Source organism: Podarcis filfolensis (genome assembly GCF_964270895.1).
Source record: "Podarcis filfolensis genome assembly, chromosome: 17".
Taxonomy (NCBI): domain Eukaryota; kingdom Metazoa; phylum Chordata; class Lepidosauria; order Squamata; family Lacertidae; genus Podarcis; species Podarcis filfolensis.
Window position 1 is genome coordinate 32,678,613 of NC_139621.1, and position 141,555 is coordinate 32,820,167.

Genomic DNA, 141,555 nt, shown 5'->3' on the forward strand with positions numbered 1-141,555 from the left:
CCACAGAGCCTAGGACTTGCCGATCAAAGGTCGGCGGTGATCTCCCGTTGCTCGGTCCCTGCTCCTGCCATCCTAGCAGTTCGAAGGCACGTCAAAGTGCAAGTAGATAAATAGTGCAAGTAGATAAATAGGTACCACTCCAGCGGGAAGGTAAACGGCATTTCCGTGTGCTGCTCTGGTTTGCCAGAGTCCTGTATGCCGGCTCCCTTGGCCAATAAAGCGAGATGAGCGCCGCAACCCCAGAGTCAATCACGACTGGACCTAATGGTCTGGGGTCCCTTTACCTTTACCTTTACACTTTGTTCTGGGTCTTTCACTTCATTGCAAGAAGGGGGGGGGGAGACGGACTCTGTTGCAACAATAAAGCAAAGCAAATTCTGCCTCTCTTTCACTGAATCCTGTCTCCATCCATTCTTCTCTGACTGTTCATGGACTTAGGGGACTCAGAGTCCCTTGGGAAGTTGGGCAGCAAAAGCCAACCCCCAATTTTTCTACAACAGTACTGTATACTTGCTTGTGCAAAATGCAACATTTTACAGAGATTAAAGTTACATGTTTGTAGAAGGTATTTTGGTGGAAAGTCGTTCAGAGACAGCATACAAACAGCATAATTCCTGGTAAGGAACACAAAAGACATTGTACACAATCCTGCACAAGTTAACTGTGACTAAGGCCTAAGACAAATATAATGTTCTCCAACGTATCTCTTACCTGTTTTTAGAAGATTGGGAATGACCTGCAGGCTTTCACAATGTTTTATCCCTTCCTTTTTTTGGAGGTCGTCATGGCACAGCAAAAACTCTGATAGTTTGGGCACTTGTATGGGGTAATTGGCCAGGGACAGGAGAAGGTGTACAGTGGTGCCCCGCAAGACGAATGCCTCGCAAAACGAAAAATGCGCAAGACAAAAGGGTTTTTCGGTTTTTGCGTTCCTTTGCTAGACGATTTTCCCTATGGGCTTGCTTCGCAAGACGAAAACGTCTTGCGAGTTTGTTCGCTTTTTTCTTAAAGCCGCTTGAAGAGGCGCAGTTGCGACGGACCGTGCTTCGCAAGACAAAAAACATTGCAAGACGAAAAGACTCGCGGAACGAATTAATTTCGTCTTGCGAGGCACCACTGTATATGCCATTTTATAGGCAAATGACCCACCAACCACAGCTCTATGTAAATAAATAAATATGCTTACTTTTGCTGAGGGAACCAACTCAGACTGTTAGGCCTTATTCTGTGTGTCAGTGGCTATAGGGTCCCATGAGGATTTTTCAGTGGAGGAGGCACAAGTGTTCCAAGACCCAACACAAAACACCCAGAGTTCAGGCCCCCTGGGCCAGTCCCATATCACATCCCTCCCGGCCTTCTTCCATCCACAAATGTTCTCCTGAATATACCCCCAGCCTGGTGTTCCTCTGGGTTTCCACCCCCCACCCCTGCCAAGGTCTGAAATAAGATGTAAATCTAGAGAATTGGCCTGGGGGGGTATTTCCAGGACATAATCAACAGGCATAGGAAGGTTTAAGATCCTCTTCCACCATAGCCAGTGCAGTAAACTACGGTAAACTTAAAATACCTTGGCAAACACAGCTTTGGGAAATTAAGCTTGTAGTTATGTTACAACTTTTTAGCACAACTTTTTTGGAATACTTTCAAATTCCTAAAAAGTTGTGCTAAAAAGTTGTAACATGACTTGGAATGCAAAATATATTTTGATTAAATTATTTTGATTAAATTAAATTACTATAATTTTGTTTTGCTTGGTAAGTAAAATGTGTGTAAAATTGCATAGGAATAATTTTTTAAAATGCCAAATACTTGCAGTTATATATTAATATTATTTTTATGTATGTATGTATGTATGTATGTATGTATTTAGCATTATCTGACATTTTCAGAAAGTAAAATTTAAATTCTTTGGTTTTCCGAGAGCAGTTTACATGCTTCTTCATCAAATGCATAATTACTAAGCGAAATGCTGCCATTCACAAAAAAATAAAATTTCTCACACCCCAAAACATATATTTCACTGAAGAAATTTGCAAAAATTAAGTTTGACCTCCTAAAATGACACACCCTGCTCTGACCTGCTAATCAGCAGAAAAACTGTTCTATCTTGATTCAAACAGTGATTATATCCTTCTTTGAAAAACTCATAAATAGATCTGTGCTGGGAAATTATGCTTAAGAGTTTTCCAATAGACAGGTCAAAATTTACATAACAGAAGAATTACTTGGCAACATTTGATCATTTCAAAACATGGGAGAATGTCCAGTGTTGTTTCTTTGTCCCAGCAGCTTCCTCCTGAAATCATTTTCCACTGAACAGCAACTAATCTAATTAACAACAAAGAGTCTTGTGGCACCTTAAAAGACAAACAAATTATTATGACATAAGTTCAAGTTCCATTCTTCAGATGTATGAAGCATTATCAGTTTGCAGGGTTATTCATTCACATCTACGCATGGTGAGCAGTTGTAAGCCGTGAACTCAGAGGGAGATGAGATGCAACAAGTACAAGTAGTGGCAATTCATTTGGGGCTTGGAATATATGTAAAACAAGCATAGTGTCCTTTCACAAACGATAACACAAATGATAATGTTAGAAGCTTAGCAATGCTGAGTTATAATTAACTTCCATAGTGGGACAGGAAACCATTGCCTGTATTCAGACTCAAATGAACAGAATAAAACTTATGACTATCCAGGATTTTCCCTTTGAGATTCCTTTGTTTTAGGACCAGTAGCAGATCGGCAACAGAATATCCTGGTAGAGAGAAATGGTCTCAGACTGTTTTCAAAATAGTGCCATCTGAAAGTACAAGAGTAGGTGAATACTTCAACCAAGTAGGACACTGGTAAGGTAAGTTTGGAAGGCCCTAAAGAAATACGTCTTCCAACCGGCTTATTTGTAAATCATTACTGATATTTCATGGCCTGAATTGTGGTTTATTGCTGTGAGAAGTGTTTTTCTTGGCCTGTTGAGTATTGCCTGTTCTCTCAAGGGGAAGGGGGCTTTCTAGTTCTTGTATTGCTGATACTTCGACATTTCTTTTATAAAGGTAGAAAAGATAAAGAACTCCTGGATAGTTGACTGGATACTGACTATGGGGTGCGGCACTCATCTCCACTTTCAGGTCAAGGGAGCCAGCGTTTGCCTGCAGACAGCTTTCACAGGTCATGTGGCCAGCATGATTAAACTGCTTCTGGCGCACGGAGCACTGTGATGAGTGCCAGAGTGCATGGAAATGCCGTTTACCTTCCTGCAGCAGCACCCACTGTATTCTCTCAAAATTAAACATGTGCCCACTGGTCCATTCCCTGCTTTGCAGCCTTGGTTCTTTCCTATCTTACTTACTTTGCACATTTCCCAACTCTGAAATCCTTTCAAGGCGAGCCAAGCAGAATCAGCCAGCCAGTCGACAGATCCTATCCTGCCTTTCCACCCTGTAGATCTACAAGGTGGCTTACAAGCAGCTTTGCATACATTTGTTTTGCACATATAGATCTTCCGCCTTAGTGCAAGCCAACAGAATTCCTCACTTGGCATGTGATGTCTGCTGCGGAGGGCCAGTACCCTCAGGCGCTGCCTGTAGGAAGATAAACAGCTAGTCCTCCCCCAAAGCACCTGCCAATCTGGGAGTAGAAAATAATGTTAAGGTCAGGGCCTCTTCGCAAGCAGAAACTTGAAGCAACTGTAATTGCTATTCCAGATGTGTCAGTATTATCAGTTTCTGCAAAGGGAAAGGCATTAAGATAATGGCTGTTTTATTTTCAGTCTTCTTCCTTACAATCCCAAACATTGCATTTGTCTTTTTCACCACCACTGAGTTGAGGCTTTCATTGTGCTAACCCCAAGACAAGCACGTATCCCTGATGCTAGATCGAATGAAAGGTGGCCTGCCAGAAGCTTCTGGAAACCCCACATGGCAACAGCCCTTACCCCAGGCTTTCTCAGCCTCGGCCCTCCAGATGTTTTTGGCCTACAACTCCAATGACCCCTAGCTAGCAGGCCCAGTGGTCAGGGATGCTGGGAATCGTAGTCTCAAAACATCTGGAGGGCTGAGGTTGAGGAAGCCTGCCTTACCCCATATTTGCTCCCCAGGTCTTGGAGTGACCAGGAAACAACACACATATGAAAGCATCAAAACATACAGGTAGTTGCCCCACATCAGCCTTCAAAAAGGGACAGGAAGGACACTGCTCCTACCTATGTTTTCCCCTCAAAAGGGATGACAGGTTTTCCTCCTGCCAGAGAAAATAGGAAGAGAACCATGCATACCACCTTGGGAACCTTGGAAGGAAAGTGGAACATAACTGTCAGAAATAAATGATAATAAATAAACTCCCTACCCTAGAATATGACAGAATGCTGTGACTTATTTATATAGTTTATATAGAATAGGGTAGACTTAGGGGTGTGTTGGAATTTGCATGATTTCATACCTGACAATTTGGAAGTGTTTTCTGATTTTCAAAATCTGGTTGATTGAATCCTGGTTTGACTGGTTTGGCTTCACTTTAAGTGGAGTAAGTAAGGAATGACTCAGAAAAGATTAGCATTTCAAAGCCCTGCTGGGGGAAAAGAAAGAAAATTCTTTGTGGTGATGTTTAAATTTTACAAGGTGTGTGTTTAAAATTGCACATGCCCAAAGAGTGTGTGTGATATCTTCAGTGGCAACAGGGAAACAGCTGCTGGAGCTGCTAGAATGTTATAGCAGTGGTTAGTTTGGGTCTTGGAGCAGGCAGATCCAGATTCCCCTCTCCTTTCAGGTATGGATGATACTAGATTGCCTTGGGCCAATCATTGTCTTAGCCTAAACTGTGTTGCAAGGTTGTTGTGAAGCTAAAATAGAGGGGGAGGGGAGAGCCATGTGTCTTGTCCCCAGTTCCTTGGTAGGATGTATAATAATTTAATCTTAAGCCTATTAGAGTGCTAGGACTTACACAGTGTATGTTGATTCTGATATTAAGTGTCTCACTGTATGGAACTTGTCACCTCATGTGAGAGATTTGAGGAGTTTTGATAATCAGGTGCACAGATTATTATTTGCTTCTGGCATTTTACGAATTTAAAATTGCGACACACACTTCACTTTTACACTCCCAAGCTATTCCTTGCATACTGACATCAAATACTAGAAATGTACATTGCAAATTTATTATTTTGTTTAAAAAAATTGTCACAGAGCTTCGTATATGTTACTAGTGAGGAGTGCCTAATGCTGCCTGGGTATTTTTTTGAAACAAAAAATGTGATTTTTAAATGAATAGTGCAATTTGAGAATTTGGACCCATCAAGCCCAATATTGGGTAAAATCAATCCAAAGTCATGTTTTGGTATGCCGTATTGATTGAAAATTGTACCTGGCATCCAAACATGGATAAAGACCACTACTCCCATCTGGGGAACCCTTATGCCAAGTTTGACCTCTCAAGAGATCATCTCCAAACTTGTTCCCGAGGTGGAAGTGGTGGGACAGAAAACATCCACTTTCAAAAATATAGATTTCAGTATTCCTTACTGCCCTTGAAGCTTGTCTAATACCATGATCCTCATATTGTGGATGAGAGGCAGCTGCTGGGAGAAAATTGGCTCTCCGAAGGCCACCTAGTAGCGAGTTCATAGCAAGACGAGGATTTGAACCAGGGACAATAGCCCATGAAAGCAACCCTTAGGCTATTGCCTCAGGAAGGCAGGAGATCCTGTCAGGCAAGTTTCCAGCTGAGCTGTACTTGCTTGAAGGAAGCAACTGATTTGCATCAGTGTGGGTGCTATATGGATGGCAATTACCATTTCGATGCTGCATGCGAAGACAGGCTCCGGTGGATTGAGCAGGCAAAACCAAGTGGGTCCAGTGGTCAATAAGAGTTTCTGCATGTGCTGTACAGAGAAGTGAGGAACAGATAGGGCTCATCAACATAGGAAAGTAGCCCATCTAGGAGAAGGCAAACTCTTATCCTAACCCTTCACTGACTTGTGGGATGTCTTCAGAAGAAAAGGCTAAGGAGTAAACCCTACACAAATCCAGCATGCAGTCCCTAAGATGGTTGGATGGTGCCTTGTATGCCTCCTTCTGGTAACTCCTGCAGCTAACGTCGTGCTCTTTCCTCTGGACCACATCAGTGAGGTCTTGCGGCTTGGGCAGCTCAGGACCTCCATACACACTGCCCCAGAGAGGTCACTTTATGCTGCTAACACAGCAGTTTGGCTTCACCCCTGGAGGCACACTCTGTCATTTCTTGGGACTTTGATTGTGCAACAGGCGGGGCTGGTTGGCAATACACTGGTGCCCTAGGCACAGAATCAACAAAGTATCCCATATATGAATTAACACAAGACCCAATTCACAAGAAAGTTCTCTTGCACGATCCCTATTTACGGTAAATAAATAGCTCAAATTGCGGACAATTCCACAGACTTTAGATGTGTGGGTGACTCCAGGAAGGGAACAAGAAACTTTCCCCCAATGAACTTCCTTCCATTTAAGTATCTTAGGATCTAAACCATTGTATGTCTCAGCTAGACTGGTTTACCAGAATAGGGCTTAAAGGTAGACCAGACCAAGGAAGAAGTGGAGAAAGAAGGCAGTCCTTGTATTCTCTTCCTCTTTTCTATATGTTAGAAATAATGCTAGTGAGCTCTCATCACTCTTAGTGCTATTTATTCAATTTATATCACCCCTTCCAAAGGAGCTCAAATGCTAACTGTAGAACGATGCAGCTATTTTGGTAGGTAAATCATAGCCACTGCAAAGAGAAACTTGATTGGCCTAATCATGGTAAATACGAATATATCTGTGAAGTTGCCTTTCATGGAGACAGACCAGAACTGTACAAGGTAATTCAAGCATGGTCTCATAGAATTGTGTTTGGCTGGCATCCATCTGTCTCATGAGATAATGGAAGAGTGCCCCTTCTGGGGAGAAGTCAAACCGTTGGAGAGTTACAGCGCCTGCTGTAGAGACCGATAGGGGAAAGACATGATTTCTTGCAGCTGAGGCATTAGAATAGTGGTAGGGTTTACTCCTTAGCCTTTTCTTCTAAAGACATCCCACAAGTCAGTGAAGGGTTAGGATAAGAGTTTTCCTTCTCCTAGAGGGTGCCTGGAGGATATATATACTGCATGAAATTTCTAATTTCTTTGGACTTGCTGTGAACTGACCACGCAAGTGCCTTCTGCTATCTGGAGAGCAGAATAAACTCTCTGAATCAACCTCTGTGTCATTTGACTTCCTTTCTCCCTCCCGGGAGCAACGCAGACCCCACAAGTCGGTAAAGTCTAATAAGGTTACAGTTTTCAATCCCTTTCCTAATGAACCCTACCATGGAATTCACCTTTTGCATATCTGCCACACCCTGGGTCAACATCTTAACAGAGGTATCTGCTAAAACCCCAAGGTCTCATTCCATGTCAGTAACCACCAGTCTGGACCCCATGGGTATGTGAAGATACACAGGACAGAAGCAAAAGGAGAGCCTGTGAGGGCCTGGCTTCCTAAATAAAGCTCCACATGTTCCCCACATGTTCAAAATTCTGTAGTGAAAAAAGAATAATTTCCTTTACTCAGTTTTAGCTTTGCACATATTAACAGTTCTGCATTTTATTTCAACGTTTGCTGCTTATTATTTGTCAACTGTGCTTATTTACTGAGTTAAACATACAGCAAAAAGAGAGCATGGAAACTGCTGAATAAAAGGCAACAATACAGAGGCAGAGTTCCAAACCCATTCTCTTTACTGTTACATGTTAGATGTCTGATCAATGGAAAAAATGCAGAGTGGACTAGATCATCAGTAATGCTAAACCCAACCATGGCTCAGTTCTGGGTAGTACAGCAACAGCAGGACCAGGGGAGAAACAAATCAGCTGCATTTTTTGCTGTGTACCTGCATGTCTGTTCATTCACACTAAGCCAACCTTTGACTTAACATTATGTGCAAACCAAGCCAGTTCCACTATCTCCATTCAATACATTATTCTTTTCCACATAGGAAAGCAGCTTATAAGCAACCATCCAGAAGATCACAACTATCAAATCTATAGTGTTTTTTTAAAGAATGGCTGTCAATTTAATGCAGGACAATGGATTTTTCAATTAAATTAATCCAGTTCTTATGATTTCATATACCTATTCCATTAGCCACTGTCTCTAGTGTTAAAGGAGTTATTAAATGAAGAAATCAGTTACTTTGACACAGTCTTAAATCCAAAGAATGAAGATTTTTACAATGCAGACATTTTGGGTTTTTCTCCCCCTCACAGGAGTGGAAGGAGAACCAAGACAACAGTCACAACTGTACTCTCAATAAGAGTAAAAGGTTGTGCACAAGGAACATATAATTATATTCAGCAGAATGAAGGGCATGAAGGAAGATATCAATGAACACATGTACAAAGTCTATTATCGCACCCAAATTCTACCATATGAAAAGATAGCCCTCTGATGCAGCAAGGGAGATAACTTACAGGGAAGTTGTATTCTGCACAAGGACCTGATTTTTTTAAACTAGTTTTTAATTAAAGTTTTTTTTTTGTTACAAAACAAACAGAAAAACAGGGAAAGGTACACCTATCGTCTCCACTTTGCATTCATAAGTCGTTTTCACAGTTCGTTTGCCTTTAGTGAAATACATTTTTGTCATAGACATCTTGCGGTTGAGGGGGAAAGGGAGTGGGGGAGAGATTGTTCTTTCGTTCTGTTGTCTAGTTCTAGTGTAGGGCTTTGTGTCAGCATCATGTGGGTAGGACAAGGACCTGATGTTGATGAAATCCACATTATGGTGCTTATCTAGGTGAACTGGCTGGATATGTCATTTGATGATATATTACTGTGTACAACTAATGTGATTCTTGCATTGCAGGGGGTTGGGCTAGATGACCCTTGGGACCCCTTCCAACTCTACAGTTCTGTGATTCTATGTACTAGTGGCCTATGACCGGAACTGGTTAGGGTCAAGGTCTACAATTGTATGTATACCTGGAAACAAGCTCCACTGAACTCAATGGGTTGTAGCCAATTGAATCCACTGATTTCAGTGGGTCTACTCAAACTATGACTAAGTTGAATGCAAACCAAATAAGACTGACTGACTTTTAAAACCCCATGCATGTCTATTCTTGTGTTTTCACCCCAAAACCAAATAAAAACAAGCTAAAGCAGTTTTTTTCAAGGATGTAGATATGCCATTTCCTAGTTGTTATCCCGATTGTTATTTCCATGTTATTATCCCCAGAAAGCAAACTGGAATTCTCAAACTTTCACTTCCATTTTTTACTTATCAGGCATAAAGATAACTATCCAGAAAGGTCCTTCTCTCTCTCTCTCTCTCTGTCTTTCTCTCTCTCTCACCCACACTTCTCTATCCTCCTCCCCCCCTATAGTGGGGGCTACTTTGAAATCTGTCCCTTGTTTCAAGGTTGACTGATGGGGGGTTCTGTTACAAGCTCGTCAAGAAGTACAGATGCTTCTGGCACTAAGAAGAACTTTTTGTCCCACTGCAGAACCTTTTTATTTGGAAGGAACGAATCTAAAAGATGTTTTTCCGCAAAATGATCAAGAAATAGAATTTAACCTTATACTATAACTGCTACTAAGATTATAACAGCTAAAAATTGGGGAGGGGGAAAAGCATATCTCTCACTATATCTGAATGGATAGAGAAAATTTGGTACAATAGTTACTATGATTATGGTTTATGTGGAAATGGGTATTTTTTGTAACATTTTGGAACAAGTTTAATGAGAAGATTCGCGCCTTCATGCTGCTTTCAACCTGCTGTAATAGTATTTCTTCATGCTCTTTATTTTGGGTTTTTTAAAAAAATGTTGCCCATTGTAAATTATGGTTTACTCAGAAATGTACCATTGTTTTCACTGGGACTTAATGGTTTCAGAAAGAATTTGTGTCCGTTTCTTGTTTTTCTATTCTAAGCAATTATCCAAAACAACTCCTGAAATCTAAAACTATATATTAAAGTTCAAACTCGAATACACATATGTGTAACTGAATCCAAAGATGAACTTTTACAAAGCCAAACCTAAAACAGGTTTCAAAATTGTTGGAAAGAATTTTAAAGAATTGCTGGAAAGTTGTTTTTATTCACACACTCAAGCAGATCAGGAACTTTATCTCCTTTTTGTGCCTCCAAAACCTAAGAGAGAAAGAGAAAGATGATCAGTCAATGGGTAATACTTTTAAGAACAAATTGAAGAAATCATTTTATATTATATACATAAATTCTATTAATGTTTACTTGTTTTTAAATTATCCCCCCTACCCTTTGTTTTCAACTGTTCTTATTTTATCTGTAAGTGGCCTTAAGTCACTGTCAGAGAAAAAGGCAAGGAAGAAATATATATAACAACAACCACCAATAAACAATTAAACATTACTACAAATGTGTTGTGTGGTGTGTGGGTGTATCCTCTCTCATCTATTACAATGTTTAATAGAACTCCATTTGAGTAAATACTGTACACATAAGACAAGACCTTTTGAAAATAGGTGGAAAGCCGTTCTACTCGCATATTTTAATACACAAATTTTCTATATGCCAGATGCGAGGCAGTAATATGGGAGAGTATTAAATTATGTGTGCCTTCTCCTACATTATGTTGTACAGTCCATACAAGTTTATCAGCTTGGTGAAAACTAAGCCTAAATCCTATGAAAAATGAGGCAGATGACTTGTCACTTATCTACCCCCAAAGATTTAAACAGGAATTACATTACAGAATGGGAATGTGTGGAAGAATATATGAGAAAACTGTATGAGAAAACTATATGAGAACTATATGAGAAGCTGTAAAGTGGTGGAGGGAAGTCACGGATAGGAATAAGGAAAATATATAAACATAGAGATTTACACATATAGTATTGAAAACAATAATTTGGAATGTATTGCCAAGAATGTTAAAATGTGTAACTGAATGTAATAATGCAAATAAAATAAAAATATCATGAAAAAACAAAATTAAAATTAAACAGGAATTAAATGCAATCAATTTCTCTGGACTGCAGTGAAGTGATTAAAGTCACCGCCCCTGAGGTTCACCAGGAAAATAAAGATAACATGGCTTATAACTTACCTGAGGTGGACTTTGTCCCTGCATAAGACGTTGAAGAGCTGTTTGAAGCACCAAATGTAGGAGGTGGAGCAGTTGGACCAGCCCACGTATTATGGTAAGGTGAATATCGGTTATACGTAGATGACCTGTGGTGGGGAGAAATCGATTAAACTATTTAAACTATTTTAGTGACAAATGTCATTTCCCCACCACATGCAATAGCAGTAGTAATATAAATGTTTAAAGAAACAGATAAGCTAGTATAGAAGTGGGGAGGTAAAATATTTTCCCCCTATAGATTTTATTAAAGTTTGAAAGAAAATTAAAAATATATTGGACGTTTGATATGAACCTTTGTATCAAAAAAGCAAAAACAAAACTAATCTAAATAAAAACAATTCAAAATTAAGAAAAGAAAAAAGAACTGCTGATTCTTTGTCTGTTAACTATATATAGAAAATTATTCCAAACATCCACTGTAAGGTTAACACCCTACAATTACACTTTCTATAAACCAATTATTTTCTTCAATCCTTAAACCCAGGTATCACATGTTCACTTTCTTTTTCAGGCAAAAAGTCTATAAGGAGTCTGGTTTTTTTTAAAGTGGAAGGTCATATAATGTGAAACTCACCAGCAACAAAGGCACTGTAAACCCAGAAACCACCCCTTTCTTTTAAAAAGGTCGCCATAGGAAAAACACATTTATATATGCAAGTGGATATTCAGTAATTTTGGAAAGAGCCATAGCACAGTGGCAGATTCTATATCCAGCATCCCGAGGTAGGGCTGGGAGAGAACCCTGCCTCAAACCCTAGAAATATGCTACCAGTCAGTGTTGGGAATACAGAGGTAGGTCTGACATATAAAGCAGCTTTCTAGTTCCTAACAGCAACAAATTACAAGTAAACTTTCCTATGGTTCCATTAAAATAATACTTCAATTTAACAAAGAACAAGATTGCCAAGGATGGTACTGAGCACTTTATTAATTTTCAAACACAGGAAGTTGATGAACACCCCTAAATCCACCAATGTAACTCTTAATAAAAACTGTCCAAAGAAACAAGCTTAGCTTCAGCTTAGAGGAACCTGTTGCCTGCACAGAACAGGGTTAATCTTGCCAGAAGACAGTAATTCCAATGAGTAGCTTTGGGATTTTATCTAGTCTCTTAACATGTTAATCAAGGCAGAACCACCACAATAGTTTGCAGAGATATAAACAACAGCATCAAATACTCAGAAGTCTTTTAGATTCAGTGCAAAACCAAGGTCACACAGCCAGTGTAAATAATAGTATTACCTAAGAACCTAAGAAATAAAGTGTCTGTACAAAAGCAAACTAGAAGGCTGTGCTCAGTGAGTTCTTGGCAAATACTAAAAATAACTAAACATTGCAGGAAAATGCCAAAACAAATTGTTCAAACTCACTTAAATAAGAATCTTAAGCCTTTTTTCTTTTTTTAAAGAAAGAGACTTAACATGGTTACTGAGTTGTCATCAACTTCCTTTTTCCTCTGATTTACATGGGCTGGGATCTTGGCTGTGTTTTGCACTGATAACTGAGCACTGATAAGCTGTTACTTAAATTTCATTCCTTTTCAAGCAGCAGTTAATCAACTATACTACAAAACAATTATGTGGGGGAAAGCACAAAGGGAAATGGAGAGAAAAGGGAGGCTTGATAAGCAAAAGGAGCCAAAGAAACCAGAGGCTGGGAAGGAATAACCTGGAATGTAAGATGAGCTAAGAGGAGCTGGAGATCAAATAAGTACCGGTAATTAACAGAATTATACCTGGATCTGGTAATGGAAAGTAGCTAGTTCATAACAAACGAATCCTAGTTCATAACAAACAAAACTGAAGAAACATTACTGTACAGTAGTTGTATATTGGAATAGGCAGGCCACAGGAATGCAAGACAAATATTAGACGCTTATGTTAGAAAGAAGGAAGACCAGCTTAAATACGATTTATAGTAACTTGACCTTTGAATTATTTTATATTTATTTTCAAATGTACCCCTCTCCTTTTTGTTTTTTAGAACTCCCCAAAACAAAAGATAATATGCAACAAGCAAAACACAATTTAAGAATTTTTAGTATTTGAAATATTCTGTTATTTGAAAGCAAAGACCACCATTTAACACCTCAGTTCTCTTGAAGCTGCTGCTTTACTATAAACAGGGTAGCAGGAATTTCTTCACTGAATGATGCAATGTTATGCAACTGCAAAGCAAGGAGCCTAATTAAAAGAGCATTGTATCAAGGATAGCCGATTTCTGTATTCTCTGGTGGCCAATCTAGTTTCCAGACTGTGGCCCTGAAGAATACTTTGCACACAACCTAACTCCTTCATGGCTACTATAATAAAGTCTCCAAGTGACTACAGGCTGGATCACTATGTACAGAGAAGCAGCACTTCAAGTACGAGATAAATATTTCTCAGAACTTTAAAGCATTTTTTCCTTTTGAAGCTGTAGCATGCTTAATAAAATATTACAAATATTACAAATCATATCATATCAAATGCTGGAAATGCAATATAAATACTGCAGATTTTATGCATCTCTGGAAAATATATATTCCAAATGGGATAAAAACAGATTCTTGAAGTTTTTGGCCTTAGGGATTAATTTTACTATAGATGTTAGGGCTCGTGATTGATTTTGAATATACTGATGATTGTTTTAGCTATACATCAGAAAATTCCAGTTATTCCCCTAATTAAAGAATGGTTAATCAAAACTTTAAAAATTGAATAGATAAATTATCGGATGTTGCATGTAGAAGACAATCTCTCACTTTGGTTTCTTGTCCTTGGGAACGCCATTCCTTTCACCTCTCACACATTTTATGTAAATATATCACCCACCAGGGCCAGAAAGTATTGTTGCCAAGAGAAAACAAGGTAGATAGTCTTAGAGCTTACCTTTGGTTGCCTGCCAGGTATCCCAGTAGCCCTCCAGCACCTAACCCAGTCCAAAATCCTGGCCCTGAGTTTGAGTTTGAATTTGAACCAGAATACGAGCCACCAGCATCACCTTAATCCAAATAAAATTATATAGATTTAGATTAAACAATCTTTGAAACAGAAGCAGTGCTGTTATGTTGAAGAAGTTACCAGAGGGCTATTTGCTTTGGAATGTCACTCAAGATCAAGGCTCTCAAATTATTTCAGACGTTGAATCAAGGTCAGCTTAAAAACTCTGAAGGAATGAAGGGGAACTACACTAACAGTTCACACATGCACACTCATAAATACTGTTATGTAATGCTTCCAGATTCACAATGGGTAATATGAAGGCAATTCATCTGATGTTAATTATACATGCAAATCATCATGATGCTACAGTTAACAAGAGACTCCAAATTTATTTATTTATTTAAAAAAGCATCACTGCTATGTCAGCCAACACTGGGTCCCCATTGCTAGAAACTGAAGGGTCTTTTAAAATTTCTAACAGCCTGATCTCAAATATGTTTATTTAAAAGTAGATCCGGAGATGCCACTGGGGGTTACTTCCTAATAAGCTGCTCTTAATGTTTGATGTTTTGGGGCAACCCAGCCAGGTGGACAGTGTATTACTACTACTACTACTACTACTACTACTACTACTACTACTGTAGTACAATGGGACCTGCAATATTAGCAGAACAGGTACTACCAACAAGCTTTCCAGTTTGTTTGATGCCTTCTTTTTATTGACTCAGGATCTGCTAATAAAACCTTGTGTTTATTATTTCCAAGATGCAATGTAGTCATTCTTAATCATTCTTTGACCTTCTGAGGTTACTCTACTCCATTTCATTGACTTGAGATTTGAAAGACAGTACAGTGACAACATAATATACCTGCATCACTACCAGCCACACATCTTGCCACAAATAGTTATAAATATAGAGGTAGTAACAAAGAGGGTATAGAAAAGATTATCTACAGAAAGCAAGCCACACCTACAAGCAATGAAGCATCCATGCTGATCTCCTTCTGCATTGCAGACTGGTAGAAGATGAGAGCTCAGGCCCACATGAGTGGCATACTCTATTTCATATCCTCTTACCCTCTCATAGGATTACTGTTTCCCACCCTTTTGGTTTAGAATAAAATGTCAAATCAAGAGTAGAAGGAACTGTCATAAGAATGAAGTTCTACAGAATATAATAATGTCTTTTACAGACCTGAGGACTGAGAACAAGAAATGAACAAAATTCTACAATGCAGTACTACTTGCTGTCCAGCTTTGGACAAGATCTCTCAATGCCTGTGTTCCTATTGTCATATACAAGAGAGAACTTTACCTGTGAAGTCTGATTTAAATCCTGGAGGAGGTGTGAAGTCTGATTTAAATCCTGGTGGAGGGGGACTTCGATTATCCTGCCCATAGGTTCCTGGATAACCATCACCGTGAGAGAAACCATGTTGTGGCCGGTTATCACAGAGGAACAGCTTGTAGACGCCGTAAACAAGGCCCACAAATAATATTAAGAGGATCACTCCAGCACCTGAGCCTAATGAATCATGAGATGTTGTGGAATAGTAACTCCCACCAAAGGAATTCGCTTTCTGCTGTCCTTCCTTGGTTAATTCTAATGTGTACTCCAAGCCACATGATCCTTTTAATATGTAAGGGTCATCCGGGTAATCGTAGCCTTCACAGCTTACTTCGATTTTTCCAAAGCGATATGAAATATCCATGTGTGCTTTACACTCCCACTGAAAAAGGAAACATCATTTGTTATTTTTGCTTCCTTTTAAGTAGAATAAAATAAACTACAGATACCAATGTGCCTGTCCACAAGTGGACTAGATATCCATGGACTCCCCCTCCCTGCCCCTTAAATGTATGCTAGATGACCTTATGGAGATCTGACTGAGCATACAGGGAGAGAAGGAGAAGTCCTGTCATATGAAAGGACTTCTGCTCACATGACCGTGGATCTCACCAATAATGTTATTTAAAAACAGTGTAACATACACAGCATTTCTGTTTCCTGCAGATTGGGAGCAAGTTCTCAAAAGGAATTTCACAAGAAAGTAACACTAAATAAAATTGGACCACATTCCTTGTAATAAGACTTTAAACATGTATTCCCTGAGTTCTGTAGCAGTCAACACCAACTGTTTGACTGCATATACATAGTACTTTTTGTTTATCCCTAGGGATTTTTAAATTTAATAGGATGCATGTATCCTCAAAAGATTAAAACAGCATGTCATTTTTATTATTTTTAATGTTTAAAGTTTTAAACAAAAGTTGGCAGAGGGAGTGTCAAAACTTTTGTTCAGAGTGAAGTAGCATGCATCTCAAACATTCTGTGTCAGCTTCTTCACTGTCTGAGATAAAAAAGCGAGCCAGAAATGAATATGCCCTTTAGAAGTCACATCCCTTTGGTAAGGAACTACAGTAAGTCTCTATTTCCTAATGACTTGGCACAATGCATTGTCCAATTACAAAAAAGAAAACAAAAACAGTACTTACTGTATTTTTGGCCTAAAGAGTTCAATCTTCCAGGATTAAAAATATAATTACTTTAAAGAATGCAATGCAATAAAGAATTATCCTTATGGAGTTTACTCATATAACATTCAGATTAGAATCGTCAGTCTACTTGTTATTGAAGACTTCAAAATATTCTACTAATTCATTCTTGTGACTGAGGAAGCAGGTTGGTCAACAATCTTGTTCAGGGAATTTTTATTACAATTCAGTTTTTATAAAAGCTGGTATTTTCAGAGTCCCATTAATGAGGGAAACATGTCTTTACCCACTTAACAGGATTCACAAAGTGGCTTGGGGAAGACTGTCAAACAGAAGTACTCTTTAATAGCACCGGAACACTGATTGGGTCTCCAAATTTCTCTTGAAAGTAATATGGACCCACTTTGTAGAGGAGCTAGCTTCTCTCAATCTGTTTTTTACCTCCTACATCTGGCTGCAAATAGAAGCATCAATGGCTCATCCTCCCTAAGTCCTGGCCATTTTGCCCTATCAAGGGAACATTCCTTTGTATGCCTTATCAAGGGAACATACAGCATTTTCTCACCCCAACACCAGGATTAATTAATTTATACAGATTCCCAAGTAACTATACCTGTACATCGTAGCCATCCCAGCCTTTGTTGTAACACTGGACGACCTCGGGGGTGTACGCTGCACATCCAGCTGAGCCGCCAGTACAGTGCAACTGGGGAACTGGAGATGTCCGCCGATAATTTGTAAACCTGCCTGGGTAGAGTGTCAGGGCTTGGATTTCTCGCAACAAAATTTTATCTGGAAGAATGGGGGAGTACAAAAATAGATTGAGAAACACTAGGCAAAAATAGGAATGCAGACTTTTCTTTTTTAAAAAAAATCCAGGATAATCACTAAAAGCCAACAGATAACTTCTCAGTAGAATAATTCCTGTTACCATTTTCCCAATATTTCCCAGCTGCCTATGACAATCCCAAATACTGAGTTAACAAATAATATTACAAAGCTCTCTAGTGTCTGAAAACTAAGCACAGAAAAAAGGATTTTCTTTTCTTATGCTCTACATATATGCTGATGCATAATTACTGGAGGACAGGAAAGCACTGCCTTGCTGGATCATGCCAATACCCCATATCTGCCTTTCTCAAACTTGGATCCCCAATTGTTGTTGGACTACCAACAGCCATCATCCTGGACCACTCGTCCTGGTAACTAGGGGTTATGGGAGTTGTAGTCCGACAACATCTGGGGGACCAAGTTTGAGAAAGGCTGTTCCATATTGTCAAGTATTTTGCTTCCAATATCTGTCAGCCAGGTGCTTCTGAAATCTCAGTAAGCAAGATAGTGTATGTCTCTTATTTTCTATTTGCCCAGCATAGTAATAATCAAATATATATAGTGTTTGGACATGGAGGTTCCATTTAATTTACAATCCTATCTACAATTACATGCGAATAAAGCCCACCAAACTGGAGCACACTGGATCTGAATTCCAAAGTCGATGAAATTCACAGCATTGGGCTGTTACACTGAGGTCCAATTAGCCCACTACCTTATTCATAAGATGCCTCTGAAAGCTACAGCTTTCCCCTGGTCTGACTAGTGATTAGTATGCAGAGAGATACTGTTGCTGAATAGGAAGGTTTCCATGTTGGCACCACAGTTACTGAGAATATGAAAAGACACTTGTTGGATCACACCAAATATTCACTTAGTGACCAGTCAGATGATTCTGGAACTCTTACAAAAAGGCAACTGCTCTCCTGTTTATTTCTCTCCCCCACCCGCACCCCAAAACCCCGTCATATTCAGAGACAAACTGCCTCGGAGCCTTCATCTGTCATTTCATTCATTAATTCATAGAATCATAGTACTGTTGAGTTGAAGGGGCTCTGTGGGCCATTTATTACTACTAAGGTAAAGGTAAAGGGACACCTGACCATTAGGTCCAGTCGTGACCGACTCTGGGGTTGCGGCGCTCATCTCGCTTTATTGGCCGAGGGAGCCGGCGTACAGCTTCCGGGTCATGTGGCCAGCATGACTAAGCCGCTTCTGGCGAACCAGAGCAGCGCACGGAAACGCCGTTTACCTTCCCACCGGAGCGGTACCTATTTATCTACTTGCACTTTGACGTGCTTTCGAACTGCTAGGTTGGCAGGAGCAGGGACCGAGCAACGGGAGCTCACCCCATTGTGGGGATTCGAACCGCCGACCTTCTGATTGGCAAGTCATAGGATCTGTGGTTTAACCCACAGCGCCACCCGTGTCCCTCATTACTACTTCCCTTATTACTATTACTTACTACTAAATTTGTATACTGCCCCATACCTGCAGGACTCAGATATTTCACAAGATAAAATTGCAATTTAAAAACATGAAATACATAATAAAAATAAAATGCAAACAACCCAGTAACTCCCTAATCCAACACATTGTAAAACGGCATCTGGTCCCAGCCCTCTGCAATCCAATGCCTTTGTCAACAAAAGCAACACAGCCCATGCCTCAGGCTTGCAACCACACCCACCACCAGTCGCAGGAGGAAAAAGGGGATGTAGAGGCAAGTGGGAAACGACCAAGCTCAGGCATCAAATTCAAATTACAAATGCCCCCTTGGGCGGAAAGGGCTGTCACCTTTGGACGCCCCGACATGCCAAGAAGAGACACCTTCGGCGTGGCCGGTCCCACTTCTGCCTGCCAAACCAGGAAACTCCCAAGCAAGCAGGGCTCCGAGAGAGCCGCCCTCCCGCACCGAAGGCGTTTCTGAGGTAAACTGCTCTTGAACCTGGAGGCCCTATTTCCCTGTCAAGACTGACGACAGTAGCCTCTGACAGGATACTGTGGCCCTTCCCCCTTCCCCACCCGTCCGCCGCTCCGGCCTGGCCTTACCCTGCTGGGCCCAGCCCCACGCCAGCTCGCTCCCCGTCAGCACCACCAACAGCGGCAGGAGCAGCGGCAGCCTCAGCGGCGCCACCATCGCGGCGCGTCCGCCGACGAGTCTTCTCTCTCAGCGGCTGTGGCGTCGGCGCTCTCCGCGTCTCTGATTGGTTCCCTAACCGGCTCGCGGCTGCTGCCTTCTTCAAGGATCGAACCTTCTCGACGGCGCAACGGTGTTTTAACCGCCTCGCAGTTGGAGGGGGGGGCGGGATTTTGTCGCCCGCCTTTCGCGACTGGAGGGTCATCCGACAAGGCGATGGGATGATTGGCCATTCCGCCCGTCGCCCGGCAATCCTATTCGCTGGCTGGAGAAGCTCCTCTCCTCTCATTGGCTCTGCTGGCCATGGGAGGCGAGGCAAAGCAAGCAGCAGCCGGGAACCAATGGGCTTGTGCAGGGTGTACATTAGAGTGTATCGTCTCTTCCGGTGAGTCAGTGTCAATAAACAAAGGCCGCTTACAGGGTCCCCAACTCTTGTTGGACTACAACTCCCATGATCCCTTTCTAGCAAGACCAATCGTCACGGGTGATGGGCGTTGTAGTCCATCGGCAGCCGGCGACCCAAGTTTGAGGAACACGGGTCTGGACACGGGAAAAGTTCCCCAGTAATAATGGATTATTATTGTGGTTGTTTGCTGGCAAGCAAGCTGGAGTCTTGTGGCACCTTACACACATTCAGCACACTGTGGCTTGAGATGTTGTAGGCAGGGCTATACTTGCACAAATCCATGAAGGAAGCACAACAGACATATATGATGCAATCTATTACTCAGCTGTGCAATGCACTGTATGATTCAGTTAAGGTTGTGAACAGTGGAGGTTTTTTAAAAAGAACCTGGCCTTTTAGCAGCAGCTTGATCTATGTGTAGTGACATTATAGTAAAAGGTAAAGGACCCTGGATGGTTAAGTCCAGTCAAAGGTGACTATGGGGTGTGGCACTCATCTCACTTCAGGCCAACGTTTCTCCACATACAGCTTTCCGGGTCATGTGGCCAGCATGACTAAACTGCTTCTGGCGCAATGGGACACTGTGACGGAAACCAGAGCGCATGGAAACCTTCCTGCCACAGCGGTACCTATTTATCTACTTGCACTGGTGTGCTTTCGAACTGCTAGGTTGGCAGGAGCTGGGACCGTCACCCCATCATGCAGATTTGAACCGCTGACCTTCTGATCAGCAAGTCCAAAAGGTTCAGTGGTTTAGGGCACAGCACCACCCTCTCCATTCAACATTTACTTGACATTATAGTAAAAGGTGTTGGCTCCTTTATATTAAGTAATTGCAATAAAATGATTTTTCCAGTGCCATGGATATTTGACCTTTTATTCCCCACTCCCACACACATTCAATTGTATTAATTAATCTGTGCAGATTTACAACGTGCCTTCCAATTGCTTTATAGAGCATACACAATGCCACCTTTTAAAAAAATGCCACATTATACACATATATTTGTTGAGAGCTGTTGTGAATGTCCTAGGCCAGGGAATCTCTGTATGCCTTCTGGATTTGGTGGATTGATCATTTACCTTGAATCATGGTGCGGTTTCCAAAAATAAACTCAGACACTGGTACAATTTAAATGATTTTATCATTTGCATCTTGTTGCACACGCAACTATGAAATTGCAAAGTTAAGTGTTATACAAACAGTTTTAACTTGGTCTCTCAGAAACCTGCTTAAACTATCAAATTAGTAAGAAGAACCAGCCTATGAGCATGTTGAATGGTGATGAAGGGAAGTAATGAGGTTGGAGGGAAAAGGTATAAAAAGGAGGCCTGTGCATAGGATTGGAATATAAGCAGGTGGATAACATATTTCATTATCAGCGGTGGGGACGGGACTTCCAGGTTCATGGTTGAAGCCATTTTTAAAAAATTACCCCAAGAAATAAGTGAAAGCTGCCTAAGCAATAGACGAATCTAGAATATTAAAGCGTAGTAGGTATTATTAGGCACAAAGCTCCTCCCCGCCAAACACCACCACCACCAAAAGGCAGCTGCAAAGACAGGAGTTCACTGTTTCCAGCTCAGTTCTTATTTTACGTGAAAATTAACGCTACTTCAATTCTCTTATCTCTTATCTTATCCATCTTAATAACAAGATGGATGGGGCTGCAGTTGGGAGAGAGTGACTGTCCTCCGTTAATATTTTAAGAAGGAGACAGAGCTGAAGCTGGTTTAGATTTGCAATCAAAAGTCCCTTCCCCTTCTCTCTTTCATTCTGGCTTTCGTTGGATGAGCCAAGGTGCCGTCCAATCGCATCTTGCACTAAAAATCCCTGTTCCCATAAAGGTAAAGGTAAAGGGACCCCTGACCATTAGGTCCAGTCGTGACCGACTCTAGGGTTGTGGCGCTCATCTCACTTTATTGGCCGAGGGAGCCAGCGTAAAGCTTCCGGGTCATGTGGCCAGCAGGACTAAGCCGCTTCTGGCAAACCAGAGCAGCACACGGAAACGCCGTTTACCTTCCCGCCAGAGCGGTACCTATTTATCTACTTGCACTTTGACATGCTTTTGAACCGCTAGGTTGACAGGAGCAGGGACCGAGCAATGGGAGCTCACCCCGTCGTGGGGATTCGAACCACCGACCTTCTGATGGGCAAGTCCTAGGCTCAGTGGTTTAACCCACAGCGCCACCAGCGTCCCTTCCCTGTTCCCATGTTGTTGTTGTTTCTTCGTCATTTAGTCGTGTCCACCTCTTCGTGACCCCATGGACCAGAGCACACCAAGCACTCCTGTCTTCCACTGCCTCCCGCAGTTTGGTCAAACTCATGCTGGTAGCTTCGAGAACACTGTCCCACCATCTCGTCCTCTGTCATCCCCTTCTCCTTGTGCCCTCCATCTTTCCCAGCATCAGGGTCTTTTCCAGGGAGTCTTCTCTTCTCATGAGGTGGCCAAAGTATTGGAGTCTCAGCTTCAGGATCTGTCCTTCCAGTGAGCACTCAGGGCTGATTTCCTTCAGAATGGATAGATTTGATCTTCTTGCAGTCCATGGGACTCTCAAGAGTCTCCTCCAGCACCATAATTCAAAAGCATCGATTCTTCGGCGATCAGCCTTCTTTATGGCCATACATCACTACTAGGAAATCCATAGCTTTAACTATACGGACCCTGTTCCTATAGACGTGTCTTATTTTCGCCCTGGAGGAAGGAGCAGGCGAAACGCCCTACAGAACCTGCAAGTTGCGCCCTGCGTGTCCATCTACACATTTTTAAGTCTACGGTGCCATCCGACTTCTACCCGCCCGAAGTCCTCCTCTGTTCTGAAAGAGCGCTCACTTCCGGGTTCTGTCTGGCCGTCTTCCTCCCGCTCTGTGGTTGGCTGGGAGCGGCCTGTGCGCGACAATAACAGCAGCATCATGGCCGGCATCAAAGGTAGCGCCGCTGTGGCGATTCCGAGGGGTGGCATGGAAAGGGCCCGGGAGCAAGGCGGGGGGGGGTGTCTTCCGTGCCAGGTCCGGGAAAGGACGTCGCCCCTCAGCCCTGGCGCTGACGTCTTCTGGCGAGGGGGGGGGGGAGAAGAGGGACCGCGTTGTTTCCATGGCAACGTGCGCCTTCCCCGCCTGTGAGGATGCGCCGCTTGGCTAGAAAAGCGCGCAAACGGAGAAAGTGTCTCGTTTGTCTCTTTCTCTGCTGCCCCCAATACCTGGACCCACATTTCGAGGCCTGTGTGGGGTTGGCGCTCCCCACCCCTCACGTCCGTTTCCGACATCCCTAGGCATGGGCCGGGTCGCAAGGCGAGCCCAGTGTTGTTGCCGGAAGCAAGGCCCGTCTCCCAGGAGTTTTAACTTTCCGAGTTAGCGGGTGTAGGAGATGCAGCTCCAGAGCATGTGCAGAGATAGTATTCCCCCCTCCCCCCAGAGCCAGGTACTGGGGAAGAACAGGAAAGGGATGACATCTTAATGTTATTGTTAATTATTTGTATACTGCCCCTCTCATGCGTAGATCTCAGTACGGTTCACAACATAAAACTGCAATATAAAAAACCCACAAAATTATTATTATTATTACAGTGGTACCTCGGGTTACATACGCTTCAGGTTACAGACTCCGCTAACCCAGAAATAGTACCTCAGGTTAAGTACTTTGCTTCAGGATAAGAACAGAAATCATGCTCCAGCGGCACACGGTGGCAGCAGGAGGCCCCATTAGCTAAAGTCGTGCTTCAGGTTAATAACAGTTTCAGGACCTCCAGAACGAATTAAGTACTTAACCCGAGGTACCACTGTATTGCCCTTCTTGTCAGCTCTCTGAAGGTATCCCAATTGTCATGCAAAATGAAATCTTGCGCTCTGCAAACATTTGAGCTGCAACCCGATGCACACTCGTGGGAATGGGCATGGCTAAACTTTGTCAGCCAAGCTTTGCGGTACCTTAAAATGCAAGAAACATTGTGATCCTGTGCCTTTCTAGGCAGACGCAACGCCCCGCTGAGTGCAGTGAGGCTGCCAAATAAGCGTGTGTAAGTTTGCAGCTACACATTTATTGCGGCTTAAACGATGAACCTGATCTCTTCCACAAAAGATCCTGTCACAATGAATTGTTTAGTCTGAGCTGGGAAAGGACTTTTTGATGGTTTTGTTGCATTAGACTGTGCAGCTTCTTCTGGAATTCAGCACCATTTAGCTTGGAAGGATTTGCTGATTAAGAAACAAGCATAGGTTTACCAATGTTTCTCAGACTTGGATCCCTATCTGTGGTTGGGCTACAGCTCCCATCATCCCGGACCTGCAAGCTAGAGGTGATAGCTAGGGATGATAGGAGTTGTATACAACAACAGCTGGTTTGAGAAGCACTGAATTCATTCCAGTAAACTTGATCTTGCAACCTATTGAGTCTACAGTAAAAGTTACCAGATGCAAAGGAGGAAGATGAGGCTCCTGTGCATTTAAATAACTGTTTATTTGACACATTTCTTATTTGTCTCTCATTTGTTAATCTTACACCTTTAAATAGCAGTATACATACATACTTGGAGGGAGGCTGGGCTAAGTTTCGTAAATAGTAAGGAGATTTGGTACATTGCAAGCAAGAATAAAAGAAAGTGGAGTGGCTTTATGAGAAATGTCACTGATTTGGTCAGTGATACTGGGGCAGAAGGGACGCGGGTGGCGCTGTGGGTTAAACCACAGAGCCTAGGACTTGCCAATCAGAAGGTCGGCGGTTCGAATCCCCGTGACGGGGTGAGCTCCCGTTGCTCGGTCCCTGCTCCTGCCAACCTAGCAGTTCGAAAGCACATCAAAGTGCAAGTAGATAAATAGGTACCGTTCCAGCGGGAAGGTAAACAGCGTTTCCATGCGCTGCTCTGGTTCGCCAGAAGCGGCTTAGTCATGCTGGCCACATGACCCAGAAGTTGTACGCCGGCTCCCTCGGCCAATAAAGCGAGATGAGCGCCGCAACCCCAGAGTCGGTCACGACTGGACCTAGTGGTCAGGGGTCCCTTTACCTTTACCTTTACTGGGGCAGACAACAGGGAAGTGCTGATACCTTAATACACAAACTTATATAAATTAACACAAAAGTAAGCCTTTTTGAGTTCAAAAATGAGACTTCATCTTATGTAAGTACATAGGATTTTGCTTTTGTCATGAACTTGCTGGGTATACTTAGGTAAGCTACTTTGTCTCCACGTCAGTCCCATTCTGAAATATGGAGAAAATAATATTCATCTACCTTACAGAGATGTTTTAGGAATGACGGATGTAATTTTTACGTAGTACTATGAACAGCCGGAAAAGGCTATATAAATGCTAACACTTTTGCAGTCTTGACAGTTAAGTCAATATCATTTAGTAATTTATTTACTGATGTCCTTCCTTTCCATGAAATCAGCAGCAACCCAGCATAAAATTGGGTTCTCACCAGCAGTACTTAAATACAACAGAACAGTCATGAGATCCCCAATTATCAGCATCAAATTTATAAAGTGTAAATATAACTGTTTTTCATCTCACATAATGCATTACTTGTATTATTTTCATAAAGAACATTCTACCAGGAGCTGTCAAAGCAGTTCACAGCTTTGATAGATGTAATTTTTGGAAAGGGGGTCATTTACACTATTTTGTATTGCCCCCTCTTATTTTTTCCCCAAGCTGGAGTTGCATCTTTGCTATTGTATGGTGTATTCAAAGTGACTGAATGAGAAGGCTATTGATGAGAGGAATAGAAGCAGTACTCTGGTCTCCCTTCTGCCCGCAGTTCTTGTTAGTAGAGGGGGAAAACTGATCAAATATTTTGGAGGACTGATACAGTTTTATGTCTGTCTTTACAGCTTTGATTAGCCTGTCCTTTGGGGGAGCTGTTGGACTAATGTTCCTGATGCTTGGTTGTGCCCTTCCGCAGTACAAGTAATGCATTTTCAAAAGCATATTCTTGTTTGCTGTTGTCTTAGTTTCCTTTTTAATTTCTAACTCTCTTTTCTTACTTCGTAGCTATTGGGTTTAAATAAGCAAACAAAACCAACACCAATTCTGGCAAATCACTAGCACCCCTTTGTTGATACTTTTGAGTGGTCTTATGTCAAATCAGACAATTAGTCTGCAAAGTCAGTAACATCAGCATTAACTGCAGACTCTTTAGCGTTTCAGACTGTTTTCCAGACCTGTCTGTCAATGCCAGAGATTGAAACCAGGGTCTTCTGCCATAGCCCTTCCCAACATCTGCCAACTGAGCATAGACTCTAGCTATGTGATGAAATTCTAGTTGTAATTTGCAGCTACAAAGGTGCTCTGTTCATTATAATCCATATTGGATAGTTCAGTTGGATAGTTAGCCAATTTGACCTCCAGGCGCTGCTGGACTATCCCATTATTTCTGCCTTTTTGCCGTACTGGCTGGAGTTTATGGGAGTTGGAGTCCAACAATATCTGAGGAGCACCACATTGACTTACCTCGGAATCGTGAATTGACCTGGAGATAGAAAGCCTCTCAGTTTGTAATCCAAAAAGTTTATTCTTCTGAAGAGTCCTAAAGCAATAAACAGAGTGACTTCACAGCTTCAATCTGCCCTACAATATAGGGTTCTAAAGCATGTCAAAATGCAAGTAGATAAATAGGTACCGCTCCGGCGGGAAGGTAAACGGTGTTTCCATGCGCTGCGCTGGTTTGCCAGAAGCGGCTTAGTCATGCTGGCCACATGACCCGGAAGCTGTACGCCGGCTCCCTCGGCCAATAAAGCGAAATGAGCGCCGCAACCCCAGAGTCGGTCACGACTGGACCTAATGGTCAGGGGTCCCTTTACCTTTACCATTTTATATATAAAGGTTTATATATATAAGAAGGGACGCGGGTGGCGCTGTGGGTTAAACCACAGAGCCTAGGACTTGCCGATCAGAAGGTTGGCGGTTCGAATCCCCGTGACGGGGTGAGCTCCCGTTGCTCGGTCCCTGCTCCTGCCAACCTAGCAGTTCGAAAGCACATCAAAGTGCAAGTAGATAAATAGGTACCGCTCCGGCAGGAAGGTAAACAGCGTTTCTGTGCGCTGCTCTGGTTCGCCAGAAGCGGCTTAGTCATGCTCGCCACATGACCCGGAAGTTGTACGCCGGCTCCTTTGGCCAGCAAAGCGAGATGAGCGCCGCAACCCCAGAGTCGGTCACGACTGGACCTAATGGTCAGGGGTCCCTTTACCTTTACCTTTAACAGCCTGAACTATAAATTGAAACAAATCATATGACTTTCTATTCCACTCTCTTCAAAGCATCAATTTTGTTACTCCGGTTGAATAGTTGCTTATATGCTTAATAAATTTGTTCTCCTTAAGGTGGAGATACCAATGTTAAGAGATTATTTCAAAAACTGTCATATTAGGTCTGAGCATCAAACTCACCTGGGCTGATGTAAATCGGTAGTGCCTAAGCTTTCTAACCATGTATCTCATCTGGCCCTAAAAAAATGGTCTCTCCTATTCCAAAGGGCACCAAGCCTTGGGTTAGATGTTTTGTTGGACTTGTATTTTCCCCAGCTGTCTTTGCACATGACTTTTATTTGCATTATCATGAATTATTACATTACTTATATATGGGTGTGGCTGTTTTATTGTGTTTTGCTGTGTATTGTAAAGGCAGACTTTATCTAAAGATACTCTGAGAACAAGAGGAAGAATACCTGTCAAATGTGTTTTGCTTTCTTTTCTTCCAGCGAATATTGGCCTCTCTTTGTCCTGTTCTTCTACACCCTTTCTCCAATTCCATACTGCATAGCAAGAAGAGTCGTCGAAGACACAGATGCTACAAGTAATGCCTGCAAGGAACTTGCCATATTTCTTACGACGGGCATTGTTGTCTCAGCATTTGGGCTCCCAATTGTGTTTGCCAGAGCACTACTGGTTAGTGATTCCTCCTTTTGAGCATGTGTTTCACTGTGGTGTTCTGTTTGTTTAAAAAGTGAGAAGCATCGAACAGGTCAAACAATGCTGGGTAGTTTATAAAGCTTGTAGGCAGGACTCTAGATTATTTGTCAGAGCATCTGGCAGATATAGAGCCCAGATTATGGTATCAGGCACATAAAACTGTTGAAACAAATAGGATATAGCCCTAAACAGGATCTATTTGGGATGCCACCTGGGAACCCTCCGAGCTCCTAAGAGCAATGGGTTCCACATATAAGCAAATATTATAAATGTAAGAAGTGGCTTGCATCCAATGTAATCACTCTGTGAACGGAAGGAGCTTCTTCCATTCACAGAGCAATTACGTTGGTTGCAGCTCAATAGGTAGCATAATGTGTACGTGTTTGCTTGCTTCTTTCTATATGCCATGTAACTCTCCTTTCCCCCTCGACCATAGATTCGTTGGGGAGCCTGTGCGCTTGTCCTCACAGGAAACACAGTCATCTTTGCTACCATCCTAGGGTTTTTCTTGGTATTTGGCAGCAACGACGACTTCAGCTGGCAACAGTGGTGAAAAGAGCTGGAAAGAGAACTATCGGCATCTTGTGTCATTCAGTGGCCATCCATCCAACAGCAAGAACGGGCAATAAAGCGAATGTACTCTTTCCACAGAGGGACTCTAGGTGTAGGATACTCTGTAGTCACTTTTCCTCTCCTTTCACGTTCAACTTCTAACGTCTTGCTTGATTTAAATGTTATTAATTGTTGATGCTGTTTTAGTTTAATGCTTTACTTTAATGTGGGGATCAGAATGCTTAAATGTGATGTTTAAATCTGTGTTTTTCTTTTTTTCTGTTTTTTTTTGAAGAACATAACTGTGTTTAAATATGAAATTGATCTTTTGACCATGAATTATTTTTAAGCTACAATGTACAATCGTGTAACCAAACTGGCAGCAAACGGAGGTCACAGTCCAGTCATATGGAAGTGTTTTTGAAGCCCTATCCCGCACAGGTATTTTTTGAAGTAAGTCCCACTGAGTTCAATAGGGCTTACTCCCGAGCAAGTGTGCATAGGATTGTTCACATGTCCTATTGAACTTAGTAGTAGTGAAGCATGTGCTCAACACTCAACCCCTTTTGAAATAAATAGAAAGTGCTTAGATATAGCTGGCATGTGCTGTTTATTAGCAAATGTGAACATGGTTATGGGATTTTGGAAGTGAAGTGTAAAGAGCTGAAGGGAGAAGCACTTAGCAGCTGATTAATGGGTTGCTTGTTTCCATAGACAGCTGAAAATGTGATAATGCCAATAGTATGGGGATAGCTTTTAATAAGGGGAATTTTTTTATTATTTTGGAAGTTTATGCTCATTGTACAAATATTTTGCAAGTTTTTATTATTGACACTCCAAATGAGGAGGGGGAAACCTAATTTCTCAATGGGAAGTGGAAGACGTCTGACATTTAAAATCCACTTTTTAAAAAATCCCATTTTGAAATCTTTCTGTTTATATGTATTATACACTTTGAAAATCTATGAAGTCAACTCTTTATATGTTTTACCAAAGGGGAGGTAAAAGGAACACCCATGTAACTACTGATTATGGGCACAACTCAGCCAGAAGATCTCCTGCACAGGCCACGTAGAAATGAATGGTAGTGCTCTTGTCCAGCTCCCTTTTATTGTCACCGTGACATGTACAGGAGAACTACTCAGTGGATTGCACCCACTATGTTTGCAAAGTATAAAAGGAGAATTTCTGCTTCCCTTTTTAATTTATTTTATACATGGTATAAAAAGGCTTTTCAAATGTAGATTGAAACTTTTCACTGTAGGTAATAACTTACCTGACAGATCAATTATTGTATTGATATACAGTCAAAGCTTGGCTACCTTGCAGATCTTTGACTATGAAGGTTTTATAGTGGTCCTGTCAATGTTCCGGTTTATGCATTAATAAATGTTAATCATAATTGTAGTTCTGTTAGAGTATATTACACGTACCATGCAATATTTATATTTGTTGCATACCTCTTAATTGTCTTTTCCATTAACCATAAATAACCGTATTTTGTAGATCCAATTCTTTTGGAGTGGTGCTTTGCTGGTGACTCGTTAGTAAGATACTCAGATGTCTCTGTCTATGCTCTCACACTGTGCAGTCATGCAAACTAGCCAAGTCTAGCCAAGTGATATAGTCACCTGAACACATTCATTCCACTCTTAATATAGCTTTCTGCTATATTATACTCAGTGGAGCTTTCTTCTTTCTTCCCTGACTGGTTCATAGACATGCATGCTCCACAGTGAACCCCTGCGTACACATCTAGGCATCGCTCACCTCCCCAGGATCTTGGGAGGGTGAGAGGCATCTGGATAGAGATAAAGGCAGTGAGTATGTATTGGTCTCCCACTGCAAGTAAGAGAGTTGAATGGAAGCTCTTTGCTGCATCCTTCTACTGAGAGAACTCTGTCCATGGTAGGGAAGCTGCATCATGTCCTCCTTCATGTGCTGGCATCATAAAACAAAGGAGTTGATGAACAGATTGTAGTTATCAGGGCATCAGTCTACAGAAGCATAGGCGATGAATGGGTTCTGTTTCTTAAAAATAATGTGATACCGACTTAAAATTTAAAACTAAGTCTGAGGGTGATCTTGATGGTTACATCCCTGTTGTAACTTCAAAAACATTTTTGTCCTGAGATTCAAGAGGAGAAGAGGGACATGTACAAAGTGATTGTGAAGTACTTGTGCCCAGTTATTTGAATCCTGGTCCAAGTTTTAAATGTCTGAACATTTTTCCAGGTCTTTCAAGGATGTTGAAGCATGACTTCTGCATGACACAGATATTTATGCTCTCAGATCCTTGAAATTCCTTTGGAAATTCTTTACATTGACAGTGGAACAGTTGTAGCTGTCAAATAGATGACTCATTTAGTGATCCTTCCAATCATGTATTATAGCAAATGAGTTCTCTTCTCCCCTGTTGTACTGTTACTTTTCTTTGTGAAATTACTGGCTACTCTTCAGTTGGGCGCCAACTCTATTATATTTAATAGTAGTGTATTTTCTGTGTATTAATTGTGTGGACAGCATTGTGATGGTGATCTTGCTTATTTTTAGACATAGTGCTGTCTCCTATTATCAGGTTAGACATTTGAGAGGTATGTCTTTCTTCATGTAATATGCACTGAGCAGCATTGCCATCCTTCTACAAAGAGAAATTTTGATGAGAAAACAATAAAAAATTTAAATATCAGAATGTTTTGGCTTTTTAATGAGCATCTTCTCTTAATAACAGGATAGAAAACCAGCTTCACAATAATGTGTGAAGTAGTTTTTCATGCTTGGAGAGCAGCAAGCCAATTATCTAGTCCTGATATATAGACGTTAGTTGGTCTGATTAAATTGGCTCAGACAGTCAAATAGATCTATGGCTTGGCTCTCTTTAAGTTTTGTTCCATCAGCTGAGCATATAGACAGAGCTGTGTGTACTCCCCATCTAAAAAATAAAAAATCACTCCAAATTCTGTCTCCTCCACAAATTCACAAGTTGCAGGAACCCAGTTTAGCAAAAGCAAAAGTGATATTGATGTAAACGTGTACAAAATAGTCCAATAAACTACAGATAATACAGTAAGCTAAAAATAATACAATCCAAGGTCACTGAATGTATACAAGCTAGTGCCACTATGTAAACCAAAAATAGAGGAACAAGATTTTCCATTCATAGAAAAGGGGTAAAAATGGTTTACATCAATGCCACTTTTATTTTCGTTCCTGTGACTTGGTATCTTTGTTGCCTGCCATTGGGGACCCCTCCTGTGTTTTTCATCACAAATTCACAAGACGGTATTACTTACCTGCACATTGTTGCGAGGCTGTGGAGCATTACAGGAAAAACTAGATTGGAGGGCAGCAATGCCGCAGGCAAAAGGATCTTGGCCTTTCTTGCTTATTGCTATATAACAACGAACCAAGTGAACCAAGGGGAAAATGCAGCAGTTTAGGGCCAAGATTAGCCCAGCTTTGAAGTTTCAGTTTGAGAGAGGAAAAGGGGATGAGGCTGGAGTTTTCTTGACCCTTCGCAGTGTTTTTCAAACTTTACAGACCCTCCATATGTCCCAGGGACAGTCCCGGATTTACAAAGGCCACCCCGGTTTCTGATTTGATTTCCTTAGGACATCCTTATTTTAATCAGAGGGTATGGAGTTGTCTGACCCCGGAGCCATCTGAAAGCAGCCCTGTATAGGGAAGGGGGTTTTTTTGTTGTTGTTTTTTTTTATAAAAGAGCAATGTTTTATTATGTTTTTATATATGTTGGAACCTGCCCAGAATGGCTGGGGTATCCCAGTCGGATGGGCAGGATATAATAAAATTAATGATAATGGAATAGGATGTCCCTATTTTCATCGGAGAAATGTTGGAAGGGTATGAACTTAGGTCCCCAGCTGTTCTTGGACAACAAGTCCCATCATCCCTAGCTAGCAGGACCGGTAGTCAGGGTTGTAGTTCAACAACTGCTGGAAACCCAAGTCTGAGCAACACTGTGGATCCCCAGATGTTGTTGGACTACAACTCCCATCATCCCTGAGCTTTGGCCTTGCTAGCTAGGGATGATGGGAGTTGTAGTTCAACAGTATCTGGGGACCCACAGGTTGAGAAAGGCTGGTTGAGGTAAAGGAATTCTGCCTATGCCCAGAGGCTCCCAGATTTAGGTGACAGGAAACGAGTAGGGAATAAGTGGGCAGGGGGTTGGACTAGATGACCCTCGGGACACCCGCCAACTCTATGATTCTGAGCCAAACCAGTTTAAACAACGCGCGCATGCGCCTTCGCCTCACGCCTGCTTGGGAGGCCCGAGCGCGTGGGCCCTGGAGACGCATGCGCATTGGGCTCTCCGTTTTCCTAGAGAGGCGCGCTTTTTTTTTGTACACGACGAAGGCTTAGAGTGCTACGTGGATGCACTTCCGGGTCGAAAGGCCATCGTCGGCGCCCCGCTTTCCCTGGCCTATCCTGCCCCCCCGCCCTCCGCTGCTTCTCTCCCTCTGCCAAGATGGCGGCGGGCGCGGGTGGCGGAAGTGGTGCCGGCGCGGCCGGGGCTGCCTCGGTGGCCTCGCTGTGGAGCGAAGTGAACCGCTGCGGCCAGAACGGCGACTTCGGGCGCGCCCTCAAGTCGGTCAATAAAAGTGAGTGGAGGGCGACGGAAGTGGCACAGGGCGAGGGACGGGGCTTTGCGCCTGGCGTCGCCTTTATTCTCTCTCTTTGGGGTGGGGGGCAGCCTGCCACTTTTTCTTAGTTAATCCCCCTTCCCTTTGCGCGGGAAGTAGCTTCGAAACACGTCCCCAAGCGCTTCGCGTGCATTAGCTTCGCTGGAACCTTCACAACAACCCTGCAGAGCGGGAAGAAGGGCTTGCCTCAGATTTGCTCGTGGCTGAGGGGTGGCTCGTTCGCCTAGCCTCTCCAGTAACACTCAGCGGTGACCCGGCGGCAGGCGGTGCTCCCGATATACGATATCTTTATTGTCATTGTCCCATGCAGAACAATGAAATTGAAAAACTACATAAAACATTCCAAAACGCCTAAAAACTCTGAAACCCCGTTTTAAAATACACTACAGTGGTATCTCGGGTTACATACACTCAGGTTACATACACTTCAGGTTACATACTCCACTAGCCTAGAAATAGTGCTTCAGGTTAAGAACTTTGCTTCAGGATAAGAACAGAAATTGGGCTCTGGCGGCACAGCGGCAGCAGGAGGCCCCATTAGCTAAAGTGGTGCTTCAGGTTAAGAACAGTTTCAGGTTAAGTACAGACCTCCGGAACGAATTAAGTACTTAACCTGAGGTACCACTGTATACTATAGAGACCCCTTATGCTGCGTTTAGAACCAGAATTGCATTTGCGTAGAAACTGTTTCTCAGGCAGCTAGTCCTGGCCTTTATAACCCTATACCTTCTTCCAGAAGGCAGAAGCTGAAAGAGATCATTTCCAGGGTGCGTACTCTCCTGCGCTATCTCTGCCGCTTTCTTATGGCACCTGACAGCATAGATTTGATCTAAGGTGGGAAGAGTGCACCCAATTATTCTCTCTGCAGTCTTTACAACCCTTGACAGTATTGTTTTTTCCCTGGCCGTGCAGCTCCCAAACCACACACACAGACCATAAGTTAATACACTCTCCACAGTGCAATGGTAAAATGCCATCAACAGGTCCTCTGAGAGATTGTTTTTCCAGATGATTCTCAGAAAATATAACCTCTCCCGTTCCCCTTTCGTGCTGATCCCTCATTAAGAAGGTCTCTCTCCTCGTTTGGATCTTCATGAGTGACAAGGCTTGATTCACTCTTTTTCGTGGGTGGTGCCAGGCAAGCCCCTGGTCCTTCAACTTTAGCACTGTTGCCCCGCTTCAGTAAGGTAATGATGATGATAATTTTATTATTTATACTGTGTCCATCTGGCTGGGTTTCCCCAGCCACTCTGGGCAGCTTCCATCACATCTTAAAAACATAAGGAAATGTCAAACATTAAAAATGGTTAACGACAATATCGGCCTGGTTTCTAGGGTGTTTGTAAAGACCGCAGTGAGGTAACACAGGTGAAGTGTTTTGAATATTTTAAAGCATGCTGTAACTTGAGTATTAGTAACAGTGCAGTTCCATTCAGTGAATTTACTCCCAGGTAAGTGAGGTAAGTGGCGTGCTCTGGTCCATGGGATCACGAAGAGTCGAACATGACTAAACAACAACAACAAGTGAGGTTAGGATTGCAGCCACTTATTCCTTGAAGTGCTCTGTGGCTTTAACAGTTGTGTGACAGGCAGAAATACACTATGTGGTCATTCATGTCACTGTACTTGCATGCTTGGGAAAGTCTTGCTTGCTGAATTGTTATTTGGTTGTACAGGGGATGTGCTAGGGAAAAAGCTGCCACGTATGTAAAGAGGAAGTAGGTTGTGCAGTTATGCATCTGTAAAAGAATTGAATTGCTATATTGAATTGAGTTAGGATGCTAATCTATGAAACTGTCATATCACTTTGAAATAAGTCCTGCTATGTTCAGTGGGGCTTAATGCCTAGAATGTGTGTTTAGGCTTGCAGCAAAGTATTCCCTCCTGCAGCTACACATTGCCCTCTCACTGTTGATCTTCCCTAGCAAGCTGTATTTCTACCATTGTATCACAGAGTTGTAGAGTTGGAAAGGAGCCCAAGGGTCATCTATTTCAACCCCCTGCAGGGCAGGGATCTCAGCTAAAGCATCCATGACAGATGGTCATCCACGCTCTGCTTAAAAACCTCCCAAGGAAGGAGGAAGGAAGAATATAATGTTTGCCCACCAAACATCTCACTAAGGAGCCTTTAATAAGCTTCCACCTGGTATAATTTGGTTCTCTGGACCACAGTTGGAAAAGTGCTGTGATAACCTAAACTGCTTGTTTTCAAGATACAAATAACAGTGCCTGTGTTCTCATTGTTTAATTCCTTGCTTTTGCTTTTCTTAGTACTGCAGATCAGCAAGGATGATGCAACTGCTCTTCACTGCAAAGTGGTATGCCTTATCCAAAACGGAAGTTTTAAGGAAGCTCTCAGTGTGATTAACACCCATACCAAAGTATTAACCAGGTGAGTGTTGAATATTAGCTGCTTATCAAACAACATGGCTTTCAGACGGTGCAAGAGTTCTTTCAGTTTTTCAAAATATGCAAAAGGAAGCATTTACAAAATAAAGAAAAATACAGTTTCAAGAAAATCTTCTTTCTCCTTAGTCAATTAATTCTCAAAGCGTAGGCTAAAAAAGTTTACATTTTGAGTGTGGGGTGGTAAAAATTCCCGGATGTTACAGGAGTTATCCAGTTGGGTTTCTATGTGCATTACTGTAATGAGAATTCTTCCTAATTGGAAGGCCGGTAATTCCCCAACAAATTCACGTTACAGCCTCTGCTAAGGGTGGGTAACACTGGTGAGTCTCTGTATTAGAGTAACCATATCACACCCATACAGAGAGACAACAGAATTAGCTGCCGCCAGTGAAAGCTAATTGGGAGGAGGCAAGACCATGCAGGGGACGCGGGTGGCGCTGTGGGTTAAACCACAGAGCCTAGGACTTGCCGATCAGAAGGTTGGCGGTTTGAATCCCCGCAACGGGGTTAGCTCCCGTTGCTCGGTCCCAGCTCCTGCCCACCTAGCAGTTCGAAAGCACGTCAAAGTGCAAGTAGATAAATAGGTGGGAAGGTAAACGGCGTTTCCGTGTGCTGGTCTGGTTCGCCAGAAGTGGCTTAGTCATGCTGGCCACATGACCTGGAAGCTGTACTCCAGGTCAATAAAGCGAGATGAGCGCCGCAACCCCAGAGTCAGCCACGACTGGACCTAATGGTCAGGGGTCCCTTTACCTTTACCTTTTTAAGACCATGCAGAGATGCAACAGGCAGCCTTCAGTGTGAATGTGTGCTTTTAGGTGCACTAGAGCGTTTTATTGTTGAATGAGTTTCTTGGTACACTAGAAGTTCTTTTGCAGCACACTAATATGTCCCAGCATGCAGCTGCATAATTGCTGACCTAAATCCTGTGTGTCTGTATGTATCAAAAAAGGTTTCCTAGTTGCATTGTGGGAAAAGAAGCTACAAGACAAGTCATAGAATCATAGAATTGTAGAGTTGGAAGGGAACCTGAGAGCCCTCTGGTCCAAGCCCTGCAATTCAGGAATGTTAATATAGTGTTAATAGAAAAGCAGTTTATGGGATATCAAGAAAAATATCAATCCAGTAAGGATTGTATCAGTCAGTAAGCCAGCACTTTCAAAAGCAGTGTGGCGTGCAAAAGGAATGTGTGTTCAGTGCACAAAATACAGACACACTTCTTTGTCTTGTTAAGCAAATAAAAATTAGTATTGTGAAGCTGTTCTATCTTTGCTTTTTCTGTGTTGCAATATATCTGTTTTGTTAGAACATTGTTGCCATATTAGTCTGAGACAATGAGAAATTTATGAATATTAGCTCCTTTCTTGAAGCTTATCATATTATTTTACATAATTACAAACTTGACACATGTCCAAAAATATGTCTCTATGATTTCTAAAGTATTAGTTCCCTTTTCTTGTGTTGTTTGGTTCAATATAATGTCAGTGTATATAGGATTCAATCTTCAGTAATGAGTCTTAGCAAACACAACTGCTTTTTGAAGAGTTGATAATGAAAAATCACATACCACTTCCGGCTTATACGTTACAGTGATGTGATAGCCTTTGAGAAGGCTTACTGTGAATACAGGCTGAACAGGATTGAAAATGCTCTGAAGACCATTCAAGGAGCCAGTCAGCAGACAGACAAGCTAAAGGAGCTGTATGGACAAGTGGTAACTACTGTTTTGCAAACTCTTACTGCTTTTAATAACTGGATATAAGGCTTCAGGTGCTGTGGTGGAGGAGTTTTCTCAATCTAAATGTGTGCTCTTTTACGGCAGGTTAGCAATCCCTTAAATGGGTCAGCCACAGTACAGTCCTGCAGCAATGGATGCTGACAGTCTACCAAGACTGCTGAATGGTGAAGACTGATTATAATGGTTCTTGTTAATTAAGCAGACCTGTCCTTAATTTTTGCCATCTTTCTTGTCCTCATGGATGCTCCTATGAAATGAGAACATTTCAAAATTGAAAATGCAGCTTAGTCACGTATTTTTCATTGTGCACAACATTATGAGACCATAATTTAATATGATACTCCACTGGTATTTCACTTCACCTAAAGATAACTGATCTTTAAAATCAACTGGTTATAATGCTGGAAATGTCAATATAAGCAAGTGATAATATTTTTTCATTTATGGGGGTATTCTGCATATGTATAAATTTATTGGTATGTATGAATTTATTGGATAATAATAATAATAATAATAATAATAATAAGTTAATTAATAATAAAGCCAAGTATAAAATTTTGATCTTCTAATTGCTTTTCAATATCTTCCTGGTTGAGGATTAAGGGGTGATAAAATGCTTTAGAGAAACATCTTGTAGAAACTAGAATTGCCTGGGCTTAGCATGGAAACTTATTCCAGCAATTGTGAAGTGCCTCTCAGTGTTCTGGGAATTACCAAGAGGGATATTTTGTGATGGACAAAATGCATTGGAGGAACAGTGTGTTTCTCGTGACAACTCTGGGTCTATAGGCAAATGCTATGTTGTTGCTCTTCAGCCTAGAACTTTTGGCATTGATTTTCTCAACAAGCAGAGGTGACAGTTTAGAATTGGTTACAGATAGGTAGCCGTGTTGGTCTGCCATAGTCAAAACAAAAAAATTTTTTTCCTTCCAGTAGCACCTTCAGATACATATCTGAAGAAGTGTGCATGCACACGAAAGCTCATACCAAGAACTAACTTAGTTGGTCTTTAAGGTGCTACTGGAAAGAAAAAAATTTTTTAGTTTAGAATTGATGACCTTGGTAACTATTATACACTCACTCTTTCTTCTTGAAGAAAGTTGTTGCTTAGTGACATGGATGGGGCTTGGTCTTTGTTCAGTGTTTCTTCCATAACACTGTGCATGTTTGTGGTTATTCTTTTTCAATAAAGTTTTTTTCAAAAAAGAAGAAGAACTGGGGTTAGATTTCATTGTAGTGTAAAGTGGGGTATGCATGTGCAGAACAAGGCCCACTCACACAATGGGATTTCCCCTGTGTGCCCCCTAAACTTGTTCTGGGGGTTCCCCCCAATGAAGATTTGGGGGACGCAAGGAAGAAGAGGAGGAAATCCCATTTTGCGACATTCTGTGCATGCAGCAACTTAGTTGAATCCCGTCCAATACCTGCCTGCATTATAGGTATAGTATAAACATTACTGAGATATTATGGTTGCTATTTTATTTTGCAGACCTCGTTTTGACTGTTTTCTGGTCTGTTGAGCTGCTAATCCACATTTTCCCTTCCAGTTGTACAGATTAGAACGTTATGACGACTGTTTAGCTGTGTACCGGGACCTCATACGCAACTCACAAGATGATTATGAAGAGGAACGGAAAACAAACCTCTCTGCAGTTATTGCTGCACAGAGCACATGGGAAAAAGTTGTGCCAGTAAGTAAGTTTGTGGCAGTGTGTATGTGTACGTGTGTGTGTGTGAGAGAGAGAGAGAGAGAGAGAGACTTCCTCCTTCATCTGTTCTTGCTGTAAGTGAACTGCAGGTGAACTGCATAAACGCCATAAAATACAGGGAAGTGTCTTATTGGAACATTGACGTATGAAGCTGATATCTCTGTTATTCCCAAGTCTGGTAAGGACCAAACTAGTCCAAATTATACGCCAATCACCTTAATTATTGTAGTCAGCAAGATAGTAATAGGAGTCATTGCTAACCAGACTGTGATGGCTATAGTAGTAAGGTAAAGGTAAAGGGACCCCTGACCATTAGGTCCAGTCGTGGCCGACTCTGGGGATGTGGTGCTCACCTCGCTTTTCTGGCCAAGGGAGCCGGCGTACAGCTTCCGGGTCATGTGGCCAGCATGACTAAGCCGCTTCTGGCGAACCAGAGCAGCGCACGGAAACGCCATTTACCTTCCCGCTGGAGCAGTTCCTATTTATCTACTTGCACTTTGACGTGCTTTTGAACTGCTAGGTTGGCAGGAGCTGGGACCGAACAACGGGAGCTCACCCTGTCACGGGGATTCGAACTGCCAACCTTCTGATCAGCAAGCCCTAGGCTCTGTGGTTTAACCCACAGCCCACCCGCGTCCCAGCTATAGTAGTACATTAATATTATTTGCCAAAGAGGGGGAGCAGATAATTTAAGGTTGGTAGGAAAAGGGGATGCTTCAAAAAGTAAAAAAGCTGATGTAGCTGCAGTTATTTCTCTAGATGCCGAAAAGGCTTTTGTCAACCTACATTGACAGTTTATTTCTGTTACTTTTGGGGGGGGGGAGGATTTCCTCAGGAAGTTATGGATTGGATTAGGATCTTATGCCTTTTCTCCCAATCACAGATGAGGATAATTGGAACTTGGCACTTGAGGACATTCATACACTTTTAAATTCCTGTAACGTGGGGACTGATAGACAACAAAAGTGAATTCTGCAATATTTTAGAAGACATCTGACTTTTAGAAGACATTCCCTGTTTAGGGAAGCTATTAATGTTTAATAGACTATTGTATTCTAATATTCTGTTGGAAGCCAGCCAGATGGGCAGGGTATAAATAATAAATTATTATTATTATTTCAAGGCTGGAAGGATAAACACCCAGCTGCTGCTCACTTGACTCCAGGTTGGTTCTACCACTGCTGCTTACTGGGAGGTAGAGGGCAAGGTGCAAGGTCAGCACAGTGCAAATACACCAGCAGGAGTACCAGATTAGCTCTGGCAGTGCATTTGCACTGTATTGACTTCACTGCTGCTTCCGCCTCTCATACTCCCTAGCAAGCAGTAACATGACTGATCAGAGGTCAGATGCATGCCACAGCCCCATCGTGCCATCAGAGACTGGCCCTGCTACACACACACACACACACACACACACACACCCCATGAGAAGATACAGCAGGTGGAAACACAGGGTGGCCTCATCTGTGGTAGCTTTAAGACCATGGAGTGCCCCACCCAAGGAAGCTTGCTTGAACCCAGGGTTGCATATATTTAAGTGGGCAGTTTAAAAAAAACAACTTGCATTTTCCTACAATCTTCCTTAGATACAGTTTTTAAAATTCTGGTTGCCTTTTTATATTGATATACTGGTGGTTACTTTTGCGTTTTTAATGTAGTTATTGTTTGTTGCCGTAAATGTATGCACAATCCTTTGTTTAGTAATTTACTTAACATCTGTTTATAAGCAAAAGAATCTTTATGGTACTACACCATCTTGCCTCCAGTGTGTGCTAAGGAATGAAAGAAACGCTTGATGAAAGGAGCTTGGGCTTCTAGAATCGTGTGATTTGCTTGCATATTGTTCTTTTGTGCCTCGTATATAATTAGAAAGAAGGGTGTTCATACAGCTTCCTGTTAGTATGTATCACCTGCTTATGGCTTTTGAATTTACTGCATGTTAATTTAAGAACCCTTCATGCTTTGGAAGTATTGTTTTGATCTGCGTCTAGCCATCTGACCCAAAGTGTTCATGCAAACTGGTTCACACTGTAATTCAGAACGAGGTATCCCTTTATTTACTTCGTTATTTTTGCTCTGTCCAGGAGGATCTTGGCCTTCAAGAAGCCACATATGAGCTGAGTTACAATGCTGCTTGTTCTTTGGTTGGGCAGGCCAGGCTGAACGAGGCAATGAAAAGCCTACAAAGAGCAGAAGGTAATGAATGAGAAGATTACTTTGTCCTTTCCTTGTAACCCGTTGTGCTGCTTTTGTGGAAAGACGTCACAAGATCTAAATCCTTTAATAAATGAAATTGAGAAAATAGACATGGGGATTATTGTGTCCCTAAATTTATTCTCTGCATCTGCAAATGTATTTCAAGAATGCCTTTACAGCCACCAGTAACCTGTCGTTCCTATAGACTGCACAGGATTTCCTCCCTGCACTAATTTGCATTCATTTTGGTAAGCAAAATCAAGTTTCGAATAGCTAGATCCCAATCCCCCCCCCAGCAACTTGGAAAAACAAGCAAAGACCAAGCAAAATAGAACTGAAGGGAGATTTGGGGAGAACTCAAGATGGTTAAATTGATAGTACTACTAAGAAATCCATAATTGTATCATGTATCAACAGGCAGTTGGAAATTTAGGATCTAGTATATTAAGGGCAGATTAGGAATTAAGATATGCAGAGAATGATTATAGGATGCTGTCAAATACAGTCATACCTCGTGTTACATTTGCTTCACATTGCGGCTTTCCAGGTTAAGAATGTGGCAAACCTGGAAGTGTTTACTTCCGGGTTTGCTGCACGCACAGAAGTGATCTGCGCGCTTCGCACATGCGCAGAGGCGCTCTTTTGCGTACTTGCAGTAGCGGCACTCTACTTGCAGACTTTTCAGGGTGCGAACGGCACCCCAAAGTGGATCGCGTTCGTAAATAGAGATACCACTGTATAGAGAAATATCAGCATCCTTGCACTTCTGTGATGCAAATGAAGTTTCTATAGGCAGGTGTTAATCAGTGGTGGAATGTTTTATGTAGTCTTTCAGTTTCATTGTTCTGCATGGGACAATGACAATAAAGATATCGTATATCGAACCTTGATTGGTGGCTCATATCTATGGCAAAATGTGTGCTACCTCCACTGTCAGAGGCAATATGACTCTGAATACCAGTTTTTGGGCAGCACGAGTGGGAAGAGTGCTGCTGCACTCCTACCTGTAGGCTTCCTGTATGCATCTTGTTCACCACTGTGAGAACAAGGGGCTGGAATGGATGGGCCTTCGGTCAGATCCAGTAGGGCACTTCTTATGTCCAAAATTAATTTGTCACACTTTCATTGTAGATCTGTGTCGCCAGTCTCTCTCAGAAGATTCGGTGAGTCACTAGTGTTACACCGAGAATACTTTTTCCGCTCGGCAGGTTTAATATTCTCAGTATGTGTGCATGTAATCTAATTGCATAAATCTGCTTGGTTATGTGTTATCTGCCTGCTTTCCTTCATAACACTGGATTTAAAGTGTTCTCCCATCAGCGCTTTTCTTTTTACTTCTGCGCCTTTAAATAGCAGTGTGCCTCTTTGCCATGAACGGCTTCACTGAGAAGTGTTAACAGAGTAGAATTAAACTTTGTGAATTCTATAGCAAGGGCCATTGCTGATACTAACAATTTAAATATCCAGAGCTTCCATTATCCGCTGAAGCCATTTAAAAAAGTATTCTTAGTGAACACAATAATGGCAAAGTCAGGCAGTTTTATCTCCTGGTGATATCAGTGGATGAGATTTGAATGCTTGCGTGACTCACCCAATGAGAGAAATGGTACCAGGAGTGCAATCCAATGCATATTTTCTCTATTCAATGGGGCTTGCTCTCTAGCTGCGTTACTAGTAAGTTTGCTAGTTACCAATAGATATATTTGCAGGTTTGGGTGATACTAAATTCCAGCTTGCATAAATTGGATTTACCCTTTCTCTCCCCTTCCCCTCCCTGGCAACCCCATAAATACCGCCCCCCAAAATCTGCTCTGGGGGGGTTGGGGTCCACTGACTTGACATTGGATTCCATCCATTGATCTGTGGATATTATATAACAAGGTTTCAAGGTTGTGTGTTAACTTTTTTTTACTGTTTCCTTTTAGGATGTTACCGAAGAAGACATTGAGGCTGAACTGGCTATTATTCACGGTCAGATGGCTTATATCTTGCAGCTGCAAGGTCACACAGAGGAAGCCCTGCAACTTTACAATCAGATAATCAAACTGAAGTAAGTGACTTCTGTAAAATGGTGGCATTGGTGGTCTTGGCATCTTTTTAAAAAAGAAGACATGTTTACAAATGCACATGTATGCCCTGTTCTCTGCAGGCCAACAGATGTCGGGTTGCTTGCTGTCATCGCCAACAACATCATTACCATTAACAAGGTATGGCATTATCCTAGTAATTCCTCAAGCATGTTTTGCAGAAGAAATCACACAAAAGGAGCGTGATGTGTCTTAATTGCAGCAAGCAACCTGGGAAACATCATGTTCCTGTTGACTGAGTGATGCATCTTGGGATGCTGTCTTTCACAGGACCAAAACGTCTTTGACTCAAAGAAAAAGGTGAAACTGACCAACGCTGAGGGTGTTGAGCATAAACTCTCGAAGAAACAGCTCCAAGCAATAGAATTCAATAAAGCTCTGCTGGCCATGTACACCAACCAGGTAATGTTATGCCACTTCAATTGCTTTGATGCATGGTCTGTTACCAAGGAGGGCAGGGAGCAGCTTGGTTTGTTGGCTTACACTTCTAAATCCTGCCTTCTCTCTGTAGAATCAGCATTCCTAACCAGCCACTCTTTTTCTCTTGTTCCTTAGGCAGATCAGTGTCGCAAACTGGCATCAAGTTTACAGTCACAGAGTCCCGAACATCTCCTCCCTGTGCTGATCCAGGCAGCACAGTTGTGTCGAGAGAAACAGCATACCAAGGCAATAGAGCTGCTACAGGTAGGCTGTGGTTTGCTGCTTGAGGAAATACGCAGAGGATGACAAAGCTCTGAATCATTGTTCATCTAGATGAGGTTGAGGAGGAAGGGAATTCATGCTGGGCACTGGGAGTCATAGTTAGATTCGACAGCGTTATTTTTGCACCAGCCCAAGCATTCAATGAAACTATGGATTAACTTGTTGAGCTAAGCCTTTTCCCAAGGAGTTAGGTATGGGAATGTGTACACTAGTGAGATCTGCTTGTCTGAGATCTGCAAGCAGTGAGAGATTTAGAGAGACAAGAGAACTGCCTTAAGTGTGGCTTGGTATAGGTGCACTACATAAATGTGCCTGGCTGAAAACTATAGTTCTAAGGTGTACTGCAAATCATGGTTTAGACTTAAGCATATTTTAGGTAATAGCATAGCAAATGGGACCCTTCCTTAACATATTGCTGTGTATCCCTGTCCCCTAATAGAAGAGCTCCTGTTCAAGGGACTCGGAGTTTGTTACAGGAGAGTCAAGAGACATAAGACTCCACAGTGCAATTACTATTCATTGCAAGGTCCCTGTTCTGGAAATTCTGAAGCTGATTCTGTCTGAAAGCCTCTTGATTTGTATTTCCATTTCTGACCTGTAGGAGTTTGCCGATCAGCACCCTGAGAAAGCAGCAGAGATTAAGCTGACGATGGCTCAGTTGAAAGTTGCTCAAGGTACAGTAGCCTCGCTTCCTTTGGAAAGACGCTTCCTGAGCTTTCAGCTACAGTTTCATATTGTTTCCATATACTACAATGACCACTCTCATTCTTAACTCATTTTTTTCTCAAAGGGAGCTTAGGTTAAAGGCAGGAAGGGGCAATACCTGAAGTCTTAACCATCTAGAAAGCTTGCAAGTTGAACAAATTTGTATGATTTTCTTACAGAGCAATGATGGTGATGATAGCATTTTTGCATAATTCAAGTTTTACTAATTATGGGGAGGGATAAGGAAATACATGGAGCCCCGAACCCTCTCAGCTGTGACCAGTGAAATTCTTATTTAAACATCCATTTAGCTTTTGATACTTCAGTTATTTCCCATATGTTTTCATGCATATATTTTGCAGTCATAAGGGCTAACAGCTTTCGCTCTTTAAATAAAAGGCTGAGTTTCTCACGAAGCTGGCTTCTGCATGCAGCCCTGATTGATGGTTTCTATAATCACTTCTTTTTATCTGTCTAATAAAAAGATGGGAGAACAGATGTCCTAGCACAGAGGACTGGAGCCAGTTGCCAATAACCACACTTTTTGTTCTCCCTCCCTCCCTTCCTCTCTCTCTCTCTCTCTCTCTCTCTCTCTCTCTCTCTCTCAAAGGCAGTGTCACGAAAGCATGTATCATCCTGAGGTCTATAGAAGAGTTAAGGCACAAACCAGGCATGGTAGGTTGCAGCTAAATCTAAACACACACAGAGTTTTATGCATCCTATTCACACCACCCCCAATGTCATATTCTTCTCCTAGCATGCCATTCTGACCTTAGCTTGGGTGGTTAGACTGCTTTTTCTTTTTGACATCTGTCTGTCTCAAGAGACAATGGAGCATTTGTGGGTGGGGAGTCAAACCACTGTGTTAGCAGCACTGAAGTGACCTCCCCAGGGCTCAAGCCAGGGCAGTGTTTTTGGAGGTCCTGGGCTGCCCAGATTACAAGACACCACTCTCGGCCTCGCTGATGTGGTCCAAAGGAAAGCAGAGCAATATGTTTGGCACCATCTTGGCTGCAGGAGTTGCTGGAAGGAGGTATGCAAGGCACCATCCAACCATTTTAGGGACTCCACGCTGGATTTGTGTAGGGTTTACTCCTTGGCCTTTTTTTCTCCTGAAGACATCCCACAAGGCAGTGGAGGTTTAGGATTAGAGCTTTTGTTCTCCTAGATGGGCTGCCTTCCCAGGTTGACAAGTCCCATCATGGCTGGACTACAAGTTGCTCATTTGCCTCTTTATTTTGTATGCGTAAGTTCTGTTTGGACTCTTGATCAGTAATGTGTTTGGTCCACAGGACTTAGCAATAACAGACATCTTGATCTCTTCTGCCTCCTGTTGCTAGAGGTGTGCAACTCAACAACATGAATCTTTGGCTACTAATCTAGCAGCAATTGTGAACTTGGCCCTGAAGCAAGGTTGTAAATATCCAAAATTTTGCGCCAAGATATCCCATATGTTATGGTCTTATGTAAATAGTTTCCATGGCTTGCTTAATTTCTAAGTTGCGTGAATATATCAGGCTTTTCCTGCTCATCCAATATGGGAATGACAATATTTATATCCTGCTTTCTGCTAGAAGAAGCATACAACACAAAACTTTTCAATGCAATTGAGCAAAAGTACAACTAATAGCCAATTTCTAAAAGCAGTAACAAATAGCAACTCATACAGCAAATAATTAAAAATAAAACAAAAACCTAACAGCAGCAAGGGTAAAAGATACTTAAACTGATGGTAGTAAATTAGGGTGTTACACATTAAAAGCCTGCCAGAATAAAAGTTCATCCAGTTTTGGGTGAAATAATTTCATTTGGGAGAGTATTTCAGAGCTGCAGCACTACCACCAAAAAGGCCCTGTCCCCGGTTTGCTCACTAAATTTTCTGAGATGGCACTGCAAAGCAATGCCTCCAACATGCATCTTAAGCAAGGTTCTCCCAGTACGGGAACAAGCAGTGCATAGAGTTTTGATATAGCTTACCTTACATGGTGGCTAGAAGGAATATTAACAAAATGTAAGTGAAATGCTTGAACACTTTGAAAAAGTGCTGTGTAGATGTCATGTGTTAGAGAGAGCAAAGCACATTACAGCAAGGTTGATTCTTATTTAAGAAAACTTGCACTCTTTCTTGTCATATTAAGTCAAGGCTGCTTTATCCCTTGAGTGCTGTCACTTGACTCCGTTACTTTTGAAGAAATGTAGTAAAAGAGAAGTAAATATTGCTTTAGTGTGTGTGCGTTTTCATGTGGTGACAGTATTCTACTTAATGAAGTAATAAAGTTACATTTATATTTTTTAAAAAATGTGGCCCTGTCATACATTCCAGTACTTATTGCTCGCTAAAAATATTTCTGACTTTAATGTTGTGTTCTAAACTGTTATAGGTATCTGCATTAGTGACAATGTATAGCCATGAAGAAGATATTGATAGTGCTATAGAGGTCTTGGCTCAAGCAATTGAATGGTATCAAGAATTTCAGGCAAGTATTAGTCCGATGAGATGCCAACAGATAAGCTGCTCGGTATTTTGTGTTCAACTTGCATTACATCCCTGATAAAATAGTAGAAATATGATCAGTACATCACAGCTCTTTATAATGCAAAAAGACATTTATTATCTGAATTTGCTAGCCAGTTGTATTCGTAAATTGTTTGTAACTGCTACTGTGCTGCAAGAAATAAATTAAATAATTCAAGTTTCCCATGAGCCCCAAATCTCAACTGCAATGGAGAGGCTGCCTGTTGCTTCTCTGCATGATTGCCTGTTCTGTTCTTGTCTCCTTCACTGGAGCAGTTCTCCAGTTTATCTGTCAGTAGATGTCATTTGGATCATCCAAAAACTTCTGATTCAGAGTCCATGGAATTAACTGACCTGAAAGAGATGGATGCAAAAATTCAGGAGAGATCCCCTAGTGTGAGGTAGCTCTCACATTCACAAGTCAAGATTTGCTTAAGTCAAGCAGTGGCCTTCCCTGGCACCTGTAGTGCCCACCCCTCCTCTGAAATCAGAATTGAAAGAGGAATTCTGTTGCAGCCATTAGAACAGATGCATTGTACATATGGTGCCTGTGACAGCTTCTCGGTTTGAAAATATGCTCAAGGCTCCAAAAGGCTAGCAGCTCCTGCTCTAAGTGTAGACTTCTTTGTGTGCACAAGGTGAAATGTGCCCTCAGGTTTAATTGAGGGGAAGTGTGCTGTGCCTCAGCTGTTTGGAAGTCTGCAAAAAATTGTTCTGTAGAATTTTCCTGATTTTATCCGTATTTTGTGGGAAGACTCGGTTACGCATTGGAGTAGTTATAATTCCACAGCTGTTGAAAGTCAGTATTCTGAGCTTGATAGTGTGATTGCAGTCTTGCAGCTTATAACAGACAAATACACCATTGCAGTTGTATCCCATCCAAGTTGGTCCTGTTCACACAAGGACTTCCAATGGCTCAGTGGAACTTCTTGCCCTTCTGTGTGTCCCCATCTGATGTGGAGGGTGGAGGAGGAACCCAGAACAGATTTGAGGGTGCACAGGGGGAGTTTCTTGTATGAATGATACACCTTTGTTACCTACAACCGCTGCTCTTAGGAGTCCCCTAAACTCTCATGGCTCCAAGTGTGAATCGGTCTCTTCAGTGGGTTAAAAAAGAGAGTGATCACTCATGTCATTGTTTTAGTTGTTTTCAAACTTAACTTTAAGCAAACCTTTTTTCACCCCCAGCCAAAGTCTCCAGTTCATTTGTCGTTAATTAGGGAAGCTGTCAACTTCAAGCTAAAACACGGACGGAAGAAGGAAGCCATCAGTGATCTAGAGGAGCTGTGGAAGTAAGTCCCTTCCTGAGAGCTAATAAGTGAGTTTTACTGCAAAAGACTCAGTGGCCCCACGAACTTTTGAAACAGAAGTTGACAGTTACTTCAGTAGTGTTAAAAATGTATTTATGCAGCAAATGAGATAAGGCATATTAAAAATGGGTTGTGCCCAGTGTTACGTGAACAGCATCCCACTTGTGCAGTGGGACTTACCTTTCCAGTATACCTGAAGGAACATCTCCACCCCCATCGTTCAGCCCGGACACTGAGGTCCAGTGCCGAGGGCCTTCTGGCGTTTCCCTCACTGCGAGAAGCAAAGTTACAGGGAACCAGGCAGAAGGCCTTCTCGGTAGTGGCTGCCACCCTGTGGTATGCCCTCCCATCAGTTGTCAAAGGAATAAATAACTATCTGACGTTAAGAAGGCATCTGAAGGCAGCCCTGTTTCGGGAAGTTTTTTAATGACTGGTGTTTTAATGTATTTTTTAATCTGGGGAAACCCAGCCAGATGGGCGGGGTATAAGTAATAAATTATTATTATTATTATTCCTCTCCTCTCCCCACGTGCCCCCAAAATCTGCTTCAGTGGGTCCCTCTGGAGACTGTGCAGTGGGGGCTGCGTGAGAGAAGAGGGGAAAGTTGTGGTGTCTCTACCTGTGCTTTGGACACACTTTTTTCACCCTGCAATCCCCTATATATGTGGGCACACCTGGTTTTTGGCAAGCTATTGAAGCGAATGGGTGTTGCCCCAATGAGCTGCTGGAACATCCACAGAGTGAGCAACCTCTTCAGTCATTAGATTCTCTTTTGGTCCCTTTCCCTACTCCTGCCACCCATCTCTAAGATGCAGCTTTACCTGAGCCAGCGTGCACCTTGAAAATATTGTTTGTGGCTCCTATGGAAGGTGGAGGCAGGGTGCTTCATTTGCCTGCTTATATGAGGTGTCCTTCCTGTGGTGTGCAACACTGGGCTGACTGCTCTCTTTAGAACAGGCTAAAACTCTCGCACTTCTTTACTTTTGTAGGCAAAATCCAGATGATGTCCATACCCTGGCCCAGCTCATTTCTGCATACTCCCTGGTGGATGGTGAGAAAGCTAAAGTGTATCCTTCCTTGTGTGGCTGAGGGAGGTGAGACAAGGAGGCATTCTTTGACCACTTCCTCATATTAGAGTAATTGCTGCAGTGATGCTTTTCAAAGTTTCCAGCTTTTGGAGTATGATGCCATGTTCTCTGCCAAAGAAATCCTGTGTCTTCTGGAATCCCCCTGTGCATATTCTAAGACTTTCACATCTCACTGGCCTTTGAACCTCACTGTTGTCTCATAGGGTGCATACAACACACACATCCAACTAGGAAGTTCAGGTACAGCTGGGTTGGTAGTCTTCCCTTTTAACTCCATGTTTTCATCAAGCAGAGGTACAAAAACACTATTCTACTGTTTTGACCCCCAAATGCCAAGCTCCTCTGTTTCTTTTAGAAGCTCAGCCTCTCATGGTCACTCTGCCCATCCAGAAGTAAAAAAGAAATTTGTTACCCCATTATATAATGTTCCCTTCCTATACAACAGAGAATTCTTCCCAGTCTCCTAGCTTAGTTTCTCTTTGTCGTTATTGTACCCACTAAACCGCCTTTGAGATCCTGAGAATGATTTTCTCCTCTCTCTTATTTGCTTAATGTGTTCATATTGTTATTCCTTAACCCCTCCTTTACAATAGACTTAGCAAACACTTGCCTTCTTCGGACACTATGTCTCTGAAAGTAGATGTGGACGCTCTTGAAAACTCGCATGGGGCTACATACATTCGGAAGAAAGGAGGGAAACCCGCGGTTGAGAACCAGCAGAAAGAACAAGGGTAAAGAAGCTTTTTTAATAATCCTTGACATCCTGTCAGTGTTAATATGAAGAAGTCCAGCTCAGCGACCAAAATAAGTTTTCTGTCTTGCAGCTACAAGCTTGCCCTATTTCTTTCTCCTGTACAAAGCCATTAGATATGCTCTCCTTGACATCCTTTAGCTCTGTTCTTTCTGCTACATCTCAAGCAGGCTCATGTGTGTTCATGTGCTGTTGTTTTTTTTCCAGCCAAGGTGACGTCAAGAAGAAGAAGAAGAAAAAGAAAGGTGAGTGTTGTTAGCAATGGCTGTATAGCTGTTTGGAGTTCAAAAGGGCTTCTGGAGAAGTTGGCTAAAACTATCTAAGCCAGGAGTCGAGAACCTATGACCTTCCAGATGTTGTTGGACTTCGTCTCCCAGAAGGTTCAATCCCCAGTGTCTCCTACTTGGTCTCTTTTGGAGACCTTAAAAGCAGCTGCTAATCAGTGTAGACGGTAATGAACTAGATGGGCCAATTGTTCTGAACCGCAGGCCCAAAGGAGGACTTGTGGGAGTGAGTGGTTGGGTGCAGGGATACCAAAGAAGGATGTCAAAACACCAGAGTGATCATTTTTAGTGCTTTATTAAAAGAAAGGTGTAGATTTACAGCAGATCAGCCTGCTGGGTCTCCCAGGGATGAGCACTGCAGCAAGGAGATGTCTTGTCCGCGCCCAAGGAAACATTCATTCATTCTTTATACACAAAGCAGCATATGGCACTTTGGCCAGGACTTTCCATCGCCCCACCTGACCAGATAAGGACATAGGTGGCAAATCCCCAAATCTCTCAGATAATATTCCCCTTTCTGGGCTTAGAGCCCAGCACCCCACCCCGCAGATAAGGATAGCATCAAAGCAAACCAATTAGCCTATGTCAAAGCAAGAGAATATATGTACTCATTTCTACAACTACCAATTAATTTTGGCGTTACCTTGACTACCAAGATGGCATTAGCAGAGCTTCCGGAACAGTCCACCTTTGGTTCAACACACCAAGGGACAAGCTCGGTATAAGTCAGTTTCTTATGTGTCTGTTATTTATTAAAATATTTTAAATACATACTTTATTTATTACAGTTAAATATTCATCAACTGCTAGGTATCTCTGCCCATTAGCAGTGCTGCCTAAGGCAGATAGGAGTTGGGAGTGCAACAGCATCTGCAGAGCTACATGTTCCTCATCTAAACACCATTGTACTAGGGCGGAATTTTTAAAAAACGACTCAAGAAGCTAAGTTCAAATTAAGTTGACTTTCAGCCAAAGGAAATCCCAGCAATGGTGTGACATTAATGGTAGCGTCCTGGACTTCTTGTTTCGAGGCAGCATGCTTCTCTATACCAGTTGCAGGGATTAAAAGCAGGGATGGGCTGCTGCCTTCATTTTCTGCACGCATTTTGCAGGCCACTGTCAGAGACAATAATAGATGGATATTTTGGGGACTGATCTAGGCGCGCTTTTCTAACACAAACCTTTTGAGTAGGTCTCCATGCGCTTACGTGAAGTCGGTTCTCCACAGTATTTAAAGTCTAGGTATCGCATGCTAATTGCAACAACCCAATTTTTGTCGTTGCAAGGAAAAGCTAAAACATGTCAGCATAAAGGTATTTGTGGTTTGCGCACAATGAGAGCGTTCTCTCTCTCCGACCATGGAAGTGCTGTACAGCTTTGGCTGATAAGGTATTTACCTGCAGTGCAGCTGTTTTTAAATCATGATGAGTCTCCCATGCTGAATACTCCTTAGTATTCAGTAATATTCTTTTTTTTTTTAACCTACTCCTTAGGAAAACTGCCAAAGAACTATGACCCTAAAGTCGCTCCTGACCCCGAGCGCTGGCTTCCAATGCGGGAGCGCTCGTATTATCGCGGGCGGAAGAAGGGCAAGAAGAAGGACCAGATTGGGAAAGGAACCCAAGGAGCAACAACAGCAGCTTCTTCTGAATTGTGAGTAACGGGACCCAGCCTTGCGAGCCTTGATTCTAGAGCCCTCTCATTGTCCCAGGGCAAGTGACGTAATCAAAGAGAGCTACTCCCCTTGAAAGGAAGATCACTATTGCACACAATCTCCAAGAGTAGGTAGAGAATGAGAGTCACAGTAAGGGAGTGGAGAAGGGGACATCCCTGCCCTCTTTCTGCAGTTGCCATTCACAAAAGGCTTAAAGAACTGGCTTTTTGGAACTGCCACTGATACTCGATGCTGGGGGTTTAAAATTACTATTTTTAAATTTTGTAGCTCTCAGGGTGGTTCCCAACATAAAAACACAAGATAAAACCACAAAATTCATAATAAAAACAAGAACAAAACAATAACACCCCCCCCACAAACACATTTAATATAGGATGATAGGCAGCCAAAGGCCTGGTTGAAGAGGAACGTTTTCGCCTGGTGCCTAAATGTATATAATGAGGACACCAGGTGAACTTCCTTGGGGAGAGCATTCCACAAACAGAGAGGCACTCCTGAAAAGGCCCGTTCTCATTTTGCCACCCTCTGGACCTCATGGAGGAGGCACACAAAGAAGGGCCTCAAATGATGATCGCAGTACAGTGGTACCTCGGATTACAAACACTTCGGGTTACAAACTCCGCTAACCCGGAATAACCTAGTACCTCAGGTTAAGAACTTTGCCCCAGGACGAGAACAGAAATTACACGGTGGTGGCAGTGAGAGGCCCCATTAGCTAAAGTGGTGCTTCAGGTTAAGAACAGTCCTCCGGAACGAATTAAGTTCGTAACCCAAGGTACCACTACATCTTGGTCGGTTCATATGGAGAGAGGCAGTCATGCTACAGGAGGATGAAAGGGTGCAGGAAGATGAGCAGGCTTTGTGGGCCTGGGAAAGATGAAGAGACGAAGGCAATAGAGTTGTCTGCTTTGCTCAAGTCATCTGAAGGGCTGGAACTTGGGAACTCATTTGGTAACTGAAGATCTCAGTCTCTCTTGGCAGTCCTACAGGAATCAGGATTTTACTTGAATGTGTCTGTATGCGGGCATCCTAGAGGGAAAGTATCCAGCTCCTAGAAAAGAGTGACGACACCCCCCCAGCCACATGTTCTCCAAGAATAAAAAAATTATCCCAAAGCGTTATATGTGAATGGCATGCTGATGCATATATTGTAGCACCTGCAGTATACAGTCGTACCTTGGAAGTCGGAACAGAATCCGTTCCGGAAGTCTGTTCGAATTCCAGAACGTTCGGAAACCAAATCATAGCTTCTGATTGGCTGCAGGAAGCTCCTGCAGCCAATCGGAAGCCCTGTCGGATGTTTGGGTTCCAAAGAACGTTTGCAAACCAGAACACTCACTTCCGGGTTTGCAGTGTTTGTGAGCCAAAGTGTCTGAGGAGTACCAAGGCATTCGGGATCCAAGGTACAACTGTACTAGCTAGCAGTGGCTCAATTCTGCCCACAACTTATTGTAAAAAGGGGGGGGGGCTACAATTTCTAAGTGGTGTTCTTCTCTTATGTAAAGGAATGAATTCTTCACTGCAAGCAGTAATATATGGCATGTATGTGAGGTTTAACCTGTTTGTTTAGTTTTTGCTGCTGACAGGAGGACAGAAGATATACCGTACATCTAAGCTCTGTGTGATAATAATCCCATTTGTCTCTTCCTTGTCTACAGGGATGCTAGCAAGACTGCAAGTAGTCCACCTACATCCCCAAGGCCTGGCACCGTAACGGCAGTTCCATCTGGATCAACAAGCAACATGATACCGCCAAGGCATCAAAAGCCTGTTGGCGCAGCTGCCACAAAGAAGAAACAGCAGCAGAAGAAAAAGAAAGGAGGAAAAGGAGGCTGGTGATCATGGCAAGCAGGCTGTTTAAATTGAAATTGCCTGTCTTCCTTTTATTTTCTTTTTTTTCCAATTGCGAATGCCAAGAGCAGAATAAAGGTCAAACAAAAAGCAGGGTGGATATGTGTCCTTTTGTTCTCCTTTTGAATTATATATATATATATATATATATATATATATATATATATATATATATTTGTTCTCCGTAGTGATATTGGAGATATTATTACTCCTCATAACAATATCTATGCATGGTGGCATTGTCTGTTCATTCCAGGCTTTAAGGAAACGGTTTTCTCATCTTGCATGGGTTGTCCTACATGAGGCCATCACTGAAGGGTGATCAGAAATTGCAGCTGGTGCAAAACTGTCATCAAGTGTGCACTTTATGGAACCACAACATTAGTCTTACATCAACTACACTTGTTTGTTTTCAAGAACAATTCAGGGTGCTGCTTCTTACCTATAAGGCTCTAAATGCTTTGTGGCCAGGATATCTCTTCCTCCTGTATGAGCAGGTCCAAAAATTATTGCCCTCATCAGAGGCCCTGTTTTATGTACCACCATGGAGAGATGCTAGTTTGGTGGATACCTTGGGTGGGGTCTTTTCTGTAGCATTGTGGAATTCCTCCCCTGGGAGGTCACCTTGGCCCGGTCTTGCCTATTTTTTATGGTGGGCTGTAAAAACTTGTATTGTTCTGCCTGGCTTTTTGATGCATTTATAGTTCTGTGGTTTTGTTTTAATGATAGTCCTCTGCTGCTTTTAATTGGTGTTTTTGATATGTATTGTTTGTACTTGCTCTATGTTGCCTTGGAGACCCTTGTGGGCAGAAAAGCAATGCATAAATACTTTTAATAAATAATAACAACTAAGATTTTTCTCTTGGAGGCCAAGGGTTGTTGTATCCATTAATCTGCAGACAAAGCGAACAGTTTGCTTACTGTCTCGGTGCATAGAAATGTCATGCTCAAGGTCTCCATCTGTAGGATCTGCAAGTAATTTATTGTCACTAGACTTTTGCTAGCCTTTGCTTAGCAACATAGCACATTTCTCTTAGTTTAGCTTTCTGGACTGCTTTAGTGACCCTGATACTTAAATGGTGCAAACATCTCTGGTTCCTAATAGTTAATATTGGATATGTGGAAGGTACAATTGAACTGAATTTTCACATATGCTCCATTTTATATTTTGACACCCATAATTTTAACTGTTAAATTTTTAGGTTTGGGTTTATAAGCGCCTCCAAACATGTGTGCTAGTAATACTCTTTTTTTATAATTATTTGCATCTTCCCCCACTGTAAGCTATCCAGAAAACTCCAGTTTTAGGATCACATATAAATGTCATAATCTCATTTTCTCAATTGTCAAATAATAAATTCTGCCACATACTACTTCTCATACTGTCAGTGTTAAATTGAGATGGAAACTTGTTGGATGTCACAAGAATATTTGACACCAAAATACAAAGAACGTGAGGAACAAACCTCTTTTAGCTCCAATCTTTACCATATACATCTTCGCACAGGAATAATACTTTAAAGAAATATGTCCTAACTCTGTCTCCCTCAGTGTGTATCTTTGCCTTCTGTGATTTTTTTTAAAATTAATTTCTGTGCCACCACATTTATGTTCCTTTCCATGCAAAACTAACAATGAATTTCAATAGGGACAAATGTAAGGTTCTACACTTGGGCAGAAATAGCCAGCTGCACAGATATAAGATGGGGTTTACCTGAATTGCCATTAGTATATGTGAAAAGGATCTCAGGTTCCTAGTAGGCCAGAGTAGTGTGATGCAGCAGCAAAAAAAGCTAATGCTATCATTGACTGCATCAACAGGAATATAGTGTGCTGCTCAATGAAACTAATCATCCTGCTCTTATTCTACATTGGTCTGACAACTCCTGGGGGTACTGTGTCCAATTCTGGGTGCCACAATTTCAGAAGGATATTGACAGGCTGGAATGTGTGCAGAGGAGGGTGACAAAGATGATCAAGGGTCTGGAAATCAAGCCTTTTGATGGAGTTTGGCATGTTTAGCCTGGAAAGGGGTCACATCGAAGATGGAGCAAGCCTGTTTTCTCCTACTCCGGAGGCTAGGACCTGAACCAGTGGAGTCAAGTTACAAGACAAGAGTCCAGGTGAACCTCAAGAAGAATTTTTCCCGATACGTTATTCAAATTGGCACCCCTGTATGCCACCTTGGATTCCATGATGGGTGCAAGAATTTTAGCTGGATAGCTCAATTCCAGCATTGCAGGGCGTTGGGCTACATCAGGGTTTCCCAAATTTGGGTCTCCTGCTTTTTTGGACAACTAATCCCATCATCCCTGACCACTGATCCTGCTAGCTAGATATGATGTGAGTTGTAGCCCCCAAATAGCTGGAGAGAGACCTAAGTTTGGGAAACGCTGGCCTTAGAGCATCAGGGTCCCTTCCAACACTATGATTCTGTGACATCGGGTTCCGCTGCCCTTGTAGATCCTGCCACCTGAGGCAGTCACCTCACCTTGCCTCATGGGTGGGGTAGCCCATATTAACTTGGAAGGAAGTGAGCCTTCCCTATGGCCCAGGGGTGCCCACTTGAATAAAATATTTGGGGGGGGGAGATAAGCGCCACCCCACACAACTGATCACATGACATGGCACACACACACTATTTGAATGGCATTGCCCATCAACTTTGGAGGGGGAGGCCCCCTCAAATATTTTATTGGATGGGGGGAGCAATGGGTCCTCGGCATCTAGGAGTTGGCTCCTATGCTCTGACGGACTAAACTAGGCACCAACTGCTATAAAATATTTGAGGAGTGCAGCTCCCCTCCTCCGCACCCCCTCAATATTGAGGGAGATTCCCATTCAAATGGGGTGGGTGGGTGGCATGCAATCGGTTATGCAAAGCGGGGCTTACATCCCGCCCCCCCAAGGCCAGATTTAGGTTTGATGAGGCCCTAAGCTACTGAAGGTAACGGGGCCCTTTATATGTCAAGCTGTCCCTTGTCAACAACAAATTGCCACCGTTTTTTGTGTTGAATATGGTCATGTATGGACCTAATAGGTATCTCAAGCCATTTGCACATAACAAATAAGAGCCTACACAACACAAAGCACTTGCTGCATGTAGGTTTTATTTTGTTTTTTTTATCTTCTATTTTGGAAATGTACATCCAGTTTTTTCTCCTTTAAATTTCTTGGGGGTCTCCAAGAGAGTGGGGCCCTAAGCTATAGCTTATTTACCTCATACGTAAATCTCCCCTGCCCCCCACCCCCCAAATATTTTATTCAACTTGGCCCTCCTGCAAGAGAGGACGCCACTGTGGTGAGAGGGGAGCAATGCCGAGCGGGGCGGGAAGAGAGAGGGACTCCGACTCGGGACGGAGCAGGGGGAAAGGCCGGCCTAGCGGCCTCTGAGGGAGCGCGAGAACGCGCGCGGCGGGTGCGCGCCCTCCGCCGGCCGGCGCCCCTTCGCTCCCTTCCTTGGCCTGGGCGACGATGCCTCCCGCCTCACGGCAGGGGCGGCGCCCTGAGCCGCCTCCTTCCTCCTCCTCCTCCTCCTGCTGCTGCTGACTATGGCGGGCAGCCTGCGGCAGGTCGCTCTGGTGGGGACGGCGGTTGCTGTCGCCGGCGGGGTCGCCTACACGGTGTGGAGGAGCTATTTCCCCTCAGAAGTTGCTCAGGGGCCCGAGGAGCAAGAGCAGAAGCCCTTACTGAGCTCTCAAGAAAGGGCCGCCCTGGGCTGCGCAAGGGCCCCCGAGAGCCAGGTAAGCATATATATATATAGCTAGCCCACTGCGTTTCCCCGATATTATCTTGGAATTTTTTTAGGCCCGGTTCTCACGTGCAGCTAGCACGGAAGTTAGAACGCGTGTCTGGCCCTGCCTGCGCGCGTGTCAGGCTCGTCTGGGCGAAATAAATCCCAGCGCACAGAAAGGGAAAGGCAGCTCTTACTCTATATAGACTTCTGCTTAGGTTTCTGTCGCGTGAGACTCTCCATCCTACATTTCGAAAGAGGTGCAAGCCAGACGCGGGTGGGTCGCCTCCCGTGTGCGAGAATTACATTTGCCATCGTTGCACGAAATGCAGTCTAGACACTTGGAAGGTTTCACGCACACCCACAAATTTCCTTTCAGGGTTGTCGCTCCCCGTCCCCACCATAAAACTACTGTTTTTTTGCGCGGGGAAGAGCAGTGTCAGGTCCTAGTTTGGGAAGATCTGCTGCTGCTCTTGCTGCTAATATTGTACTTTGGAGGGTTTAATTCCGCTACATTGTCTGCTTCACTTAGCTGGGAAAGAGGAAATGCTAGGCAGCGTGTCTGGAGGAGTGGCAAAAGTTGCAGGAACCGAAGATCGCTTTATCTGCTGAAGTTGAATGCACAGGTTGTCACAAACCTTCTTTAATTCAGTGAGATATGCTTCTGAATGAATGTGAATCTGATCCAGCTACGTTTATATCCCACTTTTTATCCAAGGAGCTTAAATTTTGCATCATTCTGCCCTTCTCACCTTTATTCTCCCAGCAACCCTATGGGGTAGGTTAGGTTGAAAGACAGTGACAGGCCCAAGCTCACCCTATGATTTGAACCCTGGTCTCCCTAGTCCAGCACTCTTAACGACCACATCAGGTTGGCTCTCTTGCAACTTCTGCTAATAAAAAAAAAGACCTATGTTTCTGTGTCTGCCTAAGAGCTTTTGTAAAAAATAACAAAATGCCTACACAAATGTGCAAATCCCATGTGGAGATTGTCATGCCTCTCCCCCGTGGAGTTTTTCTGCAGTTTCCTACATGCAAATTCAACCCAAGCAACGATCCAGTGGTATCAGATGAAATGAGGTCATAAAGAGGGGTGTTGTGGAAGCATAGAAGCTCATTTTATAAATTCAGCTTGTCAGCAGTCACTGGCCTGGGCCACAAAAAAAAAACACATTTGCAGTGACCAAATTTAGGAGCTTTTGTAAACTGAAAGAAAGTTTGTTGTTTTCTGGCTATCAAAGTTACACAAATGTCTTAGCATAGCTACACAGGTGAGACCTGCAACAAAATGTTGCAGTGCGTGCTCCTCCCTTCCTGAATTGCTCCTTTTCAGCATGCCAGCCAAGCCCTTTTCCAGAATGCTATGAGCAGAAAATAGCTGAAGTAGAACATTCAATTCCCACTCCAGTTTTCTGCTTATTTTTCTGACGCTCAGCATTCCATGACTACTGAGCATGCTCAGTCTTCAATGACTATCTGGGGCTTTTGTCTACCTAAGGTTGTTTTGTTTGTAAAACAGCAACTTTTGCAAACCTCTGTATTTCCACCAATCAACCTCCCACTTGATTCCCTGCATTGCTATTCCAGTTATTTAGCTTTTAGCACACACTGTATCAGTTTGCTATTAGAAGGGAGTAAGGGCAGGTGAGGTGGTAAAAAAATACCTGTTGATTGGTTTGGTGGGAAGAGGGGAAGAACCTATCATAAAATAAGGGGCTAACTTCAATTTCTGGAAACATTTGGTAGCTTTTATAGTTCTCTTCATGTTCACTCTGATACTGAGGCATAAACATTGTGCTCTGCGGACTTCAGCAATGCTTTGAGGCCAGGGTTGGATTACACTAAAACCAGTAAGGTGGAATCCTATTAATGTCGTAGAGAGGAAAGAGATTAGAATAGAAACCCCCCTGAGGGTGGCTCTTCCACCTTGGCAGGAATCCGTTAAGGCAGGCAGAGCTGACTTGGTGATGATTCATGTTCAGCAGTTGGGTTTTGTTCTTTGCAGATTGCGTCTTCCCTCCTTCCCTTTTCTTCCTCTGTCAACTAATCTTCTTACCACCAGATTAAAGATCTGCCCCAATGAAATGAAGTCACAGAAGATTAAATTTAGTTTAGTAACTTGGGGGGTCAGGTTACCACTGCTGTTGTGTTACAATTTAAAAAAAAAAAAACCACCCTCAAAAAGTTTCCATTCCACCTTACTGCCCTTCCAGATATTCCCCCCCCACAGCTATATTTTATTTACTAAATCATATACTAAATCATATACATATACAGATTAATTACTTACTAAATCATATACAGTGGTACCTCGGGTTAAGTACTTAATTCGTTCCGGAGGTCCGTTCTTAACCTGAAACTGTTCTTAACCTGAACCACTACTTTAGCTAAAGGGACCTCCTGCTGCTGCCGCACCGCAGTGGCGTAGCGTGGGGGGTGCAGGGGGGGCCGGCCGCACCGGGCGCAACATCTGGGGGGGGCACGCTCGCACTCGCAGCTCTCTGCCCCTACCTGGCTCACTCACTCTCTCTCACTGCAGTGCTAGCTGTGCGAATCCGATCCGAGCCGCCAGGTCGCCGCCCACTGTGGAGGGGGTGGGTGCCAGGCGTGCGGTGCGGAGAGAGAGCGAGGGACTATCTGGGGGAGGGACAGTGCAGCGGCCGCCCAGCGCAGCGCTGAGCGCGGGAGAGAACCACACCAGACCAGCCCAGGCAGCAGCAAGAAGAAGAAGCTGGCAGCGGCGGCAGGTTAGGGGCTAGGGGGCGCAAATTACTTGCCTTGCCCCGGGTGCTGACAACCCATGCTACACCACTGCCGCACCGCCAGAGCAAGATTTCTGTTCTCATCCTGAAGCAAAGTTCTTAACCCGAGGTACTATTTCTGGGTTAGCAGAGTCTGTAACCTGAAGCATATGTAACCTGAAGCGTATGTAACCCAAGGTACCACTGTACTGTAGTGACTTTCCCTTATTAACTTTGACAGTTTCTCTTTTTTATGAAAGTAAAATCTTACTGTTAGGCAGTTTGGTTGAAGAAATCAGGGTGGTTAAGGAAGCTCTGTTGCTATCTGTTGTTATTGACAGTTATGGAGCCAGAAGGCATTTTACAGTTGCCTAATGTGAAATTTCCTTCTCATTTCCCCCTCTTTTCTGCCACACACAACCCCACCCTTGATGGCACCCCCCCCCAGGAAACATACAGTGCGCATGTCCATCTGGCCAGTATGTATCTCTGGCATGATCTGTTGGTTGTTTTGCCTTGTAGGATGTACCACCAAGTAAGCAAATCCTGGTTCTGGGTTTGGATGGAGCTGGAAAAACCAGTGTGCTGCACTCACTAGCAACTAACCAGGTGAAGCGCAGCACAGCTCCCACAGAGGGCTTCAATGCCGTGTGTGTCAGCACAGAAGAAATGAAGATGGAATTCCTAGAAAGTAAGCATAGGTATCTCATGAGAAACATTTTTTTGCATCCTTTGTTACAACATTTTGCTTAAGGAGACTCCTCCTCCTGGTAGCAGCTTTCTAAGATCTTGAGGAAGAGCCTTTTACATTGCTGCCCCCTGAGATCCTTTTGGTTATTTTAGAATGTTAGATATTGAACCTCAGAGTGTCTCCATGCAAATCGTGTCCTCTGTTGGCCCAAAAACCCCTCTGACGGTTACGTGCATCTGGAATTGATATAGTAAATAACCCTTGACTCTTTCATCTCAACTCTTTTTTGCATGGCAAATATACATAAAACACTATCAATGATTATGTCTCCATTGACTGTGGTTTTGCCTTTGAGGCTTGCAATGGTAACATGAAACACTGTCGTCTGTTGACCCCCTAGTCAGTTTCTACATGTTGGTTGGACAGCCTGTCCACTAGTTATTAAAAGACTGTGCTTGGCAAAATGAAACAGGACAGACACAAAAGTGTTTATTTTTTCAATTTATGGCATTTGTTTGTGGAACTCTCTCCCCAGGGAAGTAGTTAGCAAAAATAGCACTTTATAAAAACAAATCCCAGACTTTTATCACCGTTAAATGACTATTTTATTGCCGGGTGTTTTTCTCCACTATTTTATGCTTTTTAAAATTATTTTTTTTATCTTACAATACTATTTAGGTGTTTATGAAATTTTAAACATTGTAAGCCAGCCTGAGTAGTGCTTTTGCAGAGGAAGAGCAGAGTGTAAATGTTTTATGTTTATAAAGATAGGTGCTGGGTCAGGAATACAAGAATGAATAACTTATCAGAAAATGTCTGTTTGGTATAATAACTGAATGGTTAATAAGTGAATGACAAAGGGAATGGATATGATCTGTCTAAAGACTAATATGAGATACAAGACCCCAAAACTGTCCACTAGAAAGAAGTCCCAAATTAATTGAGTGCCCTGGTTTGCACATGACACTAAGACATGCTTTGTTTATCAGATCATGAGCTAACCGCAAGTTGTCCCCCAGCCAATCAAACAAATAATGAAAGCTTGTTTTGTTTTTTAGTCTCATGCCTTTGCAGCTTAATAAGCATCTGGAATGAGGTGGCCAAACAAATCATAATTAAGGAAGAATGCTGGGTTCACAAACAATGCCAAGCCATAGTGAAGACAAATCAAAATTCAAACGCTAACAGCAACCCCTGACTTCATATGGTGGTTATCTAGCAGTAAATTAACCATACTTAAGCTGCTGGGCAGGAGATCATGCTTACCAAAGAAAGCATGGTTTGATAAACAACAGCCATGGCCTAATGTTTTGAGTGAATGCATACTGCATTCAGTATTTTCCTGCATCTATATGTATTGTAAGAGATGACGGGTGGTGGTGGGAAACTGTTCAGGGAATTTTTCTGCCATGTCTGCGTTCTCCCTTAAGTTTTTTATTAATTCCTGAGTTCCAAAAAAACCCCATTTGAAAGCAGATGTTCCAGGGATACAGACGAGGGTTTGATGAACAATTGGGGGCTTTAGTTTGCAAGTTTGCTGATTCATTGTCTTCCTGCTCTGTTGACTTGCAGTTGGAGGCAGTGAGTCTTTACGGGACTATTGGAAGAAGTACTTGCCAAGAATCCTGCTACTAATTTATGTTGTGGACTCAGCAGATCATAAACGCTTGCCTGTTGCAAAGAAGCTTCTGCATCAGTTGGTCCAGAGTAACTCCACCTTACCTCTTATGATTCTAGCCAATAAGCAGGTAAATGTGAACTCTAGAACTTGGAGTATAATTTGTAGTTTTGTCTTTTGAAAGTGTGTCATAGTAGAATGGACATGGCTCCCCTGGGGGACAATTTCTAAGCTGATCCATTGTGAGTTGTGCATCTCAGTTTTTGATAATAACAGAGTTTCACTCTGGTGTCTTGCACACAGAGACTGAGACTCTCTTGTTTAGCAAGCTTCACCTTTATTTCTATCCCAGCTTCCTCTTTTATTTTGTTGGTGGTTTGTGCTCCTTGCTTAAAACCTTACTAGGATAGGTGGTGCTGTGGGTTAAATCACAGAGCCTAGGACTTGCCGATCTGAAGGTCGGCGGTTCGAATCCCCGTGACGGGGTGAGCTCCCGTTGCTCGGTCCCTGCTCCTGCCAACCTAGCAGTTCAAAAGCATCTGAAAGTGCAAGTAGATAAATAGGTACCGCTCTGGCGGGAAGGTAAATGGCGTTTCTGTGCGCTGCTCTGGTTCGCCAGAAGTGGCTTAGTCCTGCTGGCCACATGACCCGGAAGCTGTACGCCGGCTCCCTCGGCCAATAAAGCGAGATGAGCGCCGCAACCCTAGAGTCGGTCACAACTGGACCTAATGGTCAGGGGTCCCTTTACCTTTTTAGGATAGGTTGTTTTTGTTGTAATCAATTTAAATCCTGCCTTTCCTCCTGAAGTTCAAGGTGGCAAACCACATCCATTTAAAAAAAAATGTTTTAAAAAAATTCTGAAAGCAGTTACAATAAAAAATAGCATTCTAAAATCAGTTTAAAACATTCTTTCATCCAGTCATCTCAGGGTTACTAGCATTAGTGTCTTTCAGCCATCAAATGCCTGGGTATGCCTCGGCATATTTTCAAATTATTTGTAAAAGTTAATAATGAGGGAGATAGGCACACCTTGTCAGAGAGAGCATTCTACAAACGGAACCACCACTGAAAAGGCCCTGTCATGGGTCACAGCCAGCTGGTTAGTGGAAGCACCACTAACAAGGTCTCACTTGCCAATTGTAGGGTCTAAGATGGTTGATATTGCTAGCATTCCAAATGTGCCATTTTCTAATGGGGTCACAATGTGTTCTTTGTCCTGCAGTTCTCCAGGTGGCAGGTTACTTTGAAGAAAACACGGATAGGTAGATTAAGGTATAACCTTTTCCATTTCTCTTGGACAGGATATTGAAGGTGCATACTGTATCACAGACATTCATGATGCTTTGGCATTATCTGAAATTGGAGATGAGAGAAAGATGTTCCTGATCGGTACTCATGTAGCAGAAGATGGCTTCGAGATCTCTTCCAGCTTGAAAGACACACGGGAACTGATAGCACAGCTGGTGTCAGAAGTTGTGTGATGGATACTGGAATAGGGTACCATGTTAGGACCTAGAGTATTCTTGTCTTGCCAGCTTGCAGCCATAAATAGAGCTATTTTAAATTCAGATCTTATGGTGGTGATGGTGGTGGTGGTGATTCCTTGGGTATGGAATTGCAGTGAAGATGATTTCAAAGTCGTGAGGAACCTTGTGGTTTAAGTTGTAAAAGTAGAGTATGTGTGTCTTTGAAAAACCACCCTGTTTTAAACACGTGGAAAGAAATTGGGATTATTGGACACTCCCAAGTTAAGACGCCAAATACTGTATAGACAACTGCTGTTGCCATCAGTTGAGGCTCTGTTGTGTGGTGGTTTATACTGAATGAGAGGCTGACTTATGGAAAAGCAGCACAAATTTACATAGGAAGGTGATTTTGCTCAGAACATAGATCTACAATCCAAAGAACTAGCTGTGTGTACCCTGACACAGGGAGGCACTGGGATTCATGTTTCTGAAGAACTTCATGTATGTTTTCTCTTAGGCTCACTTCCTTAATTAGAAGGATTTTTTAAAAATCAGTGTAAGAGATTTTCCTATTCTTTTGATTCTGCAAGACTCTCCCTATTCGTTTTCTTCTTTCTGATATGTAGATTGAGTGTATTATAGCCTCTTTTTATAGAGGGTTTTGACATAAAATTGTTCATTCAGAGAACCATGAGACTTCCCAGTTCACTCACCTGTTTTCTTTGCCATGGTGAAGGGAGTGAGAGAGAGAGGGAGATCCCACAACCCCTTCATGGCCTCTCTGCAGAATAATCCCAGGGAGAAACAATATCTGAACAGAACCACTGTCCTTAACCCTTAGTATTTTCCTGCTTTTGTTAACTAGTAGTACTGGGGAAATCTAGACAAAGACATAATGAATTGTTGGGCTTTTCTTGTAGTCTACATACTTTAGTGTGGCCCTTTTGGCCAGTTGATCTGAGTGGAGCTGGTGAGTCAGTTAATTAGCTAACTGGCCATTTTTCTCTGCACTGATAAACAGAAGGGATGGCATTCTTGCTTTTTGATTGAGACTCGGGGGGGGGGGGACGTTTTACAAGGATTTTTACTTCTTTGCCAGCTCTGTGGCAAGAGGACAGGAAGAGCCATATCAGGGAGAGAGAGCAAAGACACTGGCAAAGGGATACCCTATCCTCTGTTGAGAGCTCAAGGGGATGAGAATGGAGGAAGCAGAATTGCCAGCCAAGCTTGCTTGACCTCTCAATTTATTCTGGGCTGCATTGGGCAGGGGACATCATGCCACTTATTTACTAATCAGGGCTCAATGAACTTTTGTTTGAAATCTTGGATCTGCAGCCATCACATATAATTTCACCCTGAAAATGGTAGCTTCCCCCTCAAAGGTCCAAAACAGTGTTATCAGGTGCCAGGATTAGTAAAACAAAATTCATGTCTCCCTCCCCCTCCCCTTGCTTAATTTCTCAGGTGATGTTAATGCAGACCAACCTGTATTGACAGTGACAAGATAAGGAAAACTACTTAAATACTGTACCTCTTATTACACTGAAGGAAATACTGTGTGTACATATATCCCTATTGCTATAGATACCTTTCAATGTTTTTGTTAACAGTAGAAATTGTACAGATGTTTTCTAGCAATGTCTCCCCTCCAGTTGTATGCTGAAGCACTTCCGTTATATAAAGACAGAATATTTTTATTCTATTTTGCTGTCTTGGCTTAATTAACATTGTTGTGGTGTTTGCCATGCCCCTTCTGATTACCTGTGGTTCCCCTTCTCCACTAAGATGAGAGGGAGAGGTGTGCCCTCAAAAGTTAGGGGGAGATTATTGGTATGACTTTTGCACCAGTTGGTGGATCTTGGAGTTCTAGTTGAGGGGGGAAATCCCACAAACCTGAAGTCTGCCCATTCATGGAGTGCAATATATGATCATTACGTTACTTTTACTGGTAACCAACAGGGTTGTTCTTATTCAATCACAAGCAGAAAACACTGGTCCAGATTCTTCAGTGCCACATTTCTCTGTAAACATAGGTAAAGGTAAAGGGACCCCTGACAATTAGGTCCAGTCGTGACCGACTCTGGGGTTGCTGCGCTCATCTCGCTTTATTGGCTGAGGGAGCCTGCGTACAGCTTCCGGGTCATGTGGCCAGCATGACTAAGCTGCTTCTGGCGGACCAGAGCAGCGCACGGAAACGCCGTTTACCTTCCCGCCGGAGCGGTACCTATTTATCTACTTGCACTTTGACGTGCTTTCAAACTGCTAGGTTGGCAGGAGCAGGGACTGAGCAACGGGAGCTCGCCTCGTCGCAGGGATTTGAACCGCCAACCTTCTGATCGGCAAGTCCTAGGCTCTGTGGTTTAACCCAGAGCGCCACCTGCGTCCCTTCTGTAAACATAACTGCCATCAAAAGTTTGTGAGCTCACAGGCCTCTGTAAGACAGGGTGGTTTTTGGTTATTGGTTTTTTTAGTGGTGATCAGTGTTGTATTCTTTGAACTCACTAAAACGTACATCCACTTGCCTAAGGTGTCCCCTGCAGTATGTAGAAGCCATTGCCTTATTTTTGGGTAGCCCCATTTTGCTTCCAAACTGATAGGCACCCAGCCACCTGAGTTAGATGGTGTTGTTGAACTGTCAAATAAAATGTTACAGTATACTCTCCCTCCTACAAGGTGCTCCTATTTAGAGTTCCAGGCCATTTCCTCAAGAGCATTCCTACATGCACACACCATTTCTCCCTTTCCCAGCTGTTACTGCACATTCTGCAACTACCCTAAATCAGTATTTTTGGTTAACCGCTACCCTTAGGTGTTTTTTTGTTTTATTAAAATACGTTTGCTGTTCCTGCAAACTTCAAGTTTACCCTGAACATGCTGATACCTCCCTCTTGTTTCTCTCTGCCTCCTTGTTGACTCCAATCCTGTCAACATTCATCACCTGCGTTTGCTGTCAAGTTTCCTCAGTTTTTGATGGAATGGAGATGACAGATTTGTATCACTACATGTGTTAATCATCTTATCAGTGCTGTGTCAGCATATTAATTCCCACTGCAATTATATATTTTTATGTAATTACCACTACCTCTCTTTTTTGCATTTTGTTTCCCTCTGACCTGCTTATTTTTTGCCCAACCCCTTCACAACTATGTGTGTGTATATGCCTGTCAATTTAGGATTACATTTCATGCATATGATGTTCTGGACTCCATTCCACAACAGCTTATGCCGTAATAAATTCCATAGCCTTCAAGGTACCACAAGACCATTTATTGTTCTTGTCTCCAGTATCCTATCTCGTCCCCTATGACCCCATCTGTACTATATCTGATCACTTTAAACTGTTGTGGCTTCCCCCACAAAATCTTGGGCAATGTGGGTTGTTAAGGGTGCTGAGAGTTTGTTAGGAGACTCCCATTTCCCTCAGAGAGCTACAGTTGCCGGAGCAGTTTAGCAGTCAATCTCTCTTCCTAGGAAACTGGGAATTATAACTCTTTGCGAGGAACAGGGGCCTCCTAGCAACTCTTAAAAAGTAGAGACATCACCTTGCCAACAAAGGTCCGTATAGTAAAAGCTATGGTTTTCCCAGTAGTGATGTATGGAAGTGAAACCTGGACCATAAAGAAGGCTGATCGCCGAAGAATTGATGCTTTTGAATTATGGTGCTGGAGGAGACTCTTGAGAGTCCCATGGACTGCAAGAAGATCAAACCTCTCCATTCTGAAGGAAATCAGCCCTGAGTGCTCACTGGAAGGACAGATCGTGAAGCTGAGGCTCCAAGACTTTGGCCACCTCATGAGAAGAGAAGACTCCCTGGAAAAGACCCTGATGTTGGGAAATATGGAGGGCACAAGGAGAAGAGGACGGCAGAGGACGAGATGGTTGGACAGTGTTCTCGAAGCTACCAGCATGAGTTTGACCAAACTGCGGGAGGCAGTGGAAGACAGGAGTGCCTGGCGTGCTCTGGTCCATGGAGTCACGAAGAGTCGGACATGACTAAACAACAACAACAAGCAACTCTCAGCCGACTTGGCACACAGTACTTCCCAGAACTCTTTGGAGGGGAAGCCATGGCAGTTTAAGTGGTATGAAAGTGTTTTAAATGTCTAGTGCATACGGGGCCTATTTATATGGCTATTTATACACTCTCATTTACTCAGCATCCAGTGTGGCCCCCCCCCCCCCCACTGTTTCGGGAAGGATCAGAAAACATCCATCAACTCCTTTATAATATTCAACACAAAGTCATGTAATAGCAGCAGCACACAGTTGCAGACGAAATAGGAAATGGGGAGGGCTTTATAGAGATACCATTGGAGGGCAAAGATGGCAACGTTACTTAGCCAGCTGATTCACCCGTCTCTCCTGACTCATTTGAACCGGTTCCTGTCTCCTTGGGCGCAGCCCACCAGCACCTTTTCTGTTCTTGAGCAGCTTGCATTTATTTCAATGAAACACGTGACGGAGACAACGCTGGTGCGGCCTTTGCCAAAGCAGTACCAGTTGTAGCCCAAAACACCTGGTGGGTACCCAAGTTGCGAAAAGCTGCCCTTGTGGATTATACCGATTGTTTCCTCCCAGAACTTGGGAGCAAAATCCAAGGCGTAGGGGTCATTGAAACTGAATTGAAAGCCTGCACGGGGTGGAGAAAAATCTCTTATTTAATAAAGCCCAAAAGCTATACAGTGGTACCTCGGGTTAAGTACTTAATTCATTCCGGAGGTCCGTTCTTAGCCTGAAACTGTTCTTAACCTGAAGCACCATTTTAGCTAATGGGGCCTCCTGCTGCCGCCGCGCCGCTGGAGCACGATTTCTGTTCTCATCCTGAAGCAAAGTTCTTAACCCGAGGTACTATTTCTGGGTTAGCGGAGTCTGTAACCTGAAGCGTGTGTAACCTGAAGTGTATGTAACCCGAGGTACTACTATAATGTCAGGGAAAAGGGTCCAGCCTAGTGTTTCTCCTCTCATACCACTTTTATGTGCAGGAAGATTTATCCACGAGGAAGGAAGCATTCCCACACGCACCTTCATATTAACATACATGCAAGCAACACTACAGTTCACAATAATTTAGTCGATTTCAAATCAAGAGCATCTTCCACCCAGTATCCTGCTTGTGCTCAAACCTTCAACATAGCATGCAAATCCAGCTAGCCAAAAGCAATGCTATGCACAAGGTCAACATTTGTCCCCAGTTGGACCAGGCTGAGCAACGTTGCTACTGGGGGGGGGAGGGTAGAGCAGTAATGGCTCTAGTTTTTTGGGGGGGGGCATTTAGCAAGATGACCTTAGTTGGTGAAGAGGGGGCTCTTCCTGCTTGCTTGCCCTTTCGCCCTGGGCCCAACCCCCAGCTGCCAAGGGGTCAGTTTCCATTGCAACATCTCTGCTTCGAAGAACACGTGAACAGGGAGTGGGAGCAAGGAGGAGGGGCAAGGTCAGGAGACCCTGGTGGTCTACCGTGTCTGATGCTGACCCTTGAAGCAAGCATCATATTCACTCAAAAGTTAATAGGTGCTGACATGCTGTGCAAGAAACTTGCCCTCCCAATATGGTTACAGTTGGCCGGATTTAGGTTTGATGAGACCCTAAGCTACTGAAGGTAAAGGTAAAGGGACCCCTGACCGTTAGGTCCAGTCGTGAACGACTCTGGGGTTGCGGCACTCATCTCGCTTTATTGGCCGAGGGAGCCAGTGTACAGCTTCCAGGTCATGTGGCCAGCATGACTAAGTCGCTTCTGGCGAACCAGAGCAGCGCACGGAAACACCGTTTACCTTCCTGCCGGAGCGGTACCTATTTATCTACTTGCACTTTGACGTGCTTTCGAACTCCTAGGTTGGCAGGAGCAGGGACTGAGCAACGGGAGCTCACCCCGTGGTGGGGATTCGAACCGCCAACCTTCTGATCGGCAAGTCCTAGGCTCTGTGGTTTAACCCACAGCGCCACCCGCATCCCACTACTGAAGGTAATGGGGCCCTTTATGTGTCCAGCTGTCCTTTGTCAACAACAAATTGTCGCTGTTTTTTGTATTGAATATATGCTATATGGTCATTTATGGACTGAATAGGTATCTGTGCTGTGCAATGCCAGGTCAATGATTCATAAGACCACTGCCATCCATGACTTGATCATGGATGGAGGACTTGACCTGGCATGTGTGACAGAGACTTGGTTGGATGAAGCAGATGGGCCTGTCCTTGCCGCTGCTTGTCCACCAGGTTTCTCTTACGCACAGCAACCCAGGTCATGTGGGCGGGGAGGGGGGGTTGCAGTGATTTTTAGGAAGTCATTAGTTTGCACCAGGCGTCCTATTGGGAAGACCCAGTTTTCCGAGTGCATGTTCTGGAAGTTGGGCAATAGGGGCAGTACAGGATTCCTTTTGGTGTACCGACCTCCTCGCTGCACCAAGGATTCCCTGCCCGAGCTGCTTCAGGTTGTGGCGAATCTTCTCCTGGAGACACCTAGCTTGGTTGTCCTAGGGGATTTTAACATCCATGCCGACACGACCTTACAAGGGGCCGCTCGGGACTTCATGGAAAGCATGGCCTCCATGGGGCTGTCCCTGAATAAGTCTGGCCCAACCCATAGCCGCGGACATGCCTTGGACCTGGTGTTTACCTCTATGGATGTTGGTGATCTGACACTAAGTAAAAGCGAAACGAAAGAAGTGCCATGGTCAGATCACTTCCTGGTGCAACTGGACTTCTCTGCGACCCATCCCCTCTGCAGGGAGGTGGGACCGATTCGGATGGTCCGCCCCCGCCACTTAATGGATCCAAATGGTTTCCAGAGAGTGGTAGGGGATGCTTTATCCCATGTTGATGGCCTTTCAGCTGATTCCCTGGTGGCCCACTGGAATGTGGAGTTAACCAGGGCTATTGACTGTTTGGCTCCAAAGCGCCCTCTCCGATTGCATGGAGCCCGGAGAGCCCCGTGGTTTTCCACGGATCTGAGGGCAATGAAACAATCGTTGAGACGGCTAGAGCGCCGGTGGCGGATAACTCATTCCGAATCTGACCAGACACAGGTTAGAGCTCAACGTCGAGCCTACCAAGTGGCGATAGCGACGGCGAAGACGACTTTCTTTGCCGCCTCTATTGCATCTGCAGAAAACAGCAGCAGGAGACTTTTTCAGGTGGTTCACAATTTAGCGGAACCACCTGCGACATTGGGGCCCAGTACGGGCCACATGATCTCCTGCAATGATTTTGCAAAGTTTTTTGCAGATAAAATTGCTCAGATTCGGGAAGAAGTAGACTCCACCGTGGGAGCAGGGCCAGGGCGGGAGAGTGCTAGAGTCCTGTCTAGTCAAGTTGTGTGGGATCAATTCCAATCTGTTACCTCCGAGGATGTGCACAGGTTGCTTGGACGAGTGAAGCCAACCACCTGTCTCCTGGATCCTTGCCCATCCTGGCTTATAAAAGCTAGCCGGGAAGGACTGGGCGATGGGCTTCGTGGGGTGGTGAATGCTTCCCTCCGTGAGGGAGCCTTCCCAGACCCGCTGAAAGAGGTGGTTATTAAACCGCTTCTTAAAAACCATCTTTAGATGCGGCCACGATGGCCAATTATCGCCCAGTCTCAAATCTCCCATTCTTGGGCAAGGTGATTGAGCGAGTGGTTGCTGAACAACTCCAGGCACGCCTGGAAGAAGCGGACCATTTGGATCCCTTCCAGTCGGGATTCAGGCCTCATCATGGGACTGAAACTGCCTTGGTCACACTGGTTGATGATCTCCAGCGGGCTAGGGACAAAGGTGAGAGCTGTTTCCTAGTTCTGCTGGATCTCTCAGCGGCGTTTGATACCATCGACCATAACATCCTTCTGGACCGTCTTGAGGGGCTGGGAGCTGGGGGCACTGTCATACAGTGGTTCCGCTCCTTCCTCCTGGGCCGTGTTCAGAAAGTGGTGGTGGGGGATGAGTGTTCAGACCCCTGGGCTCTCACTTGTGGGGTGCCTCAGGGTTCTGTCCTCTCCCCCATGCTTTTCAACATTTACATGCAGCCACTGGGAGAGATCATCAGGAGGTTTGGGCTGGGTGTTCATCAGTATGCGGATGATACCCAGCTCTACCTCTCTTTTAAATCAGAACCAGTGAAGGCGGTGAAGGTCCTGTGTGAGTGTCTGGAAGTGGTTGGAGGATGGATGGCGGCTAACAGATTGAGGTTGAATCCTGACAAGACAGAAGTACTGTTTTTGGGGGACAGGAGGCGGGCAGGTGTGGAGGATTCCCTGGTCCTGAATGGGGTAAGGACCAGGTGCGCAACCTGGGAGTCATTTTGGACTCACAGCTGTCCATGGAGGCACAGGTCAAATCTGTATCCAGGGCAGCTGTTTACCAATTCCATCTGGTACGTAGGCTGAGACCCTATCTGCCTGCAGACTGTCTCGCCAGAGTGGTACATGCTCTGGTTATCTCCCGCTTGGACTACTGCAATGCGCTCTACGTGGGGCTACCTTTGAAGGTGACCCGGAAACTACAACTAATCCAGAATGCGGCAGCTAGACTGGTGACTGGGAGCGGCCGCCGAGACCATATAACACCGGTCTTGAAAGGCCTACATTGGCTCCCAGTACGTTTCCGAGCACAATTCAAAGTGTTGGTGCTGACCTTTAAAGCCCTAAACGGCCTCGGTCCAGAATATCTGAAGGAGCGTCTCCTCCCCCATCGTTCAGCCCGGACACTGAGGTCCAGCTCCGAGGGCCTTCTGGCGGTTCCCTCACTGCGAGAGGCCAAGTTACAGGGAACCAGGCAGAAGGCCTTCTCGGTAGTGGCGCCCGCCCTGTGGAACGCCCTCCCATCAGATGTCAAAGCGATAAACATCTACCTGACATTCAGAAGACATCTGGGAAGTTTTTAACTGGGAAGTTCAGGGAAGTTTTTAATATGTGACATTTTAGTGTATCTTTCATCTTTGTTGGAAGCCGCCTAGAGTGGCTGGGGAAACCCAGCCAGATGGGCGGGGTACAAATAAATTATTATTATTATTGTTGTTGTTGTTGTTGTTGTTATTATTATTACTAAAGCCATTTGTCCATGCAGAATGTAGGCACCCTATAGAAATGAGCAAACCAGTGATATTTTATGGAGCAGGCTAGCAGGTGGGGCCAATTACTTGCACCACAGGAGCCTACACAACACAAAACACTGTTGCTGTGTGTAGGTTTTATTTGTTTTTTATCTTATATTTTGGAAATGTACATCCAGTTTTTTTCCCCTTTAAATTTTTTGGGAGCCCCCAAGAGAGTGGGGCCCTAAGCTACCACTTGTTTAGCTTATAGTAAATCCGGGCACTGGTTACAGTACGTGTTTTAAGTTGAAGGCAAGTCCTGCTCACTTCAGTGAGGCTTCCTTGGGAGGTTTTTAAGGAGAGGTTGGATGGCCATCTGTCATGGATGCTTTAGCTGAGATTCCTGTATGGCACGGGGTTGGACTAGATGATCATCAGGGTCCCTTTCCAACTCTTTTTCTGATTCTATGTGTAAGGTCATAACTTTTATATGCCTGTTGTCTTTGTCCATGGAGTTTTCTTGGCAGGGATACTGGAGTGGCTTGCCGGTATGGAAGTGAGAGCTGGACCATAAAGAAGGCTGATCGCCGAAGAATTGATGCTTTTGAATTATGGTGCTGGAGGAGACTCTTGAGAGTCCCATGGACTGCAAGAAGATCAAACCTCTCCATTCTGAAGGAAATCAGCCCTGAGCGCTCACTGGAAGGACAGATCCTGAAGCTGAGGTTCCAATACTTTGGCCACCTCATGAGAAGAGAAGACTCCCTGGAAAAGACCCTGATGTTGGGAAAGATGGAGGGCACAAGGAGAAGGGGACGACGACAGAGGACGAGATGGTTGGATAGTGTTCTTGAAGCTACCAGCATGAGTTTGACCAAACTGCGGGAGGCAGTGGAAGACAGGAGTGCCTGGCGTGCTCTGGTCCATGGGGTCATGAAGAAGCGGAAACGACTAAATGACTAAACAACAACATTTGTAAGGTAATCAGAGAAGATAAAGCAGTCGGAGCGCCCTCTGGGGGCTGGCTAAGCGCATGGCGGCCAGTGCAGAAGGCCCCGCGGGAGCGAGGGCTAGAAGCGCGTGAGTCGCTGGTTACCCGGGCAACCGAAACAAACAGGGGCGCGCCGGCAGAGCGCGTGCGTGTCTTTTCTCTCTTTTTTGCAGCGGGGAGATCTAGAAGAGGCGCCTTCAGTGCAGGATGGTGCAGGCAGAGGAAGGTGCGTGAAAAGAAGACTCTGCAGAGCCACAGTTCCTTCCGGGAGAAAATTCTGGCACCTGTAGGAGTTTGCCTCTGCGCATATGCAGAGTGCATATCCTCTCTTAAGAGAGCAACGTTGTTGTTTGAAAAAAACGGCTTAAAGGGGGTGTGTTTTGTGAGCATTTGCAGAGCGCGCTCTGTTTCCAACTTTCTCAGCCAATCGCTCGGAGCAGGAGCAGAAAGCTCCCTTCTCTTTTTGAAAAAAAATTTCTTTTTTATCGGAAGGAAAGAAGAAGAGTACAACGGAAACAATATGGGAATGAAAGAGACCACCCCTATTGCAAAGTGGTCTTCCCCGCAGAAGGCCATCTGGTGTCCAGCAAACCTGGCTTCTGTAAACCTGCAGTTATAGGGGGAAAGTGGGGCGCTAGCAGGCTGGTGTTTGTAGAGGAGGGAATGAGATACTTTCCCCTTTCTTTCCACATCTGCCCAGGATGCTACTGAGAGAGAGAGCCAGGGTAGTGGCCAGATACAAAAGAGGACAATGTCCTTGTAATACTTGTGCAGAAGTAATAATAATAATAATAAGGTGCAAGTCAGGGACGCAGGTGGCGCTGTGGGTTAAACCACAGAGCCTAGGACTTGCCGATCAGAAGGTCAGCGGTTCGAATCCCCATGACAGGGTGAGCTCCCGTTGCTCGGTCCCTGCTCCTGCCCACCTAGCAGTTTGAAAGCACGTCAAAGTGCAAGTAGATAAATAGGTACCACTCCGGCGGGAAGGTAAACGGCGTTTCCGTGCGCTGCTCTGGTTCGCCAGAAGCGGCTTAGTCATGCTGGCCACATGACCCGGAAGCTGTACGCCGACTCCCTCAGCCAATAAAGCGAGATGAGCGCCGCAACCCCAGAGTCGGTCACGACTGGACCTAATGGTCAGGGGTCCCTTTACCTTTAAGGTGCAAGTCAGGCAATCCAAATCCTGTCCCATGAAAGTTGTCACTTCTCATTGTATAGAATTTCTAAAATAAAAACAGCAGCCTCATCCCAGTATACCTGAAGGAGCACCTCCACCCCTTCACTTAGCCCAGACACTGAGGTGTACCTTCGATGGTCTTCTGGCAGTTCCCTCACTGCAAAATGTGAAGTTACAGGGAACCAGGCAGAGGGCCTTCTTGGTAGTGGCGCCTGCCCTGTGGAACGCCCTCCCTTCAGATGTCAAGGAGATGAAGAACTGCATAACTTTTAAAAGACATCTGAGAGCAACCCTGTATTGTGAAGTTTTTAATGTGTGATGTTTTGTTATATTTATTATGGGTTATTGGGTTGTTGTATTCATTTTGATTATATATTTTGTGGTTTTGTGTTCTGGTTTTGTTCTGTGAGCCGCCCTGAGACGTCCGGGTATAGGGTGGTATATAAATTCAATAAATAAATAATAAATAGTAATAATATATATGCTGTAAGTCGCCCAGAGCGGCTGGAGAAACCCAGCCAGATGAGCAGGGTATAAGTAATAAAATTATTATTATTCTTTTATTTATATGCTCCCTATCTGACTGGGTTGCCCCAGCCACTCTGGGCAGCCCCCAACAGAATATTAAAAACACAATAAAGCATCAAACATTAAAAACCTCCTGATTTCAGCCGGTGTAGGTGTATCTGGGGCAGTGTGTGAATTCAAAAGGTAGAATTACATTCTGACAGTGTACCCTAGTTCTCATTCCGATACCCTGATATTCAAGGGAGATCCTGGGTTGCCAGCAGTTGCAACACACAAAATGCCAAAGCCATCGCTTTGCTGGAACAAAGTAACCTTTAATTAGGTGGAAAAACTCCTTGTTAGTTAAAAGTCAGTGCACAGGGAGCATTTGTTCTGTATGTAATTGCCGGTAATTTGAGGTTTGAGTGCACAGGTTGCAGACGTTAAAACCCACCTGCTCTTTCTGCTTCCTTTGCAGTTTCTCTCCCTGGTTTTCAATCAGGTGAAAGGTAAGAGAGAACTTCCAGGGCCTCTGTGGTTATTTGCTCCAAATTCTGTAACCATCGCTCACTTTCTCCTTGACTGCAGCTTCTTAGACAAGCTTTCTGCTGAGTGTGATTTTAATTGTTGCTTGGGACATGCATTTTACAATATCGGGCCTGCAAATTATTTCAGCAACACTAGAAAACAAAAATGAGAGGAGGGCAGAACTCACGCATTATAACCCCACCTGTAACTTCTACATATTAATGACGTTGGGCAAAGTATATGAATAATGATTTCACTTTTTTTCTTTCCCAACAAAATCTTACTTGGTGCCTGTTATTAGGAATATATTGTTGAGCCCTCCCGATCCACTGTTGCACCAGCCACAAAACTTGTGGCACCTTAAAGAGTTTTAAAGCATTTATTTACATTTGTATCCCATCTCTCCTCCATAGAGCTGAAAGCAGAGTATGTGGTTCTCTTTTCCCATTTTATTCTCAGCACAATCTGAAGGGAACAGTAGGCTGAGTAGACACAAAGTCACTCAGCTCTCTTCGTGGCTGAGGGGGTCTTCCCAGTCCTATTATTCTGTGCTAATCTGTGTTTATAAGAGACGCGGGTGGCGCTGTGGGTTAAACCACAGCCTAGGACTTGCCGATCAGAAGGTCGGCGGTTCGAATCCCCGCGACAGGTGAGCTTCCATTGCTCGGTCCCTGCTCCTGCCAATGTAGCAGTTCGAAAGCACGTCAAAGTGCAAGTAGATAAATGGGTACCGCTCCGGCGGGAAGGTAAATGGCATTTCCATGCGCTGCTCTGGTTCACCAGAAGCGGCTTAGTCATGCTGGCCACATGACCCGGAAGCTGTACGCCGGCTCCCTCGGCCAGTAAAGCGAGATGAGCGCCACAACCCCAGAGTCGTCCGCGACTGGACCTAATGGTCAGGGGTCCCTTTACCCTTTACCTTTAATCTGTGTTTATCTCTCCTGTAGCAGCCGATTGTCCATGGAGGTGGGAGGAGGGACAAAGGCAGGTGATGATACTGGCTATGATACTAGATTTTCATTGGGGTGTAGTCCTGGGGAAGAATGCATATGACAAATAGCAAATAAACCCGGGAGGGCTTCTTGTATCAAGCAAGATTTGGGTGTGTCGGAATTCTCCTGTCAAAGTAATTATTTGGCAGTATGTTTAGGTTTGGTTCTTTTCTAATGCACTCCCTCCCCATTTACACTGGCCCACATAAGAAAACATGAACGTCTGCAGATAAATTCAGTGGGGCTCACTCCCGGTTTAGTAGGCGTATTGCAGCTTTACTTTCTCTATTATGTATGTCAGGCTGATAGCTCAGTTGGAACTGTAGCTGTCAACTTTTCCCTTTTCTTGCAAGGAATCCTATTCGGAATAAGGGAATTTCCCTTAAAAAAGGGAAAAGTTGACAGCTATGGTCGGAACAGTTTGAGACTCTTCGTCTGAGGCTTGTGCCGTCTTGCAGGGTGCTGGGCCTCCTCGAACCCACAACCCTACAATTCTGTGATTCTATACTCCTTAGTAACATTCTAGGACTGCCTGTGAACCTGAGCCCAGGCACAAAAACTGCTTTTTATCTTTCAATTTCTAGGTGTTGGATTGTACAGCAATGATGGAAGCAAACCTGGAAGCAAATCAGGAAGGAATAGGAAAAAGGTATCTGTTTACATACAGAGTTTTGGAGCTACCTTGGTCAGTTTCGTGGTTCTAGATTACGCCAGTCTGTCATTACTAGCACGTCAACAATCTGTGCTGGGATCGCCACACAGTTTCTGCCTGACTGGGCTATGTACAGCCAAATAACTGGCTAGAGGGCGGCCAGCAAAATAGGAGCCTGGTCACCTGCAAATCCTTTGAAGAAAGTTGACTGTAGGAAGGGTATTTAAAAAAAAAAAATTGTCGGGATCTGTCAGAGATAGAACCACAGAACTTATCCATAGCTGGGTCTTAGTCTCTAGTTGGGGCTGCCTGTACTTTTGCCTTGTGTGCTTGTTGTTGTTGTTGTTTAGTCGTTTAGTCGTGTCCGATTCTTCGTGACCCCATGGACCAGAGCACGCCAGGCACTCCTGTCTTCCACCGCCTCCCGCAGTTTGGTCAAACTCATGCTGGTAGCTTCCAGAACACTGTCCAACCATCTCGTCCTCTGTCGTCCCCTTCTCCTTGTGCTCTCCATCTTTCCCAACATCAGGGTCTTTTCCAGGGAGTCTTCTCTTCTCATGAGGTGACCAAAGTACTGGAGCCTCAGCTTCAGGATCTGTCCTTCCAGTGAGCACTCAGGGCTGATTTCCTTCAGAATGGAGAAGTTTGATCTTCTTGCAGTCCATGGGACTCTCAAGAGTCTCCTCCAGCACCATAATTCAAAAGCATCAATTCTTCGGCGATCAGCTTGCCTTGTGTGCTACAGATGTGCAATATCAGCCTCTGTGATTGATAGACGGTCTCAATTACAAGGAAATCCTAGATCCTTGATCTCCCCACCTTGCCAGGTCAACAGCTACTCTCAGCAAGACGGTGGGATGGAGAACACCCCACCCACACCAGGTCTGGCCCCTGACTGCGCTGTACTTAACTTCCCTGCCTTTTTAACAAACTGCTGAAAAGGGAGGGGACGCAGAGCTTTCTCATTTTCTCTTCCTCTCTTGGTATTTACTCTCCTGCCCCTGTCTGTCAAGAAAACATCATCATAAGCCCTGCTTGGTTGGGAGGCTGTTTGCCTATAAAAAGTGCCTTGGCTTGTCCTGGCTTGAAGAAAAGGCCTATCACCTCAGGTGCAAAGGTGTCTCTCAATGAAGCCTTTGCCTAGGAGCAAGTTTTGTACATGACGGAATGACTTTGGAGTTCAAATGTAATTAGCTAAGTCCATTATCGGGTGGTTGGGGTTTTTTTTTTGCATCAAATCAACATAATAACCTGTCATCTTCTTGTCAGTTTTCTGTAAGCGTTCTCAAGGCAGAGCAGTAGGAACAGGGAAGTAGGAATACAGGAACCCCAAGACTCCAGCCTCCTTCTGGAAATGCAAATAATAAAAATAAAACAGAATAAGCTCTTTGACTGGAATTCTAATAAGGACATTTTGCATAGACTGTCTGGTGTTCTGATCCCAAACATTTGCACTGGTATAATAGGCTTGCAGGTGGGTGGCGCTGTGGTCTAAACCACTGAGCCTCTTGGGCTTGCTGATCAGAAGGTCGGCGGTTCGAATCCCCACAATGGGGTGAGCTCCCGTTGCTCGGTCCCAGCTCCTGTCAACTTAGCAGTTTGAAAGCACGCCAAAAAGTGCAAGTAGATAAATAGGTACTGCTCCGGCGGGAAGGTAAATGGCGTTTCCGTGCACTGCTCTGGTTTCGGTGTTCTGTTGCACCAGAAGCGGCTTAGTTATGCTGGTCACATGACCTGGAAAAACTGTCTGCAGACAAACACCAGCTCCCTCGCCTGTAAAGCAAGATGAGCGCCGGAAGCCCAGAGTCGTCCGTGACTGGACTTAACTGTCAGGGGTCCTTTACCTTTTTTTAATATGCTTGCAGTCTTGCTTGCCTGGGTGGAGGTCTCTGTGTGTGGAAATGCCTGGTTTTTGCCTGGTTAGAATGTGGGAAATTACAAAGGTAAGAGTCACATCGTTCACCACACCGACTTTGGTTTCTGGCCACACTCGCCATGTGGTGTCCCAGAAAGGGAATGCGGAAAAGAAAGGTTTCTTATCCCTGGCAGGGAACTTACACTTTATGCACAGTGGTTTTATCCACCTATGTGTTTCTTGTTTGTTTTGCAACTGTACAAGTTTTCAGTTCCAGGTTGGAAGAGCTTGCAAAACCGAAGGAGATCAAAGATGTGTGGAACTTTTTCCGGTAAGATTGTGTGGCTTCATAGAGGATGTGAATCACAATAAGAATTATTCGCATTTGGCACCTTAACGTGCTCATTGTCATAGGCCTCATCCGCATTATGCATTTAAAGTGGTTTCATACCACTTTTATTCCCTCAAGCAATTCTGGGAACTGTGGTTTGGCCTCACAGAACTACAATTCCCAGAGTCCCCTGGGAAGAGGGATTGAGCATTAAGACTTGTTCTTCAAAGTGAGGGGAATGTGAGGAGAATATGGTTCTCCTAACATCTCTCAGCACTCTTAAGAAACCAGTTCCCAGGATTCTTTGGGGGAAGCCATGACGGTTGAAAGTGGTATGATAGTGCTTTAAATGTATAGTGCAGATGGAGCCTTAGCTGTCACAATTATCTTATGACAGACTTGCGCTAAAGACCCATATTATCATCTCCATATTTTACATCATTAGCGATTGATAGCAAGTACAGGCTTGTGGAGTAGAGGTCCCAAATATTTTTCTTTCTGTATATTCTGGATGGGTAATGAACTTTGGAGAAAATTAGATTGGACGAGGTGATCTTGTTTATTGGGTAGAATATTATTATTATTACATGATCTAGAAATAATTTGGGGGGAGGCAATTGAAGGAGAATCAAACTGATTTGGACCAGGATGTGTTGAGAATTGAATTGGAGGGTAAATGAATTGATTGGGTGATTTGGAGTAGGGTGCAAATTAATTGAATAATTTATATGGGCTGATTTGAAAGGCAAAATAGCCTGCCTCCTGTGACATTTAAAACCTAAATCTGCATTTATACTTATTTATTTATTACATCAATATCCCGCCTTTCTCCTTCATGGAACTGAAAGTGCGAGGATGCTGCCTCCTGGACCTTCAAACTGTGCCCTTGACGGGAATTTTTAACAGTTATATAGCCTGGTGTATTATGGGTAGCTCAAAAAACATCAGAAGATGGATCACGGGTTATTTGAAAAGATATTTAGTGGTCCTTTTGACTATATTTGAAAGTGCTGGTCACCATGGTTTCAACATTTCGGCATTTTGCTTTGGAGTGACTCTACCTTTATTGGTGCATTTCAAGCTCACTTCGGTTGGATTGCTCCAAAGTAAATACAGTGGTGTAGGGATGTGGGTGGCGCTGTGGGTTAAACCACAGAGCCTAGGACTTGCCGATCAGAAGGTCAGCGGTTCGAATCCCTGCGATGGGGTGAGCTCCCGTTGCTCGGTCCCAGCTCCTGCCAACCTAGCAGTTCGAAAGCACGTCAAAGTGCAAGTAGATAAATAGGTACCACTCTGGCGGGAAGGTAAACGGCATTTCCATGCGCTGCTCTGGTTCGCCAGAAGCGGCTTAGTCATGCCGGCCACATGACCCAGAAGCTGTACGCCGGCTCCCTTGGCCAATAAAACGAGATGAACGCCGCAACCCTAGAGTCGGCCACGACTGGACCTAATGGTCAGGGGTCCCTTTACCTTTACCTTTATATACTGCATATTCCATGCCTTTGACTTCCTCCCTAGATTCCTGTTTAGGGCAAGAAATATTAGCTACAAGTGAAAGTGTGCATATAGCACAAGTGTTGTTATATCAATATATACTGGACCTAATGGTCAGGGGTCCCTTTACCTTTAAGTACAGTGGTACCTCAGGTTACAGACGCTTCAGGTTACAGACTCCGCTAACCCAGAAATAGTACCTCGGGTTAATAACTTTACCTCAGGATAAGAACAGAAATCGCGCGGCAGCAGCGGGAGGCCCCATTAGCTAAAGTGGTACCTCAGGTTAAGAACAGTTTCAGGTTAAGAACGGACCTCCAGAACGAATTAAGTTCTTAACCCGAGGTACCACTGTACACTGAGAACATAAGAACAGCCCTGCTAGGCCCAGTCAAAGCATCTTGTTCTCACAGTGGCCAACCAGATGTCTATGAGAAACCCACAACTTGGACTCGAGCACAACAGTACCCTGCCCGGTTGTGATTCTCAGGAACTGGTGACCTCCCAAGGAATACAGGGTTTAGGAGCGGGATACTTGAAAAGCAGTGTCCCAATGCCATGTCTTATCTGAGACAGTGACCAGGCTTAGAATTTCCTGTTTGTCTGACTCCATCATTGTTGACATTTTTGCACCTTCTGGCTGTGAGCACAAGGCACTGAGGCCTGAATTCTATTTCTGCCTTTTTCCCTTGAAATAATTTTTGGCTTTACTTAAAAAAAAATTGATTTTCTTTTTAAATAGTACAGTGGTACCTCAGGTTACATACATTTCAGGTGACATACGCTTCAGGTTACAGACTCCGCTAACCCAGAAATAGTGCTTCAGCTTAAGAACTTTGCTTCAGGATGAGAACAGAAATTGTGCTCTGGCGGCGCAGTGGCAGTGGGAGGCCCCATTAGCTAAAATGGTGCTTCAGGTTAAGAACAGTTTCAGGTTAAGAACGGACCTCGGGAACGAATTAAGTACTTACCGTATTTTTCGCCCCATAGGACGCACCGGCCCATAGGACGCACATAGTTTTTTGGGGGGGAATAAAGAAAAAAAATTTTATTTCCCCCCCAGGTGCCCGAGCTTTCCCTGACCCCAGCCCCCAGAACAGGCTGCTATCCGCAAGCCGTGGGAGAGCTGCGCGAAGTCGCGCAGCTCTCCCACGGCTAGCGTAGAGCTGTGCGAAGCCCGAAGCTTGGGGCGTGCTGAGCTCAGCGTGCCCCAAGCTTCTGGGTGCCGGCAAGCTCTCCGCTAGCTGTGGGAGAGCTGCGTCTCCCACGGCTAGCGGATAGCTTCCTGAAGCCTGGAGAGCGAGAGGGGTCGGTGCGCACCGACCCCCCTCGCTCTCCAGGCTTCAGCGAAAGCCTGCATTTGCCCCATAGGACGTACACACATTTCCCCTTCATTTTTGGAGGGGAAAAAGTGCGTCCTATAGGGCGAAAAATACGGTAACCCAACGTACCACTGTATTGCTTTTATTTCTTGCTCTTAGCTGTCTCAAATATATTGTAAGGTGGACAGAAAGTGTGGGATATATGTATAAATTAATGGTAGCCAGCCAAATTGGTGAACCACAGCCATCAGATGAATGACCTCCCGTTGTAAAATCACTGTTAATCAGTTTGCCCCCAGAAAGCCACAGATCTTTATAGATGATTTTGGGTGAGAACAACTATAACAGCATACGTGTTTGTGAGTGATTTGCGTAATATAAGAATAGATGCTTAATTACATAACCTATGGTTGTGTGCAGGAGTTTCTAACCATGGTTTGAGTGGCACTTTTGTTTTTATTCGCAACAGTAAGTTAGTCTGGGGAAACCAAGATACGATATGGCCCCTTTCCTCACGTGCTCTGATGTGTCGGCCAACTTCAAGAGTCTTAGGCCTGGCAAAACCCAAGAAACTAGATGCAAATCTCCCGCGCAGGTTTGTCATTCTTACTTTCCCTTATTTAAAAGCGTACAGGAGCTGAGTGGGTTCAGGCCAAAATCAAGGACTGTACTTCTGATTCCCTGCGGAGCTTTGGATTTGTGCTTCCTCAACAGCAGCTTCCCATTCTGTTTATGGCAAGCCTCTTTTGAAACCAAGCGGAAAGGTTTGGGAGGAATAATATATAATAATCATAATCATAATAATTTATTATTTATACCCCGCCCACCTGGCTGGGTTTCCTCAGCCACTCTGGGCAGCTCCCAACCGAATATTAAAAACACAATACAGAATTAAACATTAAAAGCTTCCCTAAACATAGGTGCCTTCAGATGTCTTTTAAAAGTAAGATAGTTGCTTATTGCCTTGACATCTGATGGGAGGGTGTTCCACAGGGCAGGCGCCACTACCGAGAAGGCCCTCTGCCTGGTTCCCTGTAACCTCACTTCTCACAGTGAGGGCATCACCAGAAGTCCCTCGGAGCTGGACCTCAGTGGAAGGGTGGGATTTGAATTTGTTGTTGTTGTTGTTGTTGTTGTTGTTGTTGTTATTCCTTGCTATATGGCATGTTAGACTGCTCATCAAAGAAGAAAAGTTACGTATACGTTTAAGGCAGATGTGGGGAAACTTGGGACCACCGCTGAACTACAAGTCCCATCTGCCCCAGCAAACATAGTCAATGGCCAGGGATGATGGGAATTGTAGTTCAGCACCGTCTGGAGCACACACGATTTAATGGCTTCCATTTGGGACAGTGCATACTTTGAAATGCATCTGTGATGCTGCGAGACAAGGAGGCTGCTGTATCTCCTGCCGCTTATTCCCTGTGCTGAGGCCTTCTCTCTTCTCCAGCACCCACTGTGACAAGCAGGACTCTAGGTGTGCCACATGGCAGATGGTGTGGGAGACAGACAATACGCTGTGGGTGTCAATATGCCTTTGAGCCGATGCCGACAACTGGGCTCCATATCTGGATCTGCCCCGACCGGGCTAGGCGACTGGAGCACTTCCAGAGACCTTCCAATCCTGGAAATCAAGTCTAAGTGCCCTGGACCCACAACTGTCCATTGTGAGTACCAAACTCAGCAGAGTATGAACAGCACGGAAGAAAGCTGTGAAGTGTTAAGTTGTGGGTGAACATATCAGACGATACAGCGATTCTTCAAACAGCTCTTGTTTATTCACAGGCCAGGACAGAACAGAACTGAAGGGTTCAGTCAGCCTGCTTATATAGAGCTCCAGTACAACGTAACTGTAACAACTTTCTAAAACTATTCAATCACTGAACGTCACTTTCGATCCCTTATTTGCATAACTATCTACAGTATCCCCCTGCTGGCCCAGGGTGAGAACTTCAGTACATAACATGAAGCATAACTTCTTTTATTTCTAATAGCTACTGCAAACTAAAAACTAAAGAGCTACTGGCTTGCATGAGTGTTACAGCTCTCACTCAGCCATCTATTCTCTACATAGATAACACTCAGACTCCCCACAGAGTCAGGCAGGAGCGGAAGAAGTGAAGAGCGGTTTCCGCCCCCTCCTTTCTGAAAACATCAGGAGATTCTTGCAATGGGAGGGGGTGGAAATATCAACAGTGGGGAGATGGGTAGCAGAAAGCCACAGCAGCTGGCAACCCACACCACACCGCTGGCAATAAGTGGTGCTGCTGTTTTTGGTGTTGCTTCTGAGCTTGGATACGGTGCTCCAAGACTGTACCTGCTGTGGCGAAGGAAGCCGCTTGGGCACCTGGGGCGAACTGCCCATAGGGGTGAAGCGAGGGTGGGTGCACTGTGGGGCCTCCAGAGTCTGCCTGCCTCCTCCCATTCAGCCGCCCTACAGCTGTGGGGGGAGGCAGCGGGCGGACTGTTTGGGCAGCACGGAGCCTGCATGCACCTACGCCACTGCCTCTCTCCCAGGAAAGATGTGTGGCTCGGGCGTGCTGCAGGCCCCGCAGTGAGTGTCGCCCAGCATTTTGTCACCCCCCTCAGTGGTGACACCCAGGGCGGCCCGCACCCACCACAACCCCCTTCCTCCGCCCCTGCATACCTGTATCAGAGAAGTGAGGTTACAGGGAACCAGACAGAGGGCCTTCTCAGTAGTGGTGCCAGCCCTGTGGAACACCCTCCCTTCAGATGTGAAGGAAATAAGCAGCTATCTTATCTTTAAAAGACATCTTAGGGAGGTTTTTAATATTTAATGCTGTATTGTTTTTAACACTAGATTGGAAGCTGCCCAGAGTGGCTGGGGAAACTCAGACAGATGGGTGGGGTATAAATAATAAATTATTATTATTATTATTATTATTGTTGTTGTTGTTGTTGTTGTTGTTGTTGTTGTTGTTGTTGTTGTTAAAACTGTCTTCATGGCAATGTCCTCTTGCCAGTGCCTTAGAATTCCCAGGATTCTTTGGGGGAAGTCCTAACAGTGATATAACCCTCCCAATATATATTTTGCAATGAAGACTTGCCCAAAATTGGCCACTGCTTTCCCCAAGTGTTGGCCTCCTATTAATATCACCTTCTGGCGCTGCAAAGGTGCCTCTCTAGGTGAAGTGAAGAAAGTCCAGCGTGAATTATTATTCACAGCGTAAATAATAATAAGGGCATTCAATATTAATTTTGGTTCTCCGTCAACAACTGGCAGGCAGAAGGGAGAGATCGTGAAAAGGGTGTCGCCATTATTCTCGGTTGCCAAGAGATCTGACTCACCAAGCAAGCAGCTGTTTGTGCTGGAATTGCAGGATGTTTTAATTTGAATTCCAGGCCCAACATTGGGGCACTTTTGACTGCCAGCTCCTCAGGCACAGTGGAACAATTCATGGAATGATTTAAGCACAGTCTATATAGTGCTGTGGGTTAAACAACGGAGCCTAGGGCTTGCTGATCAGGAGGTCGGTGGTTTGAATCCCCGCAACGGGGTGAACTCCTGTTGTTCAGTCCCTGCTCCTGCCAACCTAGCAGTTCAAAAGCACGTCAAAGTGCAAGTAGATAAATAGGTACCGCTCTGGTGGGAAGGTAAACGGCGTTTCTGTGCGCTGCTCTGGTTCGCCAGGAGCGGCTTAGTCCTGCTGGCCACATGACCCGGAAGCTGTACACTGGCTACCTCGGCTAGTAAAGCAAGATGAGCGCTGCAACCCCAGAGTCGACCGCGACTGGACTTAACGGTCAGGGGTCCCTTTACCTTTATATAGTGCATATTCCATGCCTTTGACTTGCCCCCTAGATTCCTGTTTGGGGCAAGAAATATCAGCTACAAGTGAATGTGTGCATATAGCACTAGTGTTGTCATATCAATGACAATGTGTGTGTGTATTGCCTTTCAGAGGGATACAGAAGTAGTGCGGAATACGCTGATGGCACAGAATTCAGCTTCCTAATAATCTCACTCCCCCCCCCCCAATAAAATTTTCAATGCGTAGGACAGTGATGGGGAACCTGTTCCATTCCGGAGGTTGCAAAGTAAGGGTTATGGGGAGTTTGCAGGCAGGCACAGACCATACAATACCTGTTTGGATGAAATGACAAATAATGGGTTGCTGCAAACCAGAACTGGAGTTAGGAAATCACTGCAATGAGAGGAGGAAGGAGAATGAGGGAACACAGAAGTCCAAGGTCTCTTGTGGCTTCTTAATACAGTGCCAGCCAGTTTGGCACTATATTTGAGCAGAGGTCCCTAGAAAAGCAGCCTTTAATAAATTGCCACGATTCCCTTTTAAGAGGTTGTGTGTCTTTAATACATCTGTATTAAACTTGGATATTCTTTTAAATCAATACACTTTTTTTAAAAAGTGGAATTTTGTTTGTTTGTTAAAATAACCATTTAAACTCTCCCCCCCCCCAAAAATTTATTTTTTAAAAAATCTACAATGATGGAATGGAGAAGGCTAGCCTAGAACCCTTCTCTTTCTGGATGGTGCAGTTGTTCATATTAATCATATGAAGAAGCCCTGGGCTCCTTTGGGGGGAGAGGGGAAGTGGGATATAAATATAATAAAGAAATAAAATAAAGAAACCACGACGTAGAACCAGGATGAATAAAATAAGGTGGAACTCACACTTTTGACTTGCTGTTTGAATTAATGCCAAGCTCTGCCTCACCTCCACTGACGCCTTGCGGTTTTTCCAAGGTCCATCCATTTGTATAGTTGCGGCCGTTCGTCTGAGATCTGGCACCGCCCTCCTGGATTATATTCTATAATCCCGAGCCAACGGATATTACACCTAGCAGAACCTAGAAGATGCTCAGAAACGTACCTGAAACAAAGGTGAGAGACTCGTGCTGCCAGCTGTGTTGATTGCTGGGCTGCGTGTAGGTTTCCAACACAGAACTTATAGAGGATCAGCTTTCCAAGGGAGGGTGAACGGTTTTCTTAAAGTGTGTGCTGAGATTCGAAAACAAAGCCAATTCGCACTCCCCGCCACAGAAATGTGGGGGTTGCCTTCAGGATGGTGTGGTCCCACAACACACCTGCAGAGTGTTTGGGAGGGAACCATGTTGCAGAGGCCATTGATCTGGTTCTTCCTCACATGAATTGCAGACTTCTTCCCAGGCAGACAGTATTTACATGGGAGGAAACTATATACCGTATTTTTCGCTGTATAGGACGCACCCGACCACCGGACGCACCTTGTTTTAGAGGGGGAGAACAAGAAAAAAAATTCTCCCCCTCTCTGCTCAGCGCTCCCTGAGCTTGTGGGGCTGGCGGTGGGGGGAAGCACCAGCCTCAAAGACCAGGTCGGGGAGCAGCGCAAAGGCTGTTCGCAGCCTTCCCACTGCCCCCCCGAGCTTGTGGGGCTGGCGCTGGGGGGAAGCGCCGTCAGCCTCAAAGATCCCTGAAGCCTTCGGAGCACAGCGTAAGTTCCCACTGCGCTCTGCAGGCTTCCGGTTCCTTTTGCTGAAGCCAGGAGAGTCTTGCTCTCCCAGCTTCAGCAAAAGGAACCTGAAGCCTCCGGAACACAGCAGGAACTCGCGCTGTGCTCCGGAGGCTTCAGGCGGCTATCCCTGAAGCCTGGAGAGCGAGAGGGGTCGGTGCGCACTGACCCCTCTCGCTCTCCAGGCTTCAGCGAAAGCAACGCGAAAGGAGCGCTCCCTCTGCACTTCGGAGGCTTCGCGTTGCTATTGCTGAAGCCAAGGAGCCTGCATTTGCTACATAGAACACACACACATTTCCCCTTAATTTTGGGAGGGGGAAAAATGCGTCCTATAGAGCGAAAAATACGGTAAATGTCCCATTTACACCACAGTAGTAGCTGCCATAATGTCCGTGGAAGATTGATCTGTGCCTGAAGAGCTAGTCTTCCTAGCTGTTCTAACTTGCCATCAGTTCCCAGGCATCAGAAGCCCATATGCACAGCCTTCATAGCACCTCAAGAGCTGCAGCTCTCAAAGAAAACAACGTGTGTCTGAAAATGGGTAGAGGAAGGGCTATATTTTCACTGATCCCGACTTACGGTATGTTGACATTAGCTGCTCATCTCTCTCTGCTGCATTTCAAACTGCAGTAGTTCATCATCATCATCATAATTTATTATTTGTATTATCTGTATATTTTATAATAATTTATTATTTGTACCCCGCCCATTTGGCTGGGTTTCCCCAGCCACTCTGGGCGGCTTCCACAGAGACCAAAAATGCACTAAGATGTCACACGTTAAAAACTTCCCTGAACAGGGCTGCCTTAAGATGTCTTCTGAATGTCAGGTAGTTGTTTATCTCTTTGACATCTGATGGGAGGGCGTTCCACAGGGCGGGTGCCACTACTGAAAAGGCCCTCTGCCTGGTTCCCTGTAGCTTTGCTTCTCGCAATGAGGGAACCACCAGAAGGCCCTCGGCACTGGACCTCAGTGTCCAGGCAGAACGATGGGAGTGGAGACACTCCTTCAGGTATTCTGGGCTGAGGCCGTTTAGGGCTTTAAAGGTCAACACCAACACTTTGAATTGTGCTCGGAAACGTACTGGGAGCCAATGTAGGTCTTTCAAGACCGGTGTTATTTGGTTTAGTGTTGTTCACATCAGAGAAAGGGCGAGGATGCAGCGGCAGAACTAGCCGATTGGGCACCTGGGGTGGCGCGCATGCCCTGCAACCAAGGGCAGGGCCAGCTGCCCGCAGGGTGGGGTGAGCCGGGGCAGGATGCTCTGCGGGGTCTCTGAGGAGTCTGCCTACCTCCTCCCACTTGGCTGCCCTACAGCTAAGGGGGAGGCGGTGGGCGGACTGTTTGGGGCAGCGCAGAGCCTGCGGGTGCCCAAACCACCGCGTCAATCCCAGGAGAGACATGTGGCTCGGGCGCGTTGCAGGCCCTGCGGTGAGTGGCGCCTGGGATTTTGTCACCCCCCTCAGTGGTGACACCCAGGGCGGACTGCCCCCACCGCCCTCCTTCCTCCGCCCCTGCAGGGATGTTGCCACCGTGATGCGCACAGGCATTTTTGGTTTCCCTACCCCTGCAAACAGCAAATTGCCCCTCAGAATTCCTACTCGTGAAGCTCTCATCTGTGCATTTTCTAATGAGATTGAAGATGGTTTGAAGTGTGGGGGGGGGAGCATCAAACAGCAGTATTTGTCAAGAAGCGACAGGATCAGTAGAGACCACACTAGACAAGAATTTCAAAAAGCACGGGGGTAAATGCAGAGAATACTTCACAAAACAGTGCCTTAAAATACATACCTGGACTTGTTTCGATTAATGTCTGCAGGAGACTTTGTGGGTATTTAAGTTATAATTAGAAAAATCTTAATAATTATTCATAAAGGAAACAGTTTATAAGAAGTAAATAAGGAGGCCAGATACAGGATAAAGGAAGTCTTTTATTTGGTTGTTTGTATTGTTGTATGTTATGCTTATTGTATGTTATGTTCACGTTTAATGAGGGTGGATTTCTGTATTGGGGGTGGGGGGTTTATGTTATGTTGTAAATAAAACTTCCAATTTTTTTTTTAAAAAAAGGATCAATAGGGATTGGGGCTGACATTGTATGAATGCAGCTTCAAAAGGCAGCAGTGGGAACCCGCTATATATAGTGTACGGATAATGCAAACATAATTATAGACAAATCCTCAGAGACCATGGCCTGCTTTGGGTGTCACATTCCTCAGGAAATAAAATATTAACAACATTATATCTTACTTTCAAATTACTAAACCCCTGGTGGTAGAAACTGGGCAGAGACTGAGCAGAACCCAGTAACTTAGAAGGGGAGTATCTTCTCTGTCACGATGGAGAAAGCAGTCATATGGACATGTGCAGTTAAAAAATTAGAAGTGAGTTTTAGTTAAAGATGGTCCCTGGGCCTGAGAAGGTAGAGCTTTAGATCATATGGTCTTGACAATCTCAGACCGTCCAAGTGTTTTCCAGGGGCAGTCCCTGATTTAGAGAAGCCGTCCTGGTTTCTGATTTGATACCCGAATATCTCTCTTTTCCTTCGGACGTCCCTATTTTCATCAGAGATATGTTGGAGGGTACAGTGGCGTAGCGTGGGTTTTCAGCACCCGGGGCAAGGCAAGTAATTTGCGCCCCCTAACCTGTGGATTTGCGCCCCCTAACCCGTGGATTTGCCCTAACCCCAGATGTTGCGCCCGGTGCGGCCGGCCCCCCCTGCACCCCCCACGCTACACCACTGGGAGGGTATGGAGTTTTCCAATCCCCTGAGCCGTCTGAAGGCAACCCTGTACAGTGGTACCTCGGGTTACATACACTTCAGGTTACAGACTCCGCTAACCCAGAAATAGTGCTTCAGGTTAAGAACTTTGCTTCAGGATGAGAACAGAAATCGTGCTCTGGCAGCGCGGCACCAGCAGGAAGTCCCATTAGCTAAAGTGGTGCTTCAGGTTAAGAAGAATTTCAGGTTAAGAACAGACCTCTGGAACGGATTAAGTACTTAACCCGAGGTACCACTGTACAGTGATACCTCGGGTTACATGCGCTTCAGGTTACATACGCTTCAGGTTACAGACTCCGCTAACCCAGAAATAGTGCTTCAGGTTAAGAACTTTGCTTCGGGATGAGAACAGAAATTGTGCTCTGGCGGAGCAGCAGCAATAGGAGGCCTCATTAGCTAAAGTGGTGCTTCAGGTTAAGAACAGTTTCAGGTTAAGAACAGACCTCCGGAACAAGGTACCACTGTATAGGGAAGTTTTAAAAATGTTTTGTTATGTTTTTATATATGTTGGAAGTTGCCCAGAGTTCTTGGGGCAACCCAGTCAGCTGGGCAGGGTATAAAATAATAAAATTATTATTACGGAATGGGGTGTCCCTATTTTCATCGGAGAAAAGTTGGAGGGTATGCAATCTTCTCCCATTTTGCAACTGCACTTTCCCACAATTGCAAGTAAAAGTTGAGGGAGAAGTAGAAGTGTAGAAAGAGGTGATGTCATGGAGAAAAACTGAAAGGGGAAAAGGATCCGAGCAGATGGAAAAACGAAAATCTATAAATGGAAACCTGCAGTTCCCTCTTCAGCGCGCGTGCACACACACACACACACAACACTATGGCCTAAATCCTGAACTGGCCCAAATCCCTTTCAGAATCTCTATGCCATCTTTACAATAGCAAGAAGCAACTGATACTTTGGAGGGGTGCACTTTTCATTTGAAACTAGTAAAATGCCCATGATTAAGATAGGAGGGGTGGTCTCATGAAAGAATGACATTTATATTGGAGAGACACCTCAGGAAGTTGACACCAGTCAAGCTGCCAAACTTAATTTCATTTTCTATCGCACATGCGCACAAGCAGAACATTAGTTGTGATCTGCATTTCTAGCTGCAGGAACAGCAGCTGGTTATCATCACCCACTAACTGTTTGTATCATGTGATACAGAAGCCTAATTATGTTCACTTCTTCACTTGATAAGCAACTCAATAACATCTGGACCCTGTCCATTTTGTCGGCTTGCTTTTTGGCCAGAATCACAGACTGCCATAATTTTTTGCCATCATTTCTCTGTACAAACGCTTCAGTCGTTCATCATATACACAATAGTTTTCCCTCCTCACGTGTTTGGACCTCTTTTTGCTGATCTGCTGCCAGTTGAACGAGACGGTTGTCTGCTCCCCTGTTCCCACCAGCTATAAAACTTGAGGGTGAGGCATGAAAAAGAAAGCAGCTTAGCAGAAGCAGTGGGGAAATTGGAAAGATCAGAGAAGAGGCCATTATGGGAAGAGAACTGCTGCTAAACTCTCTTCATACACAGAGATCTCGGCCTCTTGGTCTTCGTCTTTGAAAGAAAGAAGGCAACGCTTTGGTGAGGGGGTAACCCGTCCCTGGACTGTATGAATTGCAGGGTGCTCACATGACTGAATGGGTGATAATGGAGAGAGAAATCCCTGCACGTAGAAAACAAGCATGTCAGGGTTGCTACATCCCTTCTCTTTAGCATCTGGTTTTCTGTGTGTAAGGAATTTTGTATGGAGGAGCATTCAAGTTGCAAGGGCCCCAAATATCATACCCTCCAATGTTTCTCCAATAAAAATAGGAAGGTCCTAAAGAAGGAGGAGGAGGTTATGGTGGTGGTAAAGGATCCCTGGGTGGTTAAGTCCAGTCAAAGTCAACTATGGGGTGCGGTGCTCATCTCACTTCAGGCCAAGGGAGCTGGCATTTGTCCACAAACAGCTTTCTGGGTCATATGGCCAGTATGACTAAACCACTTCTGGCGCAACGGAACACTATGACAGAAGCCAGAGTGCACGGAAATGCCATTTATCTTCCTGCTGGAGTGGTACCTATTTATCTACTTGCATTGGTGTGCTTTTGAACTGCTAGGTTGGCAGGAGCTGGGACCGAACAATGGGAGCTCACACCGTCATGTGGATTCGAACCACCAACCTTCCGATCGACAAGCCCAAGAGGCTCAGTGGTTTAGGATACAGTACCACCCATTGCTGTTGTTGTTATATTTATACCCCACACATCTGACTCGGCATCTTCTAACATATATAAAAACATAATAATACATTAAAACTTCCCTATACGGAGCTGCCTTCAGATGACTTCTAAAGGTTGTATAGTTACTTATCACATAATTCCATACCCTCCAACACTTCTCTGATGAAAATAGGGCCATCCTAAGGGAAAGAAGGACATTCTGGGATCAAATCAGAAACTGGGATGGCTTCTGTAAATCCAAGTCTGTTCCTAGAAAATAGGGGTACTTGGATTGTCCAAAATAGCAGCATTAAGTGATGGCAACCAGAAGGCAACACTGCTCTGTCAAGCATTACACAGTGAATGCTTGCTTGAACGGTGGGACAGAAAAAGCCGCAGAGGCAGATGAAGCAACGGTAAATCAAAAACATTTTCAGAAACTTTAACATGTGGTTGAGACTTGTATGATTTTTCTTGCCTGTGTGTCCTTCCAGTCACCCCATGGCAGGGGTGGGGAACATTTTCCAGCCCAAAAGCCGCCCTCCCTTCTGGGCAACCTTCCAGGGCCAACGTGCTGAAGGCAAGAGAGGGTGGAGTGCCGAATGCGAGTCTTAGCTCTGCACCCGGGGCGGCTACCTTCATGCTCGCACAACGCTCTCTCTATCCTCCTTCAGGCAGGCAAGCACAAAGCGTGGGCAAAGTTATTGGGCACATTCCAGTCAGGCAAAAACGCCCAAGGAGGGCGCATGGCTGGGACAGTAAAGGCGTGTGACTCAGGCTGCGTGTGACACCTGAGCATGAAGTTATCCTATTCTGTGGGGTAGGGGACAATGTTGTGTAGTGGTGAGTTTATATTGTGGTTGGCAGTCGTAGAATCATAGAATTGGAAGGGACCCCGGAGGCCTGGGCAGGCCGGGTCGTCTTCTTATATACCTGCTGGGATTGACAAGGCATCTGACCCTCACCTGAATCTCATAGCTCTCCTGTCGCTGCCTCTAATTAGTTATCATTTAACTCTAGGGGAAAATAATTAGCATCACACGTCATGTGCATGGAAGTTGAGAATTCCTTTCCACCTTAAGGAACAGGCATGTGGAATTGTTGCGTGTCACATGTCTGTTTACATTCCAGCACAGCTTGCTGGGAACTTCCGTTTGTGTATAGCTTTTGCTTTTGCTGTTCTCTCCGAGACGACATGAGAGAGAGACGACATGTTTCTTTGTTCTGATTTATGTTTAATAAATCTGTCGCTGTAGCATGACTTACGCCTCACGCCTACTTCTGTGTGCGCAGTACACTCTGCTAATTGCGTGCCCTGGCTTTTGAAGTTTCATAGAATCATAGAATCATAGAGTTGGAAGAGACCACAAGGGCCATCGAGTCCAACCCCCTGCCAAGCAGGAAACACGCATCAGAGCACTCCTGACATATGGTTGTCAAGCCTCTGCTTAAAGACCTCCAAAGAAGGAGACTCCACCACACTCCTTGGCACCAAATTCCACTGTCGAACAGCTCTTACTGTCAGGAAGTTCTTCCTAATGTTTAGGTGGAATCTTCTTTCTTGTAGTTTGGATCCATTGCTCCGTGTCCACTTCTCTGGAGCAGCAGAAAACAACCTTTCTCCCTCCTCTATGTGACATCCTTTTATATATTTGAACATGGCTATCATATCACCCCTTAACCGCCTCTTCTCCAGGCTAAACATGCCCAGCTCCCTTAGCCGTTCCTCATAAGGAACGGGTCGCTGATTTACGTCGGAGCACGGGCCGATGGAAGGAGACGTCCGAGCTGGGCTTGCCAGCTGGCCTCCCTGCCCCTCTGCATGTCGACCCCCCCTGCAATACAGGAATCTTAAGTAAAGCATCCAGGACATCTAACCTCCGAGGAAGGAGAGCCCTCCACCCTCCAAGAGAGACCGTTCCACCATTTAACAGCTATTACAGTTCTTCCTGATGTTCAGAATCTCCTGTCTTGTAACTTGAAGAAATTGGTTCAGGTCTTAGCTTCCAGAGCAGGAGGAAAAAAGCTTGCTCCATCCTCCATGTGGCAGCCCTTTAGATATTTGAAGATGGCTGTCATATCTCCTCTCAGTCTCCTCTTTACCAGGCTTAACATACTCAGATCCCTCAACCGTTCCTCATAAGGCTTTGTTTACAGACCCTTGATCATCTTGGTTGCCCTCCTCTGCACATGTTCCAGCTTGTCAATTTCCTTCTTTAATTGTGGTGTCTAGTACTGGACACAGTATTCCAGTGTGGCCTGACCAAGGCAGAATAGAGTAGGACTATTACTCCTCTTGATCGGGGTACAATACTTCTGTTGATGCACCCTAGAATATCATCCGTCTGTTATATCTGTCTGTTATTATTATTGTTATAACTGTGCGTCTCAAGAGATAATGGAGTGTGCCTCCGAGAGTGAAATCAAAGCACTGCATTAGCACCTCCCTGGGTTGCAAGCCTGGGCAGTGTGTATGGAGGTCCTGGGCTGCCCAGATATCAAGACCCACCTCTCAGCTTCGCTGATGTGATCCAGAGGAAAGCGAAGCAATACATTTGGCACCAGCTTGGCTGTAGGAGTTGATGGAAAGAGGTGTACAAGGCGTTATCCAATCATCTGCTCTAAATTTATGAAGGGTTTACTCCATAGCCTTTTCTTCTCCCAAAGATATCCCGCAAAGCAGCGGAGGTTTAGGATCAGAGTTTTATTTTTCCTAGATGGGCTACCTTCCCAGGTTGACGAGCCCCATCTGCCCCCCCCCTTCCTTCTACACATGCAGAAACCTTATTCTCTGGTCTCATCTGCTCCATCCACCAGAGCCTGTCTTCGCATGCAGGGTGTTATGTACTGAGTTGAATAGGATCCAAACTGCAGCAGTCTGATTGGTCCTAGAACAATAGGATCCAAAATGCAGCAGTCTGATTGGTCCTAGAACAATAGGATTCAGAATGCAGCAGTCTGATTGGTCCTAGAACAATGCAGCAGTATGATTGGTTGGCGGGAACCACCCAATCATGCTCCAGATAGAAGTGAATCCACAACTTGATTGGCTTATAGTAGAATTCCGGAATTAGCCAATCATGTGCAGCCCATTGTGTAAATAATGTATATAAAGCAAATACTTTGAGGGGACTTCCATTCATTCCTCCTCACCACTATGAGCTGAATAAAGAGCATGAAATCACTTTGCGACTCTGAGTATATTTCACAGGGGAAGCCCTTAACTCACACAGGTTGTGAGACCCATCAGCTTTCCTCACCTGGTTTAGCCAGCCAGTCAAAGTCGTTCCTGGGGTGTGGCCGCTGTCGCGTGGTGAGAGCTGACTGCAGGGCAGGGACCAAAGGTGGACAAACCATCTCATAAAGCAGGGACAACCAACTCCTAAGAGACGGCGATCTACTCAGAGAATGAAAAACTGGCATGTACCCCTGCTTTATGTACCCCTTTTGGGGAGATTGTGGAGGGCAGGGCGAGGGGGTGGGGCCCGATTCTATTTTACCACCACTCAGGAAAGGGAACCAGCGATTGACTGTGATCTACCAAAACCTCCCAGGGATCTACCAGTAGATTGCGATTGGCTTGTTGGATATCCCTGTCATAAAGGATCACAATGCACCACACACACAAAGTACTCACACCCCATACTCCCCTGATTTTATATTAGGTGTAGCCAGTGCTATTTTTCTAGAAAAATAGGTGCTGGAACTCACCATGAATACCTCCCTTGTTCTCTTATAATGGTGGGGGGTGGGTTGTGGGGGCAGTGAGGAGTTTCCAGGCAGTTGCTAATGGTCCCCTGTTTGTGTTTGCTTGCAGGCCCCGCAGTTCCCCGCAGTGGCCTGTCAGTAGCGCAGCACTTTGCTGGGAAGCTTCCCCAAGGATTTTGAGCCTCTCACATCCGCGAAGCCTGCCCTCATCCTTCTCCTTTCCAAAAGAGGTAATCAATGATGATGCTGAACCAGGGAACACCATCAACAATGACAATTTCAACAAGCGTTTCCATACACAGGTTCTGCCTGTCCTGTGAAGTCTTCTGTGCTTCTCTCCGCCTTACAGAGGAGGCCCCAGGGTTCTGCCACTGCTTTGGGGGAAAGTTGCCCGCAGCTTGCCCTCCTTGCTGCAGCTGAACTGTTTCCAAAGAGCTGAGCCCAGCGAGTGGGCTTGGTGTTTTTGGTTGCTCCCATTCCTCTGAGTTTATAAGACCGGCTTAATCCAAACAGTCAGGAGCACTGACTTGGGCCCCAGGTTATGGGTGCCCAATGGCGCCCCGACATAACGTGTCATCGTGATGTTTCGATGTCACGTTATGTCTGTGGCACCGCTGCAGCGCTTCATTTAAAGGGGTGTAAAGTTTAAAGGGGGATTTTTGTGTGCCTGTTTCCTTTCCTCACTCTGATTGATGGCAAAATTAAAAGGGAGCCAGTGTGGTGTAGTGGTTAAGAGCGGTAGTCTTGTAATCTGGTGAACCGGGTTCCCGTCCCCGCTCCTCCACCTGCAGCTGCTGGGTGACCTTGGGCCAGTCACACTTCTCTGAAGTCTCTCAGCCCCACTCACCTCACAGAGTGTTTGTTGTGGGGGAGGAAGGGAAAGGAGAATGTTAGCCGCTTTGAGACTCCTTAAAGGGAGTGAAAGGCGGGATATCAAATCCAAACTCTTCCAAGGCCTTGCAAGACCTCCGACGCAACTTTCAGTTTATACCAGAAGTCGCGTTCAGAGGCCTGGCATGTCCTTGAATGTTGCCGAGGAGGTTGTGTCAGGACTCTGACATGACTTCCGGTCAAATCCGGAAGTCGTGTCGGAGCCCCACAGTCGGAGCCCCACTAGAGTTGGTGCCTCTGCGAACAGTGAACCAACCAGCTACAAAATTTTTTTTTTTTAAAAAATCACTTCTGGTTTGGGGCTCCATGCCCTCTGATAAAGTGGCCCAGGATAATGGAAAGCCTCTGTTGTTAGGTAATGTGGAAATATGGAGGCTGATGTTGGCTGAACTTTCAGCCCATGCAAGAGGAATGAAGGAGGAGGAGACTGAAAATGGTGGCAGTCTTGAGTGCTGTTGCCTGGAGAATCTAATTTTGCCAGAAGCCTCTTAACTCCGTCTTGGATGCAGTTTCCTCCCGATGACAAGTTCTAGCTGAGTCTGGAACTTTTAACTTTCATTGCTATGAGGGCTTTCCATCCCTGACCTTTTTTTTTTTTTTTAAAGCAAGCCTCTTTGCCATGTGGACAGGCATTATGATTTTTTAATGTGGAAAATAATGTTCTTAGAAGTATTGTCTGGAACCACCATTCTAGGGACCCCCCTCTAGATGTCTCGTTATTTTATTGTACATTCATGACCATTTTTGCTCATGGCAATCTTGCTTACAATCCTATTAGGGCCTGTAACCCTTTTGTGGCTGTCATACGTCTTCATGTCCCGTCAGCGCATATCCTGTCACTTCCAGCTGAAACCTCTTAACTTTACCCAGTGCTTTTTTTCTTTAAAAAATGTTTAGGGGTACTCTCATTTTCCTACTCATATTGAAATACAGCCCCTCAATGAGGCTAAACTTAGATTCATAAAATGTTTAGGGGTATGCATACCCCTGTGTACCCCCAGAAAAAAGCACTGACTTTACCACAAATGTCCTCTGTTTATTTTTGTCCCCCTTATGTTGTGCTGTAGCACCTGCAGACAGCAATAAAGTGGTTGCGCTGGGGAAGTTATGGTGAGAGTCAGAACTTACAGGGTTAACAAACAAACTAATGCAGAATAAGTCCACAACTAGCACACTATTAGGGGCGTGTGTAGCGTTGTGGGTTAAACCACAGAGTCTAGGACTTGCCAATCAGAAGGTCGGCGGTTCGGATCCCCGTGACGGGGTGAGCTCCCGTTGCTCGGTCCCTGCTCCTGCCAACTTAGCAGTTCAAAAGCACGTCAAAGTGCAAGTAGATAAATAGGTACCGCTCCGGCGGGAAGGTAAACGGCGTTTCTGTGCGCTGCTCTGGTTTGCCAGAAGCGGCTTAGTCATGCTGGCCACATGACCCGGAAACTGCACGCCGGCTCCCTCAGCCAATAAAGCGAGATGAGCGCCGCAACCCCAGAGTTGGCCACGACTGGACCTAATGGTCAGGGGTCCCTTTTACTTTACCTTTTAGCACACTATTATTGTGCCCCCCCAAAAAAAGTCACAGAAGACACTCACAATAGAACACCGGTATGCAGAGGTGCCAGATTGAATGAAATATTGCAGGGGCCCAGGTAAGCCCCGTCCCCATAATCAATCACATGACACGATGCACACACACCATTTGAATGGCAATGCCCATCAACTTTGTGGTGCCCGGCCCTTTCAGATGTTTTATTGCGGGTGCCAAAGCTCCCACGGCCCCTAGGAGTTTGCTCCTATGCCAGTATAGTATGGCCTTTATTCCATATCCAGCAAGCTGATTGCAGAACTGAAATGATTCAGGGCCTTTCTATGTAAGCAGCACGCACCCAAGCATCATAAAAACACCCCATTTCAGTCTCCGACTCATCCTTCTTTCCTCTTCCTTTCTTGATGCAACGCACTCCCACTCTGTTCAGCTAAAATGGGTGGCCAGCCTTCCTGTTACGTAAGATTTCTTATGCCGGGGTGACATTACGCAGCCACACATAGACTATTCCTTTTAGTAATGTGTAAAATGGGATTTAAAAATACTACAGAGCGGACTGCCAAGGCTCTTCCCTTTTTTGCAGACGTGGGCAGAAGCAGCTCTCGGTTATAGCGGTTTCCACCCATAAAGGGCAAGGAAGCTGAAGAGAATGTGGAAGAAGCCATTTTCTCAATATGTGTTTTTTTTTGTGTGTGTGTACGTAAAAAGGACAGTTTCTGAGGCACAAACCTGTTCCCAGCCAGCTATTCCCTCTTCTACAACAGAGAAAAAGCCATCTGCCATTGATGCTTCCTCTGCACACACCCCCCCCCCGCCCCATGGCTGGGCAAGGTAGGCCCCTGAGGTACAAGCCAACTGTCAAAATGGCTTCTTGCATGTCGTGAGGTTGAATATGCCAACCCTTATTTCAAACAGGTGGACAGATGTCCCTTCTCTCTCTTGTCCCGTTCAGGGAAGAAACAGGCTAAGAAGGCAGACTGGTTGGCGCAGCCTCCATGTGGCTTTAACAGGCCCCCAAAATAAAAATAAAAATAAAAGACTAGTCATGAAGCAATCAAAAGACTCCCCTGAATGCAAATTACATGTGCAAAGAGGAAGAGGAATATCTGGATTGGATCATAGTGGGGCTAAAAGGGTAAAAGCCCTGATCCAAATTGGGCTCCCCACAAGGACAATATGTGATTTTTTTTTAAAAAAACCTGCACTTTAAAGGCACAGCTGCATAACAACAATGGAGCACCGTCCTGAGCTGTCAAGGGTACTCCCCACCAAAGGAAGGTACCCAGAAGATAGTTGACATTTTATTGTCAAAGATAACTCTGGAAACCTACACACCCAGGCTAGTGTCTAGGCAGCTTTCCCAGGTCTGCGCTTTATGGAGCAGTTGCAGCAGCAGGGAGCACTCGCCCTTTACCAGTTTATGTACCTTCCCCTGATGGGCTGTGAACAACGCAGCCAGAGACTATGCCTGCATGGCAACTTCCTCTTCTCTTCTCTTTTCAGTCCCCTCCTGGTTCTGGGAGACAGTGGTGCAGGAGAGGGTGGGGAAGCACCTGGCCCTTCACTTGCCTGACCTACCTTTTCCTCTGACCCATCCTGTGCTCCACCCTCCAGCTCTGAAGCTTCTCCTACCTCTGACTCTTGCCTCCTGGCTGGTACAGTTCCCCACAAATCATTGACCCCCTCTCCCAAATCAGACTCCAGCTCCACTTCTCCCGGTGCACATTCGACCGTGTTCTGCAAGCCCCTGACCTGAGAGGTTGTTTGTGCATTACGGTGTATGAAATAATGTGCTTGAGGTTGTTACGGAAAAATCTAGGTGTGAGGCTCCTCAGTCACCTAGCTCGTCGGGCAGAGCCCGCGGGTCCCTGCGGAATAAAGGAAGGATTCCAGCCAACCGGAGCAAATAGCTGTAGCAGTGGCATAGCGTGGGTTGTCAGCACCCGGGGCAAGGCAAGTAATTTGCGCCCCCTAACCCGTGGATTTGCGCCCCCTAACCCAGATTTTGTGCCCGGTGCGGCCGGCCCCCCCTGCACCCCCCACGCTACGCCACTGAGCTGTAGACCAAAGTTTATTGCGCAATAGGTTCAAAGAGCGAATTTGAACCCCGAGGATGGGGCGACAAAGACTTTTAAAACTTTCCCACCATATCCCAGAATACAGTTCGTACAGCATCATTGCTACATCACTGACATGTCACAAAAGGGGAGGGGTTAACCTTGGCAAACTTGTCCAGACAAGTCCTTGGTACAAGATTAGCATAATCAGACATGGCAGGGCAAGATTCAGGTATAAGATTAGCATAGACAAATATGTCTTAAGTACCCACCACCCAAAACTACAATAGAAGTTCCTTTGCATGTCTGGAGCCTGAGGCGAGTCAGGTGATGAGATTTGGCTTCCTTTGGCTAACAATGAGCCCAGCAATTGTCACCTCTGAGAACTTCCTGGAGTCCTTTTTCAAGGGGAAAATAGCTTTGGAATGGAGGAAACTGGGAAAGGAGATGATTTTATATTATTTTTAAAGCTAGGTAACTTCCCTGAGCTGTCAAGTTGAAAGGATACATTCAGGCATAATATTTGTAATATTTAATTTAAAGATGTGCCTCCCCCCCCCGGTAATTTCCGTAACAGAGGTGTTTTGTCTTTGCTCTTGTTTGTAATATCTGTTTTAAAATTAAAAGACTCCTGTTTTCTGCTTTGTTTGCTCTGTGCAGCCTGAAACGCGTGTTAGTAGGTCTGCAATGCACGCTTCGGCATCCGCAAGAATCATCAGCATTTCCCGACCGGTGCAGAAGAGAGAAACCTTGTGCTATGACAGTAGATACAAAGAGGCTCCGATCCGACACGTAATTCTGTTACTTTGGTTCTTTGGGATTTGAACTTCAGCCCCTGCCTTGTTTTTCAGGATTGCTTTTGGGAGAAGGGGAGAGCGGGGCAGGGAGGGGTAAAGACACCCTAAATCTTTGATGAAGCACCTGTATATTCTCCTAGTTTTGTTAGGAATATACAGTGGTACCTTGGTTCTCAAACTTAGTCTGTTCCGGAAGTCCGTTCCAAAAACAAAGCTTTCCGAAACCAAGGCGTGCTTTTGCAAAGAAAGTAATGCAAAACGGATTAATCCGTTCCAGACTTTTAAAAACAACCCCTAGAACAGAAATTAAACATGAATTATACTGTCTAACGAGACCATTGATCCATAAAATGAAAGCAATAAACAATGTACTGCAGTCACACAATCAATCCATCGGTAGCTGAACTGGGTTCCACCAAGTCACAAAAACAAAACAAAAAGAGCTGCAAAAACAAAAACGCAAAATAAATAGCAAAAACAGACAGACCTCGGCGTAACACTCAAAACGGAAGTGTGACTCTCAAAACGGAGCATGTTCAGCTTCCAAAAAAAGTTTGCAAACCGAAACACTTACTTCCGGGTTTGCAGTGTTTGGGTTCCAAGTTGTTTGAGTACCAAGGTGTTTGAGAACCAAGGTACCACTGCACTGAATATAATCAGTTGTGTGCTGTTCAGCAACAAACGCTCCTGCTTTGTCCCACAGGTGACCCAGGCTGCCTTGAATGCAGTGGCAAGTCCGAGGATAATAGAGCTTGCGAGAGCGAAAGCGCTGGCTCCAGGGAGTGCCCCTGACCGCCCCCCTGAGTGGCCTGTCTCAGCAGCGGCAAAACATGCTGTGGCTTCGCCTAGACTTGGTGAACTTGCTCAGCCTGTCGCAAGGTGGGACTTCCTGGGATGACTTGATGAATATGTTTTGCTTGCGCTCAGAATCTGGTTGATTCTCAGATTTGCGGCGGCGGGGGGGGGGTGTGGGTCAGGAAAGAAGGGATCTGTTACCATCTTCCGCTGAGGTGCATGGCTTCACCCAGAAACTCCAGTGGGTGCAGAATGCCGTGGCGAGACTCCTTACGGGGTCCCCACCGTGGGATTACATTCACCCAGTGCTTTTCCAGCTGCACTGGCTCCCAGTGGAGTACAGGATCAGGTTTAAGGTGCTGGTTTTAACCTTTAAAGCCTTGTACCTATGGGGCCACCTCTCCTGGTATGCCCCACAGAGGACCTTACGGTCTGCAAATAACAACACCCTGAAGATTCCAGGCCCCAGGGAAATTAGACTGGCCTCGACCAGAGCCAGGGCCTTTTCGGCCGTGGCCCCGGCCTGGTGGAACGCTCTCCCACAAGAGACCAGGGTCCTGTGGGATTTGTCATCTTTCCACAGGGCCTGCAAAACGGAGCTGTTCCGCCAGGCCCTTGGACCTCGAGCTCCCTTTTAATTCTATGATCCCTACATGAGAACATCGCCTGTGAACTAAGCTTCACTACTCTCCATCCCACCCCAGACACAATCACTGATTCTACCCATATTTTCTCCTCCTGCAAATGTAAGCGGGGGGGGGGGGGCACGACACACAAAGGGCTTAAGGTTGGAGACACACCAGCTGGCTACTGGCACAACAGTGGCACAACACCCACATATATTCACAACACTTGTGTACCTTACCATTCCATCGGCTCAGCCAAATTTGGTAGCGACCCTGTCCCCGCCCTATTCCATAATATTGGGACGTGGGTGGCACTGTGGGTTAAACGACTGAGCCTAGGACTTGCCAATCAGAAGGTCGGCGGTTTGAATCCCCACAACAGGGTGAGTTCCCGTTGCTCGGTCCCAGCTCCTGCCAACCTAGCAGTTCGAAAGCACATCAAAGTGCAAGTAGATAAATAGGTACCACTCTGGTGGGAAGGTAAACGGCGTTTCCGTGCGCTGCTCTGGTTCCCCAGAAGCGACTTAGTCATGCTGGCCACATGACCCAGAAGCTGTACGCTGGCTCCCTCGGCCAGTAAAGCGAGATGAGTGCTGCAACCCCAGAGTCTGGACCTAATGGTCAGGGGTCCCTTTACCTTTACCTATCCCTGCCCAGCAGGTATAACTTCAGGGTGGGATTGTTCTGTTACTACTTCAGATCCATTTTGTATCACAGATCACTGTTTAGACTGACGACTACCTTCCTCCCACAGGGCTGCGACCCAAATTGTCCAGTTTAACCCAGAAGCCTTTGTGGTGAAGGAGACTGCTAAAAAGGCATACTGCTCAGAAAGGGTCAAGGAACTAGCGAAGCCAACCCAGCGCTGAGCTAATTCATCAAATGTACCTACGTCTCTCTACCTCCCAGGACCTAATTTTAAATAAATTAGGAGAATAACTGTGATTGCCTTCCTCTCTTTCTTTCCGCCACTATTTTGGGCGCACTGGCATACCCTCCAGGATTTCTCCAATGAAAATAGCAATGTCCTATTCCAAACCTTCCAACATTTCTCCGGTGAAAAGAGGGATGTCCTAAGGGAAAGCGGTACCTTTCGGGATCAAATCAGAAACTGAGACCGCTTCTGTAAATCCTGGACTGTCCCTGGAAAATAGGGACACTTCAAGGGTCTGAAATGGCGCTCAACTATTTAACAGCACACAATAATTCTGTTAAATGTGTATTTTCTTCCACTATTTATTCAGTCTGTGCACACACTGCATTTTAAAGCGCATTCTGCATGCTGTACGCGCTGATCTTGACGCATCGTCCTTATCCCAAACACATCCCACCCTTTTCAACTAAATGTGTTTTTTCTTGTTCTCAGTTTAGTGCAAAAGTGTAATGCTGTATACATTTGTATTGCTCCCTTGTGAGAACGACAAGGAGTGCATTTAGAGAGGATTTGTTTTGTGCGCGGGGAAATTTTTAATGTTAGATGTTTTATCGCTATATTATTATTATTATTATTACCATCATCATCATCATCATCATTATTATTATTCTGTTGGGAGCCACCCAGAGTGGCTGGAAAAACCCAGCCAGGTGGGCAGGGTATAAATAAATTATTATTACTATTATTATTATTACAACTACTGCTGCTACTACTCAGGGGCATAGCTAGGTGCTCCAGCACCCAGAGCGGTGGGGACGGGGCGATCCGCCCACAGGGGTGGGGCGATTTGCACATGGGTGCGCCGCAGTGATCCGTCCAGGGGGGCGCCACGGCAAGCTGCCCACGGAGTCCGCCTAGCGGACTCAAACCCCATGCTGCCATTTCGGGCAGCACAGGGCCCTGAGACACGCGTCACTCCCAGGAGATACGCATGGCTCAGGCGTGCTGCAGGCCAGGCCCTGCGGTAAGTTCCCCCCCCCCCCGTGGTGTGCCATTTTGTCACCCCCTCAGGGATGACATCCGGGGTAGATCGCACCCCCCTTCCTACACCCCTGCTACCACTACTACTACTACTGTCACCAGTTTAGGACATAATGGCGATGTTCCTGTTGGATGTTCCCAAAGGTGATTCCTCCCTAAGTCCTTTACTATGCATGACATTGCAACCAGCATACATTTTGCTTCCAGCAAGCTGAGTTTGTGGTCATACCTTTTGCCTTTTGCTGTTCCCATGCATTGAGGAAGGAAATGGCAGAAGTTTCCAACAATGCTCCCACTGGCTGCAGCGGCCAGGGTGTTTGGGGGCAAACCTGGATACCCGCAAAGACAGCTACGTGACAGCCTCAGGAGCTCCTGGGAGCAAGTGCTGCACAAGATGGCCGTTCGTGGACCTCAGCAAACGGCAACAGAGTACTGCAACAACTCCATTTGTAGTGCAAGCATGGTGGTTGCTCATCATTTCTGACGTCCTCGAATCAATCCAGTGAGACAACACCATGGGATATTTTTGCTCCCATGAGTGTAACTCAAGGATAATGGAGAAAGTACTGTCCCATCTCCCTCCCAGTTATTCTGGATTTCCTAATTTCCATAATGTTTGCTTCATTTTGGTGAAATGCGTATACAAATGCCCATTTGTGAAATAATAATAATAATAATAATAATAATAATAATAATAATATATTATTTATACCCCGCCCATCTGGCTGGGCCTCCCCAGCCACTCTGGGCGGCGTCCATAGAAACCAAAAATACACTAAAATATCACATGTTAAAAACTTCCCTGAACAGGGCTGCCTTAAGATGTCTTCTGAATGTCAGGTAGTTGTTTATCGCTTTGACATCTGCTGGAAGGGCATTCCACAGGGCAGGCGCCACTACCGAGAAGGCCCTCTGCCTGGTGATGTTAACATTCCATTTTACAACATCTTTCCTGTTACACATATTAGCATGCAATTAATTGTCATGGTTTGCTTTCACCTTCTTGTGGCTTTTGTTTTCCATAGTTGTGGCAATACTGGCTTCCAGAACTTTAAAAAACCCCAACATATTTGCAACCAAAAATATTCGTTTTGAAACGCAGGTTCTATTTCTGATTTCAGCGACTGATTTTAATGAAACTCTTTCCTGAATTCCAGTCCCAAGCCCTAGTTACATACAAGCACACTGATTTAGTAAGAACCCTGCTGGGTCAGGACAAAGATCCTGTTAGCATCCTGTTCTCATGGTGGCCAACCAGACACCCATGGAATACATGTAAGAAAGACCTGAGTGCCACAACCCTGTTCCCACTTGTGATTCCCAGCAAATGGTAGAGCCATACTGCCTCAGACAGCGAAATTTCAATGGCATGTATCCAACTCACTCATGGGAATAATTTTTTAAACATACCATTACTTCACTTCAGCTGGCTCTGAGGGGGGTCAAGTCACCACCAAACATTTTAAAACACTCTTCTTCAGATTTCTATCAAAATTCACAGTGTATTGGTTTAAACATCAGTAAGTGCTTAATCCCGCCCCCTTCTCCAATTAGAGATATAAATGTGGACTTTGTAGTGGTTAAATGGACTCGGTTCTGGCTATGCATAATATTATAGAACTCTGAAACTGAGGTGAAGAGGGGAGCTTTTCTTATCTGTGTAGACCAGAGGTTTCCAAACTTATTTGGCCTAGCATTCTCTTTTCCGGAAAAAAAAAATATTACTCAGCACTCCCTTGGAAACCTACCTCCTTTAAGGGAACAAACAGAAAGATGCAGTGACAAATTTGCATTCTTTTATGTATCTATATTTCTACCTATATTTCTCTGAAACACAGAGTTGTTCTGCCTGGCCTTTGGCTTGGAATCAATTTGATTCCCTTCCCCTCTTCCTTTTTTCCTTTCTCCTCCTGTGATGGAACTTCTATTTGGCGACTTCCCTGTTTTTTTTCTGGCCAATGTAGGACCAGTCTGGATAGTTATCCTTGGTGAAGACTTGACGTTTTCATCCCCCAAAATTTGAGTTTCCATTGAAATGAGGCTGCATTTTAATTTTAATGTTTTAATGTTGTATTTGTATCTTGTTTTTTAAGTTGTATTTCAATCAATTTGTTTTTATATCGGTTGTTAGCCGCCCTGAGCCCAGTCTTGGCTGGGGAGGGCGGGGTATAAATAAAATTATTATTATTAGTGTTGTTGTTGTTGTTGTTGTTGTTGTTACCTACACCCTACAACATTTTGTGCCTAGGGCTTGCCGATCAGAAGGTCGGTGGTTCGAATCCCCGCGACGGGGTGAGCTCCCGTTGCTCGGTCCCTGCTCCTGCCAACCAAGCAGTTCGAAAGCACGTCAAAGTGCAAGTAGATAAATAGGTACCGCTCCGGCGGGAAGGTAAACGGCGTTTCTGTGCGCTGCTCTGGTTCGCCAGAAGCGGCTTAGTCATGCTGGCCATATGACCTGGAAGCTGTATGCCGGCTCCCTCGGCCAATAGAGCGAGATGAGTGCCGCAACCCCAGAGTCAGCCACGACTGGACCTAATGGTCAGGGGTCCCTTTACCTTTACCTTACATGACATGTACAAATGGTTTTCCAACATTTTCTTCTTTCATTATGCTTCCACCACCCCCGTTATTTTTATTCAACGCTCCCCAATTGCACCCGAGGCTACTACCACCCCCCTGGATCGTTCCAGCGCCCCGCAGGGAGCAGTATCGCCTACTTTGAGAAAAACTGCTGCTGGCCCTTCTTGGCTTCTGTTTCTTGGTCATACGAGAACACCAGGGGTGGACTTTTCGATGATAAACTGACAGGCTGACCAAATCAACCAGAAGCGTGCATATCCAGTCTGATTTAACTTCCATTTTTATTCGCACATCTGGAGGGAAATACTCCTTTTAACTTAGAGGGCACGCCTTTCGGAAGACAATAAAATAAATGCGGCAACGGCGTAAGCATGCACAGATTTTCATTCAGTAATGCTGGCATCAAATGAACTATGGGCATGATCCAATCCTGATACTGGGCAGCATGGGCATTCATACCTGCATGCTAGACACTTTACACCAAACCATCCAAGGTTAGTGGACTAACGTCGAACAAATTAAGGCCAGGGATCTGGCGAGTGGGCGGAAGAATCTGGCTGTACTGACCAATAGTGAGCCCAGATGCATTGATATCAGTTATCAGTTTACACCTGTCTGGGGCTAGTGAGGCTAGATGTCCCGCTGCAGGGATTTTCCCTAGTGTGCTGTGGTGGAGGGTGTCTTCATGGTGCCCAGGGCATGTGGGCATGGCCCAACCCTTGCTGCCGACGCAACGCCCAATGTTCAGTTTGGTTTACTGGAAGCTATCTCTCTGCATTCATCATTGCCTACACACTGAAATCACACCCCAACTTTTTGTCAATGCAGTTGGTTTTCTTGATGCTGTTTTCCTGCGCTCCGCAAGTGAGCTCATTTTTTGAGATCCGGTGGCAGGCGACGGACAGACCATTTCCCCCTGCTAAGTCTTCTCGTTCATATTATTAGCTTTGCCGCGAATCAAGGGGAATGTTCTTACATTAATCCTAAACTACTCCATGCCACTTTGAAAGTAGCTGCAGCCAGCGGCAGTTGCAGCTCTTCCTTTATAATTTCTATACAAGAATACATTACAACTTGCATATATATATCTATATGGTTTTATATAATTATTTATCCCCCCCTCAGGTTATGTACATTTAAATAAGGCAGCAGGTTAAATAACAGACACAATTAGTTTTGATAGCAACATGTTCCGCAGCATGAATTAATCGTTGGACGCCATCAGCTTTCTAGGATTGTCTCTGGATGGAGAGTTCAAGTCAGTCTCGGACAGACCCACACTCCGAAGGCAGCCCTTCTGACCTCCTCCACTCCGCAAGGCGCTTCTTGAACCATTTCTGGGGAAACAAAAGAGACATGGCAGGATGAAAACAGAGAAACTGAGCTGACACAATAAATGTAGATATAGCATATAGTAATTTCACTGAGGGTGAGCTGCTGGGAGTGCAGGATGCACAGGAAGAAGAATGCGGAGTCAGGTATGGTCTAGTTCAGGGTTTCCCAAACTGTTCTTCAACTACAGTTCCCATCATCCTTAGCTATGAGGACCAGTGGTCAGGGATGATGGGAATTGTAGTCCAAAAACAGCTGGAGACCCAACTTTGGGAAACACTGGTCTAGATACACAGCAGAATGTGATGGCAGATCCGGTGGGGGGGGGGGAATGGGACATTGAGTGGACTGTACCACTTCCACTTCATACTGCAGGGGGGTATTATATATTTTAGAATGTCCCATTTTCGGGGGGGGGGAAGGTCCTGCAGGTGAGCAAATTCACACATCAGGGAGAAAGGTTGCCACACAATCCACTTCCTGCTAGCTTTCTACATGCAGAGAGGGTCCTCATCCCAGGACAAGAGACGTTTTAAAAATATGGTCCTCCACTTGCAGCTTGAAGTGGTACGGTCCATTCTAGAACCGCAAGACTCCACCGCTCCATTCCTACTTCCTTCTGCTGCATTGTAGATTAGGAGCCAAACCTAATCTACATTGCACCCGTGCCTTAAAAATTACACTTACAAATTGCAATTCAGCAAAAGCTGTTATGGGAGCGGGATAATCTAGATTGGGACTACAATGCGTTAGCGAGAGAGTTTAATCCTTCCTCTCTGTGCTATTTTCCTCTTTTCTGTTATTTGCTGCAAATCGGGCTGTCAAAGGTAGAAGGGAACATTGCTCAGTAGTTATGAACTTCTGTCCCGTGCCGCTGCAGGCTGTTGTTTTTGGACAATAAATATAATCAGACTAAATAGGAAGCAGTGATTTATTTAGAACATGGAGGAAACAAGACATTCTCAGGAAAGGAAAAAGAGCAGAACCAGAATAGCAGACTAGGGGCTGCTATCTCAAAACCCATATTGTGTATACTTTAGATTTTCATACATTTTAAACTACAGTGGTTCGGGGGAAAACAAATCTTGAGTTTCAGTGCTGAAAAGCATAATTTGGGCTTCAGCTGAGTGACGTAGATCTGAAATATGTGACTCAAGGGAAGGCAGACTCACCTTGGGCCTGACTTGAGCCAGCGAGAGACCTAGAGATTCTGCTCATCACAACAGGGATCTTGATATATGATATACGATATATGATATACGATATACAATATACGATATCTTTATTGTCATTATCCCATGAAGAACAATGAAATTGAAAAACTACATAAAACTACATAAAAACTACATAAAACAACCACAAAACTACATAAAACTACATAAAAACGACATAAAACATTCAAAACCCCCTAAAAACTCTAAAACCCCATTTTAAAATACACTATACTATAGAGACCCCTTATGCTGCATTTAGAATCTCCTGTTTGTATCAAGTTTCCGACTCACAATCCTGGCCAATTTGCTCTCTTATTGCTTGGAATCATGATAGTGATGAAGTAACCCCAACCCCTTGTTAATGGCGGGTGCCTTGGCATTAGAAGTACGAAATTCACCACATGGTGGGCAGGATAAACCACTGGCAACATGGCTTGAAGTACCCCAGAGAGGTACTGAAACCCTGTTAGGCCAGTGCTGTGTCACTTGATTGCTCAAAAAGTTGATGATTCATAGCTGAATGTGTGAATGGTCCCCAATGGAATGAAAACCACCGAGGGCCAGATTAGATCCACCTTTAAAAAAATAATTAAAAATCACATGCCTATCTTGTTCATTAATAGGGTTGTTGGGGTGGAAGTCTAATTTTAATTAGAGACAGGGCTGGATCTTCCCGCCAAACCTGCTTTTCCTTCTTTTGATCCATCACGACAAACACATCATGCTGGGAGGAAAAGCACAATCGGGGAAGTAAGGAGAAGCTTTTTCTGTTTATTGTGATTCAGCAACCATGGCTGGCCCTGTCACCCCGCCCCCCCCCCCCCCCCCCGTCACCGCTTCTAGTTTGGCCCTGAGGTAATGTGAGGTGGGGACACAGAGGCCCTGTTCGTGGTTCTGCTGACCAGTTTCACATGTCCAAGTCACCCACTTGCTGTTGCAAACGTTGAGAAAGACAAACATCTTTCTTAGGAGAGATTCATAGAATTATAGAGTTGGGAGGGACCCTGAAGATCATCTAGGTAAAGGTAAAGGGTAAAGGGATGCCTGACTGTTAGGTACAGCCGTGGACGACTCTGGGGTTGCGGCGCTCATCTTGCTTTACTGGCCGAGGAAACCGGCGTACAGCTTCCAGGTCCTGTGGCCAGCATGACTAAGCCACTTCTGGCGAACCAGAGCAGCGCACGGAAAAGCCGTTTACCTTCCCCCTGGAGCGGTACCTATTTATCTACTTGCACTTTGACATGCTTTTGAACTGCTAGGTTGGTAGGAGCAGGGACAGAGCAACGGGAGCTCACCCCGTGGCGGGGATTCGAACCGCCGACCTTCTGATCTGCAAGCCCTAGGCTCTGTGGTTTAACCTACAGCGCCACCCGCGTCCCTGAGGATCATCTAGTCCAGAGCTTTTCAAACTTTTCATGTTGGTGACACACTTTTTGGACTCATATCATTTCATGACACATTAATTCAGCTTTAATAGCAAACCAGAGATTAAACTAACCCCTTTCCAGCCTTGGGAGCATTCGCAAAAAAACACCTACACACTGCAGCTGACACGCTAATGTGTCACCACACACAGTTTGGAAAACTTTGATCTAGTCCAACCCCCTGCAATGCAGTAATATACAGCTGTCCCATTTTTAATAGGTATTTTTTTTTTATGTGTGGTGTTTTATTATGTGTTTATATGTGTTGGAAGCTGCCTGCCAGAGTGGCTGGGGCAACCCAGCCAGAATGGGCAAGGGATAAATAATAAAATTATGATGATGATGATTATATGGAGATCAAACCTGCAACCTTGGCGTTATCAGACCACACTCTAACCAACTGAGCTATCTCCAGCCAGCGGGAGGCTGTGATTAGGAAGACACTTTGAAAGCACTGAGACCAAGGGAGAGGATGTGGTCCCTACAGGCCTGGATCCTGGGGTCAGAGCTGGCCTTTGCGTTCTGCGGCTCAGTCACTCACCAGAGTCTCTTCCTCAGACAGTCCTGCCTCAGCAGCTATGAGGCAAAGGGTGGCTGGGTCCGGGTGCTTGTTGACTTTGTTGAAGTTATACTCCAGAATCTCTATCTGTTCCTCTGTGGGGCTGGTTGCCGTTTCGGTGGACATCTTCTCTTGGAACAAGTTTGCTTGCAACAGTGAGCTGCGGAGAAAGGCGTAGGGACAGCAGAGTCAGACCCTGCATGTAGTTAATCACCCAATCACCCTCTTTGCTGCAACTGAAACAATTTTTGGGGGGACAGTTTTTGGGGGGATGCTGCCTTATTGACTTCTACTGTTGGTCCATCTAGTTCGCAATTGTCTACACTAGTGTTCTTCAATCTTTGGCCCCCCCAGACTTCGTTGGACTACAACTACCATCATCCTTGATCATTGGCTAAGATGGCTGAGGATGATGGGAGACCCAATGTTGGAGAGCACTGGTCTACACTGACTGCCAGTGATTCTTCATGGGTTCAGATATGAGTCTTGCCTGCCAATGCCAGACAGGGAATCTGGGACCTTCTACATGCCAAGCAGACAGTCTACCGCTGAGCTAAGACCCTTCTCAAAAATTGTCCAATCTTGCCATTCATCATTTAAATGTGAAATGCCAAATTTGTAATCTGCATGTACGATCCCCCTTCGTAAAATCCAAAGCACCGGTGCTTCACCGTTAATGACAACTTCAGCTCGTTTGTGGTGAAACTATCAACTGAGAAACAAGTAGCTCTGAAGGTTGGATTCTGCTCACAATTCGCAAGACCATTTTATTTGGCATTTCCCACTTCGTGTTTAGAATGAATGAAGAGATCAAACTCCTTGCTGAGATGACCTGGGCAGGCCAATCCGATGGTTTCTGCTCATAGCTGTCAACGTTTCCCTTTCTTTAAGGGAAATTCCCTTATACCGAATAGGATTCCTCGCAAGAAAAGGGAAAAGTTGACAGCTATGCTTCTGCCACACCAGCCGCTGCAAGCTGCAGTTTAAGTCACCATCCTCTGTACACCTTGACAGCAAAATACAATGCACGGGAAGAGTTGTGGTGTTGATGCAGTGCAGCCACACCGACAACTATTCCTGCAGAATCTCTGGAAGTTCCTTCAAGTCACTCGCCACCCACACAACATGCCCAATGCATAGCGCAAAGCAACATGTGGCAACGACCAGACATCACCATGACGTCAATGCACCCATGGGCCTGCTCCTTCATATATTGTGTGCATTTGTGCAGAGAGACGTCTCGCGAGCCCACGCACAAGCCCTTGGACATCCCGTTCTGTCCCTGTCAAGGTCACCCACTTTTTGGGATGGTGCTAAAGCAAGACGGAATACCCGGAATTGGCTGTTCTGTTTATAAATAGCGTGTTGGTTTTATGCATCTGAAACCGAACCCATTTCCTCATTTCTCAAAAAAAGACTCTCCTGAATTAGGAATGGGTAACTCAGTAAATAATTCAGCAGACAAGGAAAGAATTATATTGTCAGGGTTGCTGTGGCTCATGATTCCCTAATGGACTGCAATTTCTCCTGCTTGGTGGCGGGTGTGGTTTTCCCCCGTTTTAGAAATTTAAATGTGTAGTACTTAACTGCATATTATTCGCAATAACTTTCAACACAGTCTTTAAAAAAGAAAAAAAAGAGCAGAAGAACAGCCTCAGCAGGGGGAAATTTGGAGCTGAGAAGCAGCTCCAAAAGTTTAGGGGGGTGATGTTTAATCTATAGCTTTGCCACCCCCAAATCACCCTCCTAGCTGCTGTTCAGAACTGATATTTGACCTTATTTTGACTTCAACAACTGGAAGGGAAAAAATCACTGGAGGTAATTGGGAGTGGAGAATCTAGTAGGCAAGCTTTGGCCTTTCATATAGGACTTTTTCCAGAGTTGTAGCTATGGGGTGGGATGGGGGTCTAGCCAGGGTTTTTGCCCCAGGTGAAGCCTCCAGAGGGGTGTCATTAAGACTGTGTGTGTGTGTGTGTGTGTGTGTGTGTGACTGAATGTGCATGGGGGCACCAAATTGGGTCTTTGACCTGTCTGAAATAAAGCCTACTTTTGCCACTGCTTCTTCAGGGATGACTACCAGGGATGACTGAGATCTATACCACGCATTTAAAGCACATCCAACAAACATTTAAAACACATAACTTCCCCCAAAGAATCATGAGAACTCTGGTTTTCCCCTCACAGAGCTACAATTCCAGCATCCTTAACAAGCCACAGTTCCCAGGATTCCTTGGGAGAAGTTGTGTGCTTTAAATGTATGTTGGATGTGCTTTAAACATATGGTTAGATCTGCCCACAGAAATACACAAATTCATGGAGGAAAAATGGGATCTGTGACTCCAGGATCAGAGGCAGCATGTTGTTCTTGCCTGCCTAGAACATCCTTAGAGTTCTGGTTTACTCAGTCCCTAGTACCATTTTTCAATATCAAACTGCTCTGTGCTGGCATTATTTGGAAACACAGTAAAATTGCTAAAATGTGGTAAAACTAGTACTGACTCTCACTCATCCTCCCCAGGCTTTCCGGCTGTTCCTTCCCACCTTCAGAGGTTTCAACCACAACCCTTGAAAGTTTTGAAAAAAATCAGGAAAGCAGTTTTGTGGATGTTGATGCAGACTCTGTTATCAGCATTTCAGAAGCAGCAAAACTGCGACACAGAATGGCAAAGAAACTTCATCAAGGTTAACAGAGAAGCACAAGCCACAGAAGGAAATTGATTACATCTCCTGTCTCCAAATCTACCTAAACCACCGGATGTGATGCTCTTTGGCAATATTTAAGCCTCTGCAGAGAGATACAAAAATACCACCAAGATATCCTTTGTATCCTTTGAAAGTGATTTTTTTTTTTACCATTATATGACTTTGATGCTGTTGATGGATCTTCTTTGAAGTAAACACAACAAAGAGCCTTGAAGATGAATGAACTGTTGCACAAACTTTGGTGGACTAATGTCCACTTCATCAGATGCGTGAAGGTTAATCCTGAGCATGCATGTACACAAAACACATGTTCAGAAGGCACTGGAATCCCAAAAGTACAGACAGTCAGCTCTTTCAGACGTCCTCCTTATTGCACATTTATCAGGATTTGCACTCACAATGGTATTAGGACAATCATCCGTGATCCTGCTTTTAATATTATTTGCACCTGCAAAAATTTTTGGGGAGCTCATACCCCTTCATTTCCATTCAGTGCATATTGTGCACCTTTATTCAAAATCCTATAGCTTTTCATGCCACTAATGTCTGTGAGTCTCACTTCTTTTTTGCACCACAGGCCTTTCAGATAGCAATAATGTGGTAACAATGGAGAAGCATATTTATAAAAGAGGGTGCAGAGAAAGGTTTCCAAGGAGATGGGAAAAGCTACAGCCCAAGTCCTGCCCATGTTCTGCCATTGCCCATCCTGCTAGTTGAACAAAAGGGATAAAGCAGCAAAGTACCAGACCTGTAAAAGGGATGGCGAAAACTGATAGCGATAAAACCAGCAAGACTTGCACACTAAAACCTCTCCTCCTCCCGGAGGGGAGGGGTTTCGAGCGGGAGCCGATCCCTGCATCACGCAGGAGGCGTTCTGCCCCCTGCCCTCTCATCATCGCTGGCGCGTCACGCCTCCCAGTTGGGCACCCAATTGGGTGACACCGCGGGGGCGTGGTTTAGCCGCTCAAATGCGGCCGCGTCAGCTCTCCCTGCCATTGCACCACTCATTTTCACAAGTCACCCACCCACCACTCCCTTTAGTGCGTAGCTTCTCGCTTGACCTTGCTATGGACCCATGGTTGGTCGCCCTGGTTGCCCAGGGGGCTCGGCAGGAGTTTTTTCCAGTTGGCGAATTGGCACCGGCCTCTTGGTTTTTTTCCCCGCCTACCTCGTAGCAATCGTCACAACTTTCTTGGTATTTGGCGGTTAGGCATTGGAATGTGTTGTTGGTGTATGGAAGGGCAAGGTGTGGCCATCGCCTACCTTCACTTATGGGTATTCCGTTAAAGGAATCCGGCGGTCGTGGATCCTGTCCGATGCCCTATGTGGCCGGGGGGGCATGGCACGACCCCCGGTGACATCAGGGGAATGCTTATAGTTGTATTTGCATCAACAGGCTCCCCCTACTGGTGGTTAACCCCTTATCAGACTCACCCCTCTCCGAGTGGGTGGAGTCAAATTTGGAGTTGTCCAATGCCTAAGCCAATACCTTCTCACATGCTGTAATCAATAAAGTTGTGGCCTTTTCTTGCCCATTAACCTAATATACTGTGTCCATGTGTCTTTATTATTCCCAAGCGGGGGACGGGTCCTCGAATCCCAAGCCTCCTGCCTTGAAACACCCTAATAAAGCAAAACAAATGCACCACAAATGCACTATCACAATGACAGGTACTACATATTGCAGAATACACTTGCAATAAACATCAGACTGGAGAGGCCCAATGATTGTTACCTTATTAACCGTGATTGTTCACAAAAGAGCCTTTTGTAACAGATAGTGCAGACAACCCGATAAGCCAACTAACACAAGTACTTTAGTGATAATAAATCCACTGGGCAGTGACTGTTCCTTGAAGCGACTTGCCTAATTCACTCCCCCGGAGAGCCAGTGTGGCCTAATGGTTAGAGCGTTGGACTCAAACCCGGGAGAGAAGGGTTTGAATCTCCACTCAGCCATGAAGCTCACTGGGTGTCTTTGGGCCAGTCGCAATCTCATAGCCTGTAAATCAGGGTTCCTGTGAGGATGAAATGGGGAGGAGGAGAACCATGTACACCACCTCGGGGTCCCTGGAAGATAAAGGTGGTGTATTAATTAATTATAATTAATTAATTAAATACCCTGAACATGGCAGCTCCCATCCTGCAGATTCTCCCAGGTTTAAAAGTGAACTGGGGATCTAAATCAGGGATTTAAAGTAAGGTTAAAAAAAAGGAAAAGGACCCTGGATGGTTAAGTCCAGTGAAAGGCGACTCTGGGGTTGTGGCGCTCATCTCGCTTTCAGGCCGAGGGAGCCGGCATTTCTCCACAGACAGCTTTCCGGGTCATGTGGCCAGCACGACTAAACCGCTTCTGGTGCAACAGAACACCATGACGGAAACCAGAGAGCATGGAAATGCCGTTTACCTTCCCGCCACAGCGGTACCTATCTATCTACTTGCACTGGTGTGCTTTCGAACTGCTAGGTTGGCAGGAGCCAGGACAGAGCAACGGGAGCTCACCCCGTTGTGGGGATTCGAACCGCCGACCTTCTGATTGGCAAGCCCAAGAGGCTCAGTGGTTTAGACCACAGCACCACCCACATCCCATTTTTAATGTGCATCATGGTTGGGTGGGTTGGAGAAGATGACTTACTTTTTTACCTGAAACTGATGGTTCCTGCAGAGTTTCGTTCTCCCCTTCCTAAAGAATGCAAAACGAAACAAAATGCACAGTCAGCTGATCTGTGCTCATGGGGAAAGACTGAAGTTGCTCCTCGTATCCAAATTCAAGTCCTTGTGGGTGTGGACTACTCTGGTCTAATGTGGAGCGGAGGAAATTGGATAATGCTAACTAATGCTCCAAGGTGGACCAGCCTTGTGTTTCTAGGGTTGAAGACTTAATCCTGCACACGAGCAGATTGGCACATCCAGTTTGGCTGGCAGCAAAGGCTCATGTCAGTAAATTGTGACACCCCCACCACAACACGTTCCATAAATAGAACCTGCAAGAACCAATTCGGAAGTCAGTGAAGCAAACAGCTCTGTAGGCAGGAAGCCTATTGAAAGAGGAGTATCTTAGACATCCTTCTGATAATTATCAGGAGCACAGTAGGAGTTGGTAGGGAAATTTAACCCTTTCCTCCCCATCTTGTGGTCCCAAGGGGCTGCCCTCCTCTGAGCTGCTACTTGCATTAAGAAGAAACCCCCCCATTAATCCCTTCTGGGGATTTTCAAAGCAAATACCAGCTTCAGCAGAGGGATCTTCCTCAGGTCTGCGGCAGGATTAATTTTCCAGCCCATGCCTGCTGCAGTCCAGATAATTATTAGCACCACAGCTGATGCTATTTGCATTTTTTTTAAAGCCACACACAACTGCACCTTACATGCAAAGAGCTACTTAATGCCTAATTTTGTTTTCCCCTCAAGCCGTAAGCTACCGTGCTGACAGAGTGCTTAGCAAACTCGCATTTTAAAATATGAAATCCGTGTTTTGCCTAACAAATGCGAACGGGAATGTTGAGGACTGTAGGAAACACATGCAAGCTTGGTGATGCCCCCTTCATTTCTGTCTGAATAGCCTTTACTGAAATACAGCTTTATATAACTCCTGCATTCGCCCCAACGATCATTCGCTACCTGCTAACAGCAACTGGCTGACCTGGCACTCCCAAGGATGGAGCAGTGGAGCACACTGGGCTCATTCACCAAAGGTTGTTTTGGGATTGTTCTGTCCCCAATTTGAATAGAAACTTAATCCCGGACCAGCCTGACTTCCAGGAAGCACAGCTTTGTTGCTCTCTCTTCCCTGCCCTTGTCGACACTGGGCTCACTCAGCAACCCTTTGGCAGCTCTTGGGTCCCGAGGAGAGAATAGCTGAGCTCAGCCCCCCTGCTAAAAGCTCGAGTAGGCCAAGGTTGGCTCTGCATATTAATTCGCTGAGCGGTGCCAGCAAAGAGCCGTGGCAATGTGTCAAGTGCCACAGTGTCTTCTTCCAGTGAAACCAAATCAGAGAGAATAGGTTGGAGAGTTAGGGCTCTTCCGGACATTTCTGTTTATCGTGCACTCATGATTATTTCATACCCCTCAATTGCCCCAATTAAATCGGGACATCCTGGTGCATAGTGCACAAAAACACGCAGGATCGCGAATCATGTGACTCTCATGGGAGCGGGGCCAGGAAGACATGAGTCCTGGTTTTTGGCATCAACATGTTGGAGGGGGTGCTATTAGTGCTCATGATATATTATTGGGGTGGTTATACATGATCCTACTTTCAATGTCCGTTTGAACATACTGAGTCATTTCCAACCCAAGAGTTCAGTGCATCATCATTTATTGGTCATTTATTGGTTTTTAATGGTCTTACATTGGCTTGTGTGTGGTCTATCGTCTTGCTGTATTTTTAGGGAAAGTGTGGTCTGTAAACATTTAAATAAATAATTTATACGGATCTTTTTATTGACTTTGTTGACATTTTGAGCACTGCATACTGCCTTGTTGCATTTTTAGAAAAAGTGTGAGCTATCATTATTTTAAATAAATACATAAATAAATTTATAATGCCTGAATGGGGATGAAACTAATATAGAGATTTATGTGGAATGTCAATTGGCAGAGGGTTGGTGGGGTGTGGGGGTTATGGTCTGGCTCCTCTCTCTTTATTTTTATTTAATTTCTTGCATTTCTATACTACCCAATAACCAAAGTTTTCTGGACTGTTTAAACTAAAAATATTTAAATCATGATGCACAATGCACACGACATCTGAGATAGAGCACAGTATAGAGTCAAAACGTACAACAGAAGAGACAGCTGTGCAAATGATCTCAAATGTACTTTGTGAAAGGCCTGAAAGGACAATACGAAAGGGCTTCACCTGGCGCTGACAATACTACAATGTGGGCCTTAGGAGAGCCTCCCTGGAGATGGTTTTCCACAACTGAGGCACCACCCCTGAAAAAGCCCTATTCCCATTAGTCATCTGTCACCCCTCATTACATAGGTATAGCTGGAGAAGGGCCTCTGAAGATGACCTTACGGTCCAGAAAGGTGCGGATGTGCGTATCCTCCAGGTCGCTTGGCCTCAAGCCACTTCTAGCTTTAAAAGTAAACATGAGAATTTTGAACTGGGTCTCCTGGAAACAGTCTGGTAGCCAGTTCTGACAGCATAGTGCCAGAATAATCTATATTGGCCAGTCCCAGTGAACAGCGTGGTGGCGCTATTTTGGACTAACACAGGTTCCTGTGCCCTTTTGAAAGGCAGCTCCATGTAGTGGCCTAGCATGGGTTTCCAGGGCCCAGGGCCATGCAGTTGTGTGTGGGAAATGGACAGAGTACACATGCGCCTAGCAGCACCCGCCTCACCCAGGACGAAATGTTGGCAGGTATGATGGAGTCATGAGGCCCCAGAGCCAGGGAGATAAGTAACTATACAACCTTCAGAAGACATCTGAAGGCAGCCCAGTATAGGGAAGGTTTTTTAAAAAATGTTTGATGTTTTATTTTGTTTTTATGCATGTTGGAAGCCGCCCAGAGTGGCTGGGCAACCCAGTCAGATGGGCGGGGTATAAATAGTAAAATTATTATCATTATTATTATTATTATGGAATAAAGGTAAAGGGACCCCTGACCATTAGGTCCAGTTGTGACCGACTCTAGGGTTGCGGCGCTCATCTCGCTCTACTTGCTGAGGGAGCCGGCATACAGCTTCCGGGTCATGTGGCCAGCATGACTAAGCCGCTTCTGGCGAACCAGAGCAGCGCACGGAAACGCCGTTTACCTTCCCGCCGGAGTGGTGCCTATTTATCTACTTGCACTTTGACATGCTTTTGAACTGCTAGGTTGGCAGGAACAGGGACTGAGCAACGGGAGCTCACCCCATCGCAGGGATTCGAACCGCCGACCTTCTGATTGGCAAGTCCTAGGCTCTGTGGTTTAACCCACAGCGCCACCCGCGTCCCGATATTATGGAATAGGACATACCTATTTTTATCAGAGAAATGTTGGAGGGTATGGTACATGTGTGTGCACCAACTCCGACACACCCACACCCCAACTGGAATTTTAGTCTGGCTGTGCATCTTCCACAGCTGGCTGCCGGCCCAAATAGTAAAATTCTGGTCAGGCCAGTAAAATCCCTAAGCAAGTGGCACTTCTTGTGTAAGTCCTACTCAGGCTAGACCCACTGAAATTAATAGATAAGGCTCTCTTAACTGCATCATTTTCAGTAGCTAAACCCTGAGTACAGGTGAGCTGGAGACAGTCATCTGTGGGCAGAGAGCAACTAATGTTTTAAGACATTGCTCAGGTGATACCTTGGCAAACGTGTCTTCATCCCATGTTTCCTAAGATATTGCAGTGGTGGAGGCTGCAAGAGGGTTGGGAATGTGGAAGGAAGGGAGATCAGGCTACTGGGATGTCTGCCAATCCTCTTCTGCAAATGCCATTGCCTGTGGTTGTCCACCCCTCTCCCCAGGCAGATCACGTCCATGTTTGGAGTCTAGTTGGGGTAGATGTTTGAAGGAAGATAACTGTCCGTCTAGTTAAAGCTATGGTTTTCCCAGTAGTGATGTATGGAAGTGAGAGCTGGACCATAAAGAAGGCTGATCGCCGAAGAATGGATGCTTTTGAATTATGGTGCTGGAGGAGACTCTTGAGAGTCCCATGGACTGCAAGAAGATCAAACCTATCCATTCTGAAGGAAATCAGCCCTGAGTGCTCACTGGAAGGACAGATTGTGAAGCTGAGGCTCCAATACTTTGGCCGCCTCATGAGAAGCGAAGACTCCCTTCAAAAGACTCTGATGCTGGGAAAGATGGAGGGCACAAGGAGAAGGGGACGACAGAGGCCGAGATGGTTGGACAGTGTTTTTGAAGCTACCAGTCTGAGTTGGACCAAACTGCGGGAGGCAGTGGAAGACAGGAGTGCCTGGTGTGCTCTGGTCCATGGGGTCACGAAGAGGCGGACACGACTAAACGACTAAACAGCAACAACAACAAGCTGCAGCAGGGGAGAACTGGCCTGTAGGGAAATATTGAAGCAGCCTTCTCTTACCCATTGCACCAGTCCTTCAACTGCACCCCCAATCTCCACATTTGAATTACAAAAAAAAAAAAAAAAAGGTAGGGAAACAAAGGGGTTCAACTTTCCACCAGCATCCACATCTGCCCTGAGCCACAACTGCACTATTAACAAGGAAATGGATTGATGTTACAGGTACACATGTCAGAAGCACACAACTCTTTTTGAAAAAAGATGGTTCTTTGACCCCACTTGATAATCTTGCAATGACAAGCTAGCACCAAGCAACCGCAACAAATGCTCTTCCTAAACACTCTTTGTGTGTGTGTGTGTGCTTTTTTGCAATTTAATCTTAACGATCTTCAGGAACAGGCCTTCGAACCTTGCCAAGAACCTTGCCCCACCCCAACTGAAAGGTGAAAAAGCTTCCCGGAGCGTTAATATGACAGAGATTGGCACTTCTGAAACTGGGCACCTGATGCATTCAGTTGAGTCCTCAAATGTCACCTTGGCCACCTGCCTCAGTGACCTGTCCCTGGAATTATTTTTGCTAAGGAACCTAGGGAACAGGTGCAAGAGCATCAAACAAATAGCGCTTATCAAACAGCTTGTTTGAATAGCAGGTATTTGGCTGGCGGTTGTCTTGCAAGAACAAACAGCAGGCTTCTCATTCCGCCGGAAAGAGAAACCACTCTGTTAACATGCTCTTTTCTTCCTAGCTCTGTCATAATTTGACAAGTGTACACCTGAATAATGCATGCTTCTGGAGCCCTGCAGCGCTCAGCACAGCCTTTCAATGGTCCCTGGATCATGCTGAAAGCCATTGCTCAAGTTGCTATTCTTAGCCTCTGTTTATTTCTCACTCCTTCCATCCTCCTCAGAACAAACTGTTGGCAAGCGCTATCCTCATGGAAAGGGCCATAGGCTATCTCTATAGGGAAACACATACATTCCATGGTTTTTCTACCAAACTCTGGTTTTCTCAGTTTGCTGAGCTTACAAGGGACCACAGCAGAATGAACAAGGCGAACAGGGGCTGCGTATACCCCGTGCATTTAAAGCACATGATTTCTCTCAAAGAATTCGGGGAAGTGTAGTTTCCCCCCTCACAGAGCTTCAACTCTCAGCAGCCTTAACAAACTACAGTTCCCAGGATTCTCTGGAGGACCTCATGCGCTTTAGATGTGCTTTAAATGTATGACATGTATACAACCTGGAGTTTGGCAAATGATAACAAAACTCAACAGACACAAAGCATTATTTCACACATATTCTATATACAAAAACAAAAAAAATTTTTTTCTTTCCAGTAGCACCTTAAAGACCAACTAAGTTAGTTCTTGGTATGAGCTTTCGTGTGCATGCACACTTCGTCTGACGAAAGCTCATACCAAGAACTAACTTAGTTGGTCTTTAAGGTGCTACTGGAAAGAAAAAAAATTTTTTTGTTTTGACTATGGCAGACCAACACGGCTACCTATCTGTAACATATTCTATATACAATATGACTGCCTCTCGAGGATTTTGCATAGTTTGTTGACTTTTGATGGCTGGTGGTTACTAGCTGGTAAAATTTCCATCCATTAAAAAAATTAGAATCTCATCAGTTGGAGAAAACAAGTCTGACTTTCGCGGCTGATTTGAAAGAAGCCGCTTTGTGGATACGAAGGGGAAACTTTTGCCTTTGAAGACACGCCAAACGCAAAAAGATCCTCATTGCCTGCTCCCCCTGGCTGAGCTGGTACATTGTAAATGAGCAGTTTCCTACACAAGGTACCATAAATGTCCAATGCACTTTTGCACAAGGCAAGATCGTGAAGCCGAAGCGAATACTTGCAAATATTTGGAGTCTGGTACACATGTGGGAAGTTACATTTTCAATTCAGCATTCAAATTGTCTTTTTGAAATGTAACATTTGCCTCTCCAAATCTGAGTACTTTGGACTTGTCGGCATCGTTTGGGTGTTCTGTCGCTGTCACATCATAAAACACTGTTTCACGCCAACTGTCTAACGCTATTAGATGCTAAAACCAACGACATGTCAAGAGGTACCGTAGAAATATCAAGGTAATCTTTATCAAGGCAACATGCTCATATCAGTACACCTTTGAAAATGTCCACAAAAGGGAGCTGGCCATCACCTCTCCCCCACCTCTGTTATTTGTTCCTTTTGACTCTTCCTTCCCTATACCATCAAAATGTAGATTGTAAATGCATCTTTCTTTTTCCTCTTCTGCTGTTGCTCTGCGAGTGTGGCAGTGCTTTATAAAACAGCATCCAAAAAACCTACAAGCAGCAGCAGCAGCAAAGATGCAGGAAGAATGCTCTCTGTCTGCAGCATGTAGTTTGGAAGCAAATAACATTCCTCGCCTCCTGGATCTTCTTTCCTAAAGCTGCCCCGGCTTCGTTGCAAATTCCTGACCCCTTTTTGCCTTCCATCAGAGAAGAAGCATCAACGAATCATTAACTTCAGCCTGGGCTCTCAGGTCAGATCAATGCGTTCTGCTCAGTTTTGCACTTACCTGGGGAAGGACCGGATCTTCTTTAAGCAGCCGAGATCCTCCAAGAATGTTTAAGTACCTGTGCAGGCGGTAACCTCAAACAGCTCCTTTCTGCATGTGTGTGTGTGCGTGTATGAATGAGAAAAGGAGTGTGTGACAGGCAGAGGGTGTGTGTGTGTGTGTGTGTGACTTGAAAAACCTGCACCACAGGCAGACTGAAACTCAACAGCAGCTGCCTTAGCTGTTCAGCCGCTCTCGCTGCTGCAATTCAGGTTTGGCAGTCAGCTTGCTTATGCAGGAGTGTGTGTGTGTGTGTCCTCTCCAAATATATCTGCTAAACTCTTCTGGGTTGCAATTCCACCCCCCTCTTCCCATATAACAAAAGCAGGATTCCTTAGGAGCAGACGAAAGCAGGAGCGAGAACAGAAGGGTGCGGGTTCTTGGCTTGTTTCTGCGGAGTGCGGCGGGTTATGGAGTGCAAGGAAAAGATGCCGCAGCCCGTCCAAGCAGCCCTCGCCCCCTCCGAGGAAGTCGTTTTCATGAGTTCTGCTGGACTTCTGCCACTGCGAGTGTCATCCTGCCAGTTGCCTAATTAACCTCAAGTTGTTTCCCTTTGGGGGATGGAATGTACGTATAGACCAAACAGAAAAGGGAGGCAGGTCTCTGTTGCAACTTCCAGCTCCTCCACAAAAGCCGTGCGCTCAGTTTGGTGTGGGCACACCCTGGCATCTGAGCAGGGCACACCGGAACTGAGAGAGAGAGAGAGAGAGAGAGAGAGAGAGAGAGAGAGAGAGAATATGCTGTGTGCATGTGCCCAGCGCATGAATGCCGTCACATGTTGCGCAGGGGGAAACATGTGTGAGGATGACTTACCTGCTTGGTACTCGGGAAATGTAGCTACATGTGGGAGGAAAGGGCCGCTCCCTCAACATCGCCATGGAAGAGACATGAAGCTGTACCCCAAATCTTGTCCAAATTTCCATTTCCCTTTTTATGTCTTCCCAATTTTTTTTATACTTATCTTCAAACAAATTTATATTTTTCATTGTTATTTGAATTCCTAAATATTTCACTTTAGGGAGCTGTGGTGAGAGGGAGCCCAGCATGGAGGGCCGCAGAAGGCTGAGAAGGGGGCTGGGAGGAACATTGCAGACACACACTATAGCCAGGGGTCAGCAAACTTTTTCAGCAGGGGGCCGGGTCCACTGTCCCTCAGACCTTGCGGGGGGCCGGACTATATTTTGGGAAAAAAATAAAACGAATGAATTCCTATGGCCCACAAATAACCCAGAGATGCATTTTAAATAAAAGCACACAGTCTACTCATGTAAAAACATGCTGATTCCCGGACTGTCCATGGGCTGGATTTAGAAGGAGATTGGGCCTGATCAGGCCCCCGGGCCTTAGTTTGACTACCCATGCACTATACCTTTAAAGCACAGTCAAAGCCTGGATAGCTCAGTTTGTTAGAGTGTGCTGCTGCTAATGTCAAGCTTGCAGGTTCAATCCCTACATGGGACATTTTCCTGCATTGCAGAGGGTTGGACTAGATGACCGGCAGGGTCCCTTCCAACTCTACAGTGCTATGATTCTATGAAAGCATACCCCCCTGCTCAAAGGATTATGGGTACTGTAGTTTGCCCCTCACAGAGTAATCATTCCCAGAACCCCCCCCCCAGAATTCTTGGGGGGGGGACATGCTTCGAGTGTGCTTTAAAGGTAACAGAATGCTTTTCAAAGAGCCATTGAAGTCTGGAGTCTGGGAATCTGGAAAATTAATCTATTTTCTCCAGATTATATTTCCAGTAAGGGACATGGGTGGTGCTGTGGGTTAAACCACAGAGCCTAGGTCTTGCTGATCAGAAGGTCGGCAGTTCGAATCCCCGTGACGGGGTGAGCTCCCGTTGTTTGGTCCCTGCTCCTGCCCACCTAGCAGTTCGAAAGCACGTCAAAGTGCAAGTAGATAAATAGGTACCACTCCGGCGGGAAGGTAAACGGCGTTTCCAGGCGCTGCTCTGGTTCGCCAGAAGTGGCTTAGTCATGCTGGCCACATGACCCAGAAGCTGTACGCCGGCTCCCTTGGCCAATAAAGCGAGATGAGCACCGCAACCCCAGAGTCGGTCACGACTGGACCTAATGGTCAGGGGTCCCTTTACCTTCATGTTATATTTTCAGTAGGGTCATAGGAAGCTGCCTTCTGCCATCTGTACCTCACAATCACTTACTGGTAGCATCTGTCCAGGATTCCCCCATCTGCACCTGGGGATTGAACCTAAGACCTTTCATAGGCAATGTATGTGCCTCTCTGCCACTGAACTAAAGCCCAGTTAAGGTTGGGCTGAATATTTATAATAGGCTGATCCATGGATCACTGTCAATGGCACAAAGTCCATAACGCCCTTGTGTAAGTGAACAATTTGTGTTCTCAGTTCACCCTGACGCTCTCCAGCAGTGATAAGGAGAGTATGGGTCCCTTCGTCCCCAGTTCTGCAGAAGTGAGAGTCACACCAACCCACATTCACCAGTTTTGGAAGCAGCTGCCCTCTGCCTTGCCTCTCACTTCTCTGCCTTCCCAGTTAAGCTGCATCATGGCCCATAGTGTGCAGAGGGTGCCATCACCACTGCAGGCTGGCCTGAAGAGGAACACAAGAGGCTTCAGGAGGAAGCAGGAAGCAAGCATGCAGAAGCTACCATCACCGTGAGTGAAGCTGCAAGGGCTGTTGCACCCAGTAACCCTCATGGATGACTTATGTCATGGAATGGATGTGCAACTCCGTTGACCCTCCTAGACTTCTCAGCAGCTTTCAATGTCATCATCCTTGGCATCCTTTTGGGTCGACTGGCTGGTTTAGGGCTTGAGGGCATGACCTTATGGTGGTTGGGAAAGGCAGAGTGCCATGGATGCAGAGAAACAGTGGGAGCAACCAGCTGGGGAACCACCAAGAGAAGGAGGCTCAGAGCCCAGGGATTGGCGGTGGTGGGAGCAACAGTGAGCGGCCAGAGGGAGAAGAGGGAGAAGACGAAGAAGAGGTGGTGTCGGAAGCTGAGGAGGTAGCAAGGCTTAGTGAGCTGGGAGAGTCTGTGGCAGAGAGAAGTCTAGAATCAGGGGCAGAAGATGAAGCAGAAGAGCAGGGAAAGGGGGGGGCAAGAGGCAAAGATGAGCCAGGCTAGTGTAGAGTCACAAGCTCCCCTCCTCTCCGCTTTTGACTCCCAGAAGCAGAAGAGGGCTGAAACAGGCGGAGCAAAGGCAAACTGCTTGAAGACATAGGCTCTGATCGCTTGGGGAAAGCCCTGGAGAGGAGGGGACATAGATAGCTGTGGAGAGGCAACTGATTTCATGGGGCAAGACTACCAGAAATGAGCTACTGTCATAGGAGTCAACTCCTAGGAGCCAAGGGTTCTTTGTCTCCCCCCCCCAAGCTATAGCAATGGATCCAGATGTAGCCCCTAGCTATGTAAACGGCAACCAAAGCAGTTTCTGTGCCAGATCTGGGCCTAAACCCTGATTGAAATGGATCTAGAAGGTCAGTTTTCTCCAAAAGCACCCGGATATTATCCACAACAGAGATGTTTTAAATTTAATTTTTAAAATTTTAATTTATTATTTCTACCCTGCCCATCTGGCTGGGTCTCCCCAGCCACTCTGGGCGGCTTCCAAAAGAAGGTTTAAAATACATTAAAACATCATTAAAAACTTCCCTAAACGGGGCCGCCTTCAGATGTCTTAAATTTAGATGTCTTAAATGTAGCAAATAAATGTTTGCTACACTCCCCTACTGACACAGTTGGTTTGATCAAATGTAGCATTTTAATCCTGAGCCTTGTCTGTCTGTTTTTGGGATCAACACTGGTATGTACTGAAGTTCTCACCCTGGGCCAGCAGGGGGACACTGTAGATAGTTATGCAAATAAGGTATCGAAAATGACGTTCAGTGATTGGATAGTTTTAGAAAATTGTTACAGTTACATTGTACTGGAGCTCTGTATAAGCAGGCTGACTGAACCCTTCAGTTCAGTTCTGTCCTGGCCTGTGAATAAACAAGAGCTGTTTGAAGAATCGCTGTGTCGTCTGATATGTTCACCCACAACTTAATAAACACCCTGGCCATTTTTGCATTTGCTCAAGAAGCAAAGTTGAGGAAGCTTGCCTGAAAGTCAGGAGATGCTTTTAAGTTCAGCTGTGCATGCGTTAAAATCTTTAGTTTAAGAATGGTTTAGGGCAGATGTCCCCAACCTGGTGCCCTCCAAATGCTTTGGACAGCAACTCCCATCAGAATTATAGTCCAAACAGATCAGGTGGTCCTAGGATGGGGGAGGCGGGTTTAAGATACAGGAAGACTTTTGCTCTTTGCGCAGAGTTCTGCTGGATGAGGTTTTCTCTGGTCTTTCTGTGCTGTAGTTCTAGATTCTTATAAACGCCCACATACACTCTCCAAGCAGTGTGAAAAACAGCAATTTGGGTGGACGTTCTGCAGATATGAAGCAAAAACCCTCCTGTCAAGGCATAGCTCAGATTTGCCATTACAGCTGATCTGGGGCCAGCTGCAGTGCTATTTTAGCTGGTCCCTGGCAGCCAAATGGATTCAGGGTCTTTTAGCAGCAAGAGAAAAAGTGTGCAGTAAATGTCAGGGAAATGCTGAAGTCTCTTTTCCCAGCCTCCCCCGATTCCTTCCCGATTGAGATCTGACCCTTGGGAACGAAGCGATTTGGAGACGGATTTAACAGGCTGGACTAGACTCGCGTCTGGTTTTGATTACTGCACATTTCACGTGGTCCCAAGAATTGTGTCACTGCTGGGCAATGTTTTGCAGCAGAATTTCCAGGGAACTGTACCTGGGAGCAGAGACCTGAGGCAGGGGCTTGCGTCTTCTTGGTAGGAAAAGGAAACAAGCAAATCTCACTGCTTCTGCTTATAGGGGTCCTTACAGAAGCATCTTTCATTCTGTCCCCCTCGTTAAGACCCTAATATGCAACGCTAGCTTTCTCCATGGAGAGTGCATTTTTAAAGTCTGGACTGTTAGAAAATTCTACATAGCTCAGTAATGTAAAAAGAGAGATAATGCCAGAAATGTCTTGCATTCATCTGTTTCCTTGGGAAGGGACTTGGTTTTCTGGGTCTGCAAAAAACCTTAAGAATCACCAGTGCTTTTTTTTTCTGGGGGAACTCACTACAAAGTTAGTTAGTTAGTTAGTTAGTTAGTTAGTTAGTTAGTTAAGGTAAAGGGGTAAAGGGACCTCTGACCGTTAGGTCCAGCCGTGGCTGACTCCCTCTTTATTGGCCGAGGGAGCCGGCGTACAGTTTCCAGGTCATGTGGCCAGCATGACTAAGCCGCTTCTGGCAAACCAGAGCAGCGCACAGAAACGCCGTTTACCTTCCCGCCGGAGCGGTACCTATTTATCTACTTGCACTTTGACGTGCTTTCGAACTGCTAGGTTGGCAGGAGCAGGGACCGAGCAACGGGAGCTCACCCCGTGGTGGGGATTCGAACCGCCGACCTTCTGATCGGCAAGTCCTAGGCTCTGTGTTTTAACCCACAGCGCCACCCGCGTCCCAGTTAGTTAGTTAGTTAGTTAGTTAGTTAGTTAGTTTATTGCAGGCCCAATCGTAGTGCCACCCCCACCCCTGGCAGTGGCTAAATGTGAGTAATAAACTCAAGCAGACAATGACTTGGCTTAGAAATTGCCACAACTTTATTGATTACAGATACAGGTGAATTTTTGGCTCAGGCTTTGGATGTGTATCCATTCCAACCCACCGCCCCTCACAAAAAAATAAATTATTTAATTACTTTTTTTAAAAAAAACAACAACAACCCTGAGATCCACCTTTATGGATGAGAGAGGTCCAACGGGACCGCAAGGCACAAACGGGACACAAATGTAATGACCCCCCCCCCAAGCTGTAGTTTGTTCCCTGAGCTGTCCTGCCTCTGGACATGGAGGTTCCATTTAGCTAATTCGGCTAAAAGCTGCAGACGTTTTCTGTTCTCCACAAATTTAAACACTTTGTTGAATGCAAGCATCTACTCTGTACAACAAACATGAGTGCCGTCCTCCCTAGTATTACATTTGGCAAGCCGCTGATGACAGGGGCATGTGCTTCCATGCCTTGGTAGGGAACATGGGATGCAGTCCCACGGCAAAATTCGAACCCCTGACTCCCATTTAGAAAGAAATGATAAACAACTGGGGCAAAGTCTCCTCCCTGTACTGAGATTTTATGGCGAAGCTACCCAATTGCTACAAGAAGCATCGCAACGCAGGCAAGAGTGCCTGAGGTAAGATCTGTTCCTATGGTTTAATTCTGTGGAAAGAAAATTCAAATTATCCAGCTGTTTTCGTTTGGCTGCTTTCGACTTTTAAAGGGGAGGGTGGGAGCCCTCAGTTCTGGGGGCCAAATGTGCTTCTCCAGGCCTTGATCTGGCCCTCAGCACTCTTTCCAGGCCATGTCCCACATTTGCTCTGCTCCAAATATTTTGGTCTGGCCGAAATGTATCCTCGGAAGGTGCTAAGGCCTCTTGCTTCTCTGGCTGGATGATGGAGAGGGTCAGGATTTATGTTGCGAGTACGGAGAACCTGCTGATTTCTACATGGCAGGAAGGGCACTGCCTGTATGTAGTCTGAAATATACTCGGAGTCGAGAGTGGATTTCATGCTTTTTATTCAGCTCATAGTGGTTAGGAGGAATGAAAGTTCCCCCAGAATGTCTGCTTTATATACATTATTTACACAATGGGCCCCACGTGATTGGCTAATTCCGGGATTCTCCTGTAGGCCAATCAGGTTGCGGATTCACTTCTACCTGGAGCTGGATTGGGTGGTTCCTGCGGACCAATCATACTGCTGCATTGTTCTAGGACCAATCAGACTGCTGCATTCTGGACTCTATTGTTCTAGGACCAATCAGACTGCTGCCTTTTGGATCCTATTTAACTCAGTACATAACATAGTCACTGTGGCAGCAGAGAGGGGTTGACAAGAGCGTCGCGCCCACCCGCCACCTCCGGTCCAGTGGTGAAATGCCTCCCCCACGCAGAAGGGTTCTGCTCCACGAAGGTTCCGCTGCTATGTAATAACCTGCCGTATCCTAAGAGTATCTATTTAAAGTAGATAATTAGATGAGTAAATTAAATGAATCTGGATATGCCGAAGATAATTAAAGAATAAATTTAAGGAGCCACAGAAAGAGGGGGAAGGAAGTCAAAACTTTGAAATGTTAAATTGATTGTAAAACTAATGAAATGTATAAACTTGAAAAGTATAAATAAAATAAAAACTTTTTTAAAAAAAGTTTCTGCTGCTAAGTGCAAGCGCCAGTTGCAAGCAGTGGCTCCCTGTCCTCCCATCTCAGTGCTGGAGAGAGAAAACGGGACATTCCTGGATGAAATCAGAAGCCAGGATTGCTTCTGTAATTCTGTGAACGCCCCGGGGAATTAGGGACGCTTGGAGGGTAGGCTTTAGCCTTTTACCACAATTGCCTCTGGCCTTGAACCCTGCTGGCATCCTGCAGCCCTTGGAAGGTGATCTGGGAGGGAATGTAGGCTGTAATCCACAGCTAGCTTAGCCAACGGTCAATGGCACAATGGGAGTTGTAGTCCAACGACATCTGAGGACCAAATTTGAAGATCACTGCTCACTGCTCTAGATCCATCTACTGTACCTCTTTGTTCCAGGCAAACCTATTAGAGTTTTCTTCTTTAAAACCTCAGTGACCAGTCTTTTAGGTGCATTGGTAGGAACAAAGTAGGTAGCTGCCAGGAAACAGTAAGAGCATTAAAGGCAAATAAATAAATATGGACCCAAGGCAGGCATCAGCCTTGGGCCTGCCATGGCAGTGGAGGTTGGCAGGTGCCCTGACTAGGGTTGGGTGAAATCTGGTTTTCAACACCGCAATTTATCACATTGTGATATTAAGGGACACGGGTGGCGCTGTGGGTTAAACCACAGAGCCTAGGACTTGCTGATCAGAAGGTCGGCGGTTCGAATCCCTGCGACGGGATGAGCTCCCATTGCTTGGTCCCTGCTCCTGCCAACCTAGCAGTTCGAAAGCACCTAAAAGTGCAAGTAGATAAATAGGTACCACTCCAGCTGGAAGGTAAACGGCATTTCCGTGCACTGCTCTGGTTCGCCAGAAGCAGCTTTGTCATGCTGGCCACATGACCGGAAGCTGTCTGCGGACAAACGCTGGCTCCCTCGGCCTATAGAGTGAGATGAGCGCCACAACCCCAGAGTCGGTCATGACTGGACCTGATGGTCTGGGGTACCTTTACTTTACTTTACTTACACATTGTGATATACTGTTAGGTCACAACAGTGCTTTTATCTAAAAAAATGTTTAGGGGCACTCTCATTTTGACGATTCACCATGCTAGAGAAGAAACTAAAAATGTTAAAATTTTTAGTTTATTCTCCAGTTAGATTCAGAAAATGTTTAGGGGTATGCATACCCCTGCATCCCCCCAGAATAAACGCACTGGACCATGATGTCTGAAATAAGGATGGAGCGATGTCGAGGCATTGGCTGGCTTCGCGGTTTTCCTTGCATCATGATTTTTGCCAGCGCCCGCTCTTGTGATTCGCTGCCTTCTGCATGAGGCAGGGGGATGTTGAGACAGCAGAGTTAATAGGGGCTGCAGGAATCAAGAAAAGCATTGGCTAGCTTAATGGTTTTTCCCATGTTGTGATTTTTGCATACCACACACACACACACACACACACACACACACACACACACATCATGATTTGTGATATATTGCCAGGTCAAAAATTATGGAACTGATATCACAATATAGACTTCAAACCGGTTTGGACAATATATAGATGTATCGTCCTGACCACATATATCCTGCTACCCACCTTGCCATGATGATGATGATGATAATAATAATAATAATAATAATAATAATAATAATAATTAATAATAATAATAATAATAATAATAATAATAATAATAATAATAATTTATTTCTCCAGCCACTCTGGGCGGCTTCCACAAAGACCAAAAATACACTAAGATGTCACACATCTTCTGAATGTCAGGTAGTTGTTTATCTCTTTGAGATCTGATGGGAGAGCGTTCCACAGGGCGGGTGCCACTACCGAGAAGGCCCTCTGCCTGGTTCCCTGTAGCTTCGCTTCTCGCAATGAGAGAACCGCCAGAAGGCCCTTGGCGCTGGACCTCAGCGTCCCGGCAGAACGATGGGGGTGGAGACGCTCCTTCAGGTATACATGAGTAGAATATGTGCCGTCAAACGTGGCAGAAGTGGCCCATCTTAGAAAATTGGCTAGCAACAGCCCAGGTACACACCGGTGAGAAAACCCAAGCAGGTGGGTGGAGACAGCAACATTTTCCAGAGCATCAGCCAAACCGCCCAGCTCACGAGTTTCATCGGTGGGAACGAAACACTGGGCTGGATGAAGCTTGCTTAGGCCTGATCCAGCAGCAATGCTGTTCATACCATCCCTTTAAAAATACCATTTTTTGGTGTGGTGGTGTGTGTGTTTTTTGCAGTGACTCCCTGCCACAGCTGTAAAAAGGCAAGGTTACAGCTTTATGCACACATCAAAGGCTCGCAAAAACCTACTGCCTTCGCCTCTGGCCACTGTGAGACGGATGCAATTCTCCCTCGACCTCTTTACTACCTTCTATGGTAACAAGAAGGAACCTTCTGCGATGAGGAAATTCCTTACGAGGGAACCAAAACTCTTCACAGTAGCGGCAGATACGGATGTTTGTACCTTGTGTACAAGCAGTTCCCACAAGGAACAACAACAACGACGACTGTGTAGCAGTCACAGTAGTAGATAAAATCAGCAGAAATACCTTAAGTAGTAAAACTTTGTGAGTTTCTATCACTTCAGCTGCTGGCTGAAGTTATATATTTGAATATTTTCCCTCACCCAACACTGGATGAAATGTCATTTTTTAGCATCTCAGAAAGAAAATGGCTTCATTCTGCTACCTTTCTGTTTGGAGGGGTATCTTCCCATGAGGGACTGTTTAAGGGTGTGGTTCCCCCACCTCCAGCATCTTAAATTTGTCTCAGAGGAAGTAAATCCTAATGAATTCAAGTGAGGCAAGTGAGGTTAGGGTTCCTGCTTGCAGCTGTTTTTCTTCTCCATCCTCACCCCTTTTTCATTTTGTGCTGTGTCTTTTACGTTGGAAGCTTGAGGGCAGGTGCTGCCTAGTTTTTCATTGATCTTACGTAAGTGGCTGTGGGAGTCTTTTTGGCCTCAAAGGAAGACACAAACAAGCAAACACACATCTCATTCCTGTATTGCAGAAAGGGACAGAGAATCTTGGGGTGAGAGATCTTTCCCAACTATTACATTGCTATCCTGCCCTTCTTTTATGGAACGCACTATAATATACATACGGTAGTTTTATCCTCACCATATCCCCATGCCAGGGCCAGCCCAAGACATTTTGGCCCCTGAAGCGAACCACAAAATTGCGCCCCCTCTCCCCACCATAGCTGTTAACCATCCCTTATTTGGCAGGAAAGTCCCTTATCCCAGTGCTGTGTCCCGCTGCTGTCCCTTATTGATGATGTCCCTTAAATTTCCCAGGTTTCAAAGGAAGCAGCTCCTCTCCCTCCCTCCCTCCCTGCCAGCCAGGGAGGAAGGAGGCTCCAACTGTGTTGCTTGGCTGCGTTGCTCACCCAATAAGGAGTCTAAGAACGACTGGGAGGTGGAGCTTGCATGCCTTGTGCCGATCAAATTGGCCGCGTTGCCTGGGGACTCGCCTTTGCTCAGCGCTTCCCAGTGGAGAGTGACGGTGGTTTTCCTTGCTGCATCCCCTTTGCCAGGTTGCTGCGCTGTGGGAACCACTGCTTGAGGCTTCATTTGGCTGCTGGCTGGGCTTTCTGCCTTTGGCTCGGAGGGGCTCAGAAGTTGAACCTCCCTGTGCTCTGAAAATCCCTTATTTTGGCTGCTGGTCCCTTACTGTCAAGGCTGCTGGTCCCTTATTTTCAAATCTGTAAGTTGGCAGCTATGCTCCCCACCAGGGAAGAAGGGGTGAGTGAAGATCTACATCAGCAACAAGGGGGAAATAAAGATCTTCTTTGGGACTGCTGCCTCTGGATCCTGCCACCTGAGGGAGTTGCCTCACCTTGCCTCATGGGTGGGCTGTGCAGTAGGTCGAGCTGAGAGATAGTGGCTGGTGTAAGGGGGCACAGCGAGCATCATCATGGCTGACACTGACCACCCTCTTCAGGGACAAACAGGCTGAAATTTGAACCCAGGTGTTCTAGCTCAAAGATCAATTTCTTTACTGGTTCTCTCCCCTCCAGCAGGACAATCTTGTCGTTCTTTGAAATGCTGGGATCCCCACATGTACAGCCTTCTCCCTACCTCACAATCCCTTGATTTCCAGGGCATGCAAAAGAGCTGAGAGCAACAGACATCTATACAGTCATACCTCGGGTTACAGACGCTTCAGGTTGCTTTTTTTTGGGTTACGGATGCGCGGGAAACCCGGAAGCACAGTGGTACCTCAGGTTAAGAACTTAATTCGTTCCGGAGGTCCGTACTTAACCTGAAACTGTTCTTAACCTGAAGCACCACTTTAGCTAATGGGGCCTCCCGCTGCCGCCGCGCTGCCAGAGCACGATTTCTCATCCTGAAGCAAAGTTCTTAACCCGGGGTACTATTTCTGGGTTAGCGGAGTCTGTAACCTGAAGCGTATGTAACCTGAGGTACCACTGTACTGGAATGGGTTACTTCCAGGTTTTGGCAGTCGTGCATGCGCAGAAGTGCCGAATCGCAACCCGCGCGTGCGCACACGTGGTGCTGCGGGTTTTGTGAACGCTGCGGGTTGTGAACGTGCTTCCTGCACAGATCACGTTCGCAACCCGAGTGTCCACTGTACACTTCTGGCAAACAATAACACTAGCAAACCAAGACCAGCATTCTTTGTGCTGAAATACACAGCCTCCCCCAGGAAGCAGTTCAGAGCTGAGAGCCAATCCCTCCAAAAGGACAATGCACCAGCGCTGACCTCGGCCTTCCGTTCAGAGCGCCAGAACTCTGACATCTCTCTAATCCTCTCTCTTAGCAGCACACCAAACAGAGCAGAGCAAACAATCCTTCGCAAAACCACAAACCAAACACGCTCTGCTGCCAATGCAAGTCTTGTGCCGACCCGGACACTCCTTGTTGTTGATGTCATCACCTGAGAACAAGCCAATTGGGGTGGGTAGCAGAAAAATTATTGAGGTAATGGAAGGCAGCCAGGTAACACGAGTGGAGACCTTGCTTCCCTCACCTGAACACTCAGTTTAAAACGGAAATATACACGGCTATCTCGTTGGGCCTTCCAGAATCTGTTCATCTCCAAAACAAGAAGCAGGTCTGTTAGCATCTTATCCGAAATGAACAAGATATGGGCGTGTGGCGACATTCCCATCTACTTTGTCACCTGCATCTTAGATGTAGGGTCAGTATAGCTGCTGGTCTCCAACGCAAGCCACTCACAGTCATGAAAGATACAAACCACAATAGGAAGGGTGGAATTGCAAGCTAGGACACTAATATCAGAGGCCAGGAAGGTTAGCCTGGTTCCTTCCCACGCCATTCTCATAACATAGGAATTGGGTCTTGCAGTAAGCATGGAAAACGGACGAGAGGCCTTTTCACAACAATCTGAATAATGCCTTGTTCAGCAACGACTGAGCCGTTCTACCCCGTCGCTACATAAAACATGCAGCTGACTTCTTTGCCAGCCTGCTCAGCAATTTTAGAACAGTGAAGTATTTCCATCAGGCTTCAGAAGTTGGCTTCAGAGCTGCCCCACCCGAGCTGCTCTGGGGCAACGAGGACCAGCTTGTCAAGTGGACTTTGAAGATCACATCACTGATATTAAAATAGTGGCAGAGCCACACACCATACAGCGCACGTGACTTCACCCAAAGAATCCCTCATGGCAGAGCAATATTCCCAGCTCCCTTAACAAACTACCATTCCCAGGATTTTGTGATGTGCTTCAAGTGTCTGGTGTGTACTCAGTCTACACATGACGTCTGTGCAGAGGGCAGAGAAAGAGAATACTCCCATTCCTAGCATTCCTGGTGCAGTATGAACCTAAGTGTGTGTGGAAAAGGATATCCATTCAGGGATGGGTTGTGGCTTCTGAATTTAATTTAATTTTTTCTATTCTGGTTTTTTTCCCTTTCCCTTTTCCTTGGGTAACTGATTTTATTTTGGATTACCATTCACCGAATTCCTTGTAAAAGTGACTCATTTGTTGTTGTTGAGTCGTTTAGTCGTGTCCGACTCTTCGTGACCCCATGGACCAGAGCACGCCAGGCACTCCTGTCTTCCACTGCCTCCCACAGTTTGGTCAAACTCATGCTGGTAGCTTCAAGAACACTGTCCAACCATCTTGTCCTCTGTCGTCCCCTTCTCCTTGTGCCCTCCATCTTTCTCAACATCAGGGTCTTTTCCAGTGAGTCTTCTCTTCTCATGAGGTGGCCAAAGTATTGGAGCCTCAGCTTCAGGATCTGTCCTTCCAGTGAGCACTCAGGGCTGATTTCCTTCAGAATGGATACGTTTGATCTTCTTGCAGTCCATGGGACTCTCAAGAGTCTCCTCCAGCACCATAATTCAAAAGCATCAATTCTTCGGCGATCAGCCTTCTCATAAATTCGTACATTTTGTCGTACAATTCGTACAAAGTGACTCATAAATTCATACAAAAATGAATTGTTAAGCACTGAAAAGTAGATGAGCACCATTGTTGTTTTTTTTACTGAGTGCACATACTGTTGCAGAGAAAGGAAGGAATATTTAGGGCAGGGATGTCCAAAGTTCGGCTGCTGCTCCACTTGCAGAGCAGATTGTGCGGTAAGTGGAGACAGGAGAGAGGGGGGGGAAGCCCTTTGCACAAAGGGAACTCTGCTTGCGGGCCCTTGGACTGTTGCAGCAGCTTCTCGTTGGCTTTGTGCCTGTAGCCTAACACAGCAAAGCCTATCCAGCTGTATCAGAGAGTAGCATCCAGCAGTGTTTTTGTGCAATAGCTTCTGGGCAGGAGCTGTCCACCTAAGCAGTGAAGACTTGAGACTTCAGCAGCCATAATCCTGACAGATTCACAGAGATTTTTAACTATTAACTCACCTCAGTGGCACTTCTTAGAACCTTAGAATTCTAGAGTTGGAAGGGACCACGACAGTCATCTAGTCCAACCCTCTGCAATGCAGGAATCTTTTTGCCCAACACAGAGCTCAAACCCACAACCTAGAGATTGAGAGTCTCTTGCTCTACCGACTGCGCTATCCTGCAGAAGGAGATGCAGGGGTGAGAGCTTGCCCTATGGGTAGAAGTGACAGGTTATGGTGCTGAAGGGAATTCCTGAGCGAGATTCTGCCCATCTTTTCCTAGAAGGGCATGTGCCCACAAGCCAAAGCAGCCTGACAAAAATGCATTCAGGTGCCAAACCCAGTCAGCCCCCCAAAAACAGCTCCGTCTTTAGTAAGGACGTAACCAGAAGCAAGCTTTATTTTCACAGCCTGGTTTGTTTTTTAAAAAAATACCAGTTCTCAGGGAGGGACATGTTGTATTTCTCAGTGGAGCATATTTCAGGCTGCTCACAAGAGCACACCCAACAAGGAACTGTAGCTAATCAGAGTTATCTGATTCATATACCTGCATGACACGTTTTCAAGTATGCATTTGTCCTAATTCACATAGCAGCTGTATGCTTATATATACATAAGCATACTGAATATGTATTATTTATTGTTGTTGCAGCTGCTACAATATTTATTATATTTATATTGTATTTTATTGCCTACACTTCACCCTAAGGTCTGAGGGCAGGTTGCAAAAAATTAGTGCAGTGTGTGAACTGTGCCTCTGAGATACTGTGGGAAGTTGCTGTGCATGCATAGCTGACAAGTTGATTTCTGTCCACTCTTTACTGCCCTTACAAACCTTTTACTGCCTGCACAGTGCATGATAAGCTGGCACCCATAATTGCAGCTCCCACTCTGCCCCCTGGTGCTCTTAACACGATCTGTGTCGGTCGCTGTGAGAGGCAAGCAGAAAGCAAAGTTTGCAGTTAGTTCGACAGAGTACACTGGGAAAGTACTGGTGGGCTAGGACATCCTGGTTTAGCTTGGAAATATTGATTGCCAGATTAAGTAGGGAATTAATCTTATCCACAGTGCCGTAGCAGAACTATTTAGCATGCAAGGAAAGATTCAGAAGCATATACAGGAGGGGAGGTAATCTACAGAGGAATGAAAAAGCAACATCTGGGACTTCCGGGTTAGCGCCATCGGCGAATGGCGGAGTTCCTCCGATCGGGGGAACGGGCTCCGTGGAAATTGGGTCCGCCCACCGCGGCGGGGACCCACTAGAAATCCCAGGCGGAGGGAGCCTGGGAACGTGGGGTTCGGCAGAGCACCAGGAGCGCCTCCCCTACTCGCGGGGAACCCCAATTTGGGGCTCCGGAGCAAAGTGGGGTGAGCAGCGTGGTGCTGCGAACTGATTGCTATTTTCACGGAGGGAAGCCGCACAGCCATCGCCGGAGAGCGCTGACTTTTTCCTGTTGACAATTGGACTCTAAACAAGTACCCGTGAGTAAAAACAGAAAATTGGATCAAGAAATACTTGAATTAGGCTCCGAAGCAGGAAGGTTCAAAACAGGAAGTCCGCCTCCCGCTTTTTGTAAATAGACTGAAGCAAAAACCTTACAATCTAATAGCCTGGAAAGTTGTCTTAAAGGTTGGAATTTCCTGCATTTACAACTAATAAAACCCCCTTGGAAGCAGGTGAAAAGGGGGGGGGGGAATCTGACTGTTTAAGCCTGCAGGAGAGGGAGTAAAGGAAAATAAGTTTCCATCATCTCAAACCTGGGAACGGGGTGTCAGGACAGAAATTGCCGGAGACGTCCATTGATTGTACGTGGAGCATTTTGACAGATAGTTAAAAAAGAGAACCAAACTGACTTCAATGCTGCCTTCTGCATTTTAAAGAAACAAAGTATTTGAAAATTGAAAATTGAAAGTAACTTTCTTTTGTTGGACATGTTTCAAAAAGATGGATACAAATAGAAATCGTGTCCCCTAGAGGGAGCTTGTCAATTTGTTGCTGCAGTTTACTTGGAGACCTCACAGCTGCGAGATTGGGATCGTGGGACCAGCCGTTTGACCTTGAATAGAAATGTGTGGGGAGGAAGTTTTGGTGTCTGCTTTTTGCAAGACAAATGCTTTGCTGGAGCAGTTGCATGAGAAGACGGGTTTGATGAAGGAGAAGTTGGACTTGATGACTGCTGTAGCCAGTGAATATGGATTAA

General features: G+C 45.1%; 6 protein-coding genes across 13 annotated transcripts; 4 read left to right on the forward strand and 2 right to left on the reverse strand.

The window, feature by feature from the left end:
• Window positions 1-9,480: 9,480 nt before the first annotated feature.
• Window positions 9,481-19,720, reverse strand: SARAF (store-operated calcium entry associated regulatory factor). 2 transcript variants are annotated; one of them, XM_083593928.1, is made up of 7 exons: window positions 19,428-19,673; window positions 17,158-17,336; window positions 15,364-15,778; window positions 13,994-14,105; window positions 11,085-11,209; window positions 10,086-10,147; window positions 9,481-9,629 (listed from the first exon to the last, which is right to left on the reverse strand). In XM_083593928.1, exons 1-6 carry the CDS (start codon window positions 19,513-19,515, stop codon window positions 10,122-10,124), a joined length of 945 nt encoding a protein of 314 aa, XP_083450054.1. In that variant the 5' UTR covers window positions 19,516-19,673; the 3' UTR covers window positions 9,481-9,629; window positions 10,086-10,121. The 2 variants fall into 2 exon arrangements, with proteins under 2 accessions (XP_083450054.1, XP_083450053.1); XM_083593927.1 differs by lacking the exon at window positions 9,481-9,629 and having other exon boundaries at window positions 9,817-10,147; window positions 19,428-19,720.
• Window positions 19,721-22,591: 2,871 nt separating this feature from the next.
• On the forward strand, window positions 22,592-31,070 carry LEPROTL1 (leptin receptor overlapping transcript like 1). The gene is made up of 4 exons (XM_083594185.1): window positions 22,592-22,851; window positions 25,751-25,826; window positions 27,616-27,802; window positions 28,263-31,070. Exons 1-4 carry the CDS (start codon window positions 22,836-22,838, stop codon window positions 28,377-28,379), a joined length of 396 nt encoding a protein of 131 aa, XP_083450311.1. The 5' UTR covers window positions 22,592-22,835; the 3' UTR covers window positions 28,380-31,070.
• Window positions 31,071-32,682: 1,612 nt separating this feature from the next.
• SRP72 (signal recognition particle 72) lies at window positions 32,683-54,149 on the forward strand. Of its 2 annotated transcripts, none has more exons than XR_014542997.1 (19): window positions 32,683-32,997; window positions 35,311-35,431; window positions 37,036-37,159; window positions 38,731-38,874; window positions 40,977-41,088; window positions 42,220-42,251; window positions 43,014-43,138; window positions 43,238-43,295; window positions 43,446-43,577; window positions 43,731-43,859; window positions 44,479-44,551; window positions 45,193-45,257; window positions 46,964-47,059; window positions 48,286-48,389; window positions 49,397-49,474; window positions 50,089-50,226; window positions 50,454-50,491; window positions 52,024-52,246; window positions 53,536-53,663. XR_014542997.1 is itself a non-coding variant. In XM_083593348.1 (19 exons), exons 1-19 carry the CDS (start codon window positions 32,865-32,867, stop codon window positions 54,042-54,044), a joined length of 2,043 nt encoding a protein of 680 aa, XP_083449474.1. In that variant the 5' UTR covers window positions 32,683-32,864; the 3' UTR covers window positions 54,045-54,149. The 2 variants fall into 2 exon arrangements, 1 of the variants encoding a protein (XP_083449474.1); XM_083593348.1 differs by lacking the exon at window positions 53,536-53,663 and adding an exon at window positions 53,864-54,149 and having other exon boundaries at window positions 52,024-52,183.
• Window positions 54,150-57,470: 3,321 nt separating this feature from the next.
• ARL9 (ARF like GTPase 9) lies at window positions 57,471-66,007 on the forward strand. Its single transcript, XM_083594065.1, has 4 exons — window positions 57,471-57,799; window positions 61,053-61,221; window positions 62,794-62,969; window positions 64,141-66,007. Exons 1-4 carry the CDS (start codon window positions 57,608-57,610, stop codon window positions 64,318-64,320), a joined length of 717 nt encoding a protein of 238 aa, XP_083450191.1. The 5' UTR covers window positions 57,471-57,607; the 3' UTR covers window positions 64,321-66,007.
• Window positions 66,008-73,759: 7,752 nt separating this feature from the next.
• SPMAP2L (sperm microtubule associated protein 2 like) lies at window positions 73,760-104,975 on the forward strand. 4 transcript variants are annotated; one of them, XM_083593749.1, is made up of 10 exons: window positions 73,760-73,783; window positions 74,288-74,524; window positions 78,087-78,151; window positions 80,281-80,340; window positions 83,626-83,751; window positions 87,884-88,021; window positions 97,434-97,554; window positions 102,473-102,604; window positions 103,313-103,488; window positions 104,785-104,975. In XM_083593749.1, exons 1-10 carry the CDS (start codon window positions 73,775-73,777, stop codon window positions 104,897-104,899), a joined length of 1,179 nt encoding a protein of 392 aa, XP_083449875.1. In that variant the 5' UTR covers window positions 73,760-73,774; the 3' UTR covers window positions 104,900-104,975. The 4 variants fall into 4 exon arrangements, with proteins under 4 accessions (XP_083449875.1, XP_083449876.1, XP_083449878.1 ...); XM_083593750.1 differs by lacking the exon at window positions 73,760-73,783 and adding an exon at window positions 76,461-76,491 and having other exon boundaries at window positions 74,412-74,524; XM_083593752.1 differs by lacking the exon at window positions 73,760-73,783 and adding an exon at window positions 76,461-76,491 and having other exon boundaries at window positions 74,498-74,671.
• Window positions 104,976-108,787: 3,812 nt separating this feature from the next.
• Window positions 108,788-125,926, reverse strand: HOPX (HOP homeobox). 3 transcript variants are annotated; one of them, XM_083594219.1, is made up of 4 exons: window positions 125,283-125,926; window positions 118,401-118,440; window positions 113,037-113,214; window positions 108,788-109,862 (listed from the first exon to the last, which is right to left on the reverse strand). In XM_083594219.1, exons 3-4 carry the CDS (start codon window positions 113,178-113,180, stop codon window positions 109,785-109,787), a joined length of 222 nt encoding a protein of 73 aa, XP_083450345.1. In that variant the 5' UTR covers window positions 113,181-113,214; window positions 118,401-118,440; window positions 125,283-125,926; the 3' UTR covers window positions 108,788-109,784. The 3 variants fall into 3 exon arrangements, with proteins under 3 accessions (XP_083450345.1, XP_083450344.1, XP_083450343.1); XM_083594218.1 differs by having other exon boundaries at window positions 118,393-118,440; window positions 125,283-125,924; XM_083594217.1 differs by lacking the exon at window positions 118,401-118,440 and having other exon boundaries at window positions 125,283-125,912.
• Window positions 125,927-141,555: the final 15,629 nt, after the last annotated feature.

Coding starts and splice junctions, on each gene's coding strand:
- SARAF (XM_083593928.1), bottom strand. CDS start 19,515: ATGGTGGCGCCGCTGAGGCTGCCGCTGCTCCTGCCGCTGTTGGTGGTG. Junction 11,210..13,993: donor TACCTGGCAGGCAACCAAAG/GTAAGCTCTAAG, acceptor TCCCCACCACAG/GTCATCTACGTATAACCGAT. Junction 10,148..11,084: donor AGGGACAAAGTCCACCTCAG/GTAAGTTATAAG, acceptor TTTCTCTCTTAG/GTTTTGGAGGCACAAAAAGG.
- LEPROTL1 (XM_083594185.1), top strand. Junction 25,827..27,615: donor TGTGCCCTTCCGCAGTACAA/GTAATGCATTTT, acceptor CTTTTCTTCCAG/CGAATATTGGCCTCTCTTTG. Junction 27,803..28,262: donor TGTTTGCCAGAGCACTACTG/GTTAGTGATTCC, acceptor CCTCGACCATAG/ATTCGTTGGGGAGCCTGTGC.
- SRP72 (XM_083593348.1), top strand. CDS start 32,865: ATGGCGGCGGGCGCGGGTGGCGGAAGTGGTGCCGGCGCGGCCGGGGCT. Junction 42,252..43,013: donor AGTCTCTCTCAGAAGATTCG/GTGAGTCACTAG, acceptor GTTTCCTTTTAG/GATGTTACCGAAGAAGACAT. Junction 43,139..43,237: donor AATCAGATAATCAAACTGAA/GTAAGTGACTTC, acceptor TGTTCTCTGCAG/GCCAACAGATGTCGGGTTGC.
- ARL9 (XM_083594065.1), top strand. CDS start 57,608: ATGGCGGGCAGCCTGCGGCAGGTCGCTCTGGTGGGGACGGCGGTTGCT. Junction 61,222..62,793: donor GAAGATGGAATTCCTAGAAA/GTAAGCATAGGT, acceptor GTTGACTTGCAG/TTGGAGGCAGTGAGTCTTTA. Junction 62,970..64,140: donor TGATTCTAGCCAATAAGCAG/GTAAATGTGAAC, acceptor TCTCTTGGACAG/GATATTGAAGGTGCATACTG.
- SPMAP2L (XM_083593749.1), top strand. Junction 102,605..103,312: donor AAGAGGCTCCGATCCGACAC/GTAATTCTGTTA, acceptor TTTGTCCCACAG/GTGACCCAGGCTGCCTTGAA. Junction 103,489..104,784: donor CTTGCTCAGCCTGTCGCAAG/GTGGGACTTCCT, acceptor TTCCTCCCACAG/GGCTGCGACCCAAATTGTCC.
- HOPX (XM_083594219.1), bottom strand. CDS start 113,180: ATGTCCACCGAAACGGCAACCAGCCCCACAGAGGAACAGATAGAGATT. Junction 109,863..113,036: donor TGTCTGAGGAAGAGACTCTG/GTGAGTGACTGA, acceptor TTGTTTCCCCAG/AAATGGTTCAAGAAGCGCCT.